This window comes from Dinoponera quadriceps, unplaced genomic scaffold (assembly GCF_001313825.1).
Source record: "Dinoponera quadriceps isolate SergipeBrazil2010 unplaced genomic scaffold, ASM131382v1 scaffold323, whole genome shotgun sequence".
In the NCBI taxonomy this organism is placed as follows: domain Eukaryota; kingdom Metazoa; phylum Arthropoda; class Insecta; order Hymenoptera; family Formicidae; genus Dinoponera; species Dinoponera quadriceps.
Genome location: NW_014554579.1, coordinates 3,126 through 140,974, shown reverse-complemented (window position 1 = coordinate 140,974; position 137,849 = coordinate 3,126). Strand labels below are relative to the sequence as shown.

Here is a 137,849-nt window from a genome sequence, read left to right as displayed (position 1 = left end):
TTTCATTGTCCTCATTATTATATCGAATATAAAATTTAATCTTGATTATTGCACAGAATTGTTGGACGCAATTGCTATTTTCAATCTTTACATCTCCTTTCTTTCCATCCCTTTTAAGTATTCAAATGTTATCGACATTTCCAACACCAAAAAAAAAAAAAAGAGATAAATTAAAAGATTGTGAAAAGTTCTCTCTTTTTATCTAATTTTATTTGTCCATATTATCAACTCGTATAATTCTCGATTCTCCATTGAATCTTCGATTTTGACGGAATTTGCAAGGTAAAATCGAATCAGTCTTCGAGTTGGGATACGTATTTTATTACACTTAACCTATTAACCGGGTCACTTTCAGGTCGGAAATGATTTCGGAGGTAAATTGAGCAAATAAATGTAATGTATGTCAGATGATATGGTGCTTTCTTATCGTAGGAGCGAATAAATGAATGTTATCATTGCTCTTTCCACATATAAAAGTTTCGTTATTTAGTAAATAATAAATTAATTTGTCTCCTCTCCGGTTAACAGGTTAAATATTTGGACATATCAATCACTAAGCAAATCGAATGCATTTACGACGATGCGATAATTTATTAGCGCATATTTCATATTATCTTATTGTATCATATAATATTGCTGGATTGAAAAAGAAGTATGAAAAATGTACAAAGTATATTTGTCAAGATAAATATTTTTCGCAAAAATTTGATTGCGGTGTCAACTCGTCTTTTCGAATTCCTCGCACATAGCAAGGTCTTCTCACGCATTCTCGTGAAATTTCAAATTTTCAATTTTTCAATTCCTCATCACATCGCCGGTGTTTATTCGGGATGGCTTTTTCTTTCCACGGTAAATTTACTTCCGTAGAAAGTCGTGGGATTCTCTCGACGATCGTCTCAGCACATCGAAAAGAAAGGAAGGATCGAGTGGATTGTTTAGGATAAGTGATAGATGTAGAAATATGAGTGAATTTCGCATGTTATCAAAAAGCACCTAACATTCCGAAAATAATAAAATAAATGTCATATGTAAAGTATAAACTTACGTATATTTATTCCGTACAAAATTTTGGTAATTTATACACATACTCTATGCAATGGTTTAAAGCTATTGAAAAACTTTTATCGCAAATTGCGTGCGACGAATTAATATCTCTTCAACACATTCCGCACATCTGTTGTTCTTAATTTCCATATTAATTCGTTCAATGAGCTGACATCAAATACCCGAGCGTAATAAAACCGTACGAAAAATTAGTATCGTTTTTTTGAAAAGGCATCAAGGGGTTAAATAGTCAGCGGCAATCGTAATATAAAATAAAATTTTGGATCGAATATTAAGACGTGAAATAAACTCTCGTTTGCTCAACTACGAGTAAAAACGCGTGTATGTGTGTTATCCATTTACAAGCGTGGGAACACTATAAAGCAGGATTATCGGGAATTGTGCATGACGTTAGTCGATCGTCTTTCGTAAGCAATGACGTCGAGCTCGGGAGGTGAGCATAACTCGCTCTTTGGTCTCCCATTTACGGGAGATCTGTTGGCGTCTAAGGTCACTCAAATCGATGATGCGATTCAGTATGAGCCACTTGTTGAGTCTAGCGCCTGGAAAGAAATCAGAATCTCTCTCAGACGATAACGAACGACGATGACGATGACGAATTGACAAACGATACCCCATGCCGATGACAAATTGTCTTATCGACGACGATGTACTAGGAAACGCTTTCTTTCTAGTCACGAGGGCGACATCTCGAACACGACACGACACATGATCCATGATCGATGAACGGTGGTGATCGATGATCCGTGACACCTGAATGCTCAATTCGTCGTTAGAGATGGTCGTTGTTACATATCGATACTGAAGAAAACTGATCGGGATAGTATTTTGCCGAAATTAGATGGTTAATCGGGATTTATTGATAGCGCGCGATATGTGTAGAGATGAGGAAAGTATTTTCGTGTTAGAACGTATGTAGGCAGCATGAGCCAAAGAAAACATTATTTCGTATGATTTGTGCGAAATTTTATACGTCTAAAATAAGTACATATTTTGCACAAGTCAGTTGTTTACAAAATATATAGAGTGAAAAGTTTTACTCGGCTCATCCTGCACAACGAATAATGAAGATATATCAGATTTAAAAGATTATGTTTCCCTTCTTAATAGTAAATTACGTTTGCCTTGATGCCGTGATTCAAGATCTGTCGAATTAGAGCGCTCTGATAACGAGAGTAAATATTAATTCTAATTTTCTAGGGAAACTTCGGCGATTGTAACAATCTTGTTAAAAGTTTTATGATTGTATCTGTTACATTCACCAATTAGATCATTAACATCGCATATCGTGTCAAAATTTCGACATTTTTTTCCAATCGGCTAAACATCTCTTAAAACTGTTACCATCGAACCAAGTCTCTCTGATGAGGATTCAAAGACAGGGACATGACTCCGAGTAGAGTTTTTGCGCGAGACAGAAAAATCGTCGGTTATATTTAAACATATTGTGTGTATATATATATATGTATATATTTATACGTACGTATATATAGATGCATTTTCTCTCTCATATAGCGATATATATATATATAAGTATATAATAACTTAGATACAAAGAGATGCATAAAGTAATTAGTATTACACATGGCATGGTATGAAAGTAGGCAACGATCATTTAATCGACGCTATTGCGACTCACGGTGACGCTAAAAAACACGAACCAACAAAATCGGCACGTACACGCATGTCCGAGGAAAAAGTTTGCACACGTATTTTACATATGTCGGAGGCGAGCGACACATGAAACGTCGGGGGGTAAGGGAGATAATAATGCATAACGTTTCGGTCTTTCTCTCTTCTTCTTGGTTAAAATGGTATGCAAACAAGGAGGATGAAAGGCAAGAATGCGATACGGAAACGAAAGGGCGTTTCTGGCTTCTGAGAAAGGCCCGAAGAATCTATGAATGCGGTGCGAAAAGACAATGTCTCTCGTGGAACGATGGTTATTTTCTCTCTTTTTTTCTTCTTCCTCTTTAGAACGCCGGGCAGAAGCCAAAAGCACCGGGTTACGCATCGAGAACTTAATCTAGGAAGAACAGGTGTTGTTATTTGTTAGCGGCTTCGACGGTGAGGCGGGGTGGGAAAATTGAGGGTTCGGTGACTTTTCGTATATCCCATTCTCATGCTCGTTCTTGTTCTGCTGTTATTCATTTAACTTTCATCTATTCCATTTTCTGCGATCTCTTCATCGCGCTCCTCTCCCACATCTTTTGTCCCTTTTCTTCTCGTGCTTTCTTTTTCTCTGTCTCTTATTCCGTGCTTTCGTTCTCCCGTCTTTCGCTCTCGTTCGATATCAAGATATTATAAAATTTCGTTTCGTTTCGCGCTTTCGATTCTTTCTAAGACGCCGTTCACTTTCACTCTCTCTCTCTCTCTCTTTCACTCTTTTTCGCTTTTTCTTTTTGTTTCGGACTTTTGCTTATTAGTACGTACCGGGGACGAAGCGTTCTACGGGTTTGTACTGATGGGGATACAGCTGCCTCGGCGAGTAGCCGTAAATCTCACGATGCACGGGTAGATACCTATAGGAGAGGAAAAAAAAGAGAACGTTAGTGCTCGAAGAAACCGCGCAAAATTACTTATTCTAGTCAAACATTCCTATATTTTTGTCGCTGGGATAAAATTGTGAATTAAAAAGCATCCGTTTTCATTGATAATAATATAGTTAAAATACATATAAGAATTGATTTTTTTGTCAGGAAAGTAGGCCGTCTTAAAGATGCTTCAATTTTAATTGATTCTTGAAAACTCAATGAATCTTGAGAACTCGGTGAAAAAAAAAAGAAAAGTTTAATCAGTTTCGCACGAACGAACGTACGATAAAAATGGAAACAAAAATGTATCATACCTGTATCCGGGAACATTGATACGGTCGGCTGCGTGAATCGGGTTTTCGAAGATTGACTTTCCAAACGGCCACGAGGTGGAATGCAGCTCAGGAAATTCCGAGCGGAAAATGCTGCGGGGTCTGTGAGTGTGCTCGGGAGCTCTGATATCGTCGGTACCTGTTTTCGTTTCGTTAAAAAGTACGTTTGACATTTCATTCATCGGGAGAGACAATTGCTTCAATCGGAAGGAACAACCAAATCCACCGTCCAATTGGATCTTGTAAACTGTATCTTTCAATCGAAAGAAACAAAATAAAAAGTATCTCACCTTTCAAGGCCCGTACGTAACTCTGCCAAAATTTCGCCTTCCTTGTGATAGGCTCGTTGCGTCCGATCATGTCGAGATTGCTTCTGAATCGTGCGTCCATTTTACCACTCCGCTGAACTGCTAACCACGCTCGTTCGCTGTGACAAAAGGAAAATAAACGTTCGACCGCGTGTTTGTCAGAGAGATTTGCGTATCAACAACGAGACTATGTTTGATTTTGCGACGTGATAACGTTTAATATCCTAGAGAAATCGCTCTTCCTAGCGCGAATGCAACCATACACGTGGAAAAAAGTCATTGAAACAATTATAAAAGACATCTGTGCCGAAAAATTTCATATACTTTTTATCACTTTTGTTTTTTAAATTCATGATAACTTTCCTTCACTTTGTATTATATATGCTATTATATTTATCTTTTCTTTGTACTTTGTATTGTAACTTGATATTTTTTGCTTGCGCACACCTATGTTCATACAGTTCGGTCTTCCATCTTTTCATTGCTTATTCTGTTAGATCACTTATTGTTGCTAGTATTATTTAATATTATTATTATTATCATTTATTTATTTCTGAGCTAGGTATGCTACTTCCATTGTACCATATAGCTAACCTTCCTATAAATAAATAAATAAATAAATAAATCACTGATATTCTTGTCGGCTGACGTTTAATATCGATTGTGATGACCAAATTTATATAACTGATTACACGTTCCTTTAACGAAATTATTATAATCGATGCGACGTAGCAACGTCGCAATGAAGACAAATAGAATCGTTCGATCGTCCGAAAAAAATCGATTTTGACAAATTACTACATGGGCACACGAAGAAAGATTCATCTGCGTGAATATTTGTCATAATTCTTTCCACGTGTACGGTATAAATTTTTGTGTGTTACATTGAGAGGGAGATTAAGGTACGTCAAGAACATTAGCAAATAAGGGAAATCGTGCGGTTGTCTTTCTTGTCGCGAACACCCCCTCCCCCGCGCACACAGAAGAAAAAGAAGCATCTTACTGATTTTCTGCGTGCAGCTATCTAACGTAACCGAAGTTTCTACGAGGAAGTCTCGTTACTCGTGATATAAGAAATTCCCGCGGCCTGAGGCGATTGCATAAGCTGTCTTAAATTTAACGACTTGCGTAGGTGCGGCAGTGCTTTTTTAACCTTGCTTCGGTAAACTGTGCGCCATTTCCGCGATCCATTATCACGAGGCAGTCGTTTCGACGTCCCTTTATTTACGCGCGCGCATAAACCAATCTTGATAGATGAATTCGTAGATCCATTCGATCGATCCTAACGTTCCGCTTATTTTAATATACTAATCGAGAGTTTGTCCTTTCAGGGGTCGCTATTCGTAGTATATTAGCGTTTAAAGAAATGATCTGGTAATAAATATTAAACGCTTAATGAACGATAATTCTTAAGATATTATTTTAACAAAGAAATGTTCAGCTCAAAAAGTTTCACTCGAAATCGTTGTATGGTGCAATGTGTTATTTTTAGAACGAATCAATAGTAGTACCGTGTGCTTTCAATTCGAAAACGATCGTCATGTAGCGGCGCCCGATCGCGTGCGAAAGCAAAATTGGTCGTGGCATCCCTTGTGCCGGCCAATCGTGACACAAACGGGCGCGTCGTTTTTCTTTTTGTTGACGCAACAGACGCCGCTAATTTTAGCGTCACGCATACTTCATAGTCGCCCTGGATCGCCGGAGCGTTTTCTCAGATATTCCTGTTTCATTCTCAGCGGGAGTGACCGAAGGTCGCGAAGACCTGAGATCGAAATGACTTACTTCGCGCGCCTTTTTTTATATAAAAAGGAAAAGAAAAATGAAGGGCAAATTGAATCGTTTGCATTGAATATGTAAAGCTCGATATTACTGCAGCAGCGCGTTTTTTTCTCAAGTCGCATTGTCACGAATAATACAAATACAGTGGCGAAACTTTTTTTTTAAAATGTCGCTGCTTGGTCTCGTCGAAATTTGTGCCGGTTGAAAGTACGAAGCGACCTAATATTGATCTTCTCTTGCAATTATCGTCGGATGAGTCATAGCAGCGATATTTGATTCGTCTTTTCTGAGAGACTAACAATCAATCTGGAATTTGCGAAAAAATGTGCAAGTCGTCCCTCGAATGTCCGAGAGTCTCTCGGAAAGAGAAATCGGTCGGTTCGCGTTCTCCAGTTTGCATTCTCGGCCAGGCAAAGAGCAAGGCGTCGCGGCGCCCACGAAAGCGCGACCCGTCGTGACGCAAGAGTCCCGGATTCGCGGTCGCTATATTTAGGCTGCCCGGGCCCCGGTCTGTTTTTAGTCGGTAACAGGTGGACGTCGAAGCTTCGCGACAGGCGACACGAGTCTTCATTTGACTTTGACCGATTTTCGCGAACCCCCATCGCAGACCCCCATGGTAATGCCGCGACGATCATGACCTCGTCGTAGTCATGGCGATTTCAACACCAGACTCCAACTGACAATACGGCTCGCCGTATCTCAGTCATGTCCTCTCAATGTACGTGTTGCAGTTGGTTGGTCCTTTTCTTTCTTTTTATCAATAAAGTACTTGAAGTTTTTTTCTATCGGTGAATCATAAGAATTACAGGTATATTTAGAAAAGATTAGGGGGAGGGAAAGAGAGAAATGTTACACGAGAAAGTCCCGAGACTATCCGCGCGACATTTTAATTTTGATTAAATTTCGGCATTTCATTCATTCATTTATGTACGGCAACATGTAATTAGGCGTGAAAGTCCATCCAGAACCGCGAATTTTGATCTCAATTCGCAGCCGCTTCTGCTAGATCGCGAATATGAGTTTCGTCCGAGAATATCTTGACCTTAAAATCGTATCGCGTGGAAATGGGTTAAGCGCTTGACACCCTGACCAATTTGCACGCATCTTTGCGAAATAGTCATGAAAACCAGGAGAGAGTTTCTCAGTGTTAATAACGCTGAGTGAAAAATATCATCAATAATCCAAAAATAGTATTTCACGTATGAAGATACAGACGTGGGAAAAATGGTTTTTCTTGAGGTTATCTTGGATTACTATGACAAATTTGTCGAAATCGAATGGACCGTGCAGAACGTCTCTGAAATAGAGATGGTGTCCGACGAAAAAGCGTTTCGCATTTTTGTCGCGTGCGTAATGGAAATCAGGTCGACGCAGAAGTGTTGGGGGAAAAATGACGGCGCGTACGTGGGAGCAGAGGAGGTAGAATACATCCGGACGCGCGTGTAATCTAGATGGCTTCTAAAAATACATATGGCGTGGTCAAGCAAATCATCTGGGTCCAAAAATTGTAATACGTTGTCCGATATTTCGCGAGAGTCCGGTGGTTGATCGTCTAGTTGAAATATACTAACCCAATTAATATAATAAATAATTTTCCAGTGGACGAGAGAAGTTTCGATCGCGCGAACGTTCAAATTATGCGCGCGTTTATTCAAAGTGAGATATACTGTTTTATTCATTTTTATGAAAAATGTAAACATATCTTGTTGGAAAGCTAAGGCGCGAATTTTCAAATAATACAATTCTTTCCGTCGGTGATATTCGGTAATAAGAATACAAAATTGAAAACGTATGTTCTTGCCATCATCATGTTTGGCGGAAATTCGTACGCCACCGCGTGTGCATGCTGCAAAGATACGTCATTGGAATTGAATAATCGGCAGGTTTTTGGCACTCTTTCTCCAACACGTGCAGGGTTTCAGCGATGCGTCGCAACGGGATTACGGGTTTGTTGCGACTCTCTTCCACTTGTCGGCCTAGCATTCTTGGCGGAAAATTGCATGGCTATCCACGCGCGACCTCGTGAGAGAGCCAACTTTCACACAATACAGCCACGATTAAATAACGATATGAAGATTGCGTATTGAAAATTTTACTTGGAATCACGAGGGACAGCAAATTTTCTACCGTCGTAGCAAATAGATGAATATATGTTTTTTATATACTGCCCAATATTTTAAGATTTTTCAGATCATGAAGAAACGCACACATGTAAATCTGTCTCCATAAAATGACTTGAAAAATCAATCAATTCTCGTAAAATATTGAACAGTACTGTATGTTTACTTGTTTGCTGCGATAGCATAGAATTTGTTGAATGTTATTTTTCTCCGCGCGGATTGCGGACAGCTCGATCACACTAATGAATTTACGGAGATAATTAAAATTATTGCAAATATTACGGAAGCAAAAATCACAAGAATTCAGGCGAACACCTTGTTTCCAAGGCATTTCCAAGGCAAAAGTACACATCGGTGGCGTGTACAAGCGGTAGTGTTAGAAACCCGGGCCGATGTTGAAGACTTGCCAGGCGGGCGAACGAATTTCCTAAGTGCAGCACGCTTCTTCGGCCTTGCGTGTCTCGTTAAAAGCCCGTCCGCGTGACCGTCTATCCTGTGGGGAAAACTTTCGCACATCGCGATATTAATGCCGAAACTTTATCGGTACATACACCGAGGAGACCGGCCAAGGGACCGACCAGCACGTTACGCGCTGGAACACGATAATCGCGCATATTCGCTCTTTTTCGCCGGAAAGTAGTAATCACCCGTTCGCGTCAGACGGTGTCTGACCGTTTAAGTAGATACAGACGGCGGACGCTCCTTATCGTTCACGCGAATGACGACCATCATCATCATTATTATTTTATACGTCAGATTTTTTCCTCAAGTTTCGCATTTCGATCAAAGTTGGACAAACAGGTTGGTTGAGATACATGCTGATCTATTTTACCTAATTTCGAAAGGAACTGAAAATAGTTTCAAATACAAAATGCGTTCTTCCACTACAAGTTTCGTTTCAAGGTCACGGTTCGTTTACCGAGAAGCAATCGAGGTCGCCGATAATCTCGAGAAAGTAGCGGACGGAGCGAAAATCCGCTCCTTGATCAAATTGTTTTGAGTTTTAACAGTAGAAAGGGAACGGCTATAACAGACGCGTCCGTCTTGGCGGCGAATAGGATCGGCTATTTTCGGCGGACGGTATAAATACCACGCGCGCGTGCACGTAACTTACGTAAGCTTAAACAAATCCTTGCCAATAATGATAAACAATTCGCGATCGGCACAATCGAGGGTGCCGTCGATGATCATCAGCGTGGCGCGCGAGCCTCAAATTGGTATCGCGATAGAAAGAAAAACGCGCTGGCCCCATTGCCAAGTCGCTTCCACAAAATTAGAATTCGTCGGACGCGAACGGCGGGAGGAGAGCGGGAACGATAAATTTCTCGACGTTGACAAGGTTTGTATACTCGTCGTGTACGTGAGAGAGAGAGAGAGAGAGAGAGAGGGCATTTAACAATTCTCGCGTTTTCGATCGGTGATATCCTTCGCGATATTGATCTTCCTCTTAAAATTTCTATCGCTATAAAGGTTACAAGGATTATACTTCATTAATTAACCGTAGTATCATTGAGCATGCGTTAACATGAGGAATACTTGGAGGTATCGTTCGCTCAAATGATACGTATCGTAAACAATGCATATTTCGCTATAACATATTAAGTTATGTGTTAGTGATTAGTTTACAAACGCACACACCTGTGTAAAAAAGGGGATAATGATGACAGGATAAAAATCGTTAACACACGTTAGTCAGTGGAAGAGCGAATTCCTACTAAATACATGTGTGGAGAGACGCAGCGATTAGGCGTTCCTTTTTTCACTGGCGCACAAAGTAGTTCGACCCTGGAGTATCGCGATCGCGACCCTTATCCACGGCGCACTCACGACGACGTTGTCCTTTCGCCACAGTTTTCCGATCCCTCGTCTCTTTCTCTCGTTCGACAAGGAGAGTGCTTGGAGAAAAAGAGAGAGAGAAAAGGAGGATGATGCGGGGGCCTTTACCTAAGTATTTCGGGCGACCGTTCGGTTCGGGGTTTGGACCTTAGACTGGGCGGCTGCCGCCAAAAGTGTGGGCTAGTATACCGTGGCTTGGTACACGGTAGCGCCGATCTGGCGACGGTATCCGGCAATAAGCCGCGCGACATTTATGGCACAACCCCCGCCAGCGAGACGCGATTGGTGGAGATGCGTCGATCGTGGGTTGGAAGATGAGGAAAAGAACGTGCGCGTCGTCGCAGCTTCCACCGGCCGCCCTTCGGACAGCTCTCTCTCTCTCTCTTTCTCACCGATATTCTCTCGAGGCTACGCGGTTTGTGAGCGAAATTTACGATGTCGATACCGGAGGTACCCTCCGATGACGTTGTAGGTAGATCTCTCGTATACCCCGGGAATTTCATCGCGCGAATCCGTTATGTAATGTTCACGCTTTCCGCGAGAGCGAAAGTGTGTACATTTATATGATTTTCTCGTATCGTTGAAACATTTTCTTCGCTGATTTAACTTCGTACTTTATTCGCGGATGTAGATCACTACGAAAAAAGCTCCATTTATGTCGAAAACGAAGCGCCGCTTAATTTCCGGAATAGCGCCAACGACTGTAAATCATCTCGGCGGTCCTAATAATGCGATAAATTAACAGTTTATTTTCCCGCGACGGGCGTCGTAACCGAGGTGTCGATATTTGCGCCAAAGTCGTGAAAGTCAGTTCTAGTGGCGATTTACGAAAGCGAATCACGCGGCAAATATCGACTCACGCTTATTTCAAATATATTCGGTTTTTTATTGTATTTTTTGGAAATACACCACCGTGTGATTTATGACGACGCGTTCGAATTTCTAAAAAAGCCGCGTCGGATCGCTCTCGTGCGTTTCCTTGTCAATGAATATCCCTGGTATATTTTTACTCTCTTGAGCCTTGAAGCACCGTGATTTAGTAATACTGTAAATTTTATTGACATAAAAGAAAGAAAGAAAATTTAATATCATATTTTATATTACTTTATTGATAAAAATATTGTTATTCTTCATAATAGAATTGTATCGATCGGAATGACAATTGTGATGTCAACATTAAATAGCGTGATACCTTTCTATCACTTAGTGTCTACACTTAGTGTTTATTTAGAACGCGAAATTATGTTAACGGTTTATAGTGGTGTTTACGTTACCGATAATCATTCGTCCGAAGTATATGTCAGTGGAATCGTCAAAGATTTGACAGAATGAATAATAGAGTTTGCGTAAATATCTGTGTTTACAACGGCGGTGACGTCAATTGGCCTTTAAAATGTACGTCATGTGTCGAGAAAAGAATACCACTTTGAATACCAGACAGACGTGTCGACCGCGAAGAATGTTAGTAAAAGTGCATTATTAGCAAATTATGAATCAATTTTCCAAAGTAGAAAAACGCGATCGATGCTCTCAGGAAGAATACGTACGCTCGCAGTAGTATTATCGATTCAAGCAGAGGGTACTGTCCGGAAGTGCGGTCGCAGCGATTTCTCACGCACCACAATTACAAAGGGTTTCGTGCAAATGTACTAACAAGGACGGTAGAAAGGTGATCTTTTCGTTTCTGGCACTTCTCGGTCATTCGCGCGCGCGGCCTCCTAGCACACATATACCGGGTGCGCTAAATGCGACGCTATTTTTGTTACCGCGATCAGCCCGGCGATTCGCGACGGTGAACACGGAGAATGCATTTATTTTCAATTCGGCCACGGCCAGAGACGATCGGCACCCAGGATCTCACGGTGACACATGCGCCGACTATGCGAGTTGTACACCCAGAGGTCAAGACCCGTCGATGCACACAGGTGGCGAAGACGTCATTGCGGACGTTTAATCAGCACCGTAGCTCTTCGATTGATGCGTTCCTTCAGCGGACTTTATTTTCACTGCCCGATCTTTCGTTTAAGAGTTTAATCGAAAGAGACGTAAGCCCGATTACTTCATCGCGCGGTAATTCCGAAAAGCTCGCGGAGTTCTCCACTTGAATTACTTTCTCGCGGTTTGGCGCAAATTTCTCGCGTTTTTCGAAGCTATTGCGGAGCGTGTAAAATTTCGGCGAGAGGTCGTTCACTTTTTCCGCTTCTCCCTGCGATCTAATCTGCGTTGCGTGACTAGCGAAAACGAAAGACTTTCGAATTGGCACGAGCTATAAGATAATCGGCTTGACTTGACACTCTCTGAACTAAAAAAGATACGATCGGCGGTGAATGAGACCCGCGGTTAAAATTGTAATCGTGACGAATAAGTTCGGAGAGAGGGAATTCTAGTAATAAAACAAACGTCGTATTCGTGCGTAATACCGGCGTCGGTTCCTAAATTTAAGTTTGCCCATCGACTCACCAACGGTTTTCCCTCCCTAGAAAAAGATACATTCGCACGTGTGAAGCAACGAATGTAGGCGTGCGCGACGTCGTCGGCGAAAAGTTGGCGATTGTTTGTTTTTCGCCGGCTGGATATCGCCGAAAGAGAGATGCGCGAAAATCAATATGAGGCGCTCGTAAAGCCCGTCGCTGATCCCCGGCTAAATTGAAACTTATGAGTTTTCCAGTCCACACGTCTCGCCCGCCATTCCTCTTCGCCGTTAAGGAGACCTCGTCTCCTTGGTAACTGCCTTATTAGCTGCTCTCCTCGCCTTACGAGCCTCGCGAGGATCCACCGGTCCTGAATTTCGCAGCCTCTCTCGCACTTTTCGCGAGTAATTATCGTTGATCGCGGCATGGGACCGATCCATCCCATTGAAAGATATTTAGGCGATTTGGGTGGGCTACCGTTCAACCGTCATTCACGCGGTGGCCCCATTTCCACGGACCACATGGGCCAACGACAATGCCGCGCGGCACAATGCGTGGAAAGTACAAATATTTTGGACGGGCGCGATTTCACGCCTCCCTATACTCTTCTCGACAGTTGAGAAAGTATATTTGTCGGTGCTTTCCAATTTCGCGCAGCTTTTCCTTCAAGAGCATCGGATGCAAAACTTTCGCAAAGGCATCAATTTGTACATACACGATGAGAAAAAAAAAACGTTTGGTCGCGTTACCAACCGCGTTTATGTCCACCTGGTGCGTCCCAGAATTTGTCAGCGGCTGCCTCCCGGTACGTGACTTTGGCAGAGATTTTCGAAATTTCACGCCCATTACCATTGTCAATCGGCAGATGTCGCGTAACAAAAGGACCTTTCTAATATCTACGAATAAAAGTGGATGCGCACACGGTGTCGTTGGTAAGACTTCCTCGTCAAAGTTTTAGACGCTCATCTACCTCGATCATCAAACGTTCTCTCCCCCGCATTTTTTCACTTGATGAAATCCTTTTTTTAAGGTGCGAATATTACCGGTATAAGGGAGATGTGCGTGATGACAGCGGTCAATTTTAAAGCTCCCTTCATCGGCCTTCCTAAAGCGTCCACGCAGGCCGTTTTTATAGCGGGCGCGCTTGATTAAATCTCATCAATCTTTATTAGGCGACAAGGCTTCATATCGACAGCGATTTCACGATGACGTTAGCCGGGGGACCCCATGGAAACCCCCGTCGGAGCCATGAATACGTTTATGGTGGCGGAGGGTGAACAACCCCCTGCCAACGCTCGAAAACTCGCTAAGACAATATCCGTTATCCCCGCACTCGCCCGATATACGTGTAGCTCGGGGATTATCCTGTCGCAATTATTTGACGACATTATTCGGTTTGCCGCGGTGTAATTGACGGCTGACTTGAACCGAGTTTACGCCCCTATTGGCTTATTTTAATATCGCCGAGTCCTATGCATCGTTGGTGGGAAACTATTAGAGTGTGTGAATATCTCTCATAATTATTAGGCTTCGAAAGAGTCAAAAAAGACAAGTATATCTATTTTCATTTTAATAGTATCTTTGTAAAGATTGAAAACAAATTTTCTTTCTCTGTATTGTCGTTTCGTAAATTTTCGAAAATTTCTGTCGGATTTTCGTCAAATTTGCTCATATCAGATAATCCACGAAGTAACAATAGCGCGAATGATTAAACTTCTGGTAATATCGCACAGTCCGCTAATGAATATCTCGTTTGTTCGCAAACCCATTACAATACATTACTCATAACGAACTTTAACGGTGTTAAAGCCAACGCGTAAAACAGTCGTATAAAGATCTTCTCGTTATAGCGAATGTAACGACCCGTCTTTTATCCCGCTTTATTGAATGTTCTTGTAAATAAGGCCTAAGTGTTGGCGATATATCGGGGGTTTAATGCTACCGTGTCCTCTTTTCTCTCGCCTTTCCGCTGCGTTGCGTTTCCTCATCCTTATCAACACGCACCGTCGCTAAATGAAAAACCCATAAGAAAACGTGAAATACGCCCCTTTGCGCTTTCGCATCATTCTCAATTGGCATTAACCCCGTAATCGAAAATTATTTGCACAGCTCTCTCAAAGCTTGGTCTATTTGTGTAATTAAAAACTCACGAAATCACGTTTCTCGCAAACGAATGAAATATGACCAAATTCAATAATTTATTTACCCTCGAAGCCTTACGAATACCGTCGCGGAAATCGCGAATGATGATATTTTCCCAAAAGAGAATATTAGAGAAAATCCCTTTTTCTTTTTCTTCACTTTGCGGTATACTCGTTTGCAATGTATATACATACATCGACGAACCTTCTCCGATGTAGCCAATGGGAAATCAATCCTCATGTTCCGTTTACTTTTGCAGACTGGTCGGCCTTTCATATGTTAATGACTATCGTCAGACCACCGAGTCTAATATCGACTAACGTAATCCGGGCTTGAGGCTTACGTGTGTATATGTACACACTCTCTTGCTCCGACGTTCACACTCATTCACTCGAATGGCGGTATAGCTCGGGTTTCGCCTATATGACAAGTATATTACGTTGTGCGTTTATATCAATTAGCCTCTGACGTTTCGGGGGTGTGCTTGCTCGTGAGGCTGATGCTAAAAGGGTGCGAAGAGGGTGCTCTCTGTCGGGCATACCTGATGTGAACGTTGTGAGTATCGTCAATTTTCGATCCGTTAATCCCGGCATGCATAAGAGAGACGTGTGTCTTATCCTTTGGAAATCTTCTTTCGAGTAAGCTATCTTGCTGCGATTTATAATTCTTTTTCTTACTCGAAAATTTCGACGCCCGTTTCGGACGACTTATAATTCGCACTCAACATTTTATTGTAAAGTGTATATTACGTTTGAAGATTAACCTTTCCTTTATCGCGAGACTATTCACATTTAAATATTCGTCAGTTCGATCGAGGAATAGCGCTGCGCCATTAATCGATTAATCACGTTTAACGACACTCGGCTACGACGCGAGAATATTTCCGCCGTTCCGAATCGCCGTTCGACGATTGACACACGGTTGCCCCTTGGCGTTGCATTGTGCCTATTACACCACCGAGAGAGACAAATTTCCTGAATGGGCAACGGCCATCGATCTCTCTTTCGAAAAGTAAAAAAGGGGGATCGAAGAGGATATGTATGGAGAGAGAAGCGAAACGAGATCAGAACGAAGCGACGGAAACACGGGACACGCCTTGTCGGAACAGGGGTCGTCTCTTTCTCTTCGCGGGGCCCGTGTGTCGTTGATCCCTGTACAAGGACCGACTCTCCCTTCTCTCTCTTTCCCCTGTATATATACGTTAAATGGATTTAAACGACCGCCTCGCCAACATTGTCGGCAACACGCAACCGATCTTGGGCGATCTTAACAGCTGGCTGAAAATTTTGATTTATCATCATCGTGATTCTCGATCGAGACACGCGAGAATCGCGTCCGAGGAGTCCTAAGCACACACACACACCTTCGCGCCGAAAAACGCACTCGATTCACAACGTTTCGCTTTGAGCTGGGCAGCCAGTAGTAATCTTTCAACGAGAAATACAGATGACTTTTCACGGCCGAACTTTGTCCGAGGAGTCGTTTTGTAAAAAATATATCTTTAATTATAAAAACGAATAAATATCGCGAGTTTGCGATAGGTTCGCTTGACATGTCGGCGGTCGACCTTCACGATGTAAAAGGATGAGCGAGCGAATGGTGCGATCGTAAAAACGCAGAAATTCGCGGCGCTTTGTGAATTTAATTTTACGCGCGTTCGCTGCTTGATCGGACTGAGAATAAAAAAAAGGAAGAGAAATCACAGAGATCATGAGGGGGGTGATATCAATGAGCGGAAACGCGGAGCCGACGATGCGGCGAGGATCGTCTCCCGTCCAGACACACGAGTGCACTTTTCCAAATGAAAATGCGTTCACCGCTGATTTGCTGCTCGGCCGTTTTCTTTCTATCGTTTGGGATTAAATTAAGGTCGCGAGTGTGAGGTCTGTTTCGAAAGTGTATTTTTTTTTTAATCGACGACCGATGGCTTCTTCCGTCCTGAAATGACTCGGGGGATCTTCCTCACGTTTCGTGTTACGAATGGTTAATTTCGTTAATACAACTTTTCGAGATTCGCGAGGAACGAAGATAATAACAATTGTATACTTCCGTCCGCACGAGCGACAAAGCTGGAATTTTCTGCTTTTAAAGGCCATTTCCCTTCGGAATCGATGCTTTTCAGTTGATCCCTAAACTGCGAATAATACCGTGGGTCACACCGGCCGCAACAATGGGAAACATCCGGCCAATTGTCGCGCCCGCTACCGTGGACCGTGTAATTGTGGTCATGTTAGGCCCCATTTGGGCGTGCAGCGTGTTAACGTCATACCGGCTAAAGGATGTCGAATTTTACCTGGCTACTGTGGAGAAGTCAAAGCGACGATAAAAGCGCCAATAAAAACGTCCATGCCAGAGAGAGAGAGAGAGAGAGTATTCGTTTCTGCGCGCAGAAATTTTGCGACGCAGTATCATCATAGCTTTTCATCACCACCGAATATCTAATCGCAACATTAGATACATCATCACTTACAACACAGTGATGTTTTTCAAGTTACGATTTCATCGAGCTTCCCGCGCGCGCGTAATGGCTTCTCCAACGAGCGGAATACGCGCGCGGAAAAAAGAGCCGTTCTCGCGCGAGCAAACGCGCGCTGTGAGACAATGGCCCCGATATATGATGAGCTTCCACATTGGCTATTACGTCGCTTCCGGTAACACAAACCAGCACTTTGCCGGCATAACGCTGACACGGTGTGTGTTTAGGTCGGATCTTGATCTATTAAGGGGCTTACCCACTCCCGCTCGTGTAAGCCGCGAGCAGGATCTAGACACGCCGGTCAATTTGTTACAATCTTCGTCAATTCGCCCGCGAATGTGTCAGTTAACGTTAATCGACTTCTTTTCCCGACGGAATATTTCGTCGAATGTTCGGCGCAGGCAAAAATGCCTTTGATTAACCGTTCATTGCGCGAACCAGGATTATTTCTCTATTAAACGAGAAAGTACGGTCTATTTGCGTCTTGATTATACGGCAAAAAGATTTCACTGTAATAATAATATTGTAGACACACGCAATATTATATTTCTAATCCGCGGAAATTTTGTTCGTTACCATTGACTCTAAAATTGGAGATTTGATTAATGTAGAAGCAAAATTTGGGCGATAAGTTTCTTACGTTACGTAACACAAGTAAACCTATTTTTACACAGTCGTGTAAAGCAGCGCACCGATCGCCTATCCGACGGGGCACACTGTTGCATATTTGCCGGAAATTCTCGTCATCCGTTGAAGGAGTTCTTAAACAACCTTGTGGAGAGCGCCTCTTTAAGTTTAATTAGCGGCAATGGAGCGCCGCATTCAGGCGGGGGATAGAAAATCGCGCTTGTAACGCCAGATCGAGAGAAAAATGGACCGCGTAGTCTTACATTCGATCGAGCGATATGTAAAAAAGAACGAGGCGTGTCGCTTCAAGGTAGCGAGAAACATTGCGCTCCGTCGGTTAGCGGCCGCTTCGCAAATCTCGCCGACGTTTATTCTCATTTCCGCGCGAAAGCCGTCGGAAATAATTCTTGATACAACGGGGCAAGGGCGTACGTTACCTCTGACAATAATGTTGTCGTCAGAGAGTGTCGATAACTGAGAGTCCTCCGGCTTCACTCTCTCTCTCTCTCTCTCTCTCTTCATCCCCGTGAACACACAGGGGTGTGCTTTCCGGGGTAGTAGCCGAGCGCTATCGACCACTGTCGCGAAAGCCACGCCTTTGCCCAGGTGAGCATTCCACCCCTCTCCCGGGGTAGTACAGCCCGTAGTATACACTTACACCTCGAATATACGCGTATACCGCCCCGCCACAAACTTTAATGCAACTCGAGAGAAGGTACGCGGCTCTCTTCGACGCGTTATCCGAAACTTCGATGCAAAAATTCATTCGGCTGGTCGCGGCGATTTCTTCGAACGAACGGAGGAGCTCGTGATGATTTTTCGATCAAGTTTGGAATCTCGAGATATATTTTAACCGATCGTTCCGAATAGAGTTATTGTGAGAGAAACGCGACGATCCGTTTTGATTTCTATGAATATGCTGGCATTTATGCAGCGGGAGTTTAACAGGCTTACCCACGGTACAGTAAACGTGGCATTGTGTCTCAATTCGGGTAAATGGCCGGCTTACTACGAAGGGGCACCGCGGGATTTCCGTCGAGAAATATTTGGGAGAAATTGAGCGGGAAATCAATGCACGCGCTAACGCCCGTCGTCAATGCGTCGTGTTTTCACGTGAAACTTTCAGCCGGGCGAAAATCTCCTCGGATAATCTCGCTCGTCTCTTCATCCTTGTCATCTGAACGACGATACCTTCTTCGCTACGAAGCTGGCGTTCGAGCGAGCGAGCTGCCATCATATTTCGAAATGATTTATCGAAGATGTAATATGCGCAAAACTCGCAGATAAATCTGTGCAATATTATATTGTAGCAATTGAGCTGCGTAAGCTCGAGTGGGAGGATAGGATTGTCTGTATATCGGCGTAACTATCGGTTTAAGCGCGTGTCGAAATAACCCCGATGTCGCGGAATTAGAGCCCGGCGCGATATCCAATTTACTTTCTACCTAGAGATGTAATTGTTAGAATGATTTTTAGTACCGGATTTGAAAAGTGAGATCTTCCGACAGAAAAAGAAGGCTTCTTAACCGTGGAATGATACTTGTTTGGGAGTCTGAGCGATTATAACACTTTATCACGTTTAATACTCAAGCTCTAAATTCTCACGCGGAAACACCGCGGGCGGCAGACGAAGTAAATCACGACTGTCGCCACCCGGCAACGTAGGAAAAAGTTGTTCCATTCTGACACGGGCAGCTCGTTTAAGCAGATTTAGCCGCGAAACCGGGAAACGTTTAAGAGGGTCTTCTCTCGTAAGAAGGCTGGTGCAAAGTAGTCGGGATTAAAGGGCCAGAAAAAACTCTCCTCGATCCTACAAGCGGGTGGTTTCTATTGTACGGCGTTTGTATTGCATTCTCTCTCTGAATCGATATATTTTTCTACGATGCGCACTACACCCGTCGCGTGATCCACATCAGTCTCCTTGTTGTCACGCGATACACATTTCGTTCTTCTCAAAGAAAGAAATTCAACGAAAGCATAGCTTACTAATTTTGGCAAACAGACGCTTATTATTTATTCCTTTTCTAAAGAATTTTCTACCGAAAATGGTGAATGCGATTTTTGTGCCACCCCCGGCGATATTAATCGAGAGCCCATATCAATGTTTGCTCGCTTAACCGTGACTAACGGCCCGGTAACTGTCGTTTAAGCACGGAGCTGTTTGTTCAATCCACCATTTAACCATTTCGTGCACGCGGCTCGTCTAAACAAGTGGCTCGACTTTCGGCTCCCAAAGGTGTGTAATTTGTCCGGGGGAACGCGCGTTTCAGTTCCGCGAAAACTTTTATCCTTTTAATTGTACGATTCCAGTAAATAAGCTTTATCTTGACAGATTTGAAAATAATTGTAAATAATAATAAGAAACGCGAAGGAAACTTTTCGTCCTCGTTTCTTCCTGCGAAATACGATCAAATGATCGTTAAAAACGAACAGACAGTTTGGAGAAGAAAGCTCCGAAAAACGAATTAGTTGGCCGCGCGGGGCTTTATTGATTAAGTAATCTTAATACATCGCTGGGCCGCAATGTACCATAAAGAGAGCGGAACCGGAAACGATCCATTCTTAGCGGGGAATATGCTTTGTCGGCGGTCGCTCTCGCCTGAATTTCTGCTTTGATTAATCTACCCCGACTTTTTCTGCCCGCGCGAAAGACTTATCATCTCGAGCGTTGCGATGCGCGGCAATCTCTGGCAAGCTTCCAGAACGTACTCAGGTTGTCGTCTCGAAATATTTCCACAGACCACCAGGCTGCGGGAAAAGTTGATGCGCCCTTATGAATCTCTCCCGACCATTGCCAAGAAAAGTCGCGAAAACCGTCCTTGTTGTTGCGTCGGGAAGCATCGAGTCTCCGAAAGGAAGAAAATCCGAGGGAAGCGATTTGTTATTTGTCCCCTGTAAAGTAGCCAAACATGTTGCGGCGATGTTTTTCTCGAGTTTATCCCTTCGAGAACGTTCGAATTAGATCCGCGTATTGTTGATTTTTCCGAAAAAATTCAACGGAGAAGCAGTGAGTGAAATTTCTACCGAACGATTGTGATTCCGCAATGAATTTTATCGTGTCAATTCTGATTGTGCTATGATTTCAATGCTATATCGCGTTTTACTAACTAAAGGGAGCTCTCCCTTTGTGTCGCGACTGATCGAACGACCCCTCAAATTACCGAGTTCAAATCTGTCGCAGCATACTTTTCTCGTCTCGTAAAATTTACACACGATCTCAGCCGCACGTTCCGACAATGTCCGTACGACGACGACGGTCGTTCGACCGTTCGATATCCGTAGACTCCTTTGAAACTCCTAACAGTACAATAAACTGCCCGGTGGAAAGTTTTCGGGATTGAAAAAGTTTTGGCCAAGTTCTGAACCACCCCTCGACGGACATTCAGATTTCCGTCGGACGTGCTCGGAGAATCCCGATCGAACGAGTACTAAACGCCCCTTTCATTTGCTCCTGAACGAAAAACACGTCCGACTCGAGATAAATGAGTGATTGTTTGTTCTTGGCAGTTTTAGAATTATATCACTATATTTTGTTTGCTTACCGCGAGATTTTATGTTTGTAGAGGCGCGGCCGTAAAATCAGGCGTGGTGAAAGTTTATTCTAGTTGATGTATATTTCGGTCTATAGTATCAAGATTGATGTAAAGTGTGCGAACGAAGGCTGCTCGATGACGCGTTTCAGGGAGGCGGAAAAGAGCAGCGTCGACGCGTGGAATCGATACCAATTAGGATGCTTCTTCCGGTCACGCGACTTAGCACCCCGGCATAATGCCGGCACGTGCGCCTTTAAACAAAAAAAAAAACGATAAAAAGGGAACATCGCATCCGGTTCCGACGTTTCAATCGGAACGGTCTTATCTAAAGTCGCTGTGACTTTATTATCGAGGTCGACGTTCGGTTACCAAACGTGAGAGAGCTAACAAAATCCATACAAGTGCGCCACGATATATTAATAAAAGTGCGTATAGGCAGTTGAATGCGCTAATAATATACAATCAACGAGCAGAATACGCCTGATTTCACGCGAAGATTATCGAAAGTATTAACGAGAGATTAACGTATACGCGGACGAACAAGTAGAAAGGACCATCGCCGTAGTTTTATGTACCGACTAAGAGAGGTTCGCGATAGCCGTTGCGACAGGGGTTAAAAGAGTCCACGCAAACATCTCGTACATTATACGGAATTTCCACCCCACGGAAACCAGCCAATAAAACACTCCCGGAACACTCGCTTCCCCTCCTTCGCCGACTGCATTGTCCAAGTTTTTTTCATTTTTCTCTCTCTTCTTCTTCTCTCGGCGACGTTCGCGCGTTCTCTCTTCCTTTCGTATTTTTCCTTTTTTCCTCGAAGAGCGCGCACACCCCCTCGATTACATTCGGAAATATTAGGGGACGTCCCGTCGCTCGACAAACTATCAATTTATTCTGTGCTATTGATTGGCGTGTGTCCCAATACACCGGAGAGATTTTTATCTCTCACTCCTTCCTTGCCTATTTATAACTCTTGCTAAGGATAATAAGCGCGAAAAGGTAGAAAGATGCAATACAGGCCATAAAACGCGCTCCTTGCCTTGCTAGGTCGATGTCCGAATCTATAGATTACAGCTGGTCGTATAAATCATGACCAGCGGGTTGAATGTTATCTGTCGCTTCCGGTTCGGCGCGCGGAATATTCCGCGCGTGGGGACAGTAGTCCCGTTTTGTACAGCGCGGAGGCGAGATCGCCACAAAGCATATGCTGTCCGCTGTCCACTCCATTTACCTCGCTATGTCATCCGCCGTGATGCGGCACGGCCAGATAAGGGATGAGGGACCGAATCCTTTGTATCGTCCCGATTCGATAGCAAAACTGGACCAATGGATGGATACTTCTCCCGAGTGCTAATTTCTATTCTTTACTTAAAGAAAATTGCTGCATACTTGAACTCGCGTTTAAAGATAGCTGAAATTTTCGCCAAGATAGGCGCTATCTCCCAATAACTGGCCCGAGATAAACGCGACTGTTGATCACTGATTTTCGAAACATTATCGCTTCAAAGAAACTCCCGCCGATCAATCAAATTTTCGAATCTGATGTTATTATGCGGCATGATAAGACGACAATCTCGATCGCGAAAGGAAATCACGAGAGATAAGGCCGACCGATTCTCGATGGGGGATGACCGTCGTAATAATGAAAAGTTTTTCGGTTGCAAAAGTCCCCATCTCGATGGGGTGCCCTCAGGAAATCTAAACCGGTAACAAGATGGCTGCTCGGAAACGGAAACCGGAAGCTTGTCACTCAAGCTACGCGGGCTTCCGGCGTGTCTCGAAAAAGGGAAGGACAATCGAGGGGGCAGGGTAACGTCTCGGGTGTATTGTTTCGTTGCATTCATCGTGAAAAAAGTGAAGGAAAGTTTGTACTATTACCGCTGGAATCGTTACACCGTGTCGCAAAAAGAAGAAAATTTTACTTTAAAAACAATACATTCAGATGTAATATTTCTTTCGAGCAGAATGTCTTTTTGCGCGGGGAAACAATTTATTGGAGATACTTCTCGTGTAAATTAAAGAATCAATTTAAGGGAGACGTGTGAAGAGAGACAAGAGCGAGATCGATGAGGAAAAGTAGAAAGAGAATAAAGCGCGTTCTTTTGAGACTCAGGTTTATTAAATATGTTTCTGATATATTAGTTTACTATGTATCATACACAATGTACATATATACAACGTATCATCAACTAATCGATTAAGTACGAAAAGAAATTAGGATACCTTGCGATTGCTCGCACATTCAATTGTCTGATTACTTCGTGCTAAATACATCGTTTAATCATCGATCGGCGTCGAACAATATTTATTAACATGCCGAACGTTATTACATCTCGACGACGTGTTACTTCCAGCAAACTTGAGAACAACGAAAAGGAATCAATATTAATATCAGCCGAGTTGTTTTTGTTTTACGCAAAGCATATTTGTCTTCAAATATGTAAATATAAAGTCGCGCGTTCAACTTTGTAGTAAAACTCGCAATAGTGTTGAGAATCTATCAAATACCATAATTGTGAGTCTCCCGACAAAGTGCGAGAAAGAGGGGGAGAGTTGCGTGAAGAAATGGGTTGTATGCCGCAATGATTTCAATCAAGTCACGAATTCGACTACTCGCTTGGCAGTAATCGGCATTTTACGTATATCTATGATTCATCGTCGTTCAAAAGGAATTGATACACCAATCCTCTGTGCGTTCTAACGACTAATTTGAACTTCTACGTGATTCTTCATAAGAAGTATAATAACAATTTTGTACAAACGTCTTACTTTGTACGCGAGCAACATCTATATTCGTTTAAAAGAAAAGAAACTCTCTTTTCCTACTGCGTGTTTCCTTACATCTATTTAATTATTCACTTATCTGTCCACGTGAATTTAGCTCGTTAGACGCGAACAATCTTTGGTATTCGACGGTACACTCTCTAATTTCCTCGTAAATATCAGTATACTCTCCGCAAAAAGGAGAGGCTTCCGGTTGCCTCTCGAAGAAACGTTCTAATTATCTATTAAACCGACCGCGTTAAACCGACCTCTCGGTCGTCTAACATTGATANGGGGGGGGGGGGGGGGAGGGGAATCTCTCCAAGGAATCGTCTTTTAAATGAACACGCGTCTAGGTGTTGGCGATATGCAAAGTCTGCCGCCGGCGTGTTTCACGCGCGGTAAATACTTACCTAGAAATATTACACGTCGCTCTCTCAAAAAATCCTTGCTTCGTTCGCTAGAATTTCGCGCGCGTTCATCACCGCAAAATCTCGGGCGAGGGTAACATGCTAAAGGAGCTTCGCGACGGTCATAACACAATCGAGACGACGATCACTCGTCGGTTCCCATCTTCGATCGCTCCTTCCAGAGTCTTTCGTCAAGACGAGTCACGGGGCGAATCGCCCTCAGAAAAGAGATCCATCCACGGGTCGCTGACCTTCTTCTACCACCAGTACTTTTGCACGTACGACGCCATGGGGACCTGGCCGCCGGGGTACATCGCGGGCTCCATCATTTTGGACTGGCAGGGCTTGCCGTCCCTCACCAGCACCGGCACGGCGACTCGCCTCGGCGAGCAGCCGCTACCGCCGGCCTCGACGCGCTCGCTCGCCGCCCTCTTGGTCTTGTACCTGTGATTTTGAAACCAGATCTTCACCTGGGTCGGGGTAAGCCGGATCACGGAGGCGAGATGCTCGCGTTCGGGCGCGCTCAGGTACCGCTGCTGACGGAAGCGCCGTTCCAGCTCGAAGGTCTGCGCCTTCGAGAACAGCACTCGTCGCTTGCGCTTTTTATGCTCGGTCTCGTGCGCCTGCGTCTCGTTGCCCTGCTGCTCGTCCTCAAAGTCCTGCGACTCCTCGTCCTTCGACTCGTGGCTGTTCTCTTGCTGTGACGGAAACGACAAGTCCGAGATCGCCGGGCTCGTCGAGTCCGGTTGCTGGAGAACTGGAAGACGAAAAGCGAGTCGGATGAAATTTTCCCTCCTCGAAACGACCGAGTAGCGTAGTATTCGACGCACTGCAGCTGCAACCCGGTTCAGCCGGCTTGCTCTTAGCGTTGATTAGTCAGTCGGCAGATGCACGCATCCTTTCTTTTTAATAGTTCTCCCGACACGATCTTCATTTCATCAACCGGCGCGATCGGTTATGAGGAACATCCGCGGTGATTACTCGATGACGAAATAATGTTGCGGCCGACTAATTTAACGTACAATATGCTTTTGCAAGGGGAGGGCGAACCAAAGCCTATTTGTATCATTTTCATGGGAGATTAGATCGAGACGCCGGCTTTCTTCCATCTCGCGAATTAATTTCTCGTTTTACTCACCCCTCCCCGCAATTATTCGCGCGCGTTTCTCAACAGCTCGTAAGCAAAGGGAGATGAAGGAGAGAGCGGATAGGTGGAATTTTTTGGGCGTGACGATTCACACATCTGTCCCCTGTGCGACATCTGTCCTCCTTCGCGGGCCAATCGCGGAGCGGTATCCACGAGGACCTTTTACAGAACCATTAGATCCTGCTTAACCCTCGCGGGCCAATTGTAGGGTGCTAAATAAATAAGGGTCTCCTTTCTCTCCGACCGCCCGCGCGAAGAAAATCGATCACGGAATTCATTCGCGACGAAATGTACAAATAATCTCGCACTCACCATTCACTTCCTCCAAGGGTTGAGGTAACGCCGTCGGCAGCGCCGACGGTCCCGTTGTCCATCCTAATAATCCCGGTGGAGGTGGTGGCAGCGTATTCCTGGCCAGATTAGCGTGCATAGCCGGTTGCAGCATAGCGGACGTGTGCTCAAGAAGTTGCTGGTAAGCCGACGGCATGTCGTTCGCCGCGGATAGAACCGTCGTCGCACCTGGAGGCACGCGAAAATCCCATTCAACTCTCTCCCTCCCGCCGGCCAGAGAACTTCTCTTCATTCTCCCCCCGGGTTATGTACTATTTATTCATTTCAATCTTACAACCTGGCACATTTGTCTCCTCTTGCGACGGCTTGTTGTCGTTTAATTCCAAAATGTCGCTGATGTGGAAGCTGGAAGTCCTCGCCGGTACTTTGATGCAACCTTCCAACAACCTGTATCGATTACATTACATGAAGAAGATGCGATCACAGGCATTTTTATTCGCGCGCTGTTTTAACAATGAGTCGGGGCAACGAATCGCGAAAAGTCGGCTTTTCACAAAAGTGGCTGGATTTTCGACGTGGTAATCCAATTTTCGTCGCTCGGCCCGGAAGTACCGTGACGGCCGTCAAAAAGTCCTTCTCGGGATTTAGACTTCAAAGGATCACCTACCTGTCGAGAGGACCTGTGCACAGAAGCGATTCTTCTAATCCGCGCGAGCTATTATCGCGACACGTTCTTTTCTTCTTTCGGCGCGGAACACACTTCGACAGGCCGTCGTTGGAAAAAACTCGCGATGATGTGTGATGTACGCCCGAATATTTTTTATCCCATCTCTCGCGTTTCTTTTCTCGACTTGCAGCGAACGACTCGAAGCGATCTTTCGCCTCCTCGCGACAATTATTTCGACGTGCCAGCATTGAAGTCGCTCGCGATTTCAACTTTACGACGCGCATTCTAATAGAGATGAATAAACGGCGTGATTTTTCTCTCTGTAACGCGCGCTCAGTATTTTCGTATTTTGCCGCGCGTTTTAATCGATCGTTCGCGGTGAATATCAAGGATATCGACCGGACGCGATAGCACGATCTCTTAATGAGGCCACGTGCAAGAATTCGAGGGCCATCAAGATCGATCGTGTCGAGATACTATCGTCGAACGCGAGCTTTTTCGCAGCTTATCCGCGCGTATTTACTTCATCGTCGAGCTTTAATAATAAGAAATGAAATTATTTCTTAGATAGCATGCGAACATTATCGGAGTCTCTCGGAGGAAAACACGCTGTTCGTTTACCTAGGGTTCAATACGAGCTGATTACACCAAAGCTGGTTCCAGACACTGATCGGATACGGTATAATCGGCCAGGGTAGAATCTTTTCTACCTTATTCTTGTCCGCCATTTTGAGAGATTTTGATCGGCTTGTTATTGGCGTCAGTACATGTTACACCGCTTATCTTCTTTTCCTCCTCACTAATGCCCGTTTATAATTTTCGATGATAATTCAGTTCGAAAGCTCCTCTTCTTCTCCCTCGTTCCTTTGTTCCCTCGCTATTCGCACTCGGTATTAACTACAGTAATTTTCATAATCGTTCTCGCGTACGTTCAAACAATACCTTCTCTTCTCGCGATTCAGTCACTGTACTCTCGAGTACCTTCTCTCTCACTGTTTTATCACATATAACACAACTATAGTTCCTTGTGGAAAAAACGCGATTATAAGCCGATATCGTGCAACTTTCGATGAGTCGCACGAGTCGGGCGCGAGCGCCCGAAGGACTCGAAAAGTGCGCCGATTCCTTTTCGGAGCTGCTGAAGGACTCTTCTTGTAGTTTTTGAGTATCCTCGACGAGCACTTGACGGCTAGTGTTCCCTACCTCCGTGCAGTTTCCCTCGTCAAGCACCCTCGAAGCGGAGGGCGGTTCTTTACCACGGAGGCGGAGATTTCTCGTTCATCCCCGACTAGCTCGCTTTATTCCCACCCTGCCGACCGGTGGTGAGGAAACGTTCCCCGCGGGAGAAGCTGGCAGAATGGGAAAACGCTCTTTCGCCGTCTTCAGTTCTCGTCCGAAAGTTAGACGTTTATACCGTCCCGTCGCGAATAGTCTGTGCAATTCGAAAGATAAGATCCTCCTCCTCAAAGGTCGTGTATGATTTTCGCTTCCTCCCGTCTCGATTCCTCCGGATATATATGTGTGTGTGTGTTTTTATCGTCGGCCTCACGAGATCCTCACGCGTGAAAATGAAAATCGTACGCAAGGAATCTCCCCCGAAGTCTCCCGCGACCTTACGAAGAGGGTAACCCGCGGGACTCAACGCGACTGGTAACGTTATACGGGCTATGTTACCAAGGGGTGGTGCCGTCGCTCGACCAATGAGACCGTCTCGTGTCGGGGAAACCCTCGGCCGACAGTACGGGGGTTGATTTCAATCCTGCCGGGCGAGCGGGCCAATCGCCGGGCTTCATCGATCAGGGCTTTTTACACCGAGAGCATACTTTACGTCGAGTGTTAATGTGAAAGAGCATTAGCGGTGCTTTTACTGTGTCATTTCGATTTTTCACCCCTTCTTCCTGCTACTCTATCCAGATTGCCGTCTATTGATACGCAAAACTGGGTTAGAAACCGGGACCGAGTGTTGTACGAACGTCTACCTGGCCGAAAAGCCACGAGAAGGAGAGCCCGATTTTACAGAGAGGTATATATACTTCGCGAATAAACTATGCGATTGTATAGGTTAACATCGGGAATGCAATCGGAGGAACATTTGCTAAAACAAATGTCTCTTGTTTTCGTGCAAAGAGCATCCTTTTCCGCGCGAGTAGTAACGAAAAGTAATAGACTACAGAGGCTAATTTTACGGCGAAGCGCCTATCTATCACTTGACAATCCGTGACTATCGGCCCCTTTTTCCGCGATAATTGCATTCGACGAGAGCAGAGAAAGAAGGCGCAACCACCAAGCTGACCTGATTTCCTTCTTTTTTCACCTCAACCGCTTATTATTCGCGGACACGCATTTGTTACGTCGGCTGCGATGAAGCGCGTTATTTCGCGATTATCGCACGGTATATATCGTCGGAATTATACGCGCGTAAAAGTAATTCCGCGATCGAATCGACGTCGCTTGGTGACCTTATTTCGCGACGGTTCGATCGCAGATAAAATATTATCGCGGTAATGCTGTACGTATTATACCCGACGCTATTGATTGCCGAAGGTGGATGATGTTAAATTATCATCGAAAATGGCAGGAGAAACGTGGTGGTCCGCACTATTTTATATCGTTTTGTAATTTCGCGAGACAATCAAAAACCTGTCAAGTTGGTGGAATGACGCATTTATGGCGCGGCCTTTTTTTACAATCTTTGTCGAACATTTAAGGTGTTTAGGTACAGCGATTGACCGCATCTTTGATTTCCGGAGCGAACTGCCCGATGATTTGCCGGAATCGTACGTCTCGCTGAATAGAATCGCAGGTTGTATCCAATCGCAAACAGAGAGAGAGAGAGAGAGAGAACGCGGGTATTCAACAATGAATGCACACGACGCAAGCACGTAAATGAGGGTTCGAAAGAGAGAGAGAGAGAGAGAGAGAGAGAGAGAGAGAGGGGAACAGGTAAGGCCGACGATGGAGCGAGTTTCCGGTTTATTCAAACCGGCCTCTATACAATCGCGCGGGCCCTCGCACACCAAGAAAGTCAAAAACTACGGAAAAGGGTCGTCCCGACTTTTCTGATGTGGTCTCGACTCCCAGAGTTTATCGTCGCGTACATAAGAATTCGGAAGCTGCGAAGAAGCCTGTATCTTCGAGAAGCGATCAAGATGATACAATTAGCGTTTAATCGATCGAAATACGGCGTATTACAAACAATCGTATTTATAGATCGGAAATGAAACTTTTTAGAATAAGTAAGTTAGAAATATCGTCGTTTATGTTTATTTAAAGAGGAGGGAGACGCGCCTCGTGATGCGTACCAAGTGATCTATATCAATATTACAACACCGATAAGAACTTATCAACGTATCAAAGTATACCTCGACAAATTATTTCCATCGATATCGTTTACGAGGGCGCGGAGAAGAAGGGCCCGGACACAAGATACTGTCTCGTTGCAACGTCTAACTCGGTTAGAATCGTATGTTGGACGAAACGAAGAGAGAGAGAGAGGAAAGAGAAGAGGCCGATGTAGGGAGGTAGCCCGCGAGACATTTTTCCTCGATTTCGCCTCTCCTCTCTACCCCATCCCGGAAGTTCCGAGCGTCGGCGGGAAAAAATGGAGGAGTCTCGAGCTCCGGGCAATCGAGTAACATTTGCTGTGCTCCCACGACTGTTTGGCGATAGCTGTGCCAACTTGTTTCGAGCACGCAACCCAATTTGTCTGCGTCTCATTGTTTTACTGCCTCGGCCGTTGCTTCGCAGTGTCGTTGTTCTCTCTCTCTCTCTCTCTTTGCTACCATAAAACTGGTCGACACCGTCGAGGGGGATCGTGCCGCGAATTATTGCAACCCTCCAATGATCGAGTGGAGTCTTCCTGAGCTTTCTAGTTTAATAACATTGCCGAATAGCCACGGTTTCACGATCCGCACGTTGAGACTTGAAACTGTCGCGCGCGATCGGTCCATTATTTTCCAAATACCCTTGGGGACAAGTAGTATAAATTATACAATATTTTTCTCTCATTTCTCTTTCCGACGGCTTATTCTCTTTAAAGAAACGAGACGAGAAGAAATCTCGCGATCCTTCGTCCGCGCGCGCTTATCTTGAATGAATTCCGTAACGACCAACTCGCGTCGTATATATAGGATCATTTACATTCAAACTCACACGAATTCTCTGAACATTAAATGTCGTTGACTTTCCATTTTCTGCGATAAAATTGAAAAGTTCATCTTGGATGAAATGATATTTCTCTCGACAGCCTGTCTTGAATTCACAGCCGAGCTGCCTCCCAAATTCCAACGAGTTCTCGTCGACGAGGCTTCCATCACTACTCGACGAGTCTCACAGGTACCACTTGCCGACCGAATGGCCACTTGATACCTCGGCGTTGTGAAGAAACGTGCCGCTATGAATGCCAGCTCGTCCGTTTAGCGGATATTTCATCTGATCGTCATTAACATAACAAAATGGACCTACCTGCCGTGAGGAACCTGTAGGTACGTGACTGCTTTTCGGGCTAAATCTTCTCTCTCGTCTCTCACAGTCGTTAGTTTTTGCTCCGAATGTTATTCACAAAGCTGAGAAACCTGCTCATCATGACTGAACTCAAGTACCATTAGACTCGAGTGCCTGCGGGGATTATAAAATATGTTAGATGCTGTTGAGAATGTTGCTTCAGTTTCATCTTCCTTTCTCTGTCGAATTTTTCCTTCTCTTACTGTTTGCTATATATTTCAGCGTTATCGCTGAAAAATAAGCGATCCACGGCGCTCTAGTCTCTTCATTCGCACGAGATCTTCTTCTTCCCCCTTTGCTTGCATCATTGATTTCGACGATCAAGATTGCGCAATTAAAAGTATCGACATTTTATTAACTTTCGCACGTACTCTCGACACTAACGACGGCGTTACCTTTTCCTCGAAATATCTCTCTTTGCCAAAACCACCTGACTTGTAAAAAAGACCGGCGGAATTCGACGGCAGGGGGAGTTTTACGTTCATTCATAAAGTTGGCACAAAGAGTCAACGGTAGCAGTCTGAATGAACGTAGTACGCGCCGCATTGGAGCCCCCAAGGATCCTTCTTTTAGTGCTCCTTATTGAAGAGGGTCCCACTTTCACACTATGGGCTCCGTCGAACCTTAAGGTGTTTAAGGCCCGGCCACCAAGATGTCGTTTGGGAAACATTTTGTCTTCGAAATTGTGCGTCGAGAATAGAATCTCACGTACTAGAACGTCGCGTTTGTACTGCTGAAAGCGTGAAGCTCGTCAATCTTGTGCCGGGACATCAATTCTCTCTTTTTATTATTTGTAAATATATAATTGTACGCCATCCACAAGATGGACGCGGCAATGTGTCGACCCCCCCGCAGGTGCAACGGGAGCAGTAGTAGAATCGCAACGCGATTAATCCGAAATTTATGATGGAAACCAACAGGTGTTGGCGCAACGTGGCACTCTCGCTCCTCCGTGTATCAAGGCGTACCACTCTACCCGATATGCGTGACTGCTCTTAAACGCTTGCTTCCGGTGTTATTCGCATAATCAGATATGTTAATTGAACGTGAAAATGATCATTCGATCGGGTCGCTTCTATATTGATTCCGTCGAAGATTCTATTACAAAAATCGTGTTCACCGTGTTTTTACCTGTAATCTTCCTCATTGCTGACATAGTCCGGCGGTATCAAATGCCAAGAAGCGTCGTAACAGTCGTCGTATCCGGCCGCCATGTTTCTCTTCGTTTCCCTGGATAACGAAGCCGTTGATCAGAACCTCGGCGATGACATCGGGGAGCCTCTTCCTCCTTCGGCGCGCGACTTTATTCGCGCGATTTTCAGCTCGCGTTCAAGAGATACGAAACATCTTGACCGCGGGTAACATCCACGTGTCCTCACTCGTTGTACTCGGCGAGTGTGTCTATTAGCGAGAGAACTTGTCCCCGAACGAACGAATTAAAGGAGAGAGAGAGAGAGAGAGAGAGAGAGGTTGTACTCTCTCTCTGGTTCAACTCAACGTGATAGCCGCCTCACTGAGAACTATGTGGCAATATATCGATCACCTATATATTGTATCAAAAATATGGCTACCTGATAGGAGCTCCGGCAACGTTATCTGTGCGATAACAGCCTACATAGATTAGTTTGACTACCGCAAATCGTAACGTGTGTCGGAGGAACCGAAATATTATCGAGTCTCTTCGATCTTGGTCGATTCACGCACTTGCATAATCGCCTTTTATATATTTAAATCGCGCTTCAAAAATAATAATAAAATGCCTCCTCTTATCGATATTTCTTCACCTCTGACTTTGCGCAATATCGCTAATCGCGCAAAGTCTCAAAATTTGCGCGTCGAAAACCTCCCGAGCGCTGGGAAAGCTTACTTTTGACGGAGAATGCACATTTCTCTCATCCGGAATGGATGTCTCCGACGTGTCGCGAGGGAAGGAAAAAGAATGAAATTACAGATTGCCGTATCTCTACCACGTGTAATATCGATAGATATCGATAGTGATTTACGTTAGGATTTTCTACCAGGAGTTTTCTACCAAGCCAAGGCTGACGCAGCGTAATTTCAGTTTCTTCATTATCGCTATCGCGAGGATAATCGCACAAAAGTTTCAGGTGAGACGTTGGGAAAGCAGTTTATCGGGAAATTTGAAAACCGGAAGGGACGATGTGAGTGTTGCTACTTGACGGTCGGTTGTACCTTACAATTTGTTAATGACAAGAGACCCTCGAGATGAAGTATCCAGGCTTAACCGACAAGTGCTACCGAACAGAGCCCCGGTTACGAGTGCACTGATAAAGAGTTTCCCTCACTATCTGTATTTATTTATGCAATGATTCTCGCGCGCAGATAAGCCGCGAGGCAACGATTGAAATTAGCGTGCTGGTCATTTCAGGTGAAGAATCTCCCCTTTGTGAATAAAAGGATCGATCGCGACGCCGATGATTCCTTATGTACACCTATCGTTGCCGCGCGGTGCAACTTGTTGGTGAAATTTCCAAGACACCGTGACATGTTTATCGTCTATGACATATGGGTCTAATCTCGTGTTATCGCGGTGCGCGATAAGGGCGGTTGTTGCGCGTCGCAAAAATTGGACGTCCTGGTATCTCTAATAATTTTATAAAAAGGTAGGTGGGACTTGTACGCATAAAGGATTGATATAATTTTCAGCGACGCAGAAATTTGCACGAAGAAGAGAGATTTGCAAGACGAGAGAGAGAGAGAGAGAGTGTTATCGATCACTATTGATTCAGGCCGCTTTATCGTTCTTGCTTGCGTTTTTACGGTGATCTGCGAAACGACGTCTCTTGTATCGGCACGATTAAATCATTTATTTTTATCGTAAAATCGTTAGTAAAACAATTATCATCTCGTGAACTTTATATTGTACAAAGAGAGAGAGAGAGAATATCGCGTATAGAAATATAAATTATAAGTCGTCATTTTTTCTCTCTGTCCGCGCGAGCGGATTATTTTCTAAGTTTACCGCGATGGTGATCGATGATGAACGAATGATGCAGAATGAACGACAATAATTCCGGACCGCGTCGCGGTATCGTATAAATAATAATATTACTGATATTATCATTAGTAACTATTTTGCACAATTCGAGAGCGAGAAAGAGAGAGAGAGAGAGAGAGAGAGAGAGAGAGAGAGAGAGATCCAATCGACGGGCATTTTCAAAAACAACACGCGGATTTTAATCGCGATTTTCGCGCGCGATCGCATTACGTATCGAAGAATAAACAGCGCACTCAAGGTCAAGATTACAGGGGAATTACGTAATTGTCACGCAAGCGACGGTGTTTAGTCTAAATAATACGATAATGCTCGTGTACTTTGGTCGTATCGCCGCGATATTTAGATGCACTTTCTCTTCCACCAGGTTTCCGCCGGACTAACGTAGGGGCCCCGCCTAATGTCGATTAAGAGATTTCAAATGAATCGAATTACATCGACGGCGATAATGTGCGATTCTCTCGCCGATACGCCTTTTCCTCCCTTTTTTTCTTCCTTCTATCTCGCAAACTATAATTACATTATTATCAAGAAAAGGCGCGAGATAGATCGGTCGAGCGAGCGATAACGAAGGCGGAACTTTGGACCGACCGTTTCGGACGACACTCCTCCCGAATAACGTAAAAATCTCGGAAAAAATTTCCCTTTCGTACTAATAACCGAGAAACAACTTGGCAACTCTTTAAAGACTCGATAGCCGCCATATCTATCAGACCGTGATGGCGAACAAATTTATCTCTTTATTCCAAATCGTAATCTCGATCCCTAACAATTGCGTAACCGGTCACGATATGATATTATATGCGTATCGCCAATAAAATCTTTCTCTCGTCTTTCTCTGTAAACAATGGATCATTTTTTCTTGCGATTTCCGTGACTCGTGCGTTTACCCCGATAGTGGTGATATTTGCCTGCACTTGTCCCGCGCTTGCCGTTATTGGTCTCTTCGAGCGATCGTCCCGTCGAAAGGGGGCGTCGGTTCTTCGTTACGTCGATTTTTCGATCTGAATCAAATTAACGACCGGTAAATCGATCGTATAATCGGTGCGTAATCAACATTACATACCTGTTTGTTCCGTGATGAAACGTGCCTCGCCGTTGCCATATTCGTTCGTCTTTAGGCTATTTCTTTGGTGTGAGTCTAGCGAACATAGAAAACAACAAAATTGCCCTCGCAATTCGGACGATCCCACCAAAACTGATCCGTTCCGTTAGATTTGTAGGATGCGCCACGAAAGAGATTGTTCGCGCGCAGGAATCCTTCAATTTCCAGCCAAATAACCAACAATAATAATATCAAGCGAAGAGAATAATGTGTTTCGCATACAAATAATCATGTATTTCCAAGTAACATACAAATTTAATAGTTGGACTCGTGATTTTACATACATTGCTGTTTTAACACTTTTAATATTTCCTGCTAATTTCATTTGATGATATATTTCGCGGGGCATCCTGTACATGCATGAAAGTCCACTCAGTAGCAGAGAATATAGACAGCAAATTCGTATAAAAGCTTCATAGGCAAAATTGTGCGCGTTTTCCAGCATGAATTGCTTTTCTTTCTATTCCATCAGATCCTCCTCCGTCGATTAATTGTATTTTGACCGATCAACTATTCCTTAGCGTACATATTTTGTGTGCGGAATAACTCAAGTATCTTGACCAGAACAATAATAATATTTTTTATGCGAGAGAGAGAGAAAAAAAGTTAAGAGTCTGAAATTTCTTCGCGATACTCTCCCCAAGTACACGGAAATACTCCCGAAGATAAATAATCTGATAGATTCGGTGTATCATCAGGCGATGAAATCAAGCGGCGGATGCGAGCGAGTCTGGATTACTTACTCCGAACGGATTGAGTACTGTTCGAGATGCTCGAGTCGCTCGAACTCCTCGACCTCGAGGCGCTCGACTCGACGGGAGAGAAAAAATGGATATCACTGTCCTGACTGAGGCCGGGCGTTTTCTCCGGAGAATCGTTGACAGTCTGCTCGATCACCTCGCCGTCATCATCCTGCTGATCACACTCGACCTTATGTTTCTTCTGCTTTCCCTCGTCGCTCTGTCCATCTTCGTTTTGCCCGTCGTAGCTCTGTTCCGTCTTTGTTTCCTAAATTTATGAAATGAACAAACATTCAGTCTGTGCTTTTTTGCAATGCAAACGATTTCCTGCTAGTTATGTTACTTGGTGTATTCTCTCTGCACTCACATCGTGAGAATTACACTCGAGTTGGTCGTTCCTCCCCGGCTCGGTGAAAACGTCGGATTGGCTCGCGAATTTCGTCAGCTCCTCTCTCATCTTCTCCTTAGGAGTAACGCTCGATCCCGTCGTTGATTTTTCCCCCGTCGCCTTTGGAAAAGAGTTTGTTATTTCATCAAACACATTCTACCTCTACAGGAAAAAAGCGATATTGACCGGATTTGATTGCACCGAAAGATTCAGTCGTTTTAACGCAGCTAAAAGTCGAATATTTTCAGTCACATCACTTCTTGTCTGGCCCTTATTCCGTTGCGGAAGGAAGTTATCTCTTCGTTTTCAATTACACGCAAGAAATACAGCCGAGAAATTTCTTTTCGTCGGCAGTTTTCTCGATAGATGGTCGTGGCTGCCTCAATTCCTCCGGTTGGTCTTAAAAACGATTCATTATAACACTCGCGTTCTACTTACTGCATCGAGGGCACTAATGTGAATTCTGGTGGGCGGCGGTGACAGGGAGGGTTTGGATCCGTCCAGGCAGGATAGAGTCGACAAGGTCAGGCGAATGGATCTGATGAGGGCCTTCTTGGCCTGGTTCATCGACAATCTCTTGTCCTACACCACCGAGAGACTATTATCGTGCTAATTTGATTATCTCTCTTAGAGTACGTTGCTGTGCATTCGTTAATCACGCGGCGTGTTCAGCGGTCTTACCTGTGCGTCTCGCATTTTCTTGGACGATCTGCTCGTCTTACCGACGGTTGCCAAACGGTAGCGACTCTTCTGCGCGAATCTCACCTGCCGGAGGGATATTTTGAGGTCGGATAAAAACAACGCTGCCTTTCAATCATCTGTAAAGTGCATACCATTGAGGTCGAGGAGACTCGAGGGAAGCCCAACATCAGTGCACCCATATTCAGGCTCGCTCTGATCATACGTAAAAACAGCAAGGTTGGCAAGAATAACATCCACGGTAGCGGTCTCACAAGGTCCCTGGATTCCTCGCTTTCGTCTGAAATAGACGGCTTGTATTTCGACTCTGCGGAAAATCGCGTAATAAATTTCGTAAAATATAAAAGAGCGATAATGATTTAATAATGCGTTGCCTTCGTTCCGAGGTAAACTCCATTCCGCGGACTTCTCTACGACCCACAGAAAGGTGTCCAACTGTCTCAAGATGGCTTGACCGATCCAAGTTCGCGCTCCTTTCTCCACTGCCGATTGCATCCATCCCGCTTTCGGCGATGTTTCCTAACGAATGAGCAAACGATTACCCGTTCTTTCGTTACTACGCGCGCCTATGATTTTGAAATCTTACCGCGACAGACTCTCGTTTCGTTGTGGTCATTGTTACGTGCCGTATGATTGGAGGGATAAGCCTGCAAGAATACGAGAGAAAGTGAAGTGTGCGACGAATTTTCAAACAAGTAGCTCGCTCCAATTTAACAAATTGAGAAAGCGCCTTTCCTCCTTTTGAAGGAGAGTATGGATGTGCTCCCGAGAGGATACACCGAAAGGATTTTCTTCCGATACATTTTTTTTCCATAGTAGTAATTATCATCAGAATTTATTCAGATATCTCTTTCTAACGCAAGTTTTCTCGAAACATTATAATGTCGTATATATATGCTAGCTGGAATTATGCAATCTCTTAAAATTTGCCAGAAAAAACGTGTTGTCCTCGGCGAGGGAGTGAGAGAATAAAATTCACCTCCATTAAATCTTAATGACTCAGTTGTGAATAAACAATAAAGAAAGCAAAATGGGCGATAAAGCGCTATCGAGGAGGCGCGACCTCGTCTTTATCAGGCACAAAAACTGCCGTATACAACGGCGTTATTCTCACCACGCGAAACACAGCGATGCGCAACCACCGAGATTTAGCGTCTCACTGGAGGATATCTACGTGTTTCGCGAATTTTATCGCGAGTTTTCACGCATTAATCTACGCGCGTCTGTCTTATCGGCAATTCATAGGAAATTTACGTGCAAATCATAACAATGAATTAATTTCAACGCTTCTTCCACTACGCGATGAGTGTAGAAATTCCTCCGATCGCGCGCGGAAACACTGAAGATTTCTTTTTTATTCGACACGTGTCAAAAGCATTCTTTCTCTCGGCATGAAGATACTTTAGAGATTATTAACGCGAGAAGATAGCTAAAGCTCTCAGTGTTAGTAATAAAGACACACATCGTCCCGAAATGTTCCACGGTATTACGCGTTTATTTAATCTTTCTCGTCGAAATAGATGCGAAACAGCTTGATCTATTCTAATCCAAATTTTATATAGAACAAATAGCGTTTTCCTCAGTCGCGAGAACAATTTTCGCAATACTCGTGCGCTTTACAATCTTTCGAAGCTCGCGATCCGTGTGTACACGATTGGTAAGAATAATTCACTGACTAAGCAGCTTTTTTAAGCTGTTTTATCAGTGACATTTTCCCAACGTGCAAAGTTCATATAACTTGCTCGACAATTTAATGTAGCTTTCCTCGCACGGATCGAGCGATATTAATGAGATACCGCGGAGTTAAATTCGTTTCAAATTCGCGGCTAAAAGCGAATTATGCGCGAAAATACGTGTCACCTTTATCTTGACGAAAGAACTTTGATTAATTGTGCTTGAATTGTGCACAATAAGAACATAATATTGGGAATAGCGAAAATTCGTCGATTTTTCTTTCTATCAAACATTCTAATTTTGCGCGCGAAAGAAGCAAAATGATCATTCACCGAGGATTAATTACTATCCTTCGATCCAAAGAAGCGTCGCACTTATCTGTACTCTCGTGAATTTCCAGCGAATCGCTTTAGCGCGACACATGCTAGACGTCAATAATAAATCAAGACCTCGTCTGTATATTGTCTAGCGAACACCATTTACGATCTTATTCGTTATCCGATGTTTGTGTTTTCGGCTTTTATCGTGTTTTCGTTTTATTCGCGCGGCAGTTGACTGTCAAATCCGTATCGGTGGCACGAAAAAAAAGAGAGAAGCTAAATTTCGTTGGAGATGCGTGCGTGTCTACTCGCATCTGAAGCACAAAGTGATTTTAATCTTTCTCAGGAAAGGGACAATAGATCGTTATAAATTACCGCAGCGCTGTGTTGGCGAAAAATGTTTTTACAAACTATATAAATTCGCAGACGAAATGTCATATTTATCGGCTGATGCGAAAGTCGTTTCTAGAAATATTTTGTCTACACTTGTGTCCACAGCTATATTATTTAGCAATCGACAACACGTGGCGAAAAATTATCCGTAAACGTAGCGATTATACAAGCTAGATGCAGCAAAGGAGTGTAAAAATTAATTGCAAATTTTCTCTTTTCTCGCCGGTGATCAAGAATCTAATTCACCGTATGCGCGCCTCGAGATACTACTATAATCTACTAGAATCTTTATTCGATGACGTTAGCATCATAAATATTTATATCACAAAGGACAAAGCATCACAAACTGGTCAACATACAAATCTCCAGCTGATTTCGATGCTGTCGTAATACTTATCACGGTAGTGTCGAAGTTATTCTCTACTACGTACTCTCTTTCGATACGTGAAAATACAATTTCCTTCGTTAAAAACAAATTTATCGAATATGTTATTAAAATCGAGTTCATTCTGTATAACGAGCAGAGGTAATATAGGTCATCACAAGAAGGCTCGTTCGGCCATTAGTTCGATATTTCCAATGCTGCAAAGTATAATATATACCTTCTCGATTACATTGCTCTTTTTCAATGAACTCGTGACGTCGCGTTACCTCGTCAAAGACGCGACGGGCCAGCGGTGATTTTCGCGTAGACGATCTTGGAACAGCGCGTCCTTCGCTTCGTTGAGACTGCAAAGAGAGTCACACGCGCGAACCGCGGCTCTCTCGACTGGGAAATGCAGAGCTCGGTACGAGAGCAGAAGCTTACGAGCATCGCGGACCTTTGGCCGGAGCGTATCACTCGTCTTGCTTAACGTTCACGGCCATCTCCTTCGACAATCTCCTTTAGCGTTTCTACTTTGTACTCACTCACGATCAAGCAGTTTCTCGCGCGTCGTCTCTCATATTCATTTCTATCGATTTCACATCTCCTTGAGTCTCCTTCCAGTCGAAGAGGATTGAGCGAAATATCGGAGACCACTCGAGGACTGGTCTGGTATGGGACTCTTGATGAAAACAATCTGCGTTCAGGTGGATTTTATTAAACGTTTATTACATCGGCATTAAAATTTCAAATTTCGAAGCACATATGCGCGCGTACAGAGCGACGAACGGAGCGCAAGCCAAAACGTATTCCCCCTTCGCCGGAAAAAAACTTAGCAGAGTCGCGTATGTAGTGCGAGTTACATTCTAGCCAAATAAACGATTATTCACGATTATCCTTTTCATTTAATATCGATCCGATTCTTATGCGCCTACGATCAATGATTGATCTCATTTCGCATCGAGACCAATAATTGAAAGCACACGCGCGCAATCACACACACGCCAGCCAAACACGTAAGCAGGACGTCTACATGTCGCAAATCCTTTCGCTCGTTATCTTTCACTCGTACGCTCTCTCGAAATATATAGTTTTACAGTTTCTTTCGTCCTCCTCGTTTCTGCCCTTTTGAAAGTTTTTTTTCTTTTTTTTTTTAAGAATATAAGTCACGTAATCGTCGTTGCTTTTCTTCCGAAATCAATTGAAAAAACGCTTCAGGCGCTCGCTCGATTCTGAGTACTTTCTTTAAAATTTCAAATTCAAATCTCGTAGATTTAAGGCCATTTTGATTCGCGAGAGATCGTCATGGAGATGCAGACGTGATGGTTCCCTTTGCTATTGAATCGATTTGTACGGGATAAACGTTGACACATAGACGGATCTTTCAATATATCCAGCTATAACTTTAATTAGTCTTTTACAATTCTTACAATCTTACAATTCAGCGATCGATGCATAAGCGTACCATTCTGTCTCACAATATGCTCTCACGAAGCGCACACTGTCTAATTTACCAAAATTAGAGTACGCTCGGATGTTTGTATCCCTATGTATTATTTATTATGCGATAGCATGTTCTTCTTTTTTTTTTATCCTTTCTCATTTCTCTCTCTCTCTCTCTCTCTCTCTCTCTCTCTCTCTCTCTCTCTCTCTCTCTTTCTTTTCTCCGCGATGAGATTGACACAGATTAGAACGTCAATGAGCGGAATTAAATTTTAATCACTAACATGATAGAGTATGAATTGTTTCGCTGACAAGAGAATCTACTGTTCCGCGCGAGAACCACCGGGTGCGCACCGGCCACTTACATTGCACGTAGAAAACGAACAGCTCTGTCTCAGCGGGTGTATAACATTTCAGATAGAAGCTACAAAGAGTAGCTCTTAGAAGGCAAAACGGATTGACAGGAGATGACAAACTTAATACATTTGCAAACAAAACACTCACGCATTAAAAAAAGAGATGTGTACATATAACGTAAATCGCTGTTGCGTAACAATATGGATGCGGACAACTTTAACAGGATCGGTGTATTCACGAATTTGCGACGATTCGAGAGTCATCGATCTTCGGAACTCTATCGTTTGTAACGCTATAAAGAATTGTAATAACTTGTAAAAGATTATATACTAATCGATTTTTCCTTCTTTTCTCCCCCCCNTTTTCCCCCCCCCCCCCCTCCCTCTCTCTCTCTCGTCACGGCCGTAAAGAACAAGTTATTCAAGTGCACTACACGACTTATCTCTATTCTAATGCCGTGCAAATCTTAATGATTTCGGTGAATTTCATCAACAAAACGAACGCACAGTCTGCTATCTGGTGAATTTGCTATGTAAAGTAGCTTAATAATTATGCAAGGGATACTGGCTCACGGTAAACTGAAACGCACTTGGATAATTTACTGTTGTTCTTTTCAATTACATCCGTAAATAAAAAAGGTTAATATTCCTCCTCGTCGTCGGGTGCGAGTCCGTCGCCTTCCAATTCCTCAGGTGGTGCAAAACCGTCCTAAAAAGACGAGCAGAAGCGTCAGACAATTTATCCGTTAACGAAAGAAAGAGAAATGTCCCTTCCCAACTTATCCAATCGCGAATTAAGAAGAGAAAGAAAGAGATCATCCCTCATATAATAATTAATAATTGGAAGATGAAAGTGTGTATATCGTTCTAAATGTAACATCTAAATATGAACATATAATCTCTCTTTAATCACTTAATCAACAAGTGATAAAAATGTATCAATGTTAACGTAAAAACGAAACAATCCGAAAGGATTTAAACTGAATTTAACAGATGCTATGGTAGTTGTTAAGATAAACAGAAAGAAAGATTAAATATCTGAAATAATAACCACGATGAGTCATGTTCTTCGAATTTCACGTACATATGCGTACATACAATATGTAAAAACATGAGGGTTGTTAAGAAACTACTGATATTTATGATATGTATATATAGTGGGCGATCGTGCGATTAATTAAAAAAGTGTGGTGTGACACACTGAGGGAAACCCTAAAGAATAACCAAGACACCAGACAGAACAAGAATCACAGAATCAAGTGCAAAAGTACTTTCAACGTCGTCGTACTGATCTCACTTCACACTTCCAAAGTTACATGTTAATAATCAAATACGACCAGAACGCTCAAAATGTTTAGCTAAAATGGCATTACCTTATCATCAAGAACGAGCCTGTTACGAAAATGTAAAAAAAAAGATGCTAATAAGTTTCTTTCGCAGCTTTCTCTTCATCTTTTAATTCCTGGAATAATCATTGTGTCACGTAGTCTTGTAATTAAATATATCGGTCGAAACTCTAATTACCAACATATAACCCCGTTTACATTCATAGAGGAAAATTATAAAGCAATATATTTTGCGAAAATGTTAAATTACAACGGAAGTAGTTAAAGTGACGTTAAATGTCTTTTCGCGATAAAATGTTAACTTTAGCTGTTGTACAGAATTCAACAAATTCAGTAACCCCTCCGGAAAAGCGAGAATACAACCGAATAATTATATAATCTATCTTTAATATCTGTATATAATAAGCTATATGTGTATTATTAAACCACTAATGTTTATACCAACCATATTTAGACGATCTCCCTTCCCCCCTTTTTTTAAATCAAACATTTTTCCCTGTTCACGAACATAATAGAGAAATAATGTAAATTACCTCTGTCGCGTAAAGGACTTCTAAAATTTTCTGTACAATAGGTGGAGGATCGCCGTTGTCGCAGTCTTGGCACATCACCTCTATGTCGCGTAATTTCCCAAAATAGAAGTCCCTCTCCTTCTCCAGACCTTCGACCGACATTTTCAACTCAACCAACTGAAATATTTCGTTGGAATTTTCATTACATGAAAACATACATACGAGAGATGTGTACGATTATAAGTAACATATGTATTTGTAAGAAATTATCAATCTGGACAAGGATTGTGTTGATACCTGTGCGCTAAGTTCCTCGATTTTACCCGTATCACCACGGCTGCCGACTGCTGTGTTCTTGGGTGGCGCGCGGTATGGTTGAGCTTTATTTACTAAAGACGAAGAAAATAGCACGTTAACATTAAACTTTAATGCGTAAGTTGATTATATATAGAATTGTGTTAAAACGAATTATTTATATCGCGAGAATCGATGAAGTTATTTAAATATAGAGATATACAAGAGCTGCGTTGTGAAAAGCAAAACGATGCATGCAACAATCCAGTTCAGAAGCATGCATAACATACTTGATGATTGTAATCAATCTTACAAGTATATATACAAAGAAAAGAAAGAATAAAAGATATGTTCATTTGTGTGTATAATGATAGAAAACTACGAGGCAAGTGCTCCTAGGAAACGAAAAGATAATTCTCATTTGTTTGTTTCTACGCGTGCGTTAACGAGTGTTTGAAAGTAACGATCATAAACTAGTGGAAGGCTACAATAATCGTACGAGAAATCACTTTGAAACAATGTAAGCAATGTAATAGTTATATATAAAACGCGAAGTTATATATGTCTGTTTATTCTTCGATTTACTTGCCAGCCCAATTTCATATGTTTTGGCATTTATTTTCTCGCGTGTCAGAGTAATCAATACTAACGAAAATATCACACTTCGACAAAATGTTCGGCCAATACAAAAATTGCCGGGATGTACTTTGTAATGTAATTGTAATTTGCAACATGTAATTTGTACTGTTCTTAACGCGTTAATTAAAACATATCCAGGATTCAAAGAGGCAAAAAGCATAAGTGACGAGAGAATTACAACGAAAAAAAAAAACAAAATGGTATGTCGTGTTTCACCTAATGCGTTTGCACTATCTGCGCGCACCGAAGATGGATGTCCCTCACCTACAGGCAAATTTCATTTCGAGTTATTACGGTCCGAGTGATACATAACAACGGGAAATTTTGTCGAAATATTGATCACAAAGATCTCAAGGTGACGAGGGAGCTTATAATTCTACCGACTCGACGGTCGGTTTGATTTGCCTGATAAATAAGAAGTGTTAAATAGGAAGATTCGTAAGATTTCTATGGCGCACGTCGAATGTATGTATCAATTAATAAAAATTTATATTAATGTACAGGTTACACTTAAAAAGAAAAAAAAAAACATCTATTCTGCATCGTATCCGATTTACTAGTTAAGTCTGTTAAATTCCATTTTATCAAAGAGGGGAATCATGAAGTGTAATGTACCAGTACGAGGGGCAGCAGATTTAGTCGTGACCGTTTCACGTGGAGAAGTACGTTTCACGTTAGAACCACGGGGTGCATTATTTCCACCACTACCCATAGGCTCCCCTCCTCGCATTGCAAGCGCATCGTACGGCTCTGCTCCCGAGTAGTTTGCGTCAAAGAACTTCTTGAACCATTGCAAAAACTCAAAGTTGTCTTGGAACCTGCCTTTCACCAGCCTATCAATTGGTACAATCTGCAAATGAGGAGCGGAAGGTGTGGGTGTGTATGTGTGTGTGTGCAAAACAAAACAAATATTGAACAGAGATGACATATATATGCGTGTGTGTGTGTGGCATTACTAAATTAAAGAGGATTTAAAGATATCACGATTTCTTAACTGGAAATAATTCGTATGTACGAAATTGTGCGAAACGAGCATTAGATAAAAGGGCGAACAAGTTTCTCCTACATTCTGATGCGATACATCGAACAAGCTTACTTGTTCGAGTTGCAGGGGAACTATTTCTCTCAGCTTATAATAAATCAGCATACAAATACAGGACGTAAACAGCTAAAATCCTACTCTACACATGTATGTATATTGTGCATATATTAACAATTTACAAAAATACGTGCCATAGATCTTGGTGCGTCTATTTCTATCTCTTTCTACATACTTTTTGCATACTCACGACGTCTGAAATTAAAAAAGTGCATACGAAGTGTGGTAAATACGCTGCGAAAAGCTCGGTATTTGAATGAGCTAAACCGAAGATAACATAAATAATTGTTGCTTAACCGATGTATGACATTAATGGAAGAGAAAGGTTTTCAGCTGCGGCGGTCTTAAACGGACGGACCTTTTCCTTCCAAGGTGCGGATTTGTACGACGCGAGTAACAGCATGCAAGAAGTAAAATCGAGACTGCAAGCAGATATACCCTGCTGCTGTCGCGGGACACTGTTACGTTGCTGTATATGTTTTTGTTGTATTTGCGGCTGCTTCGATTGCGGTGGCAACGGCACCAATTGGGGATTCGACAGATTATGCGTTCCATCGACGCCGGAACCCAGCGGTATGCAGCCACGCGCTTCGTAAGCCTCGTACTCACGACCGTCGTAATTTGCATCGAAAAACTTTTTGAACCACTGCAGAAACTCAAAGTTGTCTTGAAAGCGCCCTTTTATCAGCTTGTCCACTGGTATTACCTGAACCATTTTCACAGCTGTGTCATTACAATACCCCGCACACGTTGTTTCACAGGATAACTATTCTATCGTGGGACAATGTAGTCTCGACATAATTTTTTATATAGCGCGACACCTTACCTTTCGTTATTTGTCTAAAATATTGCGCTACTTAGCGATTGTTTCTGTGCTTATTATAATATCAATCATTATTTCACATGTGCGTTGCACCTCTGATTGCATACCTTTTCTCTACCGTAAGCTACATTGTTGTTAAATCAATTCCAATAATTATTCACGGTTATAATGTAACAAAATTGTATGTGTCTATATATATATATATAAAAGCAAAAGGAAAATTTCAAATACAATTGTTATAAATAATCATTTGATCTTGACGATATATCACTTGCATTTATCATATATATAGTCATCGTTCTGTGACCGGTAAATAAGTCGTATACCAGTTGTAATTTAGATTTATCAAGGCTCTGTATGAATGTGAAAGAAGCAATTCGCTTACCTTGTCCACATTCATCTTTTTGAAGCCACCTTGGAGAATTTTGAAATTCTGTATGTACTCATGTTCCAAATTGGTCTTGAATTTGACCCTTTTCAAAGGTACACTGCCAGGGAACAGCATGTCCATGAACTGGCAGTAGACCGCTCCCGTACACAGTTCCTCGATCTTGGTGAATGACGACTGAAGACAGTCGTTTACCCAAGCCAACATATCGTGGCGACTAAGGTTGTCGGATGTCATATTTGTGGCGTACACGTTAACAGCCATGTTGCTCCGCTCCTTGTTCTAACTGGAAATCATAGAATAAATATACGATATTACAAACATTGATAATCTGCTATAGTAGATGTGTCTCAATTTCATGAAAATTAATGACAGTGATAATTATTATTGTATCATGCATCTTTCACAAAGTATTGTATGGAGCATAGCTTTTTCTTGTTGTAATTGTCGTTGGCTTACAAAAAAACACGAGGAAAATGATAATTAAAGATGTCGTGTCTCACTGTTGTGCGGGTAAACGAAACCGCCGAGTAAAATTTTCGACAACAATCCAGACTTGGGATTCATGTACTACACTTTTTGCACTTGAAACGATACATTCGAGACTCGCGAATAAATGAGAGAACGGAAGAAAATATTGCGCGAGAGAAAGCGTAGCCGACGAAAAGAAGAAAGGAAGAAAACAAGAGAAAGGAAGAGAAGCATCTTGAAGCATCGGCGATACGGAGAGCGAACGAACGGCCAAAACTCGGCAAGCTCCGAGAGATTCCATTCTTTTTTTTTTCTTTTTTGGCGAAACTCGCAGTCGACATATTCGGCATTCTTTATCGATGCGCTGGTCGTTCGCTCGTCCTCGGGCATACCAGGCGAAGGCGCGCATAACCGTATGTACAATTGTATGCGTACACTTACCAAGGTTCGCGAAAACGCGGTAACGACGAACGGGAGTGGTTCGCGCACCCAGATGACAAATGTGCACTAGATCGTTCAAACGCGCACACAACAGAAACTTCTAACGGTTTCGCCCGAGTGCGATTGGCCGACGCCGCGCGCGCCGCTCTACACGCACCCCGGTGAACCGTATAGGTTGCTTTGCAAGGCACACGCAAGTCTAGTTATATCAGAGAGAAGCCTGAAGAATTCCACCGTTTTTCGCTACGCCCTCTGGGAAAGTACGTTTAGGCTAGATAAGGGCCGATATTCATAATCGGGTCTTACATTTCAGACAGTTTATCCTCAGATCTTTCGTAGCCAATGAAATGAGCTTCTGAAGCATCTGAAGATAAATTCAAGACGGTCTTAAATCCGACTATTAGTCGGGAAAAGAGAACCTGGACATAGGGACGGGCAATATCATCGATTATTGAGGATGGTATTAGAGACATCTAGTGAAAATATCGGGGATTCTAGAAATTCCGATAAACTTGTACGACGTATCCTCAATGAGCGAACATAGATGATTTTGTCCATCCCTACCTGGAAATATAGGGAACATCGGAACATAAACTCTTAGGAGTGCCTGTATAGCCAAATATTGAATGAATGAGAAAGAGAGAGAGAGAGAGAAAAGAATATTTGGTTTTCTTTCTTTCTTTGACTACGTAATCGTATTTAAATATATCATTTTTCACGATAATGTGTTAAAACGAACGTATAATATCACACAATTGAAATATATTATTTTCCCACAAAGAGAGATTTAACTTTTCCATTTGACGTGAGGTAAACGTAAAGCGTTCTCGGCGTAAAAATATTCCTCCGATTGGGGTTGCAGTTTTGCCTTATAGTCCACGAGAATTGCACGGTCCCCTTGTTGCACGAATATCTGTAAAAAAAAAAATTTACCATACAATATACGGAATGTCCAACTTCGTGAGAACGGATTGAATAAAAGAGTCCTCTACCATTTTTGCAAACGCGCGCAAATTTTTGCATCATCAATTAAAGAAGTTTTCATAAAAATTTGCAATGATAACTCGAAATTTTGCGTGTCGTTTGCAAAATGGTGGAGGACTTTTTTTAAATTCAATCCGTTCTCACAAAGTTTGTCCGTGTTGGTCTAGGAAGGGAGGGGAGCATCCTGTATATAATTTCTATTCTTTCATCAATTTCTCTCTCCCTTATAATTCCCTACTATCTATCTTACTACTATCCTTGTAAGTCCCTACTGTGTCACATATATATGTACGTACATCAATAGCTGTCGTATGACAAGATAATTTCTTCGCCAATTCTAGTCGTTTTTCCAAATTATCAACGAATTTTAAATATTTTTCGAGAACAGCGTGCGACGCGTTGTGCTTGTGCAATACTTTCAAAACATCCTCTATGTATAAACATGTTTGCAATTTTGTATTCCCAAGCATTCCCTAAAATATAGAGTTGGGATGTAAAATGTTTCCGATAACCGTAATACTTAAATTCTTTTTTAATTACAAAACGAAAGAAGGTGTTACCTTTGTTAAAAGTAAGCGATCGATATCGTCCCATGCACCACAGGTTGCCTTAACTTGTAAAGCGACTTTTTGATACAATCTGGGAGAAATATCGTGTTCGCGAGAGAGAGTCGTAGGTGATATCACGACAAAATTATCCGGCGTGCTGCAGTGATATTTGCATGCGTAGTGCAGAGATTCCAGAACCGAAGAATTTAATGCAAGTCCCTCATTATCTTTCTTCTGCTTAATCATTATTTGCCATTCTAACGATGTAATTAATTTATAATTAAACAATGTCTTTTTATACAGATCAGAGTAAAAAATTACAAACATACCCAATAGTTTAATGTAAGAATGGAGAAACGTAGCCTCTTTACAGTCGGGTAATATCTGTACCTTGTAGCAATTGTGAAGTTTCTGCAGTAATGTATTTGGATCTCTTACATTTTTTATAATGATGTGGAGATTCTTCATCTATAACGATAAGATTAATTATATATTTCTCTGTACCATGTGGGACAAATTGCAGAATCAACACTTACGGCAGCAGTTGAAGAATGACCCAGCATACTGTAAATTATACCAATCATAAGAAAAACAGTGACAAGCTATCAATGGCGCATTAGGAAAATTACATACTTTAATATGTCGGTTATCTCATTTGTTTGCAATCTTATAAAGAGATAATGTATATATACATTTACTGCATCTGGCCTGTCTGCTAGTAACCTTTGCACCAACGATCGTTTCAGAGTCTTTGTGAGAAATAAAACTATCTAAAACCATTAACCAAATATTAATAAGAAATGGCAAATTAATTTTATGGATATACTATAGCAAGGCTTTATATTGCTTCATTGAAGAAGAAAAAAAGTCTCTACTATCAAAATAGCATTTCCATCTCCACTTAAAATTGCAGCATCCAACAAGGTGGTTTTACTGGCAAGTGAACTATATTGTTCCAATGAATATGGCTGACCGAACAAAATTCTTCTCAGAGTAATGTCTGGCTGGACAACAGCTGTTTCTGAATCTACATTCTGCAACTTACTCTCGGTTACAGCTAAAACTGCAAAATGATAAATATATAGCTATCATATAAGGGAAAAATATTCTGTGGACAATACATAAGTGTGCTAAATAATATTTACACAAACATTTTTTTTTTCTCATTGAATACCTTTATCAGCGGTATAGAAGAACTACTTGAAACATTTGAATAGGGTAGATATATGAAAGTTGTGTCTTACTGCGAGAAAGGGTCTTCTCTGATATGATTGAAAGGAGAGGTTTTGTAGTTTGGAAATCATCGCCGGACTTCAAGTTACTTTCGGAAATCGATGTCTTGGAAATTCCAGCCCACAATTTCTCCGTATCATTTTTCGATACTCCAAACAATTGATCCACCTACATACAATCATCCGATATGTATTGTACAATGGCACACATCGAGTTTTCATATTATCATGTGACACTAAAGCTACACATATTATTGATAAAATAGGAAGTAACAGCAATTTGAAGTTATTGTCAGGTTTTAATTATAACCTCATTGTTTTCGAAACAGAACGACCGTGTTTCGCTGCTGTACCAAAAAGCATCGTCGTCTTTGCCGGTGGTCATTCTGGTTCGAGGTTAATTTATTAACTTTGAACCAGGGACGTAATAATATACAGACGAAGCTCAGCGAGGGTGACAGGCACAACATGATGCTTCCCGCGACAAGATGAGGTCTTATGGCAGACTAGCACGACGCGATGTCCAATGACGAACGCGTAGCACTTCTGGAAAAGCAGTACGCTCATTGGACATCGTACTGCTCTAAATCTTATATATAAATACCGGCCTTAGAGGCATTTTTACCGATAAAAGAGGATATTTATGAGAAATAGTCCAACTTCTAAGTTTCCGTTTACCATGGGCGTTTTAAGCATTGAACTAGCCTACTTAATCTACAATAGGTGCTTTGAGCCCTAAGAAACTAACCAATTATAATTGACTATCTTTTATAATTCAATTGTAATTGGTCAATTTCTTTAGACTTAAAATACCTATTGTGGACCAACACTAATAGTACGATTCATTAGAAAAAGATCGTTGGTTTTAAGAAACGAGCAAGTCGTACAACTTCTCTTCTGAAACTAACGTTAAATAAAAATCGAAAAACAGCTGCGTGTACTTCATTATAATTTGAAGAATTAAAACTTTTCATTTTACACGAAAGTTCATGTTACGTATGTTAAAATTTATCGGAATGGGAATCGAAAACTCTACTACCAGAGGCTCTCTAATAAAAGCTATTATCCCAGGTTGGTAGCTTCCCTGCGTATTCCTTCGAGGCGCATGCGTGAAAAAGGGGGCGCATCTCACAATCTGCCTCTGATCGGTCAACGCTCGGTGAACCACATTCTTTTCCGCCACGCATTCTCGGGTGTTCGTATCTTGTTTAGTTTCAGCCGCATTTAAATCTTTCTCCATCTTCCAAAATGAAGATTTACAAGGATCTTTTCACCGGTGAGTAAGCGCTAAATGATTCGTATGATCCCGTGGGCCGAATATTTTTCGTTCACGACATCGAGTTCCCATGATACGAGTCAATGATGACACTTTGCGATCGACGGTGCTTGAATGATGATAAAGAAATATTCGTTTATTCCTTAACCTCGCGCTGCCAAAGGGCATAGCTTTGATATTACGTGACGATTCGTCGCAACTAGGTTGTACCATATAAGGTTCCTCTTGCTAGAGGCGAGAATTCCGAACGCGAGATTCCTAACCTCTCCGTATGTTCCCGACTCGATCGCGTTTTCATGATGAACGTTACGTCTGTTTATGAAATGATAATAATTACACCCTCTTTTGCTTACACATGTTTTCAGGAGATGAAATGTTTTCCGATGCTTATAAAATCAAATTAGTAGACAATGTGCTCTATGAAGTGTACGGCAAGGTGAGCGCACCCTTTATTAAATCTCATATGCGATAATTTAACGTCTGATCATCTTTCTTTTAGTTAGTCACTCGTAAATCAGGAGATGTTGATATAGCTGGCTTTAATCCCTCCGCCGAGGAAGCCAGTGAAGGTACCGACGAGATCGTACAGTCTGGTGTTGATGTTGTCCTGAATCATAGACTCCAGGAGACCTTTGCCTTTGGGGATAAAAAGTCCTATACATTGTACCTCAAAGACTATATGAAAAAGTAGATATCCTCAATGTGTTGCAAAGCATACATAATTACTCCAAATATATAAATACTTTGTTCTAGCAAAATTTTTTCTTGCAGATTGGTTGCAAAACTTGAAGAGAAGTCGCCCGATGAAGTAGAAGTATTTAAAACCAATATGAACAAAGTTATGAAGGATATCCTGGGACGTTTCAAGGAATTGCAATTCTTCACTGGAATATCATCGGACATTGATGGAATTGTAGGCCTCATGGAGTACCGTGACATTGATGGCGAGTCCGTGCCTGTACTCATGTTTTTCAAACACGGTCTTGAAGAAGAAAAATTCTAAGTAATTTTTAGATATCCAAGAAATTATCGACAAATTTTGTAAGTCATCTCTATTAGCTGTGCTACCTAAATTACTCTTATTATGCGTGGATTCCAAGTTTGAGAAATTGCATACATGTAAATTCGTGACTGACACACTCATTTGTGTTTGCCACTGCACACACATGTTAGATCATATTGGCGATTCGATTCTCACTGCGACGTCTTTCTATGCGCAGCGTCTAATATCAACCAGACATCTTCGAAATAATAAAATATTCACGTTGTCATGTTAATCGCGGTACAAAGACTGATCGATTCTTGTGTATGCTTTTCAGATAAACTGGAATCAAGACTGCACACACTGCTGGAAAGCTGTGAAATTTAGTTAAAAAAAGAAAAATGTAAAACAATTCTTCCAACTTCAATTTACAAACGCTATTAACTAACGGTACATTGAATAAAATATTCGTCAGTGACATATTTCTCAATAAGTAACTGTACATATTCTATAACAAGAGGGAAGATGACAAGGAATGGATAATCCTCATAAGAATGTGCAAGCGATTTGTGTTTGGAAAGCTGTTGCGTTATTTCCATTTTTATATTCGATATAGAAAATTTTATTTATACGATCGAAGAAATGGAAGATGGGGAAAGAAGTCGCAGCGGTGGACTCACATCAATCCTGTGATGTGATTGTTTATGATTATTGTGTTAATGTCTGCAATGCCATTGATCAGCAATTTTTCTGAAACGTATTCAATACGAATGTCCGTCAAATAAATTAAAATTTTCATAATTTTTATTCCTTGTTATTCTTTCTAAAATTATTTAGAACATTCCCGTACACACACACACACACACACACTCTCTCTCTTTTTCTTTCTCTTAACTCGCTAGTAAAATGGATCTAAATCTTCCCTCGAACTTTGATTGTTTCTTGTGATTTACAGGTGGAATATGTGTAACTTGTACAGTACCTTCAAAATGCGTCCGAACCAAATGTATAGATTTTTTACGCGAAATGCGAAAGATTATACCACGATAAACGCGTAATGTTGGTTGTATCGCTACGTTCACATTTAACACACGCGTGTGTGCGTGTTAAATGTATATATGTGCAGATAAATCGTAGATAATGTACATTCTTTTTGTTAAAAAACGGTACAATGTGGAAGAAGTGATCACGAACTCTGTTATTACTTCGTAATGGAAATATGATGCACTGAATGTGTCTGCCATCAATAAAATGCAATAATAAATATACTGCAAGAGAATTAATCGACCGTGTGTGTTTTTGATCCACGTTGAATTTAAGGTGTTAAATGTGCAATGAGAGAATTGGTTTGGCAAGGAAATCGACAAACGGTACACACGCACGTGCGACACACAAAGATGACTCTGTTTCACTTCATAAAAATATTATATTTAGATAAGTCAGAATAGACGATCTATCTCTTGGCGCGAAACCGTACATTATAATTCTTTACTCACAGGGATTGTTACTAGTCATACTGTTGTACAAGTACATTCATAGCAACACTCTTGTTTTGCACATTCTTGCCGTTAACAATTTCTCATCCTCTCTTACTCTCAAACTCTCTCTCGCTCTCGTTTCTACATATTTATTTTATATACCCTTGTCGTTTATGCGCTTTCTGTGAATATATTACTCTCTCTCTCTCTCTCTCTCTCTCTCTCTCTCTTTCTCTTCCAAAAACATTCGCTCTCTTCTCACCTGAGAACTTGACGCCCCGAACGTGATACTTTGCACATGTTCCGTCATACCGTTATTTGAAAAAAAAAAGTGTATGTGTTTACACTTACAAAAGCGTATTTTAGTAGTTTAGTAATAATAGTAGTAATAGCAGTAGCGGTAATAGTAGTAGTAATAGCAGTAGTAATAGTAGCAATAGTAGTAGTAATATAAGTATGTAGACAGATTTTTTCGTAATCTATATTGTGGATGCGCGCGAATTAAATGTTCCACTATGTAATATTAACGAAATCGTAGCTTAAACGATAATAAGAAATAGATTCGAGAGGGGATGTATATACATGTAAATACATGTATAGTTATATATTGCTTTGCTATTTATGGAGCACAACCATATATAGTATAGTTCGTTATATTAAAACCAGTGAGAAATAAATTAATTCGCGATGCTTTTTGAAATTGTACGTAAAGTGGGACGAGCAATGGGATTGAGTATATGGAGGGCGGGGGAAGAAATAGAAAAAAAAATCCTTCGAATCGATATTTCATCGTATAGGCATCCGTACGCGTTCGACATTTTTTTTTTATCCATAAAGTGGAATGTTTACACATAATTCAACACTTATCGATATACAATTAGCTGACGAGTGTCGAATCCGGCTTCATATAATCGGAGAATTCTATATAGTGCCATGTACTTTAATGTATTGTAAAATACTTGTTACGCGCAATTCAAAATCATGAAGAAACATTTTTACACTTTTCTCGTACAAACGTGTGCTCTTCTGTGAGAAGAAAAAAAATGAGCAACTCCGAAGTATCGTATTTACGGTAATGTTCGAAATCATACTTGATCATATAGTGGCAGTTATACGAGAGTTAACTTATTAACCGTTTCTTAATTCGATTGCCGATACATAAAATTGTATGACATTTACATACATATACATGTGTATAACATACTGGCTTACAGTTTAGCTCTTTAACAGTACGGTACTTTTAGTAGGACACCTGCTACTATTTGTTAAGTTGGGTATACCTTATGCGCGGGCGATAAGAGTAAACAGTATGTTGTTATTATTATTATTAACATTATCTCGGTATTATTGTTATTACTATTGTTGTTATTATTATTACTATTATTATTATTACTGTTATCTCGTTATTATAATAATAATTAATATTATTATCATTAAACTTATTTGTACTGATCTATGTAGAATGGGTGCGTAGAAAGAGAGTTTTCTATATGTTACAGAAGGATGTACATAATGTCACTCGTTTCGCGAATACTGAAACGACAGAAGGCATTTCAGGGCTAAAAATTTTCCTCACACATAGAAAACAAGGATACGCGACGGCGAGTGCATGTGATTAAAATCTCTTGAAAAATAATCAACGACACAAGACTCAAAGGAAACGAATGTAACCCAGGACTCGCGTAAGTACAAGACGAAGAGGCCACAACGGATACACGCGAGAAGGAGGTAATTGCGTATCTGTTGCGCGTTCACTGTACAGAAAGATTACATACAGCGCACCCAATTCTCCCGCTCTAGGACACTGTGTTGTTAACTAGATAAAACGTCACTACACACAATTTGAGCATCGTACCATTTCCATGATACTTCAAAGAAGTATGGCAAAAAGCAGTTCTTTCCTTCCTTTAAGTTTAACATTAAAGTATACGATTCGTTATCCTCGCGATAATGTGACGCGCTTCACACGCGAGAAGCTCGGTGAGTCTGTTACTCTTTTCATTATGCTTTCTAGTAGACAGATTTCAAAGACCACTCTTATGTAATCCTCTTACCTTATGTATAATGTCTGTTCGCAGAAAGGACATAGGTTTCATAAACCTGTCAGAACCATTGTGTCAACTCTTTTCGTTTTCCTATTTTTATATATATATATATTTTTTTTTTTCGTTTTCTTTTCCCTTTATCTTGATCTACTACTGAGGTTGTCGTATCATTTGTTGAAAGAATTCGGTTTATATATTACATATCTATATATGCACATATACACGCGTGTATATATATATGTATGTGTGTGCCGCGTATATACACACATACATACATACATACGTATACACATATATATACGTATAGATATTTCCGTCTCTTTTAACATTTATATATTTATATGAAACTTCATTCACAGGTAGCATTCGCGCCCTCCAATCCTAAATGGTCACTTACAGCGTCGTTTGTATCGTATTTTGAGGAATTTGAAGAGGTGATCGCCGCGTAATCGCGCGATTGTTCAGAGGTAATTTTGGTCAGGTGGTTTCCTTCGTCAAGAAAAAGTCATGTGTCGAAGTAACAATTGTACACGGGTATAGAGTCAAGTAATACAAAAGCGATAATACAGAATCTGCGTTCCTTCTCAACAAAAGTGATTCGCACATTGAGAAATTAAGTCGACTCACATTTGAGATATTGCTCTTGCATCCGCGTTGATTAACGTTATTAGTAGTACAAGTCTCATAAACTCATTGCCAGTGGACAGTTGAAGCAACAATGATACTAAAACAGGTTCATCTGAAATGAACAGCAACTCCACTATATTGTAAAAGGAAAAAAAAAGTATGAATTTAATAATTGCGTTTGTGTTTTCCACGGTATGCATAACATTAAAAACTCTCATCAAGTAGATAACAATAACCAACAACTAACAATCGTAGGCATTCACGCAAAAATAGAAATATGTGTGTTTAATAATATATAATAATATTATCATAATTTATATTATTGAAGTAAGTATGATCATTCCCTTACGGTTTCTAAAGTAGTAGAGTAAATCGTATCAATGATTGGAGCTGAAAGTGTCCGGCGAAATGTCACAGGTATTTGTACGATATCCGCGTTCCGTCACGTTAAACGATAAAACGAGAAAAAAATTAACGCACGCATTATTACATTACGTCCCACCGTGGGAGACGCACATTCGATCGCGAAAATTTCTCACAAAACTGTCGATATAGAAACGCGTATGTAAGCGCTCTCATATCTATTTATTATATAACTTACCGAACTTAGATTGTACGATGACACTTGAGTGTCCCGACATTCACGGTCCGGGACCCAACGTAATATCGAAATTTTGCCCATCGTCTGTGAATCGAGCGTCATTAATTCGACTCTTGGAAGTAGAGTAGACAGAGATAGAGATTGTCATTATAGAAAAATATATATATGTGTATCCTATATCTTTACATGCTGTCAAGTTCCGAAGGTGACCGGCCGAACAAGCACGCCCTGTTTCGTATGGATTTACGAATTCATCGCCGATCCATCAGCTCGAATCATGTGACACACACGTTCTGTAAATTACTAACAACGAGAGTAGGGTTCTATCTTAATTCTGTCCACGATCAATTAATTCTTATTCTAGATTCATAGAATAATTACACATCTCGCGCGCACGCAAAACGTCTGTTCTTCAAGAGGTTCGAGAGGCTCTTACGCGCGTCCTTCTTCTATTTTCTTTCCTTTTCTTCTTTCATCTTCTGCCGTACGTTGAACGTATTCGCCGGGAAAAAACAAATCTTAATGCCAGTAAACTCTCTACGATAGAGAAAAATGTCTATCCTATTTGCTGCCATGTCAAATTTGTACCAAACATCAGAAGACAGCATATTCTAGCGCTGCGAGTGTTTACCGCGTGTTAAAACCTGCCTAAAAGCTGTGCAACACCGGCAACGGCTGTTGGTAAAGAATGTCGGGGGAAAAAAAAAGAGAGAGAGAAAAGAAAAAAAAAACAGACGCAAACCCTAATACCTTGAAACACCCTGGAAGTAAATACTTGGTTCGCACGCTTTAGTTTGTCAAAATTTCACTATTTCGTTCACAGTAACTTTGTTACATGCTGCTGAACTCAAGAGGAGGGGAGTTACCATGTATACTCAATATAATTAATAATGAGAATCAGTAAGTTTTCGTTTCTCTTCTATACTCTAAAATACAAAACAATAAATTATTGTTAATGCGCGCGCGCGCGCACAAGGGCCGCGTATATTGATGCAAGTATGTGCATACATCTGTATGCGAGGTTTTTTGTAAAGTAACGATCCGAATCGAGTTGGAATGTAAAGAGAACTCGCGAGCACAGTCTGCGTCTTCGTCGAATTTGCCGAGAGGATGGAGAAGAGAAAGATCACGGGAGGTAACAAAGTGTGCAAAAATGTGAAGCAGAGAAATATAATAATCGTCATTTAAGGAACTAACGCGACTTCGAGAGGCACGCAATTCGACAAAGACGCAACATCTGTCTGTCTGTCTGTCTGTCTGTCTGTCTGTCCGTCCGTCCATCCAAAACAAAGATCCGATCGTCGGCTGTGAGATATATCTTCGTCCGGATGATGGCACGACACATGCCGCAGACTAAAGAGGCAACGATTTGTTCTTGATGATATTTCTAAGGATCTCTATCTATCCACAGCTTCTCCGCGCGCGTCCGCACTCGCCGAATCTTAAATTTCTATCCATCATTTCCTTCCTTTTCTCGCGTCGCGAAGCTGCCAATTTTTTCGACAGAAATTTAAGTCGCTTTTCGGCGAGCATTGACATCTCAGCTGATTTACAACTGATCGCGATGCTTTTACGCACGCACGCGCGCGCACACACACACACACACACACACACACACACACACACACACACACACACACACATGCGCACGCATACCATTATCACGTATCGGCTAAGATCGCCTCTTTACACTGGACACGAGAGTCGCTAAATTCTAACATAAACATAAATAACGGGACGCGACGGGAGAGAGGAGGAGATAGATGAGGACGAGGGGGGCAGCGGTGAAGAGTAAGTAAATTCTATTTCATTTGACGATTGAACCGATGGTGATATTTGCAGGAGGGACGCCACAGAGCAAAGATGAGAAAAGAAATCGGCCGAATGCGCAACCGACTCTCTGTGTTCTTTTGTCGTCGTCATCGTTGTCGTCGTTGTCATCATCATAATCATCTTCTTTTTCGTCGTCCGCTTTTTACAAATCGGTGTGCCCCAGGACGCGGCACACCTTCTGCTCCTAAGTATCCGATTGCGACTCTAGCATCTCCATGAGGAAATCGTCGATCGGTGGGTCGCCGATCACTTTGAAGAAGAACAGGTGCTCCAGGCACTTGAGACCGATCGAACGGATGGATGGTAGGCGAAGCAGCAACTTGGCAAACCTGCCGGGGTCGTCCGGCCAGGACACACGGGTGTATTCCTCCAGGGCGGCGTAAATTTTTTCGCGCAGCAAACTGACCTCTTGGATGGACTTGAGACCTCGCACGTCGGGATTGAAGAGAATAATGGATCTGCGCGATAATCATACGTCAGCATATTTCTATATATTTTGCAAAAACTTAAAGGCTACGACTTTCAGTCACGTGAAAAAGCTCGTACTACTACCGTGCGCGATCAGCGACGGCTGCTCCGAGGTTCATCGGCTTCCCAAGTTTCGAGGAAACACACATATACGAGCAAAGATAAATAAATCAATGGATAGATCTTTCGTCGCTCACCTAAGACACCCGAGTTCGGTCCTGTCCATTTTCATTTCGCGCATCTTCGACACCAGCTCCGAGAGCACGCGGTCGAATATCGAGGCCACGCCCGCCTGTTGCGCCGAATTTCGATGCACCGTGGTGCCCGTCGCCAGAACGATACCGTCCTTTACGTCGATGGAACGGTGGGAGAAGGCGGCTATCAGCAGCTCGTTCCAGCCTGCCCTGAGCAAAAGCACCTGATCCTCCAACGGCAACGACGTAAAGTGCGGGATGTGCTTCGCCCATGCCACCAGCTGGAACAGCTGTTTGTTCGTAGCGTTGCAAATGTGCGACATTGCGTTCTGCGCATCACAGAAGATGCCATATATTAGTAGGAGCGATTCGAATCGCCGTTCCGCGAACAAACGGCTAATTCAAACGCATCGAGAGTTTCATTATTTTCTACAAATCTGTCCTTTCTTTCGAGAGAGAGAGAGAGATATTTACCTCGTAATTTCCCTGGTGCTCGATCTTACACTCGACCCGTTTCTCCGCCTCGAGGATACGCTCGATCGGCATGTCCGCGTGCAAATTGCTTGTGCTCTCCACTTCGCTTTGATCCCGCTCCTTGGTACGTTGACGCTCCTCTTGCACCGCCTCTCTTTTCATACCCATCGTCAGGCACTTCTGGTACCGGCAGTACTGACAGCGATTTCTCTGTCGCTTGTCGATGATGCAGGACTTCTCCTCGCGGCAGGCGTACGACAGATCCTTGCGCACCGTCCGCTTAAAGAATCCTTTGCATCCCTCGCAGCTGAAAGACGAGAACTCGGTTCAGACAAGCGCGGCGGCGACCACGACGACGACGACGACGACGACGACGACGACGACGACGGACGACGACGAAGACGACGACAGCGACGACGACTCGCATTATACTCCGTTATGCTGCAGTTTCGCGCAAATTATTCTTCTATTTTTAATTGAAATACATTACACAGATACTCGCGCGATAAGCAAATTATAATCTACGTTCTGGACGCGACGAATGTCAATTATTAGCTTCGAAATTTACGTCTTGAAGGAGTGCGACTTTTTGCTTTTTTAATAACTATCCGAGAAAAACGCGCAATGATCGCATTATATTCACGGTAGGCAAATTACACACACTCGTTCTTTGATTCTCTCAGATTGAAATTTCTCGCCTTGAAATTTTCGAAGGACGCGGGCTTCAAGACGACTGTGAATTAACGCTACGACGCGCACGATAATTATTGCGCTGTTGGTTCGCGAATCACGGCCAAGTGATTTCTCGTATTTCGCAATAGTACGACGACTCGAATCCGCCGTGAGCGATTTGTTGACACTTTTCTGACGCAGCGTTCGTTCTCCTCCTCTCTTCCTCCGGGGATAAAGTATTCCGCGGGTTTTTCGCGTATAATCCATGCAACGGGGACAACAGTGCGTGTAAAAATAATCCAACCCGTAATGCGAATTTTACGAGAAAATAGAGACGATTCTGAAATTTTCATTAACTTTGCAAAATTCATCCCTTCGAGATATAACGCTGTACAGACCCTCCCACTACTCCAAGAGGAGAATTCTTCATCACGAACAATGACATGATTTTTGCGACATAGTATTTTTGCGCGCGAGTCCTGTTTCATTTCTGGAAATAATTTGTTGGTCCTCGTATCATCACTCAGCTTCGTTTGTCGGCCGAACTGCACCCCCCGTGAATCACGGCCTGCTTTCAGGGTCGTCGTTTTTAAAGTTTTGGAACGTCTCCAGAAATCCCGTTGGAGCCAGAAAAGCGAATTCCGCGGTGGATTTATTTTCGCGACGGACACACGCGGGAATATCTCTTTCTTCTTCGTGCGGTTGACAACAAAACGGGGCGTCACGTATAGCTTACGTTCTATCTTACCCGATGGAACAAACAGTCGCGTTAAATCTCGCTAAAGCCGGCACAGTAGGAAGTTGATTAAATGGCATTCTTTTGAAAATTATGTTTCCTCAAACACGTAATCTCCCCAATTGCTTCGTGAGGAGCAGCGTCCTGAAGACAAACGGTGCGCGTTAATCTCGCGGATTTCGCGACACATCAAAATATCCCGTTTTCGGGGAAACACGAGCGTCGCCGCCGATGTCATCCAGGCTTACGAAAGACCGTTTAATCTCGAGTATATAATTTCTAACTGCTCTAATTAGCAGCCATACCATCTAAAACGAACAAAAATTCCCTATCTAAATAGATTTCTTTGGATACTACTGCGCGTGTCGTGACGACAGATTTCCGAGCTTTTCGATGTGAAAAAAATTGATTTCGAGCGAAATGACGGCGAGATAACACGTTCCGATAGTCGCGCGCTTCAAGCGGTGCAGCAATTTCTGGACCACCGTGGCAGCCGTTTGATCTCGCGCGGAGTTTATGCGAAAGGCAAATATTCATGACACGTGTGGAGCTCCTCCCCATCGCCGGCTCTAGCCAGTTTGATCTCCCTCTATCGTTCTAGCCGCGAGGAGACCTTCGGCGCGCACAAATAACGCGGCGTAGACACCGCGGAAATTCCGCCGAGCGGAATTATTCTTTCAGACGGATGATAATCATATCGCTTGATGAACCGCCGAATTCAAAGCAACACGGAGAGAACCGCCGTCGCGGCGCATTTATTCCGTGAGAAATGTATGCGCGCGAAAGGAAACAAGAACGTATTTGCGCGTTATTACGCTGCGAGCATCGCATGAGTACGTCCGAATGTTAGGCGGGACCAGTTTTTCCATCCCCGCTAATTACGAAGCCAACATACGTACGCGATACAAATTGCCTGGGTGTTTTTCATTAAGTCGCCGGAGGTACTTTGCGTAGAAAATCTTCTCTTCTTCACGTCCTATAAAAATCTACACTCTTCGTGTGAAAACCTCTCGATTCTCTTTGGAAATTTGAACGGATATCTCAAAATAATCTTTCGCTCGAACGAAGAAGCAGCACTGGGTTAATTAGCCGCCACTGGAGCAAAATGGTGCCTATACGAGAGAGGAGGACGGACGGCCTCCGCTCGTAGGAACTACGGGTGGGTAGTCGTCCCAACCTCGCGGCAAGCAAGTCCAAGGTTGACGGGGCTCTGATGCAACGCGAGCATCGCTGCAGCTCGCGCCGATAGGAGGAAAGGCGAGGAGGAGGGGATGACTCCGTGACGACACATTGGATTGCATTTGCAGCGCGCCTGTAAGACGTGCGCGCGGTAATTCCGATGGAAAAAAAACGGGAATTTGTTGTCCTCTTTTGTTGATTTTACAAAATCATTCTTCGTTTCTATCGCGAAAAATTACTCGATCGTGCGAGACACGAATTCTTCAACGAGGGAAAATGTTATCTTTTGTTACGTCGAGTCGTCTCTTCTTTATCGGGCAAATACGTTAAAGGGATCCAAGTACATAACCTGGGATAGGATTTCGGTAGGTGGGCGAGGCCCTACGCGCCGTTACTTTCGTCGTTACGCCGCGGTAACTCTCCGAGCTAAATTAGAAAGTCGATACAAGTTTTAATTGGGTAAGTTACCTTGAGATTCCAACTTTCGTATTTTGAGTTGTTTCGCGAAGCCACTGGGGAAGACGACTACCTATCGTTGTAATGAAATTTGGACGGTCGCGACGTTGTATGTAATTCATGAATTTACAGTGTCGACGGAAAAAGACATGAAATAGATATTTCTTGTTCGACGTAAACGCTTATCGGCGGCAACGCTTCAATCTCAGAGAGTGGTATATACCTTCCCTTAGAAAGGTTGCGTGAAAAGTTGGAGGAAATGTCATGAAGCGTCGCGATAATTGTAGTAATATCGCGTCGCGTCTCGTCGGAAACGCTCTTTCGCACCCACCATCGAGTTTCTTCTCGCAGCGACGATACGCTTGGTTCGTCGACATTTTTATTATTCCGCCGGNGTTTTATTTGTTTTAATATCCCCCCCCCGACTAGAACGAGCGGGTCAAAGTTCAGTGTCGCGGAAAAAGACACGAAATTTAGCACTTAGATATAAACCTGGTTTTGCGGCGAGATTGAAAGTTCGCGTATGGAAATACATCCCTCGGTATCTCCACGTACAAGTTAATCCTCCTCGAGTTTATCGAGCGCTAAATAATTGAGGAAAGGTCGACGCGGTTACGTCGACAAAGTTCCCGAGCTAGGAGAACAAACTCGTCCAACTGATATAATTATATTCGCGCAAGTCTTTATTTTGCAATAACGAGGCAGGTCGCGAAGGTCACGGATAATTGGGAAAAACAAAGCGTTTAGCTTTATCGTGTCGATAATAAATAACGAGCGCGGTATGTTATTATTAACGAGGATTATCAAGGAATTCAAGGGGCTTGCGACGATGAAAAAGGCGATGAAATTCATATGCGCGCATCTCTCCGACTTTCCCTGTTTTGCAAAGAAAGACAGAATTATTTCTACAGCCGGTGGGCTTCAATATTGCCGTCGCAATCGAAAATCTCCCTTTTTGTGCGGATGCAAAGATTGAATTTGCATGACAAACACGTTTTTACATCTTATCTATCTTATTCCACGAATATATAATCGCGGCTTGAAATATGTTCTGAGCAAAGAGTGGGCAATAAATATTCGTTCAATCCTTTATAAAGCTCTTCCACATGGTGAGTAAAAAGGAAGCGATAAATAGATGATATCGCAATCTGCTTTACGTAAGCAGAAGTGAAAAAATGTTCAGTCTAAAATAAGCTCACCGGCTTCGCATTACTTACAGCTAATTCCTTACATAATTACACACTGTCGACTCACCTGTAAACGCCGTAATGTTTGCCGCTCGCGCGGTCGCCGCAGATTGAACACAGGTGTTTACTGCCCGACAAAGGGTGATTAGGTGGATAAGGCGCTACCGTCTTGCTCTGACCACTGGGCGACGTGCTCAGGAGGTTGCTGTGACAACCGGCATTGAAGGATCTTACATGCGGAGAGAACAATAAATCGCACACACTTATTCAACGTACGTAAATCACGCAACTGTCATGTAGAAGAGAAACACTCACCCTGGGCTATTGGGACCCGAAGGGCTAAAGTTTCCCGGATTGATGAGTGCCGTGTCGGGCTTCATGTCGAGGGGACTCTGCGGGCCCACGGACGACATCGACATGTTGCTGTCCAGGCTCAGCCCTGCAATACAAACACATTCTTTCATTCCCGCGAATCCAAGAGCTTTCAAGCTGCTTTTCTCTCGATCGCCCATCATCCTTTCTAAGGCGGTGAAAGGACGTCGTTCTTCGGCATTACACCTATTAACGCCTCTCTCAGCGGACGTCGCATGGATCAGGAAGCGATCAAAACGCGGCTCCGAGAAGAAAGTTTTCGGAACGCGCGATTCACCAGAAAGAAGTCGATACTCTCTGTCATTAACCGAAGAATTCCGTCGGAGGAGCTCTTCTCTCCTCAAGTGGATTCTTTCCCTTTCTCTGGGAGGGAACCTCGCGTGCAAATATTAAACGTGTGTATATACCGAGAAGATCTGTAAATTAAGTATCCGCATCTCTCTCTCTCTCTCTCTCTCTCTCTCTCTCTCTCTCTCTCTCTCTCTCCATATATATATATATGTATTCAACGAGATTTATTTGTCTGAGAAGAGCAAGATGAAACGATGACCTTACTTCTCGATACCGTCTGCAGGATCCACGTTAATTAGCACACAGAAGCAACGATTCTCAAACGAGAATCTGGATGATTAACGACGGAGTATTGTCGATGGAAACACGATCATTCTTCCAATTTTTCAATTCGTGAAAGCAAAAACTTGTCAAAATTCAAACAGAAAAGAAAAAGAATTTAAACGATCTCTAAAATATGGCATAAAAATCCACACAACATTTATAAATGGTTCGAAATATGCGCGGGCATTTACGGAGAGAGTTCGGGGAAACAAACGCTTCACGTTGCGAAATTCAGGGTTAGCAGCGAATTCGCTAATCTTTCCACGAAGAATTCCGATCGAGAAACTTTCTTCAATACGATGGTGGTTCTTCGTGTATCGAAAGCACGTTTCGTACCGAGAGGCCGTGACAAATGGTTTTCCAGAGATACGAATCGTACGGACCCTTCCATCATCGACGCAGTGTCCTTTGTGTCGAATCACTTGTTGCAAAAAAAACTGATCCGCTTGAGCATCCGAAACTCACTCGTTTTATCGCCTCGATTAACAAGCATTGTTGTTTAACACGGTACTCGGAAGAAGAAACGATTATAAAATCGATGGTTTTAACTTTCGGAGAGGTACATCTAATCGGGCTAGTCTTTCTTTCCGACGTTTTGGAATGTATTCACGGTGAGTTAAATTAAGCATTTCTCTACACCACTTATCAGACAGATAGAGAGATCTTTTGTCAACTACACGAGACTGAATCTCTCCAACCTCCTACCAATAATCGCGTAAATTGCTAATCTAATCGTACGGCATATCAAACAAGGGTGATGGCTGTAAGATTAATCGTCTGTCGAACCGAGCGAACGTCGTATTATCGAGCATAAAACAACGCGCATTCACCACTCAAACGAGAATGAATGAAAGTTTAGTATCAACCAAGAGAGGGCTGCTCGTCTTCTTTCGTGTTCAATATTTCGACCATGACGCGCACCATTCTGAGTAAGGAATAAGTGTCGGGGAAGATGAACGACATTTTAATCGATTCCAGACACAACCGAGGGGGTCGCGATGTTGACGAATGTTTGCGGGCGGATGCAAACATTACACACTGAGCCTAAGTTACAACATAATCACATAAACCGTGTGTGAATTATCGGATTTATCGCGGCTGTCTCAATAAAGGCGCATTATGAAAAGAAATTGTTGAATTCTCCTTAGAAAGAGTTTACAACAAGAATTATGTCGCAAGTTGCGTCTAAAATGGGCTTTACATCAACGGAGGTGGCGATCCGTTGTTGAGAACGCGTCAAGTGCATCGGTAATTGCACGTCTGACGTCATTCTCTCTCTCCTTTCCCTCTGCTCTTTCTCAGTCCGACCCACTCGCTCGGAAGCGCATCACTAACCGACAAATGCGCACCAGCAGATTGGGAGGATTTATGGCAACAGGAATGAAACCAAGTGTATTGATGGTCACTGACCAGCATCGGAAAGGTCATCCAGTGCTATCTGTTACGAATGTTTCATTGTATAATTTTCGTATCTCCACGACGTGCTTTGAAATAGATGAGACAATTTTCAACTGTTTCGAAAAAAAAAAGATCGAATGAGAAATGTTGACACACTTCGAAATGACGCGCTACAGACGGAATAATTTTGGCCGGGAATTCGTGGACCGAGAGCGTTCGATCAGGAGGAACCGAACGGGGTCACCACGTGGCCGCTCCGGTGACCCACAAAATGATTTATGCGGTCGATCCGCCCGGTAGAGAGCTCGCTGGAATGATTTCTTCAGGGCTCGCGCCGGGTAATTCGCGATAACGACCCAGGGATCGAAATAGCGCGCGGATTTAGCATCCGTTTCCTCGAGATAGACGTTTGTGCGTATTTCTTCCTTGTCGAGAAAAAAAAAAAAAGATCGATCCAGCGCGATTTGCGCTTGCAGAGATGAGTTATACATCGAGGTCGTAGCTCTCTCGCGAGGCTGACTTCTATTTCGAGTGCCGGGTCGTCGTTGTTGTTGTCGTCGTAGTTGCGTGCCACTCTCGTTTATTAAGCACTGCGCCGCTGGTTTAATTACGCAACCGGCCGGTCGCGCCGGCCGGCAAAGCGGACCCGAAGGTCGTCGCACGCGAGAGACTCCGCGGCGCGGCGAAAAGAGCGCGATGCGATTATTCCCAAGCAAATGAGCTACATCACACTTTCGCTGAGAATTGCGAGAATAATTTTTCACCCAAAATTTCAATGTCTTATTAACGACATTACAGACTCTTTACGTTTCTCACAGAAGAGGAGAATCACGATTTCTCTTCAAACTCGAGAGAAAACATTGCCTTCTAGAACAATGTAATGGCGACTCGCGGCGGCCAATAATCTGGTACGAGACGGCAATTAAATTTCCTCGGTCGGAGCCGAGAGCGCGCATTAAGTAATTTCACACGACGAGCGGCCGTAAAAGCGCGACGTGTTGCTCTATAGAGGGTGGGACGAGGCCACTATAGAGTGGCCACAAGGCCAACGGTGTATATTATACCGCACGAACGATTATACGCGCGTACTCCGTACCAAACGGCAACGGTGCAACGCTCGAAATCGCTCGCATAGGAAGGAAGAATCTTTTTTTTTTAAGCACAATAATCCTCTGTGATTGTCTCAAAGAGGATAGCAACGATTATTCAAGTGGAGCTGCTGAACATTTAATCGTGCATCTCCGAGAAAAAGATCATCAAGGTGAACTGTGAGCGAGGTAAGGAACGAGAGTGGCGCGTCGTTTGAAACGATTAGCTTTCGGATTTTGCGCACGTACATGACGGAAACTTTGGGTTGTCCATCTCGCGCAGTTACGCACGATTACTTGGCACAAAATTAATATGTCTTTGTAATTATGGTGCGCGCGCAGAGAGTGACTTTTAAAAGATTAAAGTCCACCTTGACAGGACGATATTTCTTTTCTTTGAATAATAATTCACGCGCGCCAACAGATCCAAATTTATAAATATACGTGCAATCACGTACGATACAATTGTATATATTTCTTTATGCACGCGAGTCTTACGATAAAGTTCCAAGGGAAAAGGATGCACGAACAAATAAGATTCCGTTGTTGATTCAACCCGCTTGACTGTAAATTTGACGTCTCGTTTACGCGACGTGTTTTCGATATACACGATACACTGAGGAACCTGCGTATTCTCGAACCGTTGGAGAAGGATGGTTACTTGCTAGAGGGAGGGAGAAGCGTAGACGACGATAAAACCGTTCGACTGCACATTTTCTCGTTGCATTCTGTGCTGTCGATCGGCGGAGGAGTTTCTCGGTCGTCGCGGTGATGAGCCTTCGTCGTGAGAGTTGGTAGATCATCGCAGACCACTCGTAGGATTAGATGTAAATCCGAAGAGAGGCTTGCTTCACGAAAAAATCAGCCATTAAAGGAAACGATTCGTATATCGTCGTTTTAATAAAGTCGAGAACGTTCGATAATGCTCGTACGATAAATTAGCATCAATTCAGCGTCGCGGTTGATTAATGAAAAGAGTTTTTTTTTCCCTCTCCTCCAAATCGTCGCGTTTTGTTTCCGTCCGTCTTTTAAAAAGCCGTTTTTCTCCCGCACACCCACTCACTTATGCTCTTTCGTTGTTGGCTAAAAGCGACGGCCAGATGCACCGATAACGGCCGAGAACTCGCTGACAAAGAAACGTTGATATTCCTCGTTAAGATCGCCGAGCGTTGTGTAACGACTGTTGTGCGCCGATTCAATGGATACAAACGGCGTTGTGTGGGATATAAGGTGTACCTTATCTACCGGAGATCGAATGATAGCAAACCTGAGGTGCTAATTAATGTTGCGAGGAGAGAATCGTCGTTTGACATCGTCAAACATAGACATTTCGTTTGTACATGCCGACTACTCGCACCACGCTTTTTTCGCCCCCTCTTTTACTTTCTTTCCTCCTTTAAATAATATCGAAATCTTTAATGTTGCGAAAAAATATTCCGTCAGTCGGACTTCTTTTCTTTAATTTCATACTAATTTATACAACACATATATGTCGCATGGAGAAATGTAAGATAACAATGATCGTAATTGATTGACACTGTGTCAATTTACAGTGTTAATTCATTACGTTTAAGTTCACACGGTCGAGCACAGCTGCGAAACGGTTGAGGGAGTCGCATTTAATCTATTTGCGGACTTTTGCCGACGCGTTTGCACGACTGCACGCGGTTTCGGCGATGACATTGAGCTCGTACAGCAGCCTCAAATGAGTAATACGAAAGTGCACCGTTCGTCAGTTCGTGCTAACTTTAGATCCGATGTAAACTCACCGTGTGTGTGTGTGTGTGTGTGTGCACGTGTGCTCAAAAGCGCTGAATTGTGCGAATAGTTGGACACGCGCGGTTTACGTTACGCGCGTATATGCAGAGTTTGTCCCACTTGTGCCGTGTCGCTTTCTCACAACTGATTCCTCGGTCACTCCGAGATTTTTCTCCAACAAAGATGTCGGGTTAATTATCGTTTTCAAAATATTAATGGTGAAAAATACAGAGCTATCGGTAAGATGTTAAATTTTTTACGAGAGAGAGAGAGAGAGAAAGAAAATTGCGAAGGCATATTCTTCAATAAATATTCTGAGTGAATTTGATCGCGACGGAATTTTTATTTAACGTCCAACTATAGAGAAAAGTTTACGAAATTATTCCTCCCAGTAAATTGTTTTCATCAACAGAAGGTTTCTCCTCTGAAGAAACAGAGCTACGATTATTAAAAGGATACCAGCAGCAACGACGGTCATTCTTCCTTTCGCATTATGCTGAATCGCGGCGGATATGCGTCTCGACGCGATAGGACTCACGTGACACCCGGCGTCGTCAGTTCGTGCGAATATGCAATTCAGCGAGTTTTGACGGCGGATAAGCGATTCAGCCTCTTAACCCCTCACGAGATAACTTTTGTAATCACATTCTCGCGCATTCTACCGCACAAACTATGATTTATCATAAATCGATCGGAGACATTATTCTCCCGCGGCGTGAGCATCGTGACAAATCGTTGGCGAGGCCAATCGTCTCCTCTCCTTGGAGGCTGTGCTTCTCGTCGCATTAATAGCGGCGGAGGAGGACGGTGAGACGATCGAGCGCAAAGGATTTTTCAGTCATTATTATCGTTACACAGGGAGGGCCTTTACAGGCGGGTGACGTCACCGTCTGACAATCTGAACACTCTTCCGAAACTGAAAACCAGTTTCCCGCCGGACCGACCTCCGTATGCGCCTTTAGGCGCATCGTCGTCATCGCCACACTGCTTGCACTGACCGGTCGTCGCCTCTGCTACACGCGAGATCGTAAATAAATCCCGGCCCCGCAAATTGTCCGAAGACGATCCTACCATGTTTGGAAAAATCGGCCGAAATGATCTCTCTTCGAGATATAGTAGCGTATAAGGTGTATGAAACGCGCGATTAACGATTTCCCCCCACTGTGTCGATCGCCCGAAAAAAGCAGAAATCCGACACGAAATAGAGAGTTTTTAACGGTTTCGCGACCGGATGCCGCCAACGTTGCACATACAACCCACGCGATTGTGTGTGCACGACTGTACGAAAATAGTGCCGCGTCCCTGGCGTTAGTCCTTGAACCCGCGAAAAAAGTCGTCGGATTAATGACACCTCCGTGCGATTTATTTACCACCACCGAGAATCCGGTTCCTGTCATGCGATAAGAGCATATCAAAGATTCGTTACGAATCTCCCGTTGAAAATATTGCAAAAAGATTTCATCAGCATTTACACCGGCCGTTTCGTTCTCTCTTTCTTCTCTTTTTGTCCCATCTTGTCTTTCGACATTAAATTCACCCGTTATTGATGCATCGAGTTGATATCGCGATCTAGCGATCTAGAAGTATGCGGTCAAAGGGTTGAACTGAATGAAACTGAGAGTAGAGATTAACTTCAGGCAGATTATTCCCCCCCCCTTTTTTTTTCGCGAAAGGTGCGTGAAAAATATCTGCTTCTTTCCTTTTTTTATTTTCGTTTGAAGGAACGCGAATGGAAAATACACACATCGAGTAGTAGTCCGCAGCGTGACGATATATTTCCGCACGACTTTCAAAACGTCAATAAGATGATTTACAACACCGCGCCGGCAAAACGCTCCTCTCATCTGATCTTTCGCGAAAATAAGATCGCGGATCGGCGCCGCTGCAGTCTCGTCGCGCATATCAGGTCAGACGAATATCGTCCGTGAAAATATCATGCATCTGGAGCGGATGAATGCAGATTGCACGCATGCTCTCGCATAAACGAGTCATATCATCGCTCCGAGATGTTACGCGAATTTTTTTCACCAACGGCTGATCCTCGAAACTTGTATCGAATCTTTTTTTCGCTTTTCGACGCGCCGGATTCGCCGCTGTACATACTCGGGAATGACCTTTCCAACCGACTCGGTAAAGCGAAAAGTACGCGGACCTCGTCGCGCTAAAAAAACGGACGGCCTTTCGATGCGGGAGCGTGTAATCTGATAACAAAACAAGTCTAAAGTTCACCATGTTAAATACGCTTGCATCGTTCGAAACTCGCCGCTACACACACCGTACGGAGAAAGGGAGTGAGAACGATCGATGAAGCGAATGCACAGTGGCGACCGCGTCGTTGCGTACGGCCCTGAAAGAGAAGGGGGAGAGAGGGATCTATATGCAGCCGCACTTTATATAGCGCGACGTGCCACGTGCAGGGCAACTCGGTACCTGGGTCACCGGGAGAAGGTCACGGGGTCGCGATTTCAGCCTAGGTGCAGCGGACTCGGGCGGAGTGGGCGTGCTCTCGCAGGTGCAGCCCCACTACGTTCGTCTCTTCCCGCCGATCCAAAATCTCTCTTTGAGATTCAAAACATTTGCTTTTGTCTTAAGGCTGTGAAGGTCGCGACACGAAAAAGTCTGTGAGTTTTATTCCTTTGTAACGCTCCGTTGAATTAACCGCGGTCGTTATTTTCTTTCTCACCGTTCTACGTGAATGAGAGGCGTGCCGCAAGTTACGAACGCTGTATGAAGAAAAAAAGACCGCAAGAGGATTATTATTATAAAACCCCGGTCTTCGTTATTTAATCGCGCGCCTCTCGTATAACCGACGCGGCGTAGCGTAGTGAGCGCCGCAAGTGACCTTTTCATTTCACAGAGTCGGTGTTATGTCACGCGTTCATTACACAATTCTCAAATGAGAATGACGTGTAAAAATCATCGAACGACCGAGCGCTCATCATTTCGAAGCTGTCGTCGAAATTTTCGAGCTCGAATAAATCCGCCGATCGATACAACGCGGAGAATTCCCATGGAGAATCCATTTGTAAGTGCGACGTATGAATAAGAACGTGTAGAGCGCGACGAGGTGGCCTTGCACGTGAATATCACGGCGAAGGTCACGGGGTCGCGATTTCAAGCAGGTAAACGAGCGCGCACGTACACGTGGAATAATCGTACACGCTGTCGCAGGTGCAACGAGCCGTATCGGCGCTGTGTACAGGATGTATTAAAAGTAGTAGACGCGGAAATTTATTATACATATTATTCGGAGAAGACTCGAGTATGCAAAATCGAAGAATCCCGTTCTCTCGTTGGAATAAGTCTGCAAAATACACAGCTGTGAGAAAGCACGATCAGCGTGATATCTGCGGGCAAGATCGCCGACATTAACCCCTCGCGCGCATTGTGAATTGATATTTTCTCTCGGCAGAGTAACAAAAATATAACTCGCTCGTTGAGACTTTAAATAGAAAGCCTCGTGTGGTGGTACTTTGCGAAAAAAAAAAAAAAAACAACACCGCCCTTAAATTATTGTCCGGCGTGTAAACAAGAGCTGTTAAGCTGTCGATGAGATGAGTGGGATGACATAGTCGGTAACGCTTCACGATAGTTGGAAAAGCACGGAGAATAAGCCTCGCAACGAAACGACGGTTCCTGTTTTCGCGTAGTATTTAGTAGCCTTCTCGAACGAGATGATGCGATTTTTAAGCGACGATCAAAGATGAAACCGAAAATACACCAGAACGAATGCCAGTTTCAAGGTCCCCCCCCCCCCTCCTCTCTTTCTCGTTCGCTGACACATCGCGAGAAACCTCCCCTTCTTCCTCTCATCCTCTTCCGCCTGCTCGCGGACGTTCTCTTCGCGGACGATGGTTTCGCGCTAACCAAGTTAAATCTTATGTAACGTAGCTAGAGACGCTCGTCCAAGATAAGAAGAAGGTAAAAAGGTCGTTAGTCACGTATCTTTCGAAAACAAGCATTGTCTTCGCACGACTGTGCGGCAAGCATCCATGTGCTAATGAAGGCCCGCTAATTGTCTCGGAAATTACCGCGGCTGTATTATCAATCGTCTCGTAAGGAATATTTTGGCCAGGACTCTCTCTTCTCCACACTACTTCTCTCGAAAATTACTTTTCACGCGCGCTTCTTTGTTTTCGAGAAATTGATTAATGTCGGTAGAATCGGCTTGTTGTTTCACTTTGCAAGCGAATGAGGTATCGACAGCGACCGACGAGCTCTCGCGATTGGCCGTACGACGACAGCCGTTGTGTTTGCAGCTGCAACACGCGTCTGACAGTGCAATCAACGTTTGTCGATCCCGCGTTTTCGTTATTTTTCCTTCCTTCCGGCTGTCGGCCGGACGTTTTGTCCAAAGTTTCCAACTCGGGTGATCGCTTTCAGGCGGACGCGCCGCGTACTGACGCGCGATGAATTAATGGAACGGACGAACGTCCGTAAGCGTAAATAAAGAAAAAAAAAAAAGAGGTAAGATAATTACCGCAATCAGTTGCTAGGAAAGAATACATAGCGAGAGAATGCGCAGCTCGTCAACCACTGTCTGAGGAGCAACAGGAAGGCTTCTACGCTATCTCTCCATTCGTTCGGCCGGTTAAACCGAGCTTTTCTCCTCAAAACGATCGAAGTGTATATATGCGATCCCCGCGTAACCACAAGGTATCGTATAAGAGCGTGCAGAAAATTTCGGCATATCTCCCCACCGTCGCAAGTCCTATTTTAACGCTCGTCCTAGAATCCCGACATAGATTCATTTTCTTAGGTTTGCCGAGATCGGATCGCGTTAACAACGCGATTCTTTGCACGTGAAAAGATTTTTTTTCTTTCAAAGTAGTAGACTATTTCAACGATTTTTTTCAAACATTCGAGATGCTTTCCACTCATGTAAGATAATCATTCGACAAGTCGTTACGGATGATTGTTTTCAGTATTATATTTGAAAAGGGATTTGCGTGTGTTGAATGGGATAACAAATATCTCAACATGTTCGATCGAGACACGTGCGCGCACGATGCTGATAGGATAACGAACGCGCGTAATAGAAATATCTATTCGGTCACACGACGCGAGAGACCTGCCAACGTGACTGTAATAAACGATCGCTTCCTTCTGCGCGATGCCTTTTCGTGCTCGCGACGAGGTACTTCCGTCGAATCGTCACGCGACGTTTACACACGAAGAGTAAAAAATCATTTCGGAATACCTTTTGTACGAAACAATTGCGTGCAAATTCTTTCTTCGTCGAGGAGAAGGGAAATCGTTTTTCGGTCGTGTAATAAATATATATTTCCTCCTCCCGTTTGGACAGACCGCGATGCGCGGATCTGCACTTCACGGCTCGTTCCCATCGGTGCCAAGGTTGCGTCGTGTGCATCCGAACGAGTTGCACGGTCGTGCGCCTACGTAAACACGTGTGCGACAATGTGGAAAGGCAGGGGTCTAGGCTGAGCAAAGGATTTACGCAGTGGAAGAAATAATTCCCTGCGAATCATCTATCATCTGGCGGCAAGCGTTGCGCAGCAAGCCTGGATCAACACGCGCCTTGAACGCGTGAGACTAACTCAATCGTCCAAAAGCGGTATAACTATCAGTGTAGCACGGTGCTCCATAATATTCGCGAATTCACGTCAGGAAATTATCTAAATATTTAATTATGAATCAAACAATATCGCGCGAATTAACATAAATTTGGCTTGCGTTATATATTATTCTTAGAATAATATGGTTTATTAGAAAAATACCATCGAAATGTGACACAACGCGACGTGATAATCTCCCTTCGTTCTGAGACAAAGATGTCGTCTATCATATCGAAACTATGCCGCAATTTGTGGGCGACGACGCGGCTGCCGTGGCAGACGACAAAGTCCGACCTCGTAAAGTAGTACCCCGATCGCGTATCAATGAATACGTAATCAGCCACGATCGTCAGCAACATCGTTCCTTCCTAATTAGCGTCGGCTGATTNAAAAAAAAAAAAAAAAAAAAAAACGACAGACTTGCGCAATCCGTTGAGTTCTTAATATTATTTATCCTTGAGACACGATTCTTCTCTCGCTAAGAGAGTTTGAAAATCAACGAGACAATTTAACGGTGAATCCATTCTATGTTTTAAAGAGATAGCACCGGAGATGCTATCTTTTTATCACCGTATCGGCGTGAAAACGCATAAGACGATAACGGAGCATCGCCACGGTGTGCTGCTTATCGATAACCCAGTCTTTTATTCCCACTCGACAAACACCGAGCGCGCGCTGAGACAGCTGTCCGATCGTCAAGTCCGTGACCATGAATTTTCGTCTGATTATCTCATGTTTGCATTGTAATTCGGTTGAATTTCAATCGAACACATCCAACAAGTAATTCAATAATAAGGAGGGAAGTGATAACGCGGTATCTCACGATACTTCCGCGAGGTTCGATCTATTTTTGCTGCAAAATATCCCGATAGGCCGTTATCGGAGGGCACGTTGTTGGATAAAGCGCGATTTCGTCGCGGCAGGTCAGTTCCCGATTTCGCGCGCGGTTAGCGATATCAATTCTTCTCGCGACTTGACGTGTTTACGCGAAAAGTTTCCGTGTTGGCAATTCCGATGAATGTTTCGATGCAATAGGGACATATGCGATAAGACTCGAAAATGCTCGTAAATTGCGTCCAGGGGCGTTGATAACGAGGCGCATTCGCGTGACCTTCGCGGCGTTGCGTTCGCGCTTAAAACCCGCTCCCCGAGCCACCGCTTTTAGAGCCGGCGACTGATAACGAGCGCGTCGTTCCCTGGCTGGCTGACTCGCTCGCTCGTTCGTTCGTTCGCCGCCGCCGCCGCCGCAAATTGCGCCATTCACGTCTCAATAGCCGACCTTCACCCCGTGCATTTAGCATCCACATACGATGCATGTACGCGCCTATCGGTCGCCTACAGGACGGCCTATCGCAAACTGGGTGACTCACTTGGTGTACGACGGCTACAACGACGACGACGCTGGCGCGCGGTACACACAGTAATCTGAGAGCAACGTGATATATACACCACATCTTCGATTGTCAGTTTCCTTCTCGCGAAAATTCATCGGTGAGAACAAGAACTAGTCGTGGAAATACAAATTTCGCCAATGTAATTAATCTCACACAGGGATACCGAACCATGGAAATCGCATTAATCGTTGGCCGCGCTAATTATCCCACGTTATTCTATCAAAGCCTTTACATAATAATTACATAATAATTTACATAATAATTGACTTCGTCCGTTGATAATATTATCAATCCAACCATAAATAAAGCTATATTCCCTTCGTAAAATAGTGCCTTCCTAGCTAAAGATACATGTAGACGCTCGGATCAAGTTGTTTGTGCAAAAATCTCAGTATATTCTATTTATTTTGTCTCATCTTCTTCAACGACTGTTATAAGCAAGTTTTATAATTTACACAATCACGTACATTCAGAAAATCGCATTTTTCGACGACCAATTTGATTTGGACCAAAACATTTCCCTTCATTATAAATTACAACATTTTACCGCAACAGGAGCGATAGGCTAAAAAGGGTCAAAGTTACATTATTGTGCTAGGAAGTAATAATTAAAATCGTTTATCTCGTTTAGATTCGATGCAATGTCCTTATTATGTGACTGAAACGCCATCATCGTAGAAATATCACTTTAATTCGAACGAACAACAATCGGGTGCGTGCGCGACGTGCTGTATGAAACGGTATCGTTTCTAAATTGCTCGTGAGAGCAATGGAATCGAATTGTGCGCGTCGGTGATCACATTGTCACTAATCTCGTCAATATCAAATTACCTCTAACAAGTAGCGCATCGCCCAAGTATACGCTTTGCGTATAATCATATGTTAATTGGTTCCGAGTATTGCGAAATACTCAAGCGTTCTTATATATTTATGAAAACTCAACGCGAAAAGATGCGTGCGGACTTTCCCGATTTCATTCGACATGACTCACTAACTAATCTTAATTAGACAGACAGAGAAACTCGACGAGTGAGGTCGATCGATCGTGTGTGTGTGTGCGCGCAACGATAATAAAATGGCTATTTAATACACGAAATCTCGCACAGAGACTCCTCATTACATACTTTCAAGACACTTTAGTTCATCGAGAAGGATATTTCGATGATGATAACGTTTATAACGAGCGTGTTATTGATACAAACGAATGAAAAATATCGCAATAATAGACCGGAACATTTTCATATCGTGTGAATGGAGATTAGTCGGATATTTCGATGAAACAAATTTTCCGGCGGATCTCTCGTCGACAAGTAGTCCGATGATCGCGATAACGGATAAATATATAGACATACGTACAGGTGTTGCCGCGTGCCCAATGTTGGGCCTGAGTCCCCTGGATGATGGCCGTCACCGACATCATCGGTTTCTCCTTCTTCATCATCTTGCTCGGCTTGCCCGTTCTACTTTCACTCGTCACCGTGAACCGATTTGTTCAACGACTCTCTCTCTTTCACAGTTTCTTTCTTCCCCTACACCCCCGGAAACACACCAACCACCCCGTCGTAATTTATTTCTCTCAAGCGGAAGCCTGTCGCGTCATTTCGTCTTCTACTGGTCCACCTGCCGCTCCTTCTTTTGGTAATCGATTTGGTATGGTTGCTCACACTGCACTTCTTTGGTACGTTAGTGATCGACCGCAGTTATTTTACTATTCTCTACGGTTAGAAGAGTGATATTTCAGGAGCGGGAAGGCGGCGCAATTCTAGCGGACGCGAGAAGTATCCTACGTTGAAAATGTTCGAATCCCATGACGTTTACCGATAAGTAGCTTGTAAACATACACTCCCTTGTGTCACAAATCACGCATTATGACAACGGCGACAAGAAAGAGAGCGTTGATAAATGCGCGATTTATTCCGATTTCGGTGAGTTATCCCTCGACTTTTATCGCCGTTTACCGCATTCTGCGGTTTTGAACTTATCGAAGGCATAATAATTATTTTTCATCTTGCCGAATCCAACGTGTTTAAAGTGGTCGCGCGATTGGTCGGACGGATGATCTCGACGAATATATTCGAGAAACATCGCCTTAAGTGTGGCAAGCGTGACGCGTGCAATTAGTCACGGGTGTAGGCAGCGCTTGAATTTTTACCGTGGCCCGTCTTTCTTCATCGATCAAATTATCGGATCGATTAATGCGCACTCGTATTTGCGCGTTGCTCGAGTAATGCTCGCTGCATGTAAAAGCGGTTGAAAGCGTAACTCTTTCGGGGCAATGTGGACTCGCGCGAATGAAACTGCAGAAAGGCAAGAGTGGGGGCGGCGAAGATCAAAAGTCCGCAGACGGTCGTATTTTGCGCGTTTAAGAGAAAGCCCTTTCGTGAGGTCGCCGCACGGTCGTCCCACGGGAATGCCCTCCCCCGCAGACGATCATTCGCTCGCGCAAAAGTCGGCCGACAGGTGCGATATTTTTGAGATGCGCTCGTAAGGGTTTATTATAAAAAGCGAACTGTTGTTCCAGACAGCTAAAAGCGCTTCGCGTCGACAAGGGGCTCTCTAAAAATATTTATCGTCGGCTTTTATACAGTTTCTCGAAATAAACCGATCGTTTCGCGACGACCTTGACGCGCGCGCAGGAAATGCGCTCGGCCGGACGCGCTTACGTAACGCGCGAAATGCACGACCAAGGGTCCTTGCTAATTCCCGACAATTGCATCGAAAGCAGGTGGCCGATCCTTCCTCGTGCGTTTGTTCGATCGTGGGCGGCCAGATCGCGCGACAATCGTTAATGCCCCGAGGTTAAAGTTCAAGGTTAACGCCAAGACTGCGCCCACGCTATAGGCGGATCGATATGTACCGGGTGCTGTATGAAAGCTGCGCGATGAATCAAACGGACGAGATGCGATATTTCGAATTACAAATATTGCCGATCGAATCAACCGAGAAATATCTAACTTTGCAATCAAGACAGATATCCAAATTTTCTTGTATTGCATTCCGATCGAATGACATACGATGAAATCCCGAGAGAAAAATCCTCTCTCGCATTATCAACACGTTCACTCACTGAGATAGAGTGACGCAGGCGGGCATGATCGATGAACGTTATTATAGAGAGGGGATATTGATCGGCACGTTAATTCTGCACGGGTCAACGACAAAAATATGCCGCCGTTATATGAGGAGGGGGCGCTGTATTTTACGCATGACGCGCGCGCGATAGACACGATCTCTTTCATGCGCCGCCAATGTGATGCAGATTTGCTCGATTGAATCGCTCTCGTCCACTGAATAGCGCGAGAGGATTTATGTTACCGGAATAAGTCGGTATTACACGCGTGAATGATTTCTATACAAACGTGATGTATATTTACGGTCGTCGGATAAAACGAGAAAATTTTCTACGTCGTAATTTCGCGTTTGTTCACATCACGACACGCGGACATTGTCTCGATTCTCCCAAATATCGCGAAAATCCGTCGTTCCTCACGTGAATATAATAATAGACGAAAACGGGACTTTGAACCGATATTCTCGTCGTTGAGCGTAATTTTTGAGCTCGCTTGTTGTCACGAATGTCACGGCATTTCGGGCATTTCACACACTGATGGTGAACAAGCGCGCGTCGTCCGATACTTTATGTGTCATCTCGGAGCATTGATTTTTCACAATGAGAGCCCGTACGTATGCTGTTGTCCGCGCGCGCGGGACAGTTTATTGAATGTTAAACAATCGCGTACAGCAGACGAGAGACAGCAGACGACGATGAATCGTTATGCGCGCGCAAACGTTCGTAAATCGAGGAGCGTTTTGTATTGCACCAGACCATCTGTCGTGCACGGAGGAATTTTCGGGGGATATTGGAAGATAAAAAGAGGAAAAAGAAATTGTGTCGGCCATTTTTTTCAATTAATAGAACGAAAATCTCTTTCATCTTGATATATTATTCTCAAGAGACTAATCGACTAATCGTTAAATGAGAGATTGTAATCGTAAAAAAAAAGAGGCGGAACGGAATATAGAATTTCCGTGGCACGTGCATTCAGTCGCGCAATAGACGCCACTATGTCCCCGCTAGAGAAGTCATTGCGCTGTCGTTACACGGGTTCAAGTATAGCACGTGACGACACTTGCTAAGATCACCGACACGCTGAAAGCACGACGATTCGTTGGCGGCGATGACTCTTGGCACAGCAAGACTGTCAGTGGCGGATCAGGGCCGCGGATTGAGCAAGCTTTTAAACGACATCGTTTCCAACTACCATCGAAATAAACAACCTGACGCGAAGAAAGAAGATGAACGCGCTTCGGGAGTTACGTCGGAGACGCAACCAATATCGTTTGCTCTCTCTCTCTCTCTCTCTCTCTGTGTACGGTAAGCTGCTATTTTCGCGCCATCGGTCGCGATCGTTAAATTTAGTTTGGGATTATTTCGAGACAAACTTCCGCATATTAGAGAAAAGTGTGCGCGATCGGAAGAAAAAAAGAGCCTTGCCTCGTCAATTCGCGACTCGCTCGACCCGGCCGCCACCGTCGCCATATAGCCGCACAGCTGAAGCCGCCGTTTATCGATCTCTCGCGTCGCCGAGGGCATCGGGCGGCCGCGCGCAGCCTTCGCGATGGTCCGCGAAGGTCGCGAAAACTCTCCCGAAGGACGAGCATGGATGCGGCCACCGGCCCCGGGATGCACCGCGTAAACACTCATCGGAAACGCACGGTGGTGATTTATCGATCGACGCCTCGTACTACATCATGTCTCGGGCATGCTTTGTATGATGCTAACTTACCGAGCGATTAATTCGAGGAAAAGGAAAATATTGTTCAACCTTTGTGGAGAATATTTCGAGGTAGGTAGGTAGGGAGATGAGCTATTCTTCTTGCCGATAAATCCGATTATAATCTATCAAACCGATTCTATTCGGGTTTTTTATTTCCACCATATAGAGGTGACCACGAGCAAACAGCGATTAGTGTTGTTGGTTAGCACGAGGATGTCTCGATTTAATCTAAAATTTTGATTCAAGGGTTCATTGAAAACTACGAGGTTCTCTCTCGGAATTATAAATAAATGAATTTCCAATAGAAGCTCACAGTGTTGGTCTTTTCTTACTTCGAAATTTGGTGAGACCAGTAAATTCGGAAGCGGATTAAACAAACGATGACGAATATCTTTATTACATTAATTTGCGATTTTTCGTTTCACAAGACAGTCGCTGTGAATGGCAAGATGAAAACAAAAAAGAAAACTCGCAACTTGGTAGACCCTTGGTGTATGTGCGGCGGAAAACACACCCCGGGGAGCACAAATCTAGCCTCTCTATGCCGCGTCATTGCAAAATTCCTCCGAGTGCAACGTTAAGAAAGGGTTAACCAACTTGACGAAGCCTTCGCCTTGCCGGCGATGCGCCGTCAGCGACGAAAATAAGCAACACAACGTCCGAGCAGAGAGGAAGGGAGAAGAGGAGTTCGCGTGAGATTTGGCAGCAGAGTTCGGAGTCCGCGCGAATCTTGGTGCCGCGACGTCTCTCGTTGCTAATTTCACACGACAACAAATCGCTCTGTTTGCTGCACCAACAGAGAGAGAGAGGGAGAAAGGGCGGTCTTCTCGAATTTCGAGAGCAAACAAACGCTTACGGCAGGTTTTACACTATTGCGATGCACCACAATCACACAAGCATACACCCACTTTTTAAAAGTCGAAACCATCTGAAATTCCGGCAAACGCCGTGGGATTCTTTCCTCGCGTCGCGCCGACGGTATTCCACGCGCTTTCGTCTCGCCGCCGACGTTGTTGTCGCGTCACGAGGACGTGAAAAGTAAAGCCATCGCGCACTTGGTGATGCACTTCTGCGGGAGGAAGAAGGGAAAGAGAATTCGTGACGCGACCCGGTCAGAGAGGAGGGCAGAGAGAGGACAAATGAGGTAGGAAAGAAGGGATGCGAATAAACGACGAGAGAAAGAGAATGTGTAAAGTAGTTGCACAGCGGAAAGAGAAAGAGAGCAGCGATACCTCTCGCGCGTACCCGAACGACCCGATTCACCGACTGACTGACTCAATGACTGACTGACTCGGAGATGCACGGCGCTAAAGGCGACTGAGCGCTAGCCGGCCGGTCTGGCTCGTTGCATGTGAGCGTGCAGCTCCCAGACGAGAGGGGAGAGGTCGGAGGGCGCGGCAGGGAGGGAGGAGGGGGAGAATGCAGGAGGGGGGATGCGGAGAATGCGAGGAGGAGTCGGCGAACGAAAGAGGAGGGAGCAGCGAAGAGGGGTTAGGAGTGCAACAAAGTCCCGCCCGGCGTTTCCACTTGCACTTTTGTTGTACGACGCGCAACGAGGGAAAGGACGAGAATACCTCTTTTTTTCTCTCTCTCTCTCTCTCTCTCTCTCTCTTTGTCAAGCTGCCGGATTTTTATCGATAATTACAATGCGCGAGAGCCCCGCTAATTTCTCGAGGTAGTTGCGACAAAATTCTCCGATTGAAGAACGAGACGTGAGGTGTGGAATGAAGATATCCTTCCTTTCACGAGCGATTCACGATTTTTCTTGTTTTCAATGCGACAGAACGTCATAAAGGCGACGCGTATTACGTGGAATAATTCCCATTATGCAAGACGAATATCTCATTCTCTGCAAACCGCAGAGAGCAATTTTGCGAGCATCGACATTAAAGGTGAAACGATCGGAGCTTCCTTTCGCGACTCATTAGGTGCAACCGCAATGATTATTATTATGCCGAACGACGGATGCTCTTAATGACTTTTTGAACGCGAACCCGCACAAAGACTCCAGCTGACGAAATAAAAATAAGATGAAAAAAGCGAAAATCACGGTGAGAACTCACCGGTAGAAGCCCGACCTTTCACGAGCTATTCGTGGTGGATTTACGAGCACGGTCATTCGAATCGATGAGAGAACGTGCACCGCGACGATGATGGAAACACAACCTTACTGTTCGAGGTCTTGTATATGCCGCGCCGATGGATAGGGAAGGACGAAAGATCTCGGTTCAAGGAAAGAACGTGCAACGAGAGAGAGAGAGAGAGAGAGGAGACGAAAAAGAAGAACGAACCAGGGAAAGAAAAAGAGAGAGGGACGGGCAAGTGGAAAGATAGAGCTTGCGCCGCCACTGTGGAGCTTAGGAGTCAAGTTCTAGTGCACGGCCGAAACGGGAGAGTCGACTACCTCCTTTCCCGCGACCCCACCATCAGGGGCCCGGAGGGAGGGAAGCGCCGCTTTGAAGTGGTAGGGAAAAGAGTGAGAGAAGGGAGAGACTTGAGGGATAGACGAGTAGGAGGGCTTGCACGGCGCGTTTTGCAATGTTGAGCGTGCGCGCGAGCCCTCCTCTTGCATGGGGATTCTACCAGGTGTGACCGAAATTTGCGCCGGCGGAGCGAGCGAGCGTGCGGATAATAGGGAATACGATAAAGAGGTGCGCGCAAGCGTGTGTATACTTGTATGTAGGAACGCGTGTGAGGACGGTTCGATTGGAGACTTTTTTTTTTACCTTTCTCTCCGAAGGAGAGAGAGAGAGAGAGAGAGAGAATCGTCATTAATATCTTTCACGATTTCGGGTTTTTCAAACGCATTTAGATTGCACCGTGATGACGAATGCAAAATGACCTTTCAAACGCAGGCAATCGTACAAAATAACTTTGCTGCTGTAGCGAAACCATCTATCAAATGTAATTATTGCCATAACCAAATTAGCAAATTATTTGTAACCTGAGCAGAAACAGTTTTGTTTCTCCAGGATAGAAAATATTCCGTTGAGTGAATTTGCCCATAGGATACATTAATTTACTGTTGGAACAAAATAGCGTTTTGTTACATTCACTAATTTGTTCATACAATAAAACAATTTATAGATTCAGCAAATATATCCAGCAATTAGTATTCTAAATAAATCGTTTTGCCATCCACATAGTAACTGATAGATTTTACTGCAACGATATAAAATTTTCCAACAAATGATTTTCTTTCCGTGTAATCACGGTGTCAATTTGGTCGCGTCATAAGCGTTACGTGTGTCGCGATTATCTGGACGATCGATGAAAATAGCTGAGAACTCAGTCCAGTAATAAGAGCTCAGATCGATCGCGAATAATACGGTAAACTCGTTTAATTGACAGACCTCATTCTATCTAAGCTCGGCAAACGCGCCTATAATATTATAGAATATGTGCATCCTGTATCTCGTCCGCGACTACTAATATTTAGATATGCGATAGTTGATAGGCACACACATGTATAGGGTGTCCCAACAGGGACAAACCTCGTGAGAACGTACAACACAGTGAGATGAAAAAAGCCATTTTGCTAACAACACGTAAAATTGCGAATTATTAAAAATTACTGTGTATAGAGGTTTCTTTAATTAATAATCCAAAAATTACGAAAGTACGAAAGTTGTTACTCGGAGATGCACGGCGCTAAAGGCGACTGAGCGCTAGCCGGCCGTGTATGGTATCATGAGGGTCACTTTCTCTTTAGTTTTTATCACAATGGACAAAAATAAAGAATAATAAATTTATCGAATATGCCTAATATCTTGCTATATTTCCATCTTACGTACTCCCACTCAAAGAAAACATTTATAAATAGTTGTTTCTTCATTAATATGTAGCACGTTTGGTGGAAAAATATAGTATATTTACTCATATCCGAGACTTACTAGAAACTGAGAATAAACAATTTTGTTAGAAAAACGTCGTTCACTCGTTCGCAATAAACGATCTCACCGTTCCAAGGAAATATACGACAAAGAATACTCTTTCAATGGGCCACCAACTTGCTCCTAACAATTTCGCATTCCTACCGAACACGTAAAATGCTCTCTCTCTCTTTCCTTAATAATAATTTAAAAAATATTGAAATATATTCATACGTTACGCAAACAACATATTTGCATGTATTTCTTCGGATGTGTTTGTACAGTCCAACAGTTTCTTTTCTTTTGCACTTCTAACGAAAAACCGAAAAACGTTCATAACTTATAAAAAAATTACCGATACTTGCATTATATTGCGCGAACTTAAAGAGCATCTTCGCGCGACTGGTTAGCGAAAAAGGACTCACAGGATGAAACACGTGTCACGAAGAGCAACCTGCGCCACACCTGTTTCGATACCTCCATGATAAAGTTCGCCATGGCAACATCCTAGGCATGCCCGTTGTTCTCGTGAGAGAGAGAGAGAGAGAGAGAGAGCTCAATTTTAAGTTGCCGCCCGCTTCGTTGCCTGTAACATTCGTGCTCGAAAAAAACCTGTGTTTGCAAAACCGCAAACAACATTACCGGCCGACGAGTTATCTATGTATTTGCATAAAGAACTAACTCGTGAAGTATCGTCGCACAAGAGATCGAACAATCTACGGCTCAGCAGGACTTCGTATATTCAAAACGAGGGATCTTGAGGGATACGAGACCGTGAGAAAATTTGTCAGTAAAAGGATTGTCAAAATGAGAGATCGTTGAATAAAAAAAAAAAATGCTTTACGCAGGAGATATTAGATATTTGAGTATATTAATACATACAATAACTTGACTATCGATTATTAACATATTTCTGTCTATTCATTCAGCAGAAAACGATATTCAGCGTTACCTAACACTGGTGATGCATCTCTAACGCTAAGCTGTAGAGGAAGTTTGTCGTCGGTTTTTGCATTGTCGACTGCAGGCCAGCGTGTTTGGCCCATATGCCGGCGAACCGACACTGCACCACGACACATCTACAACGCTCATCACGCGAGGAAACTACCATCACCACTACCAACAACGTCATCAATAGAGACTGTTCTTGCGTGCGTGCTCGTGAGTGGTTGTCAAGGTTAGCCACCTACTCGCCGCAGCGGGCCTGTGCACTCCCCAGTGCATGCGAGCCGTCTTTCCAGCTTTAAAGTTTATTACGTGTTCTCGCAAAGAACCGAAGGCTCGTCGTCGTATGACTTTATAAAGGCAGACGCGATTAAATGTGCAATTCGCTGGCTCGCTCCTCCTTAGCGTTGTTCCGCGTGCGTTGACCTTATTCTCGCGAAATTCTGGGTCGCCGTCTTCTTACGCACCGAGGTTACCGTGGACGCTTATCTTGCGACGTTACGCGATCATTCTGAGCAGCGAACTGCTTTACCGTTGTTATCTAATTATTTTCCTCGGGGGAAGGGTGTTTCAAAATATTTCGATGCCCAAACCTTAACGAACAGTCTCCGGATTACGAATGAATAATCTCATCGTAACGAAAACACGGGTAGTTTCGAACGTGCCTGCGATTTCGATAATTTCTAACGTTGCGAATAGATGGGCGTGCATCATCACGCGTGATTTTCGATCGACGCGCGCAAGATCCAACTGCATACGAGAGACCGCAAGTTTTTTGCGAGCGCAGCAGCAGGACGAGGAAAGGTTAACTGGACTGGCCGATATTCCGTTTACGCATTCTTCGTCGGAACTGGTTTCGCCGTCGTCGTCGTCGTCCGAGAGTCGATTTTCTCTACGGCCCCTAGAGAGCGAGATCAGCAAATGCGAACAGAAGCGAAATTTGAGATTTCCGTGTTCAATGCACCTTCTCTTTCTTTCAACTCACCCCGCTGCACACTTCCATGTTGAAATGCCTTCTTTTACGTCGCAAGATAAACCTCTTTCCAGGAAAATATTAAGTATCAGGTTGGTCTGAATCATTGAGAGTTCAACGAGCGTCTTTCTTCCGTTTCGTCCGAGGATAGCACACACTGAATGACGCCGTGTTCGCATCTCCTCGGCAACATAAACGAGTTTTCGCGCCCCGACCGAGTCGTCTCAGAGAGGAAGGCTCGATCGAGCCTTCTATTACCAACGAGGATATTCCCGGCAAACACTCCAGTCTCGAGCGAATAACTTCGAAAGCAAATTTTTTAGGAATCCTCATCGAATGTACCGCGGGAAAACACAGCTTTGTACAGCTCGCGGTAATATCTCGTAGGAAAGAAGGAAACAATATCGTGTAACGAGCCGCGACAGATGTTACTGATAGCATTCTTCTTCTTCCTCCTCCTCTGAAAATCTTGCCTCGGAATCGCTCCACTTTTTATTTCGCAGATTTAAAACTTCCTGCATTTATGTATACCCCGCGCGTTCGCCGTATGCTACGACGGGGCCGACACAAAAGTGTGGCGGGCTGCCTTGAATCGCGAAACTGCACGAATCGTTAGCCGGGGCGAGGAAGAAGATGACGACGAGGAAAGTTCCCAAGGAGAGAGGAGAGTCTGAGAGCGAAGCAGCTGTTTCGCCTGGTCCGGTACAATGCAAAATTCGACCTCTAATTCTAAAGCGGTTCGCCAATCAGCCGCGTCATTGTTCGCTAGTGAAAGCTCGCGATTTTTAGGGGGCTAATCGTTCCATGAATCCTAATGAGCGACTTTGGAAGGAAGAAAGAAGAGGGGGGACGCAAGAAAAAAAAAATTCCGAGAACAACGACGAGAAGAGGTTCAATGGAGCCAAATGAATCTCGCGCATTGGTGCCGAGAGAGCGCGTCTGTGATTATAAAACCGAATAATTCCGTATACGATTATTGCTTACGATAATGCCATCTCGAATTATATTACGAGTCTCTACGGAGCGAAAGGACGTGTGAGAATCTTATAAGAAACAAACGAAATTCACACCGGACGAGAAGCTGGAAGGAAGACGCCGTGGATCGCAATATATCGCTGTTCCAACACGTCGCGTTTATCAGACGCACGATTTCAGGCGTCAGAAACAGTCGCGACCGACCTCGAGTACGTCGGTTGCGCTAACGCGATCACGCGCACGCATGTAGCTGCCACGCTATAAATAATGCTCCTCCACGACAAAACGGATGATCAATCGGGTGTAGGTGTAGGGAAGGAGGACGCGAGCGAGGGAGGGAACGAACGAGCAAGAGGGGAAAGAACAGTCAAGGACGATGTACGTGACCGTCGCATTGCGACGACGGATTCTGTTGAAGATCCTGAAATTCCACGGCCGAGAGAAGATGCGTTGTCGTGTTTATAGGTGACGTATAAATAGTACGTTCACCCGACGAATCTCCCTCGCTCGTTGGGTCTGGAATGCGTTTATTTCGCGGGTGAATCTCGTGGCTGAAATATGAGTAGCGTAATATCTCGCGCACGGATCATCGTAAATCTTTCGACGATCTTCCGATCAATCGACAATTTATTGATTTGAATCAATTGCAAACGGCGGTTACGAAGGAAAATCGGACCGACGACTGGGTAATTTTGCTGATTGATATCGACATGCTGTGTTACATGCGCCTAAAAAGTGTCTAATGAAATGTCGAAATAAAGTTGATTTCGCGATAATAAAAAGCGAAAATTTATCCCATTCTGTTAATTAACGCGCGCCTTTATTAATTGCACACGCGGCTGCATATTGAGGACAATGTTATATCGCGCGATACGCTTTTGTTTCCTTTTTTTTCTTAGGTTAAAAATAGTAACGTGGCACACTCTTATCTGTGTGAACAAACATGCGCGTGAGGTATGTGTCTCATTATATTATATCGCTCTTCACACCGAAATGCGAACGATGAATGTAATGAGGCTGCGGAGAGAGATAAGAGTCGTCTCTACTTATCGACTTCTTTCTCCCGGTACGATAGCCTTCGGAGAACAACTGCCGACATCTTAAATGTTCTCATTTATTTACAAAACAAACAAAATGGTCTAAAGTTACTCGCTCGCGGAAGAAGCGTCCTGGGGAAACCCTTTGGGCAACGATAAGCAAAAATATGCATTCGGAGCTTCGTAAACTCTCAAGACGTTTTCGATTCTTCAAATTTCCCGCCGTTCACATCTCGCGAAGACGACAAAATTCCTTTCCCGTCTTATCGCCTCCCGGTTTCCCTGCGAACCTTGGCCGAGTTAAAGATACCGCGAAGCACTGGTCGCTCCGCGAAGAGCGCGGAATCGTGTGCGATCTACCTAAAAATTAGTATTATTCCTCGTTTCCCACGACGGGAGTAATCTATCGCTGCGGGCGAGTGTAATTACACGGCATAACGGCGATATCTCTTCGAATCTCAAAATATAAATTTTCCTAAAAACCTGACCGAAATTTTTCTTATGGTTTTCCTATACTTTAATTGATCCTAGAAATATCCTTCCTTTTCATCGTTTTCATGAAAGCCGCGCTAATCACATAGAGATGGTATGAAGTCTTAAAGAAATGATGAATAATCAGCCAAAAAGCAACTACTTACGTGTACAACAAAGGAGTATAACAGGAAGGTGTTCCACGTGATAACTAGTATACATAGACGTTGTGTTACTCACAAGAGAGAACGAATGTTGACAAACTGAATGCGATAAGTGCAAACGTATAATGTAATATTATGTTTTACTACTGACGTAAAACTCCCTATCGCGACTAAGCTCCGTAAGCGTCGGTAGAAAATTCGAGGGTATAGTCCTTGCGTCACATTTATACGCGGAGAAAATCCGCACTTGACCCGATTTCGGGCACGCGTGATCATTCTCTCACCCGCCCACTGTAGGGGAAAAGCTCCCCCCCCCCTCTGCACGAGATGCATTTCAGTCAGAAATTACATCGTGCGGCCGGCCTTGACATTCCCACCGCGCGCGATCGGCATAAATGAAACCCCGTCACGTAAAACCGCAGCTGCGGTATAAACGACGTAAAGAACCGATCCGACCGAACTACCTCGTAAAGTTTGTCGCCTGCCAGAATATACGGTGTTTATCCGGAAACGATCGTCGCGCTGTTTCAACGCGCGCTAATCCAGATGAATCGATTTCAGCTCCGATTCGTCGTACTTCTTAGGCACACTCCCCCAATTAGCGATAACTCTGTAAAGTTAATGCGCCTTCGTTACGCCCGGTTAAAATAGATCGATTGCCCTTATTCATCAAGCTACGATCGCATTATTTTATTTCAACGAAAATTATTATCTCGATCAACGATATAGAGCATTGTTCTCTCTATTAATAACGAAAGTTTTCGCACAACAATCGAAAAATGCATATTATAAAAGTGCGTTAAACCAATGTCAAACAAAGTATATTTGTAGAGGCACGTGTAATTTCCCAAATTTTGTCCTCTTCCATACAAAATACTTTTACTTGCATAATTTCTCTATTTTTCCGACAATTTTTCCCAGAAGATGGCAAGACGTGTCGTGCGGTAATAAAAATAATACACGTTGATTTCGCGAGCGAGTGAAATGTGTATTGAGGGAATAAGTCACACGAGTCAGAGAGAGAGAGAGAGAGAGAGAGAAGAAACGTGATTAAGAGAACCTGTTGGGTGAAAAAGTGAGAGAATATATATAGGTCGACACGTTTTCCCAACTCGTTGAAAATTTTCCACTCCGGGAATGCAGCAGCCGAATGCAGCAACCGGATAAATAGAAGATTCCGTGTACAAAAACTACAATGCTTCGCGCGTAATTCCGAATATGATCGCTACTTGCGATATAATTGCCGCGATTAATCCAAGTGTCTTTGAAAACGACTTGAAAGAAATGCACGTTATCATGGCGTATCATTCGTCTCAACGAGACAGATCGCCGAGATAGCCGAATACGATTGCCATCCAAGTTTGCGTCCGTATATTTTGATAGCTACGCGCGAGAAGAGTTTATCCCTGACCCGGGCAAAACGGGAATGCGATTCGATGGCCGGGAAGCTGGGAGCGCTGGCCAGGGTACGCGCGAAAGGAGGAGGCAAGTAGGTCAGTAGGTGACTCGTGCTAAACAGTGCACAGGAGTGTCCCGACATTGACCTATATGTCTACTTTGTATGTTCCCCTCCCGTGACCTTTCCTCTCTTTTCTCTCTTATCTCCTCTCTCTCTCTCTCTCTTCCAGCATCCCCTCCAGCGATGCACTTTCCAGCCAATTGCATATAGGGTCCGCTTGCAGCGTGTCGGAGTGCACTTGCCCCACTCCACCGACGACACCCCGGCGCCGAGCCGCCCCCCGTGGTGGACGCGATCGATGCCCTACACCAAGTGACGAAACTCGGGCCAAGCGTATGCCCTCCCGAACTTGTTAACCTCCCTGGCATATTATTACCGCGCGCGATCCTCTCTTTCTCTCTTGGCTGTGTGCGCGTGGCCGACTTTTCGCATCGTCGTCGGCGCTATTACGGAAAGGCCAATTACAAAAAAAGTTTCTTTCGTCATTCTCTGGAACGGTGATCGATACATCACGGTAATCGAGAGTATCGAATTAGCGCAACTTTATAACGATGTAGATTAAAGCAAGTTGATGATGCGCAGTACCGGCATCATTTTTCTCAGCTGAATCGGTGATCTCCAAAAGTACATAATGCGCACGAAGCAAAATTCGAAAGAAAATTTTATTAATTTACCACAAAATTGTAAACACGTTTATATCACCGCCATCGACGTCTATAGAATCACGTTTCGAGATCTATATCACAACGAGGGCACCGCCCTGGTGTCTCTCATCCGGTCCTCCAACAGTTGCGCGAAACCGACGTCGTACAATCTCACCTGTCGGTGAAGCGAGTTCGTCGTCGCGGACCTTGACGGGGACAGCGATAATAAATCGTTTCGTAACGCAATCTGCGTGCGCAAGAACGTGGCGTCGTGAGTAACTACAACCTTGCAGAAATATAAATAGCGTCCGGAAGGAAAGTGCGGGAGGTGAGAGAGAGAGAGAGAGAGAGAGAGAGACAAAACCGAGGAAAAAATTTAAAATCGTGACACGAATCAGTCCTTTCTCACGCCTCGTATCATCGAGAAACGCAACCTATGCCCTGCCTGCACACGTTACGTAATGCGTTCTCTCGTGTGGGTAAAGTCGTGCTGTTGAGTCTCCTGTATTCGCGAACTTACGGTATCACGCTGTACCAATACCACGGATCACGGTGCAATGGTGGATAATAGACTTTCGTTGATGAGGCGCATCTCGGGAGAGCGAATAATATCGCGATCGTATTAGGAAAATGACGTGGGTGCGGCCGTGCGAGGAGAAATATTATTGTCGACGACTGTGTATTTTTTTAGCGTTAAATAAAAGCTGAAACAGCAAAAAAGCTGTCACGCGCACGCAACATTTGTGGTGATCATTTTCTGTTTATTTTTAAAGACAGCCGTAATACTTGAAAGCAATGCCAATAAATGTTCGTGTGAAAAATGTCAAAATCAAATCGAGACGATCACAAAATAATGTCATAAGCTACGGTACAAAAAACGCTACGTTTTCGTAATAGTTTTCCAACATGCGATGCACAAGCTACTAGCTCGAAAGCAGAGAGAGAGAGAGAGAGAGAGATCAATACGAGGTAACAGTGAGAAATTGTAATTTCGCCGTTCACGGTTGAACGTGTAGAGCGAGCTAAACGGATAAAAAATTTCCGTTGAAAACAAGTGGCTAGATCTTGCCAAATTAATTATTTAATTATTTGTTTGCCGCATATATATTCTATCTGCAATCAGTTAAGTTATGCAATTAATGTATTGTTCATCGAAATTGAGGATGCAGATGGAATATATCGAAATAATCCAATGTTATATAATACTTGAGAAAGAGTGAGAGAGGGGGGGGGGGGAATAAAAGCTTCGAAATTTTGATTCGGGCACGAATCGACGGGCTCCTTTATTGCGTTATATTTGAAATATTTTTGTCTCGCCCGCGTATCTGTTCTGTTGCGCTGGTCACGCACGTCGGCCGCGAGATTCCCCTTGTTTCTCTTTCTTTATTTCTTTCTTTCCGTCGAGTTCGCAGAGAGAGAGAGAGAGAGAGAGAGAGAGAAAGAGAGAGAGAGAGAGAGAGAATCACCGCAATGAGATTAACGTTGCAAAATACATGAAAGAATATCATATTCCGCGACGACCGACAAGTCTCCTTGCAAAAGAGTTAAGATAGCAGATTCTTCTTAACGCAAAAGTTAACGATATCCTTTGAAAGTACGATTCGCGCGGGTAGCAAAAAACACTCGAACGCATTTATATCTCGCGCTAATTTCTTATCTTCGCGGCCGGAAGGACAGCGTCGCTCCCTGATGTCACGCATACGGGCGTGCGCGTATCTCGCGTGCGTCGTCATTTCGCGATCGACAAGTAATGATACCGTCGCAATTGTCTGAAAATTATCCGTCGTTCAGCGCAATTCCGCGATCGATCGCGGCGTCTTAATCAGCAAGTACGCACGTTCTCTCATTTCTAGCCACGAGGCGATCCCGGGGAAATTTGCGTGACAGTCCTTGAGAGCCGCGCAGGATTATAAATGTACGCGCGTGATGGCGCAACCGCGTGGCGAGATATCTTAATTGCTACCCGCATGTACGCAACATGGTACGACAATGCTACAATAGTGTCGTGCGCACGAGTGAGAGGAGAAGAGAGTAACTAAATTATCAGTACGCGTTTAATTAAGCGGTCGGCCAAGGTCGTTGCAGCTTGGAAATAGTTGGCCGAATCGCTGGAAAATTGTTACCCCGGGAAAAAAATGCGTGCACTTCAGGAGGAAGCCCACGAGAAAGAAATTCGGGGCGGAAAAGTGGGAGGTGATGCCCCGAAAAGGCTGATGTGTGTGTCTCCAGCTATTCGCTTGATATCACAATTTTACAAAAATACACCGATAATTATTCCGACGGCCGCGTATCGATAAGTAATGACGTTGAATTATTCAAATATTGTCCGATTGACTTTCTCGTGGCGCGAATAATTATAATTCGAACGTTTAGATAGTCGCGTTAGAAAAACTGTCGAAACATCGCATAAACGGTTAAAACGCGCCCAACACAGCCTAAATCACCATTCGTTGTAAAAGTTTGTTAGTTAATTCGAGATTTCCGTCAATTGCAAAAGACATTTATCCGTCGAATATTCACAACGCCTGACAATTTATCCGGGCGAGCTGTTTCGTCCGCTAGAGAGGAGGTAAATTTGTCTCTTTTATGATCGTTTACTCATCATCATTCGCGTTCAACATTATTCCACGTCACCAGGCCGGGAATAATAATTTCACGGCCATTAAACGCGTGGGAGGTTTTTACAGGTCGGCGCAAGAGACCCGCATCGACCTCGCATTCGATAAGTCAACGGCGGAGTATCTGCGTTTTCTGCATTTTAAAAATAGACATCGACCCAGGTGTGACTTTCTCGCGAACGGGGTTGTATCGAAAATATCTTCGCGTCGGGCGAGCGTTCGCCTTCAGCCGTGCGAGAAGCCGCGAAGTCTAGCGACGCGTGAATAATCGCGACCTTCGCAGCCTATCGTATAGTAGGTGTGTCCAATGTCACTGGGTCGGCGCATTCGAGAAACTGGCCAACAATACGGTGCAACAATTGCGCGACGCGATTGCGTAATTACGCTTCGCTGGAGCGCGATCCACGATCAATAAACTCGTCCGTGCACCCGAATGTGCGTCTAAGTAGGAGCAAAGAGCAGCAAGAAACTGTGTTTTTCCTCTTCATTCATAATTCATTTTTCTCGTGTTATTCCGCGCGAGGTCTAAGGCGCGACATTTGTTCGTCGACGCGTCCGAACCAAGTAAGCCAAATTTTCGCCCACGCCGCCATTCAGAAAAGCCGACGACATTTATAACCGCAGGACGTCCTGGCCGATACGACGAATATCTAAATAGAGAATGCCCACGCTGCGAAATTCTATCTTGTTGTTAATTGGCGGGTTGTAACGACCCAAGTGATGCACACCTTAATGACGACGCCCTTTTCAACGAGATCTTTTTGTTTACAGAGTAACTGCTGCTCGAAAATTGACACGTTCGTTCGACGGATGGCCAAAAAAGAAAGAGAGAGGAAAAAAAGGTTTGCGTAGGATAATGTAAATTTCTTTAAACGATTACAATAATAATAGAGATGCACACTCGAAAATTTCACTGCTATTTCTCCGACAAAGAATTCGCGATGCTCGAGACCCTGAACCGCACGCGGTGAAGTAAAACGTGTTGGAGGAGCTAGGAGGATAACAGGAGCACAACGTATAAGGCATCGCAGTGCACCGTGCAGGACAGCGTTGCGAAGCGGGAGCGAGCGAGAGAGAACGGGAGATCGCCGAAGGAGACGGATAGAGAAAAGGAGGGGCGGGGAGAAGAGGGAGGAACAGCGTGTGGCTCGTCCTTGGACTTATATAACGAGGAAGAGACCAACAGGGAGAAGAGAGAAGAGAACAAAACGCCACGGATGGAGTGCGTGGATTAAAAATGAAGGGCTGTTGCTGCCACGTGGACCTGCAGGACAAAGGAATTTCGTGGGTCCTCTTGCCCCAAGCTAAAGTGCTAACATTTTTTACACCTCTCTCTCTCTCTCTCTCTCTCTTCGTCAAAAAGGTGCTTTAATTCCGCTTTGCCACATATTTAATCTCGTCTGTATCAATTGTAACAGGATCAAATTATCTAAGAGATCATATATTTTGTTAACACATGATCGTAATGTCGTCATCTAGACGCAAGGATCATCGGGAGCACATGAAGGCGACGAATCGCACAGGAGGTGAAACGAAAGATGGGTGTTGAGCACATTGAAGAAAATGATATTATTTGCATAAGTGTAATTAATCTTTTTTTAATTAAGTAAAGCTGTTTTTATGAAATCTCATTACATATGGCACTACTGAGATGATTGCATATAAAATAATTCAGATGTGTGAGTCTTTTAATACGCGCGATAATATACGATTTATAATCCGGATTTCTCTGATACGGGAGAGTTGCATAAACTAATTTTGAGATAATTATTAATTTCACGTCGCGAACGACGACGCGAATTATCTCACGGGTAATTGGTTATCCTTGATGTTGGCGCGAGAGAAAAGCAATAAGAGACGACGTCGGTATGCGTAAAGAAAAAAGAGCGGTGGGAAAGAGGAGAGTCGCGACCGTGATCTCTCGCGGAATGAATGCAGAAAGGTCGGGTCACCGCGCCAAACTTGGAAGCGCAATTTACTCTCGTGCGAGACAGGCAATTTATACGCTCTCCTAACAAACATTGGAATATTCGGCAGACTTTACAATTTAACATCCCTGTTGAATCCAGTAGAGGATACGGGAGGGGGCTGGCAAAAGATATCAAGTTTGCTGAACGGGCGAAGAAATATTTTCCAAAGCAGTTATGATCGAAATATTTGTCGCGGCGACAAATGTGACGATCGATTTTCCACACCAGTTTTCAAAATGGTCGCCATCTCGTGTATCTTAGCATTTTTTGGTAAACCTGTTGAAAATCGCGCAAAAATCTCGATATTCGGCTAAACATGGCCCTCCCCATAATAGTACGTTATTTGTGATCCGCCATAACCTACGATGGTAGGCGATTTCGAAGAGAGAATCGCGAATGATAAAAAAACACATTATATTCTAACCTTGTGTCAATTTTCCGCGAGGGGCACCTCGCCGAAGATAGTTACAGATCTTTCGCATCTCGATTTAGCGAGCGGAGCCACGGCTGCATCCGGACGACCGCGCGAGGGTTGAATGGCGACGATGCAGGAGGGTTAATTCGATGCTGCTTGAGGTAGGGCGCGCACGAGCGGTCGGCAGGTGTCGCCACGACCCGGCATGGCCGCAGCTGTCCGCGCGGTCAGGCGATAATAATTCTCACGTGTGCGTTGTCAAACGTGACTCCGATACACGCTCTATGTAGGTTAAAGACACGGCGTTGCGCAACGCTCGTAAGCTAAACCACCTCTCCTGGACGTCTCTCTGCTACTCTCACCAGCGCGCGCGCGCGCGCGCGCGGATTTCTCGTCGACAGATTTTCCACGTGCCGATATGATCGCTCTCCTCCTCGCGCACCCGAGGCGACATCGGGGAGAAAGGGACGACGTACAGTCGCGGCCAAAAGCATGTCGCGTGACATATATTCGATCGACGGCGATTTTCGCGAAAGACAGGCACAATGTCCGGATCGGCCGAAACCGCTCACGAACGCGGTCACTGAACCAGTTCCGTTTCGACCCTGACACTGCCATTGCCCCCCGTGATTTGTGTCAGAGGCTCAATATTGCTGCGCCAACATCCTACCAAGTTCTCACTTACCCCTCTCGGCTGACTCCATCGTCGAACGGGGATGCGCGCGATGCCCGGACGACTAGCCGACCTGGGCGTGAAACGGCGGCACGGGTCGCACGTGGAGAGTCCCGCTCGTGGCTCACGGTGGCGGCTGGCTCAGCTCGAAATTTCTCACCACGGTATAAACATGGCCGGCCGCGCGTTCGCTCGCACGGCTTGTCACAATCACGGTGGGGGGTCGTTGAACCTATCCGTGAATGCGAGACGGCGTCGCGGAAGGGCACCGACAGCGCGTACTTTTTTTCGGGCTTGCAAACGGCGTTGCACCGCGGCTCCGGTGGGCGCGACCTAAAAATAGATCACGATTTCGGCGATTGTTTTGACTAATAACGCGCTTTGCAACCTACTCGCCAGCGGCGCTACTGGGCGGCCCGCCGGCAGCGCCACGCGAGAACTTTCCGTTCGTTATGGCCGATATCAAGCAGGCTCTCAGAAAGCTGGATTTTCCTTACTGCGCCAGAGAAGCTCTGTGCAGAATCGGTATGATTAAACCGCGACGTTATCGCGAAGCCAACTATAGTAAAACTGTTTTCTATTTTCAAGAGATACTCTGCTGCAGACCTGGCAAGCAGGTGGATCTACAGATGGATCTGATATCGGAATTTGTATTCGGAGAGCTGGACAAGCGAAAGAAACGCAACATGACCATGGCGATACAGGAGCTGCAATTGATAGAGATTCTCAGCGATTTCTTCCAAAGTCCAGGTGGTAGTCCAGCGGTACGCAATGCCCTCTTTCTGTCGCTCTTCCCAGCGGACAGTCCTAGATACAAGACTTTAGGTTACTTGGTTTCCTTGGCCATTGCCACGCAAAATAAAGCGGTCCTCAACGCAGCTGGCATCTGGATGCAGCAGTTGGGTTCTGCCTCGTCGCAGAGCGTCGGGCTGGCGAGACATGTGCTCGACGACTATCTCGTTCTCACTCCGAGATCTATCGACAAACTGAAGCAGCTGCCCGTACTCGCGCCACATTTTACCGCCAATTTGCTGACTGCGATAGGTGAGGTTTACGAGGACAAGGATCCACCCACCGAGTTGCTTGGATTAGTAGGCGAGTGGATCGATGAGAATTCGGGTTTACTGTTGACCCCTCTGATGGATAATCCAGCGCTGCCTACCGGTGGAATCCCGATGACACCGATAACACCTATAGCTGGTTTGTTTAGGTATATCGCGACCACAACACAACCGGACGACCGATTGATGACCGAATTCCTCCGTAGATGGTGTATATTGAGTCCTCTGCGAAACGACGGACCGCAACGAGAGGAATCGCGAAAATTCTATTCGAAGGTCCAACAGTTGCTCATGGACTCGGTGTTGAGACTGAAGAACAACGGTAGCAACAAGCACGCGATATCGGCGCAACATCTGGCCTCCACGACGCGCCTACTGACAACCAGTCTGCAGAACCAGCATCCGGACGCGCGCGATTTGGCTATGGAACGACTCGCGCAAGCCGTCAGCGCCGCTATGTCGGCCAACTGTATCTACGGAAATAAGCGTACGTATCTTCCGCGACACGTTCCTCCGCTTTATACACACCGAATGTCTGTTACAGAGGAACTATTGGCGCTCCTACAACCGCTATCTTATCAGCACTTTTTAATAGAATGGACATTGCAAACCTATGCCACCAAAGCAGCCTGAGAGTTTATTAAATGATAACTGACCTTTGTGCATGAATTATATACATGAAACAGTGATCTCTATGAATAAATGTCGCTGATATCAAAACTCTCTCCTCACACATACATCATCTTAAAATGGTTTAAACGTTCGCTTTAATTTCAATTCTTGCAGTCTCTTTTTGTCCAATTCGAATTTTTCTCGCAATTCCGCCAAATCTGCAAAAATTTCAGATAATTACCCATCCGTGCGAAAAATATTCTGTCACGTGCTTACTCTGCTTCTTTGCTTCGCGGATTTGGAAAGTGTAGAAATTAAGCAATCGCTTCTTTCTCTTGCGCTGCTCCTCCTTTTGCAACGTTTTACTCATTGTTGATTCCTTCCTAGTCGGCGCGAACTGTCCTCTCTTCTTTCGCCCTGTTACAGTTGTCCAGCCGTCGTCATCCTCTTCTGCAGTTTTGGCGATACGGTCGTTTACATCTTTGTCATAAGATTTCATATATTCCTCAATTTCCCTCTTTGTCGCTCGCTCATCGCACACCGTATCATTGTACTCTTTGGACCATTCTGTTGACGCGATCGTACAGTTACACACATTTACATACAGTGCAAAAAAATATGACTTACTTTCTAATCCTGTGAGACATGCGTTCTCATCAGTGTTCAATGTCATCACACGATCCATTGAAAGTTCCATCGCCTTATTCAAGGAGAATTCACTCTCGAAAACAATATATGCAGTTTTAAACCCTTTCGCGTTTGTAAATGCAACAGAGCGTACATCTCCACAATGTTGAGCAAACGCGTGCTTCAGACAATCAGTCGTTGCGTACGGCGGTACATTAAGTACAAAGAGAGTTTGGTTCTTGGGATATTCAGGTTGTTGATTCCTAAGGGAGTGCTGCTTGAAAAACAGCTGATGCCTCTCCGTGCTATTTACGTCAAAACGAATCCACAGCGCTTTGATTCAAAATAACGTTACCAGGTTGATTAGGTTAGGTATAAAACGCACGATCATTTAGAAACATACAAAATTCTAATAATTATTACTTACATTTAAAGCCTTTCGCGCCTTGTTCACTGGCTTTCATGTTCAATTTCTAACCAGTTAAATTTTAAAACCGCAGTCTCCTTCTTCGCAGACAAGGGACAGTAGTAGTAGATTCGTTTGCACGATAATTTCTAAGCTAACAGAGGTGTACTACACTCGTAATCCATCTGTATGTGCAACGCATCTCTAGGTATGTTTACTACATCATACTACAGTTCAATGCGTCGTTAGGGCAAAATCATACATCAATCTTTGCTCATTGGCCGGTATTCAGATTTTGTATTAAAAACCGTCTTAAGTTTATCTTCGGATGCTGTCATTTTATTGGCTACGAAGCATCTTGAGACGGTCTAAGTTTCAAATACCGGCCATTGAGTGTTACATCTAGAGGAAATGTTAGGGATTCTAGAAATTTTCTGTCCAATCGGCACGACGTATCTTCAATGAGCGAACATCGATGTTTTACAAACATTGACTATGTTGCAATTGAGCACCATCAATCACAGGAAACGATCAATAAGCGGTCAGTGAGAAAAAAATGCTCGAGCCATTTTGTTTCTTCAGCGTGTCTAATTATATTTTCAATTTCTAATTATTCTTAAGCAATATGAAAAGAGAAAATTAGTCCATCGTACATACATCACATCTCTGATATATATATATATATATATACTAATGGCGTTTTCGATTTGCTGACCCGGGCAGCGTTCCGATAATCTTTGCAGTATCGCAATCTATACTTTGTAATACTGTGGCGATTACCGGAATGCTGTCAGATTCTGCTCGGATCAACAAATCCGGCGTAAGACTTAATATCGCTCTCAAGGTAAAAACGTCAATTTTTTCTTCAAAGAAAAGTAATCAAGCGAGACACGGGTTGTAACGCGGATATTATACTTGCTCGCTCTGCGTCACGAGTAATCAATTGGAATAGCTGGCGACACGCTGCACATGCATATTGCATGTCGCGCAAATGTCAGGGACACACGGGCGTCCGCGGTTCGTTCATTCGAATTTCCTTCCACATTCCTTGCTTCCCCTCTCAAAACAAACAAAAACGAATCTATACTTAACCATAAAGTAGAAAATTAACGGCGCTGTCAAATACGAACAAACTTTTTCTATTATGACGGTGGTTATAAATTGCTTGTCGCTAACCGAATATGGTAACAGATAATCGATTTGGCTGTCTTCATATTCGTGCCCAATATATTTCACCGTGTATATCGCCAATGAATCGTGCTAGCAGAGGGTATGATGTCCTCCTAAAGGCGGACATTTTAACATGTTGCTGTAATGCAACACACAATATTGCGAATGATTCCTGCATGCAGTCCGTGCATGGGAAATAATTTGTATTTTATATAATTGTAAAAAGATTGCGGAAGAGAAGAATGTGAAAGAACGAAACAGAGAGTCGAATCCTCCCTGATTTTTGCATAAACCGCACACGTTTATAATCAATTCGACGCTCGTTACCACACCGGTATTGATCAAAGCGTCGCCTCGACAGTGCGTCCGTAGTGATCGCGCGGTAGTTATGTGCGGAGGAATCGTCGCACGAGCGTCGCGCACACGAAAATCGCTGGGCTTTTTACTGCTGCTCTTTTCGATCGCGCACTTACCGCGACACGCCGATGCGAAAATACTTCGCGGTGACCTGGTGACGAGCGAAGTAATCCTGATTAGCTTGGATCCACACGACCGATTATTGCGCGCTGGGAAAAACGATCGATTCTGTTAGTTATAAATTCCAAACGATTGATTTTCGTGAAACGGAAGATTGTTTCACATAGATTCGTAGAGGGGATATTTTCGGGGGTGCAACCCCCGAGATTATCTCTGAGGAGGGGAGGAATTTTTATCACGCGCGCGCGCGAAATCTCCCGGTGTGGCAACTTTTTCTTTCAATCTAACGCCGGGAGAAATGAGTTAGAAACGACGTGATACTTTCAGAATTGGGCATTCGTCGCGAGGTTCTGCTTCCTGACGGAACGTGGTACGTTCCGGTACCACTTTCAATTGGGGGGCGAGGAGCGTGATCTGAATCTCCTGCTGTATTACGACGCGGCTCACCAGTGGCCCAGCATCTATCCGTCCAACAAGACATGCTGGGAGAAGGAGAGTATCCTCGACATCGACCACGGCCAGATAATACCGCTGAACACATCGACGCGGTTGTCCGGTTGCGTCCAGGGTGACGATGGTGTCGTGCGATGCGACAGCCGGAGGAGATTCATATCGGCCCGGCCGAGATGGTGGTACGTCGCCCTGGCAGACTGCTCCTCCAAGAACGGCTTAAACGTCACGTACTGGATGTCGTTGACCAACGCACCACCCGGCACATTCTGGAGGGAGCACTTCTCCGCGGACGAATTCTGCAAGTGATCTCTCTGCGCGAGAACTCACACTTTCCCAGAGATCGCTCACTTAATCGTTGTTTTGCAGACATACTGCCGGTGCTGATTACGACCGCTTGCATCTATGTGATACTGGTGACGCTCAGTCTCCATATAGCGCTGCAGCTGCGCTCCAGGAGGCTGCTGCATATATCCTACAAACTGTTTGTGGCCTCCCTGCTCTGTCAATTGCTAGGCGTGTTGTGCGAGATCTACAGTTACGTTAATCTCGGCCTGAGAGGAATACCGGCAATCAACGCGTATCTGCTGGGCCAGCTCTCCGAGGCGTGCTCCGAGACCCTCTACACGGTGCTGATGCTGTTGCTCGCGCTCGGCTACACCGTCACCAAGAGCGTCCTGACCACGTCGCAAGTACGATGGCTCGTTACGTTTGTCGGCACCACCGCATTCCTGCAAATGTTGCTGTACATCTACGAGTTCGCGATATTTGACCCGGGAGTGGTGCTGTACATTTACGAATCGCCGCCGGGCTACGGACTGATAGCGCTCAAGTTGATCGCCTGGTTCGTGTTTATCACTCGCTGCTGCAAGACCATCAGGAAGTTAAACAGCAAGCTCCATTTCTACGCTTCGCTTCTCTCCTTGGGCTCGGCGTGGTTCCTCTGCCATCCGTTAACGGTAATATCAACGATTCGCTCAAGATTCTGTGGGAATGTCCATTTCTCTTGCAGGTGCTGACCGTCACGATATTCGTGGACAAATGGGTGAGGGAAAGCGTCGCCAAAGGCAGCTCCCTTTGGATTGTCTTCTTGGGTCACGTAACCTTTTTATATGTAACACGACCGTCCGTGAACAACAAACGTTTTCCATTCCACATTAGAACATGTCAAGTTGTGCCCATAGGCGGTCAAGGGCAAGATCACGGCTATGAACCTGGTCCTCGAACTGCAGTTACAGCATTTACTATCGCACGAACGCCAGCTTATCTTAGCAGTAATTAATCACACTGAAAGTAGATAGTGAAAAGGGAGAGGATAATATGTAGGTAGATGTGTGCAACCACTGGAATGCACTGACAACTCTGTGGCTTAAAAAGCAAACATCAAAATATTTTTCTACTACGGCCCGCAGCGATTACGCAAATCTTTACGCGAGATTGTTCTCTTACTTCTCACTAAAGTCTTTATAGTAAAGTACGCAATGCTTTGTTTCTCACCTTTTCCCTCCTCTCTCTCTCTCTCTCTCTCTCTCCCTATCGAAATCGAGAGATGGAAATCACAAATTCTCACACATGTGTATCAACATAGAAGAATACTTGGATCAGCGTGCGAAGAAATGCTCCGAAAATTATCTACATGATAATGTGCATTCTATTCAGGTCCCATTTTACATAAACTATTAACGCCATCAGTCGCAAGAACCGTCGAGCCAGCCGTCTCTCCATCTTTGATTCACTAGTTTGCAATCAAATTCTGGCTTCATGAGCTTCTTATTCACTGCATTATGAAGACGGCAGAGCCATTGACTCAATTCTTCCTGCGAACTGGTCGCCGGTGGCGAATGTTTCAATTGTTCCTGCATATCCTCGGCGCATGTGTGGCAAGGATAGAATTTAGAAAATGTATAGAAAAAGTTTTTCATGTCATTCATCTGTCCGTTGCTGGGTTGATCGGGATAGTACGCAGCCATGGTATGCAAGAAGGCCCAAGTCTTGGAACCTAATTCATCCTTGTCCAGAGGACAATTCTCCCGAGTACCATTAACCGATGCTTGGCTATCCCGTACCTCCTGTGTAAAATAAAGTAACATACGATTCTTATCGAATATTAAAAAAAAAAACTAGTCTAGAAACTTGATAACAACGATTGACCTAACGAGCTGGTTGAACTAGATGATTTGTCGGCTTACCTTTTCATAGGTTTCTTTTTGTTGTTTCGCCCATGTTCTAAAATCCGTACAAGTACGACATGGCTTTTCGCGCGACATTTTCTTCAGCACCTGACTCGCGTGGAGATTCTCAAGTGTCACCTCTTATAGGTTAAGACGACTCTCGCATGCAACATTGTTAATAATTTTTTAACCTCGCATCTCAACACTCGGGGAAAGCAATTGCGCGCTATTACCGGTAAAACTATACATTGCAATTAAACGTCATGGTAGTCACCCTAAACGTATCTTTATGATGTTTCAAACGATCACTACTTTTGACCGCGGTTATCGGCCATTTTAAAAACAAAGCCAGAGAATAAAAAAATCTCCTCAACTGCCACACATTAAATACTACTCGAGAAAAAAAAAGAAATCTTTTTATTGCCATCGTTGAAGAATACTGTAGGTTCTATAATAGAAAATTTTTGCAATAACATTTTTCAGATACGTTAAATTGCATTCCGCTGTACCCACTGCCAGTAGTGCGAATCTACAGTTTGTGTTGCGTGTCTATGGATTTGAATATTGGAATTTTAGCGTTCACTGCATCTGAAAAACATTATTGCAAAAACTCTCTAAAGCCCGTACTACTACTATTAGAAATTTAACCAATCAAAGTTCACTAAATTTCACTAAATTTGAATTCAGTTAAGTCTTTGCACTGATTGGCCAAATTCAATCACAATCCCCAATCCAGTAGTCTGATACGGGCCTAATGGCTACTGCTCACAGAACGTCGCAACGCTCGCCGCGCGATGGAAGTTCGTAGTCAATAAACTTCTAGTTTTTATCGAAAAACGGCATGTTGATTGGTGCGAATTTCCGCCGCGCGGCAAACGTTGCCGCGTCCTGTGGGCAGAAGCTATTACGTATTAGCATATGTAGGTCGTTTAGGGAATTCTCCGTATCCAATCCGCTTAAATCAGCTTGTCGTAAACACCTTGTGATGGCGTTGAGGGGGATTTATGAAAAGTTCAAAAATCCCTTCGCGTAACGAACGTAATACAACCGAATAGTGTGGGAAGCAGATTGCGGTCGCTCGAAAACAGAATTGCGAATGTCAGTATATTTGATGTTTAATCAAGACGTGATATATAGAACATACAAGACAAAACGTATCATGGGCATAAGTATCATTGGTAGTATTACTGTAGCATTAATTTTTTACCTTGTAATTGTAACAGCTTCAAGCTCTGCGATAACATATATTACATCTTTATCCACTGATGCTGGACACGGTTCGTACAAAACATTCTTTTATGTTACATGTATATGACTTTTTTTTTTTTGCGAGATTTCTTGCCATATCTAATATAAGAATCTCACGTTTTGTTTATACATTTGCCTTAATGAGCTTCTTTTAATCTTCAATATAGCAATTTGCGCATAGTTGTCACTATTAGTAGAATTATACTTTTTCAACAGTTGCATCTTCTGAACATCTAATCATACCAACGGCAATTACTTATCATTGTGAAGTTTTTTTGGTTTTTTTAGATGAACCTATTGTGAAAGTATACAAGGACAATTGTGAATGTATTGAGTTTGATTGCGGATGTTGTCAACATATAGAGTGGGATGCAGTCTCATTAAACGGTACATGTGAGTAATTATTGGAATCTATCCCACATAGCACAAAAGTTAACATTGTGTTAACAATGTTATTGCATATGCAGTGGCTTATTATATTTATTTCATGTTTTTGATTTTGTTTACACACATAGTATGTGCAAATGCAAGCTACTTAGAGTATGAATATGGGATATCAATCACAGTGACATACAATGACTTTACGATTATCAATGAGACAGTCTCAGGTAGTATTTGATCGCGCATTGAAATTTATATGCGCACAATTCTATGGATATTATACTTTAATTGAGATATATATGTGCGTTCTTGTAGCTCGAAACCCACCACCCATTTGCGTCGGAGAAGATATTGTGGATGCAATCCAAATTGATGTTTGTTTCCGTATTTATGACATAGATATTGGGCCTGACAAGTTCCATGCGTGTTTCGAGATCCTAGCGAAATTCATGCATATTATTAATACACCTTCGATAAAATTAGGTTGCATTACTACCAAACTACAAAAACAATTGGAATATATAGACAATAGAGTTTTTCATGTGTTACAATCACATGGTGGTAAGACATAAAAATACTTAATCGTGGTGTAAAGCACATGATAGAAACATTGTGCATGTTGAACGAAATGTAGTGAGTTCACGATGATTTGTTAAACAGTAGTTATGATGTCTGTTTACACAAGGCGTATCTTTATAACAATTGTTTTCTTTCTTTTGTATATCATCGTTTGTTTTAATTTTATTTTTCAATAAATTTGCACAAATTATAGAATAATTCCCGACATATCATCCAAATCTCTTTCTTTTCTTTATTACTTAATTTTACACATTTTTCTCCCCTCTTGTTTCAATTGTGATATTGGATATTTTTAATTCAGCATTGTTATCAGCAGCCTTTTCCACTCGGCAGTGCAATCATTCTGGAAAAAAAAGAAACATTCATCTCTCACGTTATCAATAATAAGAGATATCTGCGGATGTATACATTTATTACTGATAAATGTATGTGTTACATTGGTGTATATTTTTAGATTATTCATGTTAACAACGAAATGTCTGATTGCACTCTTAGTAACAAGAATAAAAATAAAATTCTCCTCAGTTCGTTAATTCAATAGCGCGATCAGAAGCCGCTTAAAGTCATCGCTGCAGTCATTCTGCAAAAATGCAAAAAAAAAACGTGGGAAGATTAAAGTTAATTTGAAGCACATACGAAGGCACGTATTTATTTAATATGTATGAAATACCAAGGGCACATAAGGACATCATGCAATTACGGGCGGGAATGATTGAGCGAGTAAATTTTTGTATCAATTAGTAATATCAAATTCTTTATACTAGTGTACAATGCAAAAGATCATTCCTTGCTCTCGATACAGTTTCGTAGAGGAACACATGAAATATAGAAGTCAGAGGCACAAGTTCCTGAACAATTATTCAAACAAATAATTGTTCAGTTTTTCACACACATTGTATGTGTGTGTGTGTAAGGCGTTCTATGGATGCAAGCCCAAAATGATAATACCAATAAAACTTTATTCACCATCCCAATACCCGTCGCGAAATATAAGAAACTAGCCGAATACTACGAGACGTTATTATTATATTTTACGATGACGCGTATATATATATATAATTCGTGACATTGAAGTACTGAATTTTCGATCGAAAGAAGTCGCGCAATTGAGAAATAGTTTCATCCGAGAAGAGTAAGCAAGAGTCTCTTGTAGTCGCCCGAACAGTCATCCTGAAACGGAAACGGAGTTTATACGAAGTGTTGCGAAACACAGTATGTACGCGCTGGTTAACGAATTATCTCTATCTCGGTTACTTTATTTAGTTGTAACGAATTATGCATGCAAGAGATGTATTTTGCACATGTGATGAAATAATAGCGGAATTATATACTCGATATCTTGGCTAAAGAGCTGAAAATATCGCGTTTAGCTTGTTATAACAATATGAAATATATTCTTACGTTATTAAAATAAGACGATAAATGCATGTTAATCCTATTACAACAAAGCGAGATGTTCGTCAGATCCCGTATTTCGTAAAATTATTATGGTATATATATATATAATACAAAATATTATTGTTAATTATTGTGTTTCCGCTTCTTAACCAATTACATCGTCACGTTTTTCTCATTACTTACATCGATAGCTTCCGCGAGAGATTTGCCGTAGAGTCTCTCGTAAGCCTCTTTGATGTCACCTAGATCGATCTCTGACCGCGTTACAATTATGCGTATTAACGTCGAGTCGGTCGTGCCGATTCCACGCATAGCTTTGTACAGTCTTTCTGCGAAATAAGCAGTCTTATCGCGGGCACATTTTACTGAAAATAAAAAATAGTATGTCAGTGTGTGAGAATATACAGAAAAGGAGATTAAACAATATGTGCTCTATCGTTATATAGCAGTAATTGAAAAATTATTATTAATACCACCTCTCATTTATAACAAAAGAAGGGAAAATAAACATTACATTTGCAATTAAATGTTATATTGTAAAATAAGAGTCATTTTCAAAAATGTACACGAAAATAGGTTCGTTATATGCAAATATATAATATTTAAGATGAGATAGTGAATTATATATTTGTTAACGCTCGATTATTCCTTACCTACGGCCAAGTAGCCATCTTCAAGAGAACCCGAAAATTCTCGTTTAATAGCGTCCTCCAAGCTGTGTCCGGCGATGCGTTCGTATTCTTTGAAGATTCTTCGCAATTGTGGGTAACTCTTGGTGATCAAAATTGCATTGAAAGTACTCTCATCGGTACCCCATTGTCCCTCACCGGCGGCTATAAGCCTCTCGGCATCCTGAATCGCAGCCTCTTCATCGATTTCGGAATTCTCATTTCTATTGGCCTGCGATCGTCGGAACAGAAGAGTAGAAGAGAGAGAGAGAGAGAGAGAGCAGAGCAAAGATAAAACGATTATCGATGAAAGATTACGCATTTTAATGGTTGATAGATATTGGCGTTGATACCGCCGTGAATGATTCATTTTTCAGCTGTTAACTTACACAAGACAATGACACCATGAGCCTTTTAAAATGGCCGGAAGTATCGCTCTTGAGGTCATCTTCCAGTTCCTTTTCGTACACTGGAAATATATATATTTAGCGCCTTTTAAAAAGTGCCTGTCGCTTGCCTATCTCTGACCGATTTGAGAAATAGTATTTTTGTCTTACTGCATGGAACTTACGATCCTTGTAAATAGCTGATATTGTTTTGATGCCGTAATTGCTCAAAGAAGCGAGGACCTCGATGAGCGCTTCTTCGTCGGTACCCATGCCGGAAACGGCGTGATGCAATTCCTTGGCGTACAGTTCGGGAAGAGGCGTCATCAGCGCGCAGATGACTTTCTCGAAGTTCCCGGAAAGTTCCGATTTCAATTCAGAAACAAGGTCCTTGCCGTACATCGTTTTAAATTTGTCTGCAATTTCCAATCTCTGTACGACACCTCGATGAGCCAAGACGTCGATGATGGCCTGCTCATCGGTACCAAAGCCCTTCATGGCAGTCCGTAAGAGGGTGGCATCTTCTTCGGCATCAAAAGGCTCGGCCGGATATACAGTAGGCACGCACTGGCAAGCATTTTAATTTATTTTTGTAATACACACAGTTTTGCGTCATCTATAGCGTTGTCGTTATTATTATTCCGTGTCAAAGGAGCAAAAGCGAATTGTCCGTATTCAATCGTTATTTCAGGGCTAATATCGTTATATGTAGGTCAGTATGTAAGAAATACCTGCACGTGATAATATTGACTGGCCGCCATCTCTTCTAAGTTATATATATCTGAAAATATTTTTAATATGTATTACTTTACGCATTCACAATGAGAGAGGGGGGAGTGGGAGAAGGAAAGAATTTGTTTGGAAAATCTGTCTAGTTGATCCATTAAAAATCAATCGATCAAAAGAGCCCGACTAATCTTTCCTGTTTGAGGAATAAATCTTTCCATTCGACTATAAATATAAAATGATTTTAGCAATAAATGTAGGTCCATACGCTTTAGATTTCTCGGCGCGATGAATTTACAGTCTCTTTCTTCGTATTAATTGCTCTTTATATTAATTTAACGCGACTTTGTGTGGTATAAACTCGCAAAGATCTTTAAGCAATTAGGAGAATAAAATGTTGATTCAACTATGATATACCGTAATTGTGGTTTTTTCGGAAAACTAAGAGGCGAATTCTCGTCTCTCGGTGATTGAGTCGCGTAAATATGCGATCGACGCGCCCTTGATTCGTTTCGCAGGTACGTTAACGTGTATGATGATCTCATCGGGCGGTATCCGCTAAATAACGTCTCTCAGTGAATAACCATCGAATTAGGTGTTGCACTTTGTGACGAGTTAGAAGACGACGAAAAAGTACACTACTTTCGCAGGACAATCGCAGGATTCCGAGGGGATATCGATCGGATGAAACTCTGGGTGTGGCCTTACCTTTCCTGACGATGATCGCTCTATACTTTCTGCACGAATCACGATACCGGTTCTGGTAGCAGACTGACTAGCTGCTCGTGACTCGCATTCGTTCCGGCACGATAGAAACCGACGATGACGACGACGAGAAGTGTTTCGGAAGAGAAGAGGAAAGGAATTCTCGTTGGTGGGGTAATATATATATATATATATATATATGCTTGTATTCGTCGACTACTACATCGATGTATGCTCGCGATATATGCTCTGCAGATGTTAACAGAGATTCAAGTCAATCGAAGAGCTGCTCCTACGGGCTAATTTTTCGAAGATCGTTTGGAAACCTCTGTTTATAGTCTCTGGGAATAATCCGTGTAAACTTTCGGGAGGGACAATATTGCAACTAGGACGAATTGACTTTTGGAATCGGTTCCGCTGCATCGAAGAAACGGTCTCGAAATTAATGCGTACATCAAGTAACCTGTTATACCGAAATAACGAAGCCGGGTCGAGCAATCGTTGAATGCAATTTTTGCCGCATAAAATATTACTATTCAGTGCGTTACGTTGAAAAAAATCAATACTGAATTCAGCACATATATCCAAAATTATATCGAATGATTACTCAATCCGACTTTCGGGATCTGTTGTGTCGATTATTCGAACCGACGCATGCATCGAAACCGATGTAACGGTTATCCGAACCGAAGCTCAAAAGAACGATAAGAGAAAAAAAACAAAAGAAGAAAACTTCCGATGTATAGATAGAATTTCGAAATTCGAAGGCTCGATTGGCTCGCGAAGAGGAGAGCTATTACGACGACGCGATGAACCATCAATAAGGAAGGATCAACAAGAAGGTGCGGTGTGTAAAATATTGATTTTAAATGGAAGTGTCTCTATAGCCCATTAATGTAATTTCCGACAAATTGCGCAAGTATTAGGGAGTTTTTACGATAATGTTTTTCAGATATGCTAAAATGTGTTCCGGTATTCACAGTCTGCCAACATTTCAAATTTATAGATACGCAACACAAGATTCGCGGTGAATATCGCATTTTACCGTATCTGATAGACGGTATTGCATAAACCCCTTACTGTGTAATCCTTTCTTGTCCTCCCACTGATTCCCACATAGATTCGATTTAACTTTTTCTCCCGGAAACCTCGAGTGATGACGGGATAATTATAAAGATGCGATACAAAAATTTCAGTTGAATTATTAATAATTGTGTTAATATCGTTTCCGATAAGAAATGACTTAGCGATTAATCGTATATCGATCGTTCTACGAATATAATGTTACTCACGTCAATATAAAAATATCGCTCTGAAAAGGATTCGCGCAGAATGCTGGCTACGCGTTGGGAGTGGTTCCTCTCACTGTACGCTTCGGTAACTGCTGGGTGGAAGTGTTCCAACGACGGTGATATTAAGGACAACGTTGTTGGGGGATCCGTTGGTGGGGTCGACGACGACGTAATGTCGAGTAACGGTAATGACGTGGGATATCCTGTAGCGAGCGAGAGATGGCGAGTGAATCACGTTCGCCGAATCGACGCCGAACGAAATCGATCGGAAGACGACGATGACGAAAAAACGTCATGAACTGTAGAAGAGCCGCTGAAACTATCGACTACTATCTCGTATTTTTAGATCACGCCAATCTTATCCAATCTTACAAAGGGACGCTTTTAATCATGCCATTTCAATATATAATTGTCTGTTTTCGCGATTCCTTAGCCAGCAACATCATTTACAACAAGATACATGTGATTCATAATTCTTGGTCAAATGAGAGAACGGATTGTGACGCTCTTGAGCATGAAGAATGCGTGACGAAATTAACGCATACGCAGAATGTAATCTCGGTAATTGCGCGTGATATCCTTTGAACCATGTATACAGAGAATATCACGTTTCAAAACGATCGATTTTGTAAGAATAAGCATTAATTAAAGTACGTTTGATTTTAATAATACTGACTTTTTTCAGTCAGTAATATCTTTTATCGCTATGGAAATTATATATATGTATATCATTCGATATATTTAGCGTTGAAAAATAATAAAGTGTAAAATGAGGAAAGAGACGGATTTCAGAATCGTCTCAATGACAAAGATAAATTTCAAATTCTTTAGAAAAGTCTAGATAATTGCGTAAATAGCTTGTGTGTGTATGACGCGCATCCTATGTATGCGCGCATGATGTCAGATTTGCACAATACGCACACCTGCTGAGACTAAATGAATTTACGCGATATTGCAATCAGTAACAATCCTCCGATAAATATAAAAGGTTGTATCAGCATTATACTATAATGATTATATTCTTATTCAGCATTATACTATAATGATTATATTCTTATTCAAATGTATAATTTTTATTTATTAGAAATAGAGATATTTGAGGAGAAAATTACACAGTGGTGCCGTCTGAAAATGTGTTTTATTAAGATTATACATATGGCAAGCGAGGCTTCCAGTTTCCAATTCCTCAAATTGAAAATCCATCTCCTCAACATCATTTCGATACATACATGCATACTGTCGGTACGATAAAAAGTGCATCCTCTAGCATCATGCACTTATCTTATTCCCTAATTTCCTACTAAAAATTTGTCTAGGTATATCACCTTTACCACTTTGACAGAATCGGTCAAACTCCTTGTGCGGATCGTTCCTTTACGTGTCTGAGTGTGTGTGCGTCTCTTCTCTCTTTCTCTCTCTCCCTATATACATATATATATATATATGTTTGTATATATGTGTGTATATATATATATATATATGTATGTATGTATGTATGTTTATGTATACTATACAGCACTATAGTACAGCGAAGAATACTCATTGAGTCATAATCATCTGTTTTTTCATAAATGTGATCTGATAATGAACTTTTTATATTTTGTAGGATATGATATACATAGTTCTCTTAACAATAAAATGTATATTTCTCAACGCGTATCGTAAGAATTTGTAAAAATGAAGTCAACACACAATCTCTACGTACTAAAAACTCTTTGTCAAACATATAAATCACATATAAATCTTATGGTTGCCATATCTAAATTGTGCGCAGCAAAGGAACCGTGTTACACTTACACACACACACGCACACACACCTTCAATTCTTTGTATGCCGTATCATTTTGGCTATACAGGGTGCAGTATGTTGCGATACAAGTCGCTACTTTAATTTTAACGATAGAGTCTGAATACAAAATTCGAACGAATTTGTACTTGGTACAAATTGTAATGAATGTAAAAGTTACGCGAGCTAAATCGAATACAATTTTCGAATTTCAAAAATTCAACTCTGTCAGAGAGAAACGAAACTTGATATATAAAACAATCTTATTCGACACTCACGATTTATTTTTTTCACGCAGGGTTGTCTCATTAGCTGTAGCGATACCCCCTGTATAGTCAAGGCCATCTGTGTTAAGATTGCTGTTCAAATCCCCATAAAAATCATTGCATCGGTGATGAAAAAAATTATATATGACAATAATACAAAAAATATAATCGATTAGTTGTACTATATAATCGATATTAAATATTAAGTAGTAACGCTAATGCGCTGTGTGGATTTTGTCATGTCAATGGGTAATTATGCTTCGTTATGGAAGATTCAAGAATCTGACTTGTAAAACAGAAACGGAAGAATATAATTGGGGAAACGCATTTGTTGTGTGTTAATTGTATTATGTTCTTGATATGTTTTACGTATTTAATTATTACATCATTAAAACATTATCGCAGACGCAAGTAATGCAATGTGCTTTATAGCACTGGTAAAAATAGCTTTAATGGGGGAGCAATGCCACTCACAATAATATTAATATAAGTTTGATGGTATAACGAAGATACTAGTAACATATGAAAAGAAAAAGAGAGAGAGAGAGAGAGAGAGAGAGAGAGAGAGACGGAGATTTGAGTGACAGTAAGATAAGTGACTTAATAATAGCATTAATAATAATCGCAATAGTTGAAATAGCAGCGATAACAGCAATGTTTTTAATAATAACAAAGATGATGTTAATATTAAAGAGACAAAAAAACGTAACAGACATTCAACATAAATTTTTGTATACAAATTACAAAAGACTATAATACAAATCCGCGATAGAGGAGATACGTGATTTACAAATTATTGCATATCTTTTTCGACGGGTTCAATATATAAATAAATGTAATAATCACTTAATTAATAAATGCGCGCGTCACGATTCGTGCTACAATGATTAGTTTCGATATATGTCATGGAAAATCAAAATATCTATATCGTACAATAAAATATCGATTAATCCGTGAATGTAGATTAATTAAAAAACTAATCTCAAATAACAACTACACCACAGAAAATTATGTACTTTGTATAGTAACAATTTATGATAAATAAAACATAAGAGATTCTTCTTGTATGAAATATGATTTATACATAATATGATCCACACATATATATACACAGGATGTACAGCATAATAAGCAACACAATTTTTGCAACGTTTTTGACAGTTTAGAAAAAAGGTTGAAAAGCGAATATTCATCTGTTTCATACAAGCTATACTTGCTATTAAAAAATTGAAAATTTTTTTCATACTGTTGCAGATAATTTTTAGATAAATTCAATGCATTATGGGGGATATCATTTTTGTTGAGATTTAACATCAAACTAGCAGCATTATTTCATTTCATTGCTGCTTTGAAATAACGATTCATATTCACTTTGGAAGAAAATTCGGAGCATACTGATAATCACTCATGATGATAGATATTATGTGTTTACAATGAAAAAATAGTTAAAAAAAAAATGTTCTCAATGTTAACGTTCACGATCAGAACTTGTATGTACTGCTATTTAAAATATAATAATGATGCCATTAAAAAAAATTCAAGCTGATCTTGATGAAAAAAATTGTTTCTTCAAATGTTTTTTTATAAGTTGCAGACGAAAGCAGATGAATATTCACCTTTCAACTTTTCAATCTTTTTTTAAACTGCTGGAAGCGTCCCAGAAATCGTGCGAACACCCTGCATGTGAATATGTATGTGAATAAAATACGAAAATTATCGTATACAGTGCGAAATAAACAATGCACACAAAATTTCCCAAAAATAAATAAATTATCTATAAAATATAAATTAGCAATAAGATTACCTTTTCGTTATTAAATATAACATTGCTTTTCAGGTTTTACTACCAATTCGCGATTGTTTGACTGTCGCGAGTTTCATGCGGGTTTGAATAAATGTTTTCTAAAACACATAAACACATAACTCACATTTTAACTCGAGAATGTAACACAATGCGAAAATGATGCAGTTAATAAGCGAGCATAGAGATGCATAGAGCAAACTTTGTAAAACCACGTATAAACCCGCGTTGCACACCCTCGTATCGTATCCCGTAGCATCGTAGTATTGCAAGAAGAAGCAAACAATAAAGTGCATCATATTTGCTTCTCGTATACGTGATGTACATCACACAACGGCGTATTGTCTACCGTATCATAAGAGTCGATCAACTATTTTAACGCGTGGTGTTACATCTTTCTGACTACATTCCATAAATAACACGCGAAATACGATATGCGGCAATATGATGTACGTTACGATACGCGAGGATACGCAAGTCTGTACGCAGTTCGCAGCGTTCAGACACATCGTAAGATTACTGTGAAGCTAAAATAAACATATGTACAAGTTGTTCCAGATCTTCGTAGCACTTTCTCTCATCTCTACGCGGATTCTTTGATCAATTTATAATTGTTCTTCCGTCGTTGATTCGGATATTCCTGCAAAACTATCCACTTGGTTAATTCATCTTCAAATTCTTGCTAAGGATCTCAAAAATCTTGTTAAAGATTCATCAGAAAAATAGTGTTTTGCTATTTAATATCGCGAACGTCGCACACAAAGAAGTATAAAAGAAATATTAATGAAGTCGCGAAAATTCATCATCCAACAACAGGCCAAAGAATGTGCGGGCGAGAGAGAGAGAGAAAGTGCGTGATGCCTGATAGACTATCTATCTATTCTATATGTTCGCGTTGTGTGAGAAAGAGATAGCAGTTGTTAGAGGCGATGTTGGGTCAAGATTTAGAGAATGCATGTAAGGAAGTAGTTGGTCTACTTGTTGGAAGAATATCATTCAGCTTTGTGTTTTCTCTCATTTAGACGAATTATTCGCACGGAGACGCTTGTATGAAATCATTTCTCTCACAATCACTTTGGACAGTCGCCGCCGTCGTTCCACTATGTATCTTATACATAAGAATGATGTACTCATGTACGGCAAATTCAACAATAAATGTATGCCTTTTGTATAGAACTGAACAGAATGAGACACCTAACTTTACCATCTCGTAACATCACATAGAACAATTGTACGACAGACCTTTACACAAAAGATTGCGCGCTTGCAGATCAGAGTGTGCTGGGAAAAGTGGATGCTTAATCTATAAATTTAATTTTACTCTTATTGTATGAATCTGTTGTGCGCGTGCAAACATTTTTCAGAGATTGCGAGAATTACGCTATTCGTCTTATATCTAAGGAGGTGTTGGTAAAATAGAGAAATCTGTAGGTGAGCGAAAAATTAAAATGAAGCATGTCATTTTATATTATACAATTACGAATTAGAAAGAATATCAGAAGACATGTAATTATAGAAACGAGAGAATGTTTAAAGAAAGAGACATATGATATGTCTCTTGTCAGTCATATATAAAAATGATTTGAAATTGATTTTCTTATTGTCCTCATTTCAATTACCCTTTTGGTCTTTCTTTGTTTATATATACAAGCACTTTCCCTTTGCGCGCGTCTTGTGCCAAAGTTGCAAAAGTTACATCGCGATTCCTTTGATGTTATTATTCGGAAGTAAACATTTGTATGCAGTTTCTGAAGAATCCTGTCCTACGTATAAAATCTGCAAGTTTAATAAAATGAAAGTAAAAAAAAAAAAAGTCATAATACATATTTTACCAACACAAAGTTCGTCGAATGACCTCGAGATTTTATAAGAAAATCATACGGGCTTGTTTAATCCTCCTCCATTTCCTTTTACCTTTCGCTGATGAATATTTGTCGCCTCTTAGCACACAAACATGGAGATATATCTGTCGCGAGACGACTATCGCACGAGCCAAAACCTTCTTCTGAGATCTTGTTTCGGAAACTTTTGTCTGAAAATCATCGGAAAAGATGTACGAGACAAGATTTTAAACTTCCGAAAGAGGAAGCTTTAGGGAGAGAGTCAAATGCAAATTTTCGGCTAGATCAGTAACTCGGTTGGACAAAAGGTAAGAAAAAAAGATGGTAAAATTAAGTGTCCTATCCTGTGTAACAATAGATTATGGCACGAAACTTATTTCTAAAGAGAAACGCTAACCGTTAATGTCAGGTCGATTCATATATAAATACATGTTAAAGGAAGTAATTTCTTCCGTGCTATTTTTTCGAGACGACTCGCGCGCGCGCGCGGTATGCCCTATAATTTTCCGTTCGATTTTTGTCGCATCTCCCCTTTGTATTATCTATTTCTATTGTTCATTCGTACATCGCGCTTATAGTATAAATACAAAAGACCCAAGAAAGGCATTCTTCTTAGGTTTCCTACTTGGTGCAAACTTAGGTTTGCAATGTATGCGTAATTTCTCGATGTATAGTTACCAAACCCTGTATGAAGCCATCTAATCTGGCGTTTAACGTTTCCAAATTTTGCTTTTGGACCTTATTCGCACTCATTGCAATTTCTAATTGTTCGTGAACTACATTCAACATATCGCGAAGTTCTCCATTCTCCTTTTGCAGAGCCTTACAAAGAGAAAAAGATATCAGTTAAGCGAGCAGACACGACGCGCGTATATAGAAGTGAGACAAGAGAGTTATATTATCAGAATAAAAAAGGGAAAGAGAGAGGGAAGAAGGGAGGGAGGCAGAAACCGTTCGCGTACGTACCACAAAATCCTTATTTTTATTGGCCATCGTAAGAGCTTTGATTTCTTCATTTCGCGTTCTCAACTCACTCTCCAATGCTTCGACTCTCAATCTTAGAGCTTCGCTGTTTCCTTCTGCAATTTTCCCAGCTTCCAAATCAGCATACTTGGCTTTTATCCTGGCGTTTTCTTCTTTGTACGATTGCAGCTGCCTCTTCCATTCGTCTACATTAGCTGTGGATTCTTGTAACGCGCTCGTTAATCTTGCATTGCTGGTTTTGAGAGTAGTTAACTCAACCTATAATATAAAATTAAAAATAATTCCGTGTAATTCGCACATTACATCCACTCTGTGTCTTACAAACAAGAGAGATGCCGCCAAAGGAATTCGTACCTCCCATTTCTTTGCGTTAGCAGAGCTTTGAGCTAGAGCGAGTTTCAGCCTATCGTTCTCATACTTGAGTTGCATCTCAGCGGACTGCCCACTTTGCGCCGAAGAACTCAATTGCGCCGATTTCCCTTGATGCTGCGGACTATCTGTACTCTGCTGAGAAATACTCTGTGATCTTGAATGGACTGTGTTTTTCAATTCGTCGTCCACTTTATTCAGACAACTACCAGGTAAAGGACTGCTGCTTACCGAAGACACACTGTTCTGAGCGGAAATCATATTGGCATTCGGGTTCGGGTTGTTTGACGCTGACACATTGGAATTGATCATCGAGGAATTTGGTGGATCGATCAGATCTTGTTCCGACGACGGCATACCCGATCGTGAAGTAATGGGGCTGACATTTGCACTGGTGGCCGGTGTAACCGAAGAACTGTTTGACTGTAACTTGGCACTAGCTAACTTGGTGGCTTCTTTCACCTCGTGAAACTTTTCGATGAACTGCCAACAAAGAATATTGCTCTGACATAAAGATTTGTGCTCCTTGATGAATGCAAGCGATACAAACCTTGCCTAGCTCAGCCTCGGATGAGAAACCTAAGCCATATACGGTATTTGCTCTAACATCCGACCACTGGCCAAATTTTTGCGATGTTTTTGTGAAAGTCATATTTGGAGTAATTGTGCTATTTATAACAGCCTAGAGAGCAAAAAAATACATACATGTATATGCGCACAGATATATGCAAACACACACGTGCATCACGTATGTTTTGATCCTATCGCTATATCAATCAATGGTCACTCATAGTCACCTTTGTCCCTTCAACCGAAATTATTCTATACAAACTTCTGGTGGAATCATAGAAGAATGAAACTGAAACTGCCGCCGTTGACGCCGATACCCAGGACCGCTTGGTTTTTGGGTCAATGTGAAATACGTGCGCTTTGCACGTAAAGATTGGTTGCTCACTGTAATCAATTTAAATGGTAACAGTAGAGTACATGTAATCTTCTATATATGTTTGTGTGTGTGTGTGTGTGTGTGTGTGTGTGTGTGTGATACAAAGCATCTATTTTTATCTGACCTCATTAATGCAACTGCACGTTCAAAGATACAGGCGTAGAATTGTTGCGTGAAATGACAAAGAGAAAATGCACAAAACATGTAATGGAAATATTTATTTGTAATGTGATATTAGCGATAAATAAAACAGCGAATGTCGTCTGTTTGTTAAAATCTCGTTATTGAAGGATATATCTTTTCTCACATCGCCGAATATGTAGAAAAAACGAGAAAATTTAGAGGGAAAGGGAAAAAAGTATTCAGGAAATTGCAACATAATAGAGAGATTAATATTAGATACACATCGTGAATATAAATGTTTGTTTAATATACCACATTACTTACACAAATACAAATGTTTTGAAAATTCTTTAGCCCATTTTTAGACATTTCTTCGTCAAGAATTAACTATTCTCTCCAATTATAAAAACAACAAAACGGATGTCGGCCGAATGAATGTTTGCAGGGAGTTTCGTTAATCCGCTATTAACAATGTTTTCGGGACTATCGTCGACGATAGGGAAGACTAGCGCTGCATGTGTTGCAAGTAATAAAATCTGATGGATGGGATATGCACGAGGGAGCGAAATACACGCAGAAAACGGAGCACAGGGGCATTGCCTCGTGTGCATCTAGCGCGAGTGATCTAGTTCTGCATGCAGGCCGGTGATGAGCGCATTAAGAATAATTCGTCGCACGCACACTACGAGGAACGAAAATTAGTCGGTCGCGTATACGTGCACATTACACACCCTTGTACAATCTTTGGAGTATCTCGCCGGAATTACTTACCCCATCGTTTCCTTGCCCGATGTCATATAAGAAGCTCCCTAATCGAACGGTCGCATAAATTGTGCCGCGTTTAGTGCGCGGCGGCTATTTACAGACAGGCGGAATTTTCCAAGAAACGGCCGAGAACCATCCGACCGTGGGCTGAGATACGCCAGTTGACAGCCGCCATCGGCCGAGTTCTCTATAGCGAGCAACGGCGACGATCATGTGACAGCATGAACGTAGTCGCGCGAGTCTTTCCACGGTCTGCCTGGATTTAATCGATTTTCCGCGAAAGGTTCTACCGTTAACCTCGCTGTAACTCACAGCGCGCTCCGATCTGTCAAATTCACTAAATCCACTAAACACGGAATTCGCGGAAAATCACGCGCGCCTATCGACACTAAAAACGGGCGGCCACCTTTAAGGCTGAAACACAACTATGCGACCACCACCGCTCCCCCAATAGTTTCTATTACTATCCAAAACGTTTTTTTGAAGGAAAATTTTACTCGGTGGCCTCTAAAGCCCGGATTATGCATACAGAACATGGAAATGATTGTCGCACGGCAAGAAGCGACGCCAATAAACTTTCAGTTTTTTTTTGTCGTTGGAAAAAGGGCACGTTAAGTGGCGTCGCTTCTTGCCGCGCGGCAAACGTTGCCGCGTCTGGTGGGGAGAAACCATTGGATGAATTAAAATTTGGCCAATCAGAGTAAAACTCGCTAAACTTGAATTTAGCGAACTTTGTTCTGATTGGTTAAATTTTTGTCTAAGCTCAATCCATAGTCTGATACGGGCTTAAAGGGAGGTCTACAGAACCTTAAGAAATTGACTAATCACAATTGATTATTCTCCTCATATTCGATTGATTAATTTCTTACGGCTTCTGCCCACGCTTGTCGCGCGGCGGAAGTTAGCTAATAATAAACTTCTTACCGTTCGGCACGTTGATGGATCATAAAAAAGAGAGCAGGTTAGTACAAAATGACGCATAGTTTGGGCGCTCATGAGAAACAAAATGGCGGCTTTCGGCGAAAATATTGCGCATCTATTGATCGCGCCTTCTCTATTTATCTAGCGTTCCACTTAAAACTCGTAACGATGCGAGCGTTAAGTGGAACTCTACGTTCCACTAATCTCTACAGTATCGCAACTTATAATACACGTAATTTGAACTATAAACAAAAAGGTTACTGGAACGCTACCGTCGGGTCAGCAAATCGAAAACGTCATTTGCCCATTTAATTTTGGTATTGGGGCTCTACGAGTTAGCCTGTAACTAATATTGAGAGAAAGAGAGATATTTTTTCCCAATATTGCAATTCCATCACATCTATTGGCGCTACATCCCACATTTGGGCCTACACCTCTCTCTCTCTCTCTCTCTCTCTTACGTATTGCATGTGATGCGCACGCAGATTGTACACGTAATGCATACGGGACTTACACAGTTTATCGCTGGTTTCGAACGGCAGATGGAGAGAGGTTTTGCATGAGATACTCTTGGTGGTTTGCCAGATCACCGAAGAGAGGAGCTACGAGCGTATGGAAAATTTTCCTGCCGGAGAGGGGGGGGGGGGCCGAATCTCTAGCACGACAGACCGATTCGCTGCCTACCGTGTCATGCTCGCGTTCAATTCTACCACATAATATACATAATATATTGTGATATTGTCGATTATTCAACTTGATCATGGGTTGCGACGGTGGAACCATTCCTCGCAGAGATGAGCTTGTAAAAACGAAAAAAAAGCCAGAACAAGTAAGTTGAGAAGATTTATCTTAACCTTATTAAACTTGGAGCAAACTTTACATCTGTTCAACTTGGTAAAAAATTGTCGGTAATATATCAGATATTGGAAAAAGATCAGTGACATTGAAAGTATTATATTTCAATCCGAATTTCTATTCTGTAATCTTTAGAAATGTCGTCATTGTTCATAAAAGTACCAAATGTAGTGTCTCTTTGGCAATCAACATCTGATACATCTGTTGGCATTTGGATCATTTATGTCAACTGTCTGATTTGCAGAAGGACAAACAAGCAGAATTGGCTTTCAAATGGAAGCACTGTGCGATACGACAATTACCATTGCAACCACCGGTTGTAGGTTGCAGCCTGGGACGTCTATATACCAAAGAATCTGTATTGGAAGGTCTTTTGGATCGCAATACGCTTCCTGACTCAGCTGTGCATATTAAGAATCTGAAAGATGTCAGAAATCTTAATCTGACACCGAATCCAGCATTCAATGGTGATAGAGCTGAAAAAGGCGATGGTTACACAGATAGAGTTGCAATGAGCAGTCCATACATCTGTCCAGTTATTGGCCTAGAGATGAATGGAAAATACAAGTTCTGCTTTTTATGGTCATGTGGCTGTGTTATGAGCGAACGGGCTCTGAAAGAAGTAAAAAGTTGGGTAAGTTATGTTTTTTAATATTTCTAAATTAGAGATTATACGATATGTAGTGTATACAAATGCGTGTTTAACATAGTAAGAGACTTATATGTTGAACATTTCACACACAGTCATGTCACAAGTGCCAGCAACCATATGAGGATGTGGACATAGTTGTATTAAATGCAGAGGGCGATGATCTGGAACTCATGAAGGAACGTGCGGTACTTAGGAGAATTACTCAAAAGAAGTCAAAGAAGAGGAAATCTAGCGACGTCTGTATGACAACAGGAGGAGAGGGAAAGAGCAGTGAGGGAGACGATCGGCTATCTGCATCAAGAAAGAAGATCAAAAAGGAAGACAAAGTAGTTCCCAACCTGATGAACAACCCAAGCGACGATCCTGCTTACAAGAAAGCTAAAAGTGATTACAGTATCGCAAAGGATCCTAGAGCGTCGGAGGTTTTCAAAAGCATCTTCACTTCTCATAAATCTGCCGTAGAACAAGATAGAGCGCACTGGGTTACATATAACCCGTTTTATAATTGATGTATATATGAAATACGAGTATAGTTTGATACGAGTTAAAATTAGATTGCCAAATGTTGACGTTCTCTCTAATTATTTTGAAAGCCAGATATTAATTGATTTTCGCGACTCGGACAAGCTCCGATAAGAAATCCGATCAATTTTATTATTCTCTCAATGAATGTGCATGATTAGGTGAATAATAAACGAATGTTTATCAAAATATATGTATATTATCTGTTGATTCACTTTATACTATTATACACATCATAAAAAGGCACGTAATATACACACACACACACACACATCATAGATACAATCTAATGTATACATGTCGAATATTCGTCGATATATTAACTAATCGAGTGCTTTGACGCAAGACATGTTTCGCATTTGTCTCTCACATGATCGATGTAATACATTTTTGTTGAATAATCATTCAGCTTTACATCTGTGGTACTCTACGCATGGCTACGATAGCTTGAATGATCCTACGAATTCTGCCAACAGTGCGTTTCCTCCGGGAATGTCTCTTCGTTACCAAACACTGATTCCACAAATACACGATAAATATCACTACAATAATTATTCCTAATATAAAGCTCCATTGATTTACGATCACTGGATTCAGATTTTCCTGCTGAACGTCCTGAATCCCGTCATAAGCCACACTGCCAACGCCAACATTCTGCAATGTAGGTATGCTAGCACCACCGACTCGTCTTTTGAGCCACAAAGCGTCTGTTTCTTCTTGCAGCATTGGATTGCCCATATTCATGGTGTTGCTTACAGAAAGTACCTTGTGGGACTTGTAAAGATTTCTGAAAGAATGACAGTGCATTCGAGTGAGCATTGTGAAACTCACAGTAAGTACATCCCCGCGCTTAATTTGAAGATGACTGATAATAAAATAACAAATATGTAATTTACTTCAGTGTATTGAAAACATACACTGGTCTGTTCGCAGCTTCTGGCTGAGTCATCTATCCACATGTCACATGATCGGGATGTAATTTTCTTTTTATTTCGATTTTTCCCTCCTTTTTTTTTTAGATCTCACAGTTTTTTTTAAATCCACAGTCTGGGGACGCATTCTCTTTCTCACGTTATCGCGATGGATTTGTCGAGTGCAAGCTGTATGCTTGTCAAGTGACTGCGCCGACATAAGAGGAGGAGGGGGGGGGNGGGGGGGGGGGGGGGGGGAAATCACTACTTACATTGGCACAGTTTCATTGACTGGTAGTGGTACAGCATAAACAGCTGTAGGACACGATGGGAGAGATCTAAAACCGCCGCCGCCCGTCGGTCCGTCTGGGTCCAACACTTTGCTGTGACGGCTCAAATGATTTCCTTCCATTCGACGTGGTAATTGTCCAATCTCCAGATCGTCGGTTGTTCTAATAGTCTTGCGTTTCGTTTCGTTTTCATCCGTAAAAACGGTAGGTATGTAACCCGTCGTAGTATATTCCAAAATAGCATCGAGCATCCAAAAACATGCTGTGAATGTGAGAGTACGGTATAAGTACCATTAGTAATATGTGCTGGTACATATAATAAATTTTCAAGTAAGAAAAAAAATGTACATGGATAAGGCACACGACTCGTGCGAGATTACACCTTGTAAAAAAAAAAAAAAAAAAGTTTGTACATTAATCTGATGCTGAAAATTACGCAATATGCTATACATCTGATGCTGAAAATTACGCAATATGCTATACATTCATCGCGTTATAGCGTGCGTACATTTTTGCAAGTGGCTGTCGTCGATACAATTTGAGTCTCCGTAAACGACAAGTCTACCAGGTGCAGTATTCGTGCGCTTTATGTCTCTGACACGTTTGTTCTTTTCCAAGTGTTTCTCGTCCATCATCAATGCTTCAATTCGATCATTAATTTCGTCATACATTACGTCTCTCGTAACGTCATTCTCATTAGTCACTTGCAAAAGTCCGAGGATAGGCACGAGCGTAGGCATTCCCGATTCCTTTTCCAAGAGAAACTCTCGACCTTGATCCAGTAATTCAACGTACACGATCACTCCGTCCTTGGGAAATCTGAATGCACATTCAAATTTCTTTCTTCTTACCGCAAGCGACTTACTCACTGTGTTATATATTTTCTCCGATGGACTTACCTGGCGAGCGTGGTACCGGACGCAAATGTGACCGGTGCATGTTGGCCGAGGGTAAACTGACCGTTTCGCACCTCATCGCCAAATGCCACACCCCAGTTAGGATAGAGTAAATCATTTAAAGCAGGAATATTTGCACCTCCCGTATCAGGTATCCACCACTGGCGAGTGTTCTCGTCGTAAAACTTGGCCTTCCGCATGACCGTCACATTATACCAATCTGCAAACACGATCACTGAGAGACCATCATCTTCCACATCTCGCTTCAGCTTGGCCACCTGCGCAGGTTGACAAAACACAATTTTAAAATCGCGATATCACACTGATAAACAGAATCGTGCGAAATTTCCAGAACGCTTTACTTCTGCGGGAAAGAATTCCTCCTCCGTATCTACGATGAGCAGTGTTCCGTAATTTCTCGCGTTGAAACAAGTGAAGGGATGGCCGAGCACTTCGAAGTAATATCCGGCGTTACGTAGATGTTGATACATATCCTTAAAATTGGTGTGTATATGATCTCCATTCCAATCGAGAGGGTCATTCTTTACGCGCAAGTCATCTCTGGGGAAATATCCGGGTGGATAGCGCAAGTTATGATACTGATCCCATAGAATACGTTTGCTGAAGACGAGAAAGAGGAGATAACGATTCGATGAAAAGGAATGGTCCCGTTCATTATCATGCGCCACTACTTTATACTCACTGTCTAGGAGGTGTAGGTATAACTTTTGCCTTCAACGGAAGTTTTATCGTCGACTGCCGCGGCTTATCTTCACTGTCGCATGCCGGCGACTCAATCGTGACGGAGATATAGCCTGTGTGCGTGAAAATAATCTACCTAGTAATAACGTGTACAATATTAAGCGCATTTCGAAAGAAGTGAAATGTCATATAAACCGTGCGCGATGCCTTGCCAGTTGCGGGATGTCGACGGTACTGTTATGGCAACTGCTAACCAGCCCGACCATGGCCATAGAACATCGCTATACGTAAACGCCACGTCGATATGCTGGCCGTTGCCGTCACTGACGTACGGATGCCAAGTAAGATTCACCACGTGTCCAGATACACCCAAGCCGTTTATTATAGTCACGTTTACTATCGTCGGCATGCCGGTATGGTACACAGCTTGAGTACAGTACGGCCACATATATTGACACTCGGTCAGGTCTATATAACTGTGTAAAATCGTCGAGCGGTAAAATAATAATTATTTAAAACAATTCATCAAAACATCGGCAATAAACTCTCGAGTGGAGTAACCCCAGTGTTCTTTTCTCGCACAATCGGACGAAGCAGCGGGATGAATGGCGCGGCCCAGATGGGCGTTTCGAGGAAACTTTGAGTATATATTTGTTTTCAATGAAAGGCTCTTACCTCGGGCTAAGCGTGACGATAGGAGTGTACGATTGCAAAAACTGAAACGCCCGCAAAAGATCTAATTTTCCCGCACCTTGTTCAAACATTCCGATACCAGGTAAGCGACGGGCTGATCCTAGTAACGCTTGCTTCATACTCGCTGGCGTCACCTTAAATAAACGTTCATGTTCGAGTGGTTGATATTACCTTACGTTCGTCGTGATTACCTTCTGTTTGGCAGATTCGCCCGTTTCGACAAATCCGCTAGCTAGGAGCGCAACAGCACCAGCGACAACGGGACTAGCTACGGAAGTGCCGGAGAGAGTTCTACACCCTTTCTGCAAAGCAGATCCTTTCACTCCTGATCCGTATGTAACAAGATCGGGTTTAACTCTTCCGTATCCGGATGGCAATTCCCACGTTGTCATGCCGCGCGAAGAAAATCTCGCTATTTGATCGTCCCAATTGATACCTCCTACGCCTATTACGTCCATTTGATCGGCAGGATTGTTCAAAGTGCTGGATCGAGATGTAACGTAAGGATCAGCGCTATGTCACATGTTGTGTTATACGTACCCGTATAAAGGCCCATCGTTGCCGATCGCCGACACCATAATGACACCATTAGCTGTAAGCTCCCACACTTTATCGACGAATGGATGATCCATAAAATCCGGACCCCCGATGCTTAGATTTAACACTGTCACCTTGCTGAGTATGGCGTAATTGAATGCATCCAAAAACCACGAGGTATAAGATACCTGTGTCGAGGGGGGAAAAGAGAGTGAGAGAGAGAGAGAGAGAGAGAGAGATGAGAAAGGCGTGAACTTGTATAAATTGATGGCAAAAAGAACGGTACCTGAGCATTTGTGAAAACGCGAAAGATGTGCAATTCCGCGTCCGGTGCAAAACCCAAGCAGTCCCTGGAAGTAGACGCAACGACACCAGCCACGAATGTCCCATGGCCTAGGCCATCTTCCAGAGTCTTCTCGTTCGTCCAATTTGATCTCTCTTTGATCTTCTTAAAGTGCGGATGACTAATAGCCAGTCCAGTATCGAATATCGCTACTTTTATACCCTTTCCGGTAATACCCTTCGCCCATAATATATCAGCCTGGAGAATATGTGTGATTTGTCTCGGTATGGCTCTTAGTAGTCTGCGAGACGAGTGACGGCTGTTCGACTGCAATTGCTCGAGCACATTCTGCATATCCTGAAATTAAAATTTTCTATTATCGCGCACACACATAGTATATATATATATATATATATATATTTATCAAAGATGTGGCGCTTCTTTCTAGCCAGATTATCAACTTTCGCCAGCTTTGTTCTCACTCACATAAGTATTGGTCCGTCTTTTCTTCAAGTTTCTATATTCAGGAAAATCTGAATCTTCCGTCGTTGTGTTGATAAACTTTAAACTTCTACGTACAAGTCTCTGCGGTGTTACTCTCCTCACAAGCGGATGGTTATTCAAAGCTTTCAGCCCGTGATATTTGACTGTTTCCTCCAATAATATGATATCAAAGTCGCTAGGGAAGCGAGATGCCAAATTGTCACGATGTAAAATTGTCCAGTTGTTAATGCCTGATGAATTTAACGCTGCTCCTATGTAATTCTTTCGCGTGTGCAGTTTGTAGTAACCCTTAAACGCGACTATATACTCGTTCTCGATTATCTTGGAAGAAAACTCGACTTGGATTCGTTGTATATCGCAGCAAGCACAGGAGGATACAGACGATGAGTTACAGTCAGATTTAATATAGTCTCTATCATTATACTCTCTAGAATGGTTGTCAAAACAGAATGAACCAACAAGGAAGCTAAGTAACAGTATCCAGGAGACATGTAGCCAGCATGTATGCAGCTTCATACTATTCGGTTGAAATATCGAATGTATATCATACTTGGTAAAAATTACAGCGAGTAACAAGATACAATAAGATGATCGGTCCTACAACGATTCTTCCGTTTCTCGCTCGGTGTATTCATTATTTCATCTTTCATCATATTAATAAACGACACAAATGATCGATCAGTAATTTGCGTTTTCTCAACTTGTTCCACATTCAAAATGAGGATTATCGAGTCACTGTTGGTTATGTTACTCGAGTAACATTTCGAAATAATTTCGAAAAAAACGTAGTCACACACGTTCGCAGGATCCTTTTGCACTTCTTCTTCGCATCTTAACCTCTTTGACAGGCATAAAGTGACAGATTCTTCCCACGGAGAAATAATTCTTTCACATTATTCCACTAATAATTTATAGACTTTTAGTACATTGTAATCACAAGCTGTTTTGCGTTGCTTATACAGGCGATTAAAATTATTATTCCATCGACATGGACAACTTATGCTTGATGAAAACTATATTAACAAATGAACCATGTATGTAATCAGGGACGTACTTATTATCAGAAAGAATTGCATTTTACTCTTTTGGAATGATGACATATGGTTTTACCAACCTATTTTGTCATCTTCTCCTCAAAAGAACATCAGACTTCCTTTCTACCTTTAATTCTGGTGGCAGACGGCCTGTCGGCTTGTATCGCCCCAACACCACTCACACTATAAGTCTGTTCTTTTTAGTTGCACTGCTGAACTGGTGAAATAAGTTGAAGTGTGAAAACATACACTTGTCTCAATTCAACTTATGTCAGTAGTTTAGCAGTGCAGCTGAAAAGAACAGGCCAATTGTTCAACTAACAGCGAAGCAACACTGGAACAGACTTAAACAAATTATTACCTTGGAATCCTTCAGTAATACTGAAGGATTAATACTGATTTCCAATTTCGAACATACGACGACTGATAGTCGATAGGAGAATGTGTTTTCTAGAAACATTATTTTTTCTAGTTAGTAATTAAAAAAATGAAATCTTTATGCACCCACGAGATTTATTCAGCTGCATCTGTTGCGAATAAAAGAACGCATTTCAGGTGTCAAGTGGTCTAGCGTGGATTCCCGAATGCACTTTTAGTGGTAAAATGATGTTGGAGCACTGTTGGTAGCCTGTCACATACTGAGAGAGAGAGAGAAAGAGAGAGTGCTGCATGAACACGCGTGTACGAACACCGTAGGTATGGTAGTGGTGTGTAAAATCACAGTGCGTAATTATTTGTATTATAAGCTATTGACAGGGATGTTAATGTCAATCTGAACGATATACATCCTCCACAACATGTCTCTATGCTTTCGCGTGCTGCCTGGCAGGCTATTATCGTTCGTCAATAGCCGTAAATCACTGTCGAAGCTGGGCCGTTATCAATTGCGAAAGAATACAGGATCTACCTTTATGAAGCAAGTATGTACATAGGTTGCCATCTATTAATTATTATTTTAGCTTCGTTATTTTATGCAATCTCCAATTTCTAAAGATGATTTCGTATCGAGTAGCGTTATTCCGGCGCTGCTAATAAAACCATTCTAACCTCTAAACTATGCTTATATAATTATATGTTTTTAACCTTGGATCTGTTTTTCGTTTTTCTGAACTAAGTTGCACTTTTTTTTTACTGTTAGGATGAGACAAGTATGTAATTTACCATTGAAGGATAAAAAAACGAAATTCCAGTGCAGCCTTAGTTTAGGAACAAAAATAGACTTCTTGTTCAGCCAGATTAGATTGTAGCCAATTCGCATAATTTAAATTCCAATAATAGTTTTTTTGGCTAAAAGTACCAAAAAATGTATGCAGCACGAATTATTTCGACTTTAACATGCTTTAGAAGGATAAGTAACATGTACTTCGAATTAGGTGAGATTTACAGTTTCCGAGATATTTCATAGTTAAAGATATATAACTAAAAAGTAAGGCTGATAGTAGACCACTTTAGAATATTTTCTCATAATATGCATACTGTTACGCTCAAAAATAATAAGAGATGTATTTACAGTTGTTATGTTTACTATTCCTCTACTTAATGTATTACCAATATAGTTTTTGGCTTTCAAGTTAAAAACAGATATGTAACTACATAAATTTGTTAGCTAAAAACAGATATGTAACTATATAAATTTGTTGCTATATAATCTTTTACTTTACAAAATTAACGAATCTATCGTATACTAAATAACAAATACGAAAGAAATTTGCTCCTAAACAAGAGAGTTTATTTGGGTTTAAATATATTTGTAGATTTTGTAAAGGGATATTTCGAAAAGATGTTGTACAAGCTTTGCACAAAAGGCCTATTAAGCCTTACAACATTACAAAATTGTTACCGAAGAAAAGTAACTTGTTACAAATAATGTGTTACTTTACAACCCTGATTTTAGTATATAATAGACTCATCAATTTAGTAAGGTAAAATATTCAAACATGTTTGACAGGCTGTTCATGAATTAAATATTAGTTATATAATATATCTGGAAGGTTCAATACAGAGACATAATGACATGCCAACATAAAAATATATATTTTTATTATTTTTTAGTATAATAAGATTGATATTACAAAAAATATTTTAACATGTATATTATACGCACATGTTCTGCAATTCTCACTCTTATTTTTAGTCACGTATATCTTTAACTTAAAATATCTTAGGAATTATAAGAGAGTGTCACCTAATTCAAAGCCCATATTGCCTAGAAATAAAGTTGTATAAAACATGTCTTTCGTGCTGAATAAGTTTTTGTACATTTCTATCATATTCTGCATTACAGTTTATAAATTAATAAGATTAAACATAAAGCGGCATCAGTGCCATATATATATTATCAAGATTAATTGTCCGTAAAATTGTAGTTTTTAGATACGCAAAGAATATTCGCAAGAGCCTCTACCACGAGTAAGACGTCGGTACCTACTGTGGATTACGTATTACATCAAAATTTACCACTTTCCTCTCTCATCGACACTTACAGTCAATGGAGTGAAAGATCATTTGGTCGTCGATTGTATCGATATGATGATAACGTACGGAGGAATATGACTTATTGGTCCCAGATGCGCAGGTCGCAAAGGACACAAAGGCTCAGTGCCGTCGCTAAAAACAGGAAGCACATTATAGGAATCACATCGGATGATGTTACAGTGTCTCAGACGCAAAGTGTTATAGGCAATGTTAAGAATAATTCATTTCTAGATAATAGTAGAATAATTGTTCCAATTTTGGAGGATTTTCATCGTAGTCCAGGATTGAGTATTAGAAGCAACATCCTATTTACGGATGTGACTCCTTTAAAATCAAGTCAGCAGCAATCATCGCCGTCACCGCAAGATACCGAGGGTAAACCATCGCAGGAACAAATGCAACGTGTATTCGATTGTCTTAGTGAAGATGTATGTTATCTGACAAACAAAGTGTTCTGGAATTATTGTCTTTTCCTCACGCGAATGCTTTTAAAGTAGAGTTGTATTTTGAGAGAAAGTACGATAATCCCGGAACACTGTACATGTTATTGTATCAAACAATTATTTTATTGAATTATTTTTAGTTGCCGAAGTTGTTTGTGAAGATGCAGAATTACGCAATATATACTGAAGATATAATCTTCATCAATAACATAAGAGGAGTAACAACAAAGTAAGTTAACTTTCACGTTCTTCTTTTAAATAGATTATATATTGATGGACTCATTGCGAGAATTATAAGTACTTGACAAAATTCAAATTCCACTTTGAATAGTTTAATTTTGAATATTTTAAATATTTGCCGATCGCTTTATTTGTTTGTGTGTATGTATGTTCTCTCTCTCTCTCTCTCTGTCTGTGTGTGTGTGTTGTGTGTATTGCGCACACGTATGTGCATGCGCGTGAATCAAATCTTTGACGATATGCTGGAATCTAACCTGATTTTTATCCTAATTTTCCTAATTTTCGAATCTAATCTAATCTCTTTAATTTGAATGTATATCAAATTTGAGTTACATTTTTTGGGGGGATTTACATGCTAATTCGTGATGAAATACTTACAATGATATTAAAAACTTTTTCCTGAGTATGAGTAAAAATATTAATCATTGCATAAAAAATCTCCCATCAATCACAAAGAAAATGTGCTAAGTGCTAGAAAATTTATAATAGATATCAAACAGGTGTGAACAGATCTTATAAACTGATAAATATATATGCATGTATCATAACATAATCATATTTTACAAGATGATAAATTTGTCATACATTTGATACAGTATGTTTAAACAAATTATGGAGTTAATTATTTTTAATCTAGTAGCGTTTTCAAGCTGCACATCTATCTTACAAAGTTTCCGTATTTTATGATCAGAACCGCACCAAATTATTTAGCAGAAGAATATTTTTACACGCATAGTTTTGTTAACAATAAAAAGTGACTTTAAGGAACTAGTTTTTTTTTTTCAATGACTTATTCGTCTATCATTTTCCGATAAAAATGAAATAATCGAAAGACACGACCGATTCAGCACAGCCGATAAAATTATCGAACTGTTCGAACCGTTAAGATTCGAAACCAATTTGAATCAACAGAGATTCGAACGATTCATATACCTCTAATAATTTATAAAGCTTCAAATTTTATTTGTTCAATATTTATATATGTTTTTGCATATTATTTGTATGTACTTTAATGAATATTGCAGGGGACTTATGAGTTATGTAAAACAATTAGCACTTCTAAAGGCGCTTGGTCACGTAAAGTTCGCATTTGTCAAGTTTGATATCATAAAGATCACAATGCATATTGAAGATGCTACAGTGAGAGTTCGTTGGCGTATACGAGGTGTTTCAACTATAAGAATGCTCAGCATTTGTTGGAAATATAAACTTTTCAATATACGAGAAGCTTTGGAAAAGGATTCTGAGCTGTAAGTTTGGTTTAAAGATTATTACGAGTATACACATGTGCAGTGCCATTGAACATGAATGAATTGTTGAATGAATATGAATTTAATTTCGCCAGGTGCCAGAAATATTATTAAACTCAGAGTACCATGCTATAATCCTATGAAAAATGAAATATTGGAGAAATTGAATTCATAGTAGTATCACCTTTACATTAAACCTTCAGATAACAAAGTTTATGCTGTCCCACATATAACAAGGTTTATAGACAAGGAATTAGTCTTTGAAAAAATTTTATGAAATAAAAACAGAAGAGAGAGAGTTATCAATTTTTCCTCTTTAATTAGTCAAGAAATAATTATACATTTTTTTATGATTAATATATCGCTAATTTGTGGCAAGTAATTTGTTAAAAAATAATAATGAAAAAAATAGTAAAATAATCGAGAAATGACGTTAATAACAAGGTAGGTCAACCGGGAGAACGCGCTTGGGAAAATTAGGTCATATTAGCCGAATTTGCTTTATACTAGGTAAGATTATGCAGTCCAATTTATTTACATTATCAGTTGTTGCGGAAAGACTGGCTTGAAAGACTCGCGAAGCCGCAACACGCCACGCTTCGCTAGCACATGCGTGGAAACATTAGAATATGGTCGGATCTGATCTATCTGTTACGGTTCTCAAGAAGAGCTGAAAATGACAAAAGTGAGCAAATTCACAAGGTGTTGAGCAATGAAATTATAAATATTCTAGTAAATTGGACAAAATCACTTTTGTAATTTTCACCTCGTTCTCACGAGAATCGTAATGGCCCTCCTCTGAGGGTTAATTGTATCAATTTATACATATATAACTGGCGTTGTTTCTTATATTTTATTATTAATTATTTTTTTCTACGTCTCAAGGTCTATTTTTGTGGTATTTGCTACGAATTCAATTAAAAATTCATGGACTCTTCTCGTTTTGCTCTTAAGCAGGGAATTGCTTAAACTTTTATTAAAATTAAAGCCTATTTATGTAATCTATCTTATTTCACGAATAAAAAGGAAATAATTATATATAACAATTTCAGATGGTATGATGGCTTTTCTACTTACTATGTAAATAGCGAGGGAAAAGTTTATAAGCACATCGCGGATAAAGTGATGCCCGATCAAGATGTGGCGGAGAAAAAGGATGACTTACGTATCGCCCCGAAATTAGCGCTATTTAGAGGCCTGACGGACGTGTTCAACAATGATGAGTGTTTTTCTGAATTATGTACTACGTTAAAATTTCATCGGTTAGAATAAGCGATTTGGCAAAACAGTTTGTAAAATTATACGACAAAAGAAATAGTTTTACAACGTATCTAAGATTATTATAATATAATGCATTTCGTTAAAAATTTATCAGTATAGCAAGCAAAACTACTATTGATAGTGTAAGAGAATATGTGAATTAAAAGAATATACATTAAATGTATCTATCTATCTTTTTATATGATTCTAAATTACCCGCATCCGTTTGTTCAGCAATCAGAATAAGAGCGTAAATATCTTTCTAAAAAAAAAAATCTAGTAATTGTAATTCACAAATGTTAGAAAATGCATGTTATATTAATAAAATACCTTGTACTTCTAAAATATAATAGCCTTAACATTTTAATACAAATAGATTATTAGGATCTTCCACTCACATATATTCGTGATTTATTTATTAATTATTAAAAAAAATGATAACGATATGTCAAAACAGTAATGTGTTATTGTGATAGCTTTGTATTGTATACAAACTGTCCCATTTTAAATGACAACCTCAAATATCTTGAACAATGCATCTGAAAGAAAAATGTTTCATATAAAAGTTAGAGGGTTTAAAAGGATCCATCTTATCAGTTGGAACTTAGGTGTCAGTCAAATGAGGGTCAATTTAATTTTTTTATGAAATCGCATGGTTTTCTTAAAAATCGGTTCCTCGGTTCATTCCGCGTATAAAAATACAAGGTTAAGATAATCGAAAAAAGAATTTTTCTTTTCGAGATATTTTCTTATTCTGATATTTTTCAATACAAGATATGAGATATCTATTAAAGCAAGCCTGCAGCTAGTTTGCATTTTCCTATGGTTTATCCGACTGCCATTTCCTCGTCTTATACCATCTAGGCTCCTTTCGGACCAATATTTAATAAGTTATTCGACTGCAAATATCTGCCTCTGGTAACTTTCGGTGCCGATTTTTTTTTTAACAATCATAAATAGTTGATATTTTTTACCTATCAGGAACTGTAGAACTCATCGAGAGAAATCAAATGCGCTATTCAGGAGTATTCAGACTCGATACCAAATTTTTTTAATTTTTGAAAGGAATCGAAAAAATATTATTTTGTATCAGGAACTCCAGAACTCTTTGAAATACACCAAATGAGCTATTTAGAACGATCTTGATGTTAGGTGTAAGGTTAGCACCCCGTTTTTAATTGTGTAATTGCAAATACCAAAAGTTGTTAAATATTAAGGTAAATCTCCACAGCGTTGGGTGCGGTGGAATGCAATCGCGCGGTCCGCTCGAGGAATATTTTCACTGTCCTGTAAGCTTTCTGAACACTTTAACATGTACGAATATTTATTCAATACTGATAAATCCAAATCTCGTTGCCATCGACGAAATTTAATGTTACTAGTGACAATATAATTTCTCCGTTATGACTTTAATACATTATCAATTATTTGTAAACAGTACTTATAGAAAGCAAGGGTTGAATCTAAAATGGCATCTGAATGAATTGTTGGCGCATTGTCTAAGCTCTTGACAAGATTATATAAATTATTCATAAGATATTCATGAATCAAAAACACACCCTGATAAAACTCGACGTTTCTGATTGGTCCTTCATTCTTTCTAGGGATGTTTCGATCCACAATCCACTACTCACATTAATTTAGCGTTTAACGTAAAAATAAGCCCTCGGTGAAGCAGATTAAACCAAATTTTACTTCCACGTAACATATTTGCATCCGCGTTGCTACGAAATAGCACNTTTAGTACCGAAATTAAATTCCAGAATCATTCTCTGAAGCTTGGGGTATGATGGAAATGTATCGCGTTGTATGCTCGAAACATATTTCCAACGCCTTGTATGCTTTGCGAACATTTTCTCATGTAAGATTATTTTTTCAATACTGATAAATCCAAATTTCGTTGACATCGACGATACTTAATGTTACTAGTGACAAAATCATATCACCGGTATGACTGTTATATATTATGAATTATTTGTAGTCAGGATATATTAACAAAACGCGTGGCGTCTTAAATTGCATATGAATGAATTGTTGGCGCATCGTTTAAGGCCTTGCCAAAATAAAATAAATAATTCATGAGATATTCATACATCAAGAACACAATCTGATACAACTCGATGTGTTTGAGTGGTCCTTCCAACTTTCTAGGGATGTTACAATCGGCAATTCGCTAATCACATTAATTTGGCGCTTTCCGCACAAGTTAGCCCTCAGTACAGAAGATTTCATCACATTTGAATTCCGCGTGACATATTTGCACCCGCGTTGCTTCGAAATAGTATTGTTTGTAGTACGCAAAGTAACTATATTGTCGAATAATAGCTTAGTTATTTACCTATTGCGAGTTACCAACATTTTTTTTCACTCATTTATTCGAAATTGAATAAGGAATCGAAATATGTAAACATTTTTGTAGTCACTGATTGCGAAGTACATGTAATTTCAAATCGTTTATAACTATTATGTATTTCTCAAAAACATGCTACGTAGAATTATGATTTGTTTTAATAAGATAATG

At 42.2% G+C, this 137,849-nt stretch overlaps 18 protein-coding genes across 50 annotated transcripts in view; 6 read left to right on the top strand and 12 right to left on the bottom strand.

Annotated features, from left to right (window-relative positions):
• Positions 1 to 10,240, bottom strand: part of LOC106752158 — a 17,071-nt gene extending 6,831 nt beyond the window's left edge. For 3 of the 5 annotated variants that reach the window (XR_001375123.1, XM_014633672.1, XM_014633673.1), the window contains exons 1-4: positions 10,083 to 10,240; positions 4,222 to 4,358; positions 3,914 to 4,070; positions 3,499 to 3,587 (exon numbers count right to left, since the gene is read on the bottom strand). Coding sequence is in view for 4 of the 5 variants with exons in the window: in XM_014633672.1 (XP_014489158.1) it covers positions 3,499 to 3,587; positions 3,914 to 4,070; positions 4,222 to 4,358; positions 10,083 to 10,225 (526 nt within the window). In the remaining variant the exon portion in view is untranslated. Of the gene's footprint in view, positions 1 to 3,498; positions 3,588 to 3,913; positions 4,071 to 4,221; positions 4,359 to 9,853; positions 9,951 to 10,082 lie in introns of those variants that run through there. The other 2 variants (XM_014633675.1, XM_014633674.1) reach the window with 2 other exon arrangements.
• Positions 10,241 to 23,286: 13,046 nt separating this feature from the next.
• Positions 23,287 to 32,068, bottom strand: LOC106752162 (homeobox protein Nkx-2.2a-like). Its single transcript, XM_014633679.1, has 4 exons — positions 27,063 to 32,068; positions 26,112 to 26,221; positions 25,796 to 26,002; positions 23,287 to 25,093 (listed from the first exon to the last, which is right to left on the bottom strand). The coding sequence occupies exons 1-4, from the start codon at positions 27,167 to 27,169 to the stop codon at positions 24,594 to 24,596; spliced, it is 924 nt and encodes a 307-aa protein (XP_014489165.1). The 5' UTR covers positions 27,170 to 32,068; the 3' UTR covers positions 23,287 to 24,593.
• A 26-nt stretch (positions 32,069 to 32,094) lies between these two features.
• Positions 32,095 to 40,074, bottom strand: LOC106752161. 2 transcript variants are annotated; one of them, XM_014633676.1, is made up of 11 exons: positions 39,882 to 40,074; positions 37,479 to 37,539; positions 37,267 to 37,411; positions 37,027 to 37,199; positions 36,875 to 36,958; positions 36,632 to 36,775; positions 36,173 to 36,313; positions 35,809 to 36,073; positions 35,027 to 35,101; positions 34,851 to 34,964; positions 32,095 to 32,174 (listed from the first exon to the last, which is right to left on the bottom strand). In XM_014633676.1, the coding sequence occupies exons 2-11, from the start codon at positions 37,506 to 37,508 to the stop codon at positions 32,113 to 32,115; spliced, it is 1,233 nt and encodes a 410-aa protein (XP_014489162.1). In that variant the 5' UTR covers positions 37,509 to 37,539; positions 39,882 to 40,074; the 3' UTR covers positions 32,095 to 32,112. The 2 variants fall into 2 exon arrangements, with proteins under 2 accessions (XP_014489162.1, XP_014489163.1); XM_014633677.1 differs by lacking the exon at positions 32,095 to 32,174 and having other exon boundaries at positions 32,478 to 34,964; positions 37,027 to 37,172; positions 39,882 to 40,072.
• Positions 40,075 to 41,810: 1,736 nt separating this feature from the next.
• Positions 41,811 to 47,621, bottom strand: LOC106752171 (microtubule-associated protein RP/EB family member 1). 5 transcript variants are annotated; one of them, XM_014633694.1, is made up of 8 exons: positions 47,456 to 47,615; positions 46,541 to 46,829; positions 44,849 to 45,083; positions 44,450 to 44,497; positions 43,598 to 43,689; positions 43,322 to 43,477; positions 42,816 to 42,904; positions 41,811 to 42,151 (listed from the first exon to the last, which is right to left on the bottom strand). In XM_014633694.1, the coding sequence occupies exons 2-7, from the start codon at positions 46,805 to 46,807 to the stop codon at positions 42,863 to 42,865; spliced, it is 840 nt and encodes a 279-aa protein (XP_014489180.1). In that variant the 5' UTR covers positions 46,808 to 46,829; positions 47,456 to 47,615; the 3' UTR covers positions 41,811 to 42,151; positions 42,816 to 42,862. The 5 variants fall into 5 exon arrangements, with proteins under 5 accessions (XP_014489180.1, XP_014489181.1, XP_014489177.1 ...); XM_014633695.1 differs by lacking the exons at positions 42,816 to 42,904; positions 44,450 to 44,497 and adding an exon at positions 45,691 to 46,038 and having other exon boundaries at positions 47,456 to 47,620; XM_014633691.1 differs by lacking the exon at positions 42,816 to 42,904 and having other exon boundaries at positions 47,456 to 47,613.
• Positions 47,622 to 48,197: 576 nt separating this feature from the next.
• On the bottom strand, positions 48,198 to 50,690 carry LOC106752141 (spermatogenesis-defective protein 39 homolog). Its single transcript, XM_014633607.1, has 9 exons — positions 50,530 to 50,690; positions 50,232 to 50,388; positions 49,863 to 50,050; positions 49,621 to 49,757; positions 49,524 to 49,551; positions 49,317 to 49,455; positions 49,000 to 49,244; positions 48,736 to 48,912; positions 48,198 to 48,368 (listed from the first exon to the last, which is right to left on the bottom strand). The coding sequence occupies exons 1-9, from the start codon at positions 50,602 to 50,604 to the stop codon at positions 48,243 to 48,245; spliced, it is 1,272 nt and encodes a 423-aa protein (XP_014489093.1). The 5' UTR covers positions 50,605 to 50,690; the 3' UTR covers positions 48,198 to 48,242.
• A 678-nt stretch (positions 50,691 to 51,368) lies between these two features.
• Positions 51,369 to 53,284, top strand: LOC106752151 (translationally-controlled tumor protein homolog). 2 transcript variants are annotated; one of them, XM_014633642.1, is made up of 5 exons: positions 51,369 to 51,495; positions 51,861 to 51,931; positions 51,995 to 52,182; positions 52,267 to 52,498; positions 52,815 to 53,284. In XM_014633642.1, the coding sequence occupies exons 1-4, from the start codon at positions 51,468 to 51,470 to the stop codon at positions 52,496 to 52,498; spliced, it is 519 nt and encodes a 172-aa protein (XP_014489128.1). In that variant the 5' UTR covers positions 51,369 to 51,467; the 3' UTR covers positions 52,815 to 53,284. The 2 variants fall into 2 exon arrangements, with proteins under 2 accessions (XP_014489128.1, XP_014489127.1); XM_014633641.1 differs by having other exon boundaries at positions 51,370 to 51,495; positions 52,267 to 52,536.
• Positions 53,285 to 56,740: 3,456 nt separating this feature from the next.
• LOC106752144 (retinoic acid receptor RXR) lies at positions 56,741 to 97,931 on the bottom strand. 17 transcript variants are annotated; one of them, XM_014633618.1, is made up of 8 exons: positions 82,639 to 83,449; positions 82,263 to 82,475; positions 77,985 to 80,906; positions 64,743 to 64,866; positions 64,495 to 64,656; positions 60,198 to 60,504; positions 59,727 to 60,052; positions 56,741 to 59,519 (listed from the first exon to the last, which is right to left on the bottom strand). In XM_014633618.1, exons 3-8 carry the CDS (start codon positions 78,067 to 78,069, stop codon positions 59,246 to 59,248), a joined length of 1,278 nt encoding a protein of 425 aa, XP_014489104.1. In that variant the 5' UTR covers positions 78,070 to 80,906; positions 82,263 to 82,475; positions 82,639 to 83,449; the 3' UTR covers positions 56,741 to 59,245. The 17 variants fall into 17 exon arrangements, with proteins under 17 accessions (XP_014489104.1, XP_014489105.1, XP_014489115.1 ...); XM_014633619.1 differs by having other exon boundaries at positions 82,263 to 82,334; XM_014633629.1 differs by having other exon boundaries at positions 59,727 to 60,013; positions 82,263 to 83,451.
• Positions 97,932 to 98,023: 92 nt separating this feature from the next.
• On the top strand, positions 98,024 to 99,403 carry LOC106752146 (uncharacterized protein C7orf26 homolog). Its single transcript, XM_014633631.1, has 4 exons — positions 98,024 to 98,147; positions 98,211 to 98,832; positions 98,890 to 99,170; positions 99,228 to 99,403. Exons 1-4 carry the CDS (start codon positions 98,075 to 98,077, stop codon positions 99,314 to 99,316), a joined length of 1,065 nt encoding a protein of 354 aa, XP_014489117.1. The 5' UTR covers positions 98,024 to 98,074; the 3' UTR covers positions 99,317 to 99,403.
• On the bottom strand, positions 99,292 to 100,539 carry LOC106752148 (ribosomal RNA-processing protein 7 homolog A). Its single transcript, XM_014633638.1, has 4 exons — positions 100,350 to 100,539; positions 99,923 to 100,255; positions 99,572 to 99,862; positions 99,292 to 99,513 (listed from the first exon to the last, which is right to left on the bottom strand). Exons 1-4 carry the CDS (start codon positions 100,384 to 100,386, stop codon positions 99,428 to 99,430), a joined length of 747 nt encoding a protein of 248 aa, XP_014489124.1. The 5' UTR covers positions 100,387 to 100,539; the 3' UTR covers positions 99,292 to 99,427.
• A 315-nt stretch (positions 100,540 to 100,854) lies between these two features.
• Positions 100,855 to 103,902, top strand: LOC106752143 (transmembrane protein 145-like). Of its 2 annotated transcripts, none has more exons than XM_014633611.1 (4): positions 100,855 to 102,021; positions 102,303 to 102,726; positions 102,795 to 103,384; positions 103,438 to 103,902. In XM_014633611.1, exons 1-4 carry the CDS (start codon positions 101,887 to 101,889, stop codon positions 103,705 to 103,707), a joined length of 1,419 nt encoding a protein of 472 aa, XP_014489097.1. In that variant the 5' UTR covers positions 100,855 to 101,886; the 3' UTR covers positions 103,708 to 103,902. The 2 variants fall into 2 exon arrangements, with proteins under 2 accessions (XP_014489097.1, XP_014489098.1); XM_014633612.1 differs by having other exon boundaries at positions 100,858 to 101,172.
• A 156-nt stretch (positions 103,903 to 104,058) lies between these two features.
• LOC106752150 (FAD-linked sulfhydryl oxidase ALR) lies at positions 104,059 to 105,150 on the bottom strand. The gene is made up of 2 exons (XM_014633640.1): positions 104,615 to 105,150; positions 104,059 to 104,494 (listed from the first exon to the last, which is right to left on the bottom strand). The coding sequence occupies exons 1-2, from the start codon at positions 104,690 to 104,692 to the stop codon at positions 104,114 to 104,116; spliced, it is 459 nt and encodes a 152-aa protein (XP_014489126.1). The 5' UTR covers positions 104,693 to 105,150; the 3' UTR covers positions 104,059 to 104,113.
• LOC106752137 lies at positions 104,860 to 106,916 on the top strand. The gene is made up of 6 exons (XM_014633603.1): positions 104,860 to 104,877; positions 105,652 to 105,694; positions 105,820 to 105,873; positions 106,133 to 106,237; positions 106,360 to 106,452; positions 106,541 to 106,916. Exons 1-6 carry the CDS (start codon positions 104,860 to 104,862, stop codon positions 106,795 to 106,797), a joined length of 570 nt encoding a protein of 189 aa, XP_014489089.1. The 3' UTR covers positions 106,798 to 106,916.
• Positions 106,917 to 107,011: 95 nt separating this feature from the next.
• LOC106752147 (annexin B9-like) lies at positions 107,012 to 112,066 on the bottom strand. Of its 5 annotated transcripts, XR_001375121.1 has the most exons (8): positions 110,691 to 110,779; positions 109,988 to 110,037; positions 109,442 to 109,823; positions 109,260 to 109,339; positions 108,856 to 109,102; positions 108,386 to 108,567; positions 107,771 to 107,974; positions 107,012 to 107,147 (listed from the first exon to the last, which is right to left on the bottom strand). XR_001375121.1 is itself a non-coding variant. In XM_014633637.1 (7 exons), exons 2-7 carry the CDS (start codon positions 110,015 to 110,017, stop codon positions 107,097 to 107,099), a joined length of 972 nt encoding a protein of 323 aa, XP_014489123.1. In that variant the 5' UTR covers positions 110,018 to 110,037; positions 111,980 to 112,066; the 3' UTR covers positions 107,012 to 107,096. The 5 variants fall into 5 exon arrangements, 4 of the variants coding, with proteins under 4 accessions (XP_014489123.1, XP_014489118.1, XP_014489122.1 ...); XM_014633637.1 differs by lacking the exons at positions 107,771 to 107,974; positions 110,691 to 110,779 and adding an exon at positions 111,980 to 112,066; XM_014633632.1 differs by lacking the exon at positions 107,771 to 107,974.
• A 6,243-nt stretch (positions 112,067 to 118,309) lies between these two features.
• Positions 118,310 to 119,086, bottom strand: LOC106752136 (homer protein homolog 2-like). The gene is made up of 3 exons (XM_014633601.1): positions 119,012 to 119,086; positions 118,640 to 118,915; positions 118,310 to 118,495 (listed from the first exon to the last, which is right to left on the bottom strand). Exons 1-3 carry the CDS (start codon positions 119,084 to 119,086, stop codon positions 118,310 to 118,312), a joined length of 537 nt encoding a protein of 178 aa, XP_014489087.1.
• Positions 119,069 to 121,278, bottom strand: LOC106752149 (homer protein homolog 1-like). Its single transcript, XM_014633639.1, has 5 exons — positions 120,867 to 121,278; positions 119,824 to 119,980; positions 119,577 to 119,708; positions 119,258 to 119,509; positions 119,069 to 119,183 (listed from the first exon to the last, which is right to left on the bottom strand). The coding sequence occupies exons 1-5, from the start codon at positions 120,890 to 120,892 to the stop codon at positions 119,151 to 119,153; spliced, it is 600 nt and encodes a 199-aa protein (XP_014489125.1). The 5' UTR covers positions 120,893 to 121,278; the 3' UTR covers positions 119,069 to 119,150.
• A 1,120-nt stretch (positions 121,279 to 122,398) lies between these two features.
• On the top strand, positions 122,399 to 124,001 carry LOC106752165 (protein RTF2 homolog). The gene is made up of 3 exons (XM_014633686.1): positions 122,399 to 122,610; positions 122,881 to 123,270; positions 123,381 to 124,001. The coding sequence occupies exons 1-3, from the start codon at positions 122,542 to 122,544 to the stop codon at positions 123,795 to 123,797; spliced, it is 876 nt and encodes a 291-aa protein (XP_014489172.1). The 5' UTR covers positions 122,399 to 122,541; the 3' UTR covers positions 123,798 to 124,001.
• Positions 123,870 to 129,828, bottom strand: LOC106752164 (membrane-bound transcription factor site-1 protease). 2 transcript variants are annotated; one of them, XM_014633685.1, is made up of 13 exons: positions 129,741 to 129,828; positions 128,609 to 129,639; positions 128,126 to 128,479; positions 127,843 to 128,027; positions 127,494 to 127,785; positions 127,285 to 127,436; positions 126,805 to 127,085; positions 126,611 to 126,722; positions 126,270 to 126,528; positions 125,911 to 126,185; positions 125,520 to 125,830; positions 124,994 to 125,273; positions 123,870 to 124,597 (listed from the first exon to the last, which is right to left on the bottom strand). In XM_014633685.1, the coding sequence occupies exons 2-13, from the start codon at positions 129,140 to 129,142 to the stop codon at positions 124,222 to 124,224; spliced, it is 3,411 nt and encodes a 1,136-aa protein (XP_014489171.1). In that variant the 5' UTR covers positions 129,143 to 129,639; positions 129,741 to 129,828; the 3' UTR covers positions 123,870 to 124,221. The 2 variants fall into 2 exon arrangements, with proteins under 2 accessions (XP_014489171.1, XP_014489170.1); XM_014633684.1 differs by having other exon boundaries at positions 128,609 to 129,820.
• A 436-nt stretch (positions 129,829 to 130,264) lies between these two features.
• Positions 130,265 to 135,516, top strand: LOC106752177. Its single transcript, XM_014633705.1, has 5 exons — positions 130,265 to 130,580; positions 132,027 to 132,563; positions 132,719 to 132,807; positions 133,844 to 134,068; positions 135,121 to 135,516. The coding sequence occupies exons 1-5, from the start codon at positions 130,458 to 130,460 to the stop codon at positions 135,338 to 135,340; spliced, it is 1,194 nt and encodes a 397-aa protein (XP_014489191.1). The 5' UTR covers positions 130,265 to 130,457; the 3' UTR covers positions 135,341 to 135,516.
• Positions 135,517 to 137,849: the final 2,333 nt, after the last annotated feature.

Bases quoted from the DNA above. Each gene is read 5' to 3' on its own strand.
- LOC106752162 (XM_014633679.1), bottom strand. From the start codon at position 27,169: ATGGCGGACAAGAATAAGGTAGAAAAGATTCTACCCTGGCCGATTATA. The intron at 26,003-26,111 runs GTTGTAAGATTG...GCGTGCCTCCAG, and splicing joins AGAGGAGACAAATGTGCCAG to GTGCGACGACGGTTCTATCC. The intron at 25,094-25,795 runs GTGAGTGCGAGA...TTCGTCTTCCAG, and splicing joins ACCCTTGGAGGAAGTGAATG to TTCTCCAGCAACCGGACTCG.
- LOC106752161 (XM_014633676.1), bottom strand. From the start codon at position 37,508: ATGACCACAACGAAACGAGAGTCTGTCGCG. The intron at 35,102-35,808 runs GTAAGTAATCCA...TATGTTCGCTAG, and splicing joins CAGTACTCAATCCGTTCGGA to ACTCACACCAAAGAAATAGC. The intron at 34,965-35,026 runs GTATGTAATGTT...AATTTGATTCAG, and splicing joins TTTCATCACGGAACAAACAG to ATCGAAAAATCGACGTAACG.
- LOC106752171 (XM_014633695.1), bottom strand. From the start codon at position 46,807: ATGGCTGTTAACGTGTACGCCACAAATATGACATCCGACAACCTTAGT. The intron at 46,039-46,540 runs GTAAGCGAATTG...AAAATGGTTCAG, and splicing joins AAAAGATGAATGTGGACAAG to GTAATACCAGTGGACAAGCT. The intron at 43,478-43,597 runs GTATCAACACAA...GAAATATTTCAG, and splicing joins TCGAGGAACTTAGCGCACAG to TTGGTTGAGTTGAAAATGTC.
- LOC106752141 (XM_014633607.1), bottom strand. From the start codon at position 50,604: ATGACCACCGGCAAAGACGACGATGCTTTTTGGTACAGCAGCGAAACA. The intron at 49,456-49,523 runs GTAAGTGTTGAT...TTATCGTTATAG, and splicing joins GTCATTCTTCAACTGCTGCC to ATGAAGAATCTCCACATCAT. The intron at 49,245-49,316 runs GTATGTTTGTAA...TTACATCGTTAG, and splicing joins TTCTTACATTAAACTATTGG to AATGGCAAATAATGATTAAG.
- LOC106752151 (XM_014633642.1), top strand. From the start codon at position 51,468: ATGAAGATTTACAAGGATCTTTTCACCG. The intron at 51,932-51,994 runs GTGAGCGCACCC...TCTTTCTTTTAG, and splicing joins TCTATGAAGTGTACGGCAAG to TTAGTCACTCGTAAATCAGG. The intron at 52,183-52,266 runs GTAGATATCCTC...TTTTTCTTGCAG, and splicing joins CTCAAAGACTATATGAAAAA to ATTGGTTGCAAAACTTGAAG.
- LOC106752144 (XM_014633613.1), bottom strand. From the start codon at position 78,069: ATGATGAAGAAGGAGAAACCGATGATGTCGGTGACGGCCATCATCCAG. The intron at 60,053-60,197 runs GTAAATATCTCT...TGTGATGCGCAG, and splicing joins AGCACCAGGGAAATTACGAG to AACGCAATGTCGCACATTTG. The intron at 59,520-59,726 runs GTGAGCGACGAA...ATTATCGCGCAG, and splicing joins ACCGAACTCGGGTGTCTTAG to ATCCATTATTCTCTTCAATC.
- LOC106752146 (XM_014633631.1), top strand. From the start codon at position 98,075: ATGGCCGATATCAAGCAGGCTCTCAGAAAGCTGGATTTTCCTTACTGC. The intron at 98,833-98,889 runs GTATATCGCGAC...ATTCCTCCGTAG, and splicing joins CCTATAGCTGGTTTGTTTAG to ATGGTGTATATTGAGTCCTC. The intron at 99,171-99,227 runs GTACGTATCTTC...TGTCTGTTACAG, and splicing joins CTGTATCTACGGAAATAAGC to AGGAACTATTGGCGCTCCTA.
- LOC106752148 (XM_014633638.1), bottom strand. From the start codon at position 100,386: ATGAAAGCCAGTGAACAAGGCGCGAAAGGCTTTAAAT. The intron at 99,863-99,922 runs GTAAGTCATATT...TCGCGTCAACAG, and splicing joins ATGTCTCACAGGATTAGAAA to AATGGTCCAAAGAGTACAAT. The intron at 99,514-99,571 runs GTAAGCACGTGA...AAATTTTTGCAG, and splicing joins CCGCGAAGCAAAGAAGCAGA to ATTTGGCGGAATTGCGAGAA.
- LOC106752143 (XM_014633611.1), top strand. From the start codon at position 101,887: ATGTGCGGAGGAATCGTCGCACGAGCGTCGCGCACACGAAAATCGCTG. The intron at 102,727-102,794 runs GCAAGTGATCTC...GTTGTTTTGCAG, and splicing joins CTTCTCCGCGGACGAATTCT to ACATACTGCCGGTGCTGATT. The intron at 103,385-103,437 runs GTAATATCAACG...TTTCTCTTGCAG, and splicing joins TCCTCTGCCATCCGTTAACG to GTGCTGACCGTCACGATATT.
- LOC106752150 (XM_014633640.1), bottom strand. From the start codon at position 104,692: ATGTCGCGCGAAAAGCCATGTCGTACTTGTACGGATTTTAGAACATGG. The intron at 104,495-104,614 runs GTAAGCCGACAA...TATTTTACACAG, and splicing joins AAAAAGAAACCTATGAAAAG to GAGGTACGGGATAGCCAAGC.
- LOC106752137 (XM_014633603.1), top strand. The intron at 105,695-105,819 runs GTCAGTATATTT...TAATTGTAACAG, and splicing joins TCGAAAACAGAATTGCGAAT to CTTCAAGCTCTGCGATAACA. The intron at 105,874-106,132 runs GTTCGTACAAAA...TGGTTTTTTTAG, and splicing joins ATCCACTGATGCTGGACACG to ATGAACCTATTGTGAAAGTA.
- LOC106752147 (XM_014633637.1), bottom strand. From the start codon at position 110,017: ATGGCGGCCAGTCAATATTATCACGTGCAG. The intron at 108,568-108,855 runs GTAAGGAATAAT...TTTTATTTTCAG, and splicing joins AGATGGCTACTTGGCCGTAG to TAAAATGTGCCCGCGATAAG. The intron at 107,148-108,385 runs GTAAGTAATGAG...TTTTTTTTCCAG, and splicing joins CTCTCGCGGAAGCTATCGAT to AATGATTGCACTGCCGAGTG.
- LOC106752136 (XM_014633601.1), bottom strand. From the start codon at position 119,086: ATGCAACTCAAGTATGAGAACGATAGGCTGAAACTCGCTCTAGCTCAA. The intron at 118,916-119,011 runs GTACGAATTCCT...TTTATATTATAG, and splicing joins CTAACGCAAAGAAATGGGAG to GTTGAGTTAACTACTCTCAA. The intron at 118,496-118,639 runs GTACGTACGCGA...TCTCTTTGTAAG, and splicing joins ATAAAAATAAGGATTTTGTG to GCTCTGCAAAAGGAGAATGG.
- LOC106752149 (XM_014633639.1), bottom strand. From the start codon at position 120,892: ATGACATCGGGCAAGGAAACGATGGG. The intron at 119,981-120,866 runs GTAAGTAATTCC...AATTGATTACAG, and splicing joins TCGGGCAAGGAAACGATGGG to TGAGCAACCAATCTTTACGT. The intron at 119,709-119,823 runs GTGACTATGAGT...TTTGCTCTCTAG, and splicing joins TTTCGGTTGAAGGGACAAAG to GCTGTTATAAATAGCACAAT.
- LOC106752165 (XM_014633686.1), top strand. From the start codon at position 122,542: ATGGGTTGCGACGGTGGAACCATTCCTCGCAGAGATGAGCTTGTAAAA. The intron at 122,611-122,880 runs GTAAGTTGAGAA...TCTGATTTGCAG, and splicing joins CGAAAAAAAAGCCAGAACAA to AAGGACAAACAAGCAGAATT. The intron at 123,271-123,380 runs GTAAGTTATGTT...TTTCACACACAG, and splicing joins TGAAAGAAGTAAAAAGTTGG to TCATGTCACAAGTGCCAGCA.
- LOC106752164 (XM_014633685.1), bottom strand. From the start codon at position 129,142: ATGAAGCTGCATACATGCTGGCTACATGTCTCCTGGATACTGTTACTT. The intron at 127,786-127,842 runs GTACGTATAACA...ATCTCGATCCAG, and splicing joins AACGATGGGCCTTTATACGG to CACTTTGAACAATCCTGCCG. The intron at 127,086-127,284 runs GTAAGAGCCTTT...GATTTTACACAG, and splicing joins ATCGTCACGCTTAGCCCGAG to TTATATAGACCTGACCGAGT.
- LOC106752177 (XM_014633705.1), top strand. From the start codon at position 130,458: ATGTCTCTATGCTTTCGCGTGCTGCCTGGCAGGCTATTATCGTTCGTC. The intron at 132,564-132,718 runs GTATGTTATCTG...AATTATTTTTAG, and splicing joins TCGATTGTCTTAGTGAAGAT to TTGCCGAAGTTGTTTGTGAA. The intron at 134,069-135,120 runs GTAAGTTTGGTT...TAACAATTTCAG, and splicing joins TTGGAAAAGGATTCTGAGCT to ATGGTATGATGGCTTTTCTA.